Source organism: Rhinichthys klamathensis, unplaced genomic scaffold (genome assembly GCF_029890125.1).
Source record: "Rhinichthys klamathensis goyatoka isolate OS25496 unplaced genomic scaffold, OSU_Roscu_1.1 h1tg000221l_1, whole genome shotgun sequence".
NCBI lineage: Eukaryota > Metazoa > Chordata > Actinopteri > Cypriniformes > Leuciscidae > Rhinichthys > Rhinichthys klamathensis.
This window is the reverse complement of record NW_026606745.1, coordinates 413,046-535,093: the sequence shown is the minus strand read 5'-3', so window position 1 is coordinate 535,093 and position 122,048 is coordinate 413,046. Positions and strand designations below refer to the sequence as shown.

Genomic DNA, 122,048 nt, shown 5'->3' with positions numbered 1-122,048 from the left:
GTAGAACCTCTTTTATAAATTCTATCAGCTCTTTAAAGGTGCCAGAGTGGAGACATGTAGGCACTGGGGTCTCGAGACTCGACTCGGACTTGAACTCAAGTAATGGTGACTCGACTTGGACTCGACTCGGACTCTTCTTTGGTGACTCAGACTTGGACTCGGACTCGAACACTGGGACTCGAGACTCGACAGTTGATGACTCGACTACAACACGTAGGTTTTCAACCTAAGAAATCCATGTAGTACTTGCAAGTTTTCTTCACCACATCGACATCCTGTTGTGCAAAATACTTCTTGAATGTATTCAGAGTTTACATAATGTATTTTCAACAAATATCCTTTGTTGATGTGTTAATAAAGTGATGTTTCCATTTAAAATATAATTTGGACCAACAACTTGATTTATTTTCTATTGGTTCAACTATTTATATATTTTTAGAATTACTCCATAAAAAATATCAGTTAAATATGCAATAAACAACAGTGCCACATTTAATTTTTGAATTATTCAATTATTCACAGTTAAAGAATTGATTTATTTAATTTTATTTATCGCACTTGTAAATTCCCTGTGCCTGCAGATTGTTTTCTGGACCCCATCTGTTTTCTGACCCTGGGTCTGTCAATCCTGTTTATGGCCATTGCTGGGATCTCTGTGCTAGTATGATGGATTGAGGGTCTTCAGCAACAGGAACCTCTGTAGCAGCCATGAAAGCAACCTTTGGGATTGGGAAAGATGAGACAGGCAGCTGTGGGACTGTGGCTGACTTGCTTTGGCTGGGGTCATGACATGAACCTTTGCGTTCATGACAGGAAACTTGGAGACCAGAAGAGCCAGAACAAGAACTGGATCAGCAATGAGTGGAACATGTAGGGCGGCCATGACAGAGCTCTGGAAATAGCTGTGAAAGGAATCTTTGATATTGTAGTGGATTCTGAAGCTACAGGAAAAAAGGAGCTGCAACAACAGGAACCTTTGGGATGCCTGTGACAGTGAGCAGTGTGACTGCTGTGGTTTCTGAGACTCACAGGATCCTCTGAGCGTCGAGACAAGGAGCTGAGGGACTGGGATGACCTTAGGCACCAGCTCTTGGATTGAAGTGGCAAAGACAAGGACCAGAACAGATTCAGAAGAAACAGCAATCACTTTAACCGCTCAGTGACTAAAGAGATTTAACAACTGCGTGGCCGTTTTCTTCTTTTCTCCATGCAGTGATTTGAAACAAAAACATAAACAAGCTTTATCAACACACTAAAAAACAACATTTAAAGACATATGCCTTAAATGAGGCAAAATTCTTAAAGAACTGATTTTAATTCTTTGAACACAGGAAAACATATTTTATACAGTATAAACATACTTCTCAACGATGACGTGTATGTTGATTACATGCATTCTGGTTATGTGACTGATTATCAGGCAAGACCAACAAAAACCAGTCATGGCAGTGCATATGCTCCAGAAGAAGCCTGTGATCTGGATGACGCTGCAGACAAGCCTGCATGAAATTGCAGCATTCTGTGCAAAAAGATGGGAGAAATTTGATTATTACCTTAAACGGTAAACATGCTATCTTTAACCATTTGTTCTTTGATTAACATCTCACCTTGTGAGACAACAAATCTGGACCAGTCGTTGTTGATGAGGTGGTACACTTCGTTGGCTGTTGGAAAACGTCCAAGGATCATTCTGATCAAGAGCACCCCTAGTGAAAACACTGTTGCGGGTTTTGCATGGTACCTGCCCGTGTCAAAATACTCTGGGGGGAAGTATGGCATTGTGCCTGGAGGAAAGAGATTTTATCTGATGTTTATAACACAAGCATTTGACTATATAGAAGATGCATTTGAGTGAGTACATTTATTTGCTAGCAAAGCGGTGCATAATACATACCACAGTAGGACTCGTAGGCAGAATCCTTCATGAGGTCCGCGCAACTGAAGTCGATTAATTTGACCTCCAGCGTGCTCGGGTTCACAAGCAGGTTTTCTAGCTTGATGTCGCGATGGAAGACGCCCCGATAACAGCAAACTTTAGCAGCATAATTAACCTGCTGCATTATGTGACGTGCTGTGTGCTCATCAAGGACACCTCTGTTGAGTTTCAGGAATGTACTCATATCCATGCTAGGTAAGGGGCGCTCCATGACCATGATGTAGCGGTCTGGGTCGTCCTGCCAGTCCAGCACCTGAATTATATTCCGACAGCAGGGATCCCTATTGGCGATAACTGCCAAGGCGATCTCTAAAGGAAGGGGTTTGGGGTGAAAAGGCTGAAAGAAAGAAAATATGATGGTTAATTTCACAAATAAGGACTTAACAAAGGCAGTTTGACAAGAATATAAGATGTTATAAATTGAAAACAGTAAATGAGAAGAGAAAATAAGAGAGTGCAGTCTACTTACAGTGCTGATATATGTCGTACGTGGTGTCTTTCGGACACATTTCACAGCCACCTGAATTAAAAACAAAAAAACATTAACAATACACTTGCAGAGAGAGGCGATTCCCTTTCAGTCGTAAATCCTACACAAACGTTTGGTGAATATAAATACCAAGAAGGAATTAAAACCAAGCATGTTTGGTCAGTCTGCAAGTTTAAACAGGCGGAGTTCTCTAAACAGTGAACATAAGATTCATTAAAAAGCTTGCTGTAAAATAGTGTAAGTAAAAAAACAACAACCTTAAGACCATCCTTGATGCGAATTCCTTTCTGCACATAGCCAAATCCACCTTTACCCAGCTTGTCACCGAAATTGTACCGCCAGAAAATGTGATCTATTAAAAGTAAAGTAAAAGAAGTTGACATTAGCAGTAGTTGATCTAAATGGTGAATAAAATTATGAAAAACCTAAATAAATGTTACAGCTGTTTTGGGTTATGGCAATAAACTTACCCTTGTTCTGCTTTTCTGTTGAAACTGCTGCTGGACTCACTGCACAGTCAGTGCCCTCATCTGCTTTGGGACTAACTGCACAGTCAGTGCTCTCATCTGCTTTGGGACTCACTGCACAGTTACTTTCAGAATATGCAGTGAGCCTTACTGCTGCGTTATTGTCCTCATCAGCCATGAAACTCACTGCAGAGTTAATGTCCTCATCTGCTGTGAGACTCACTGCAGAATTGATGTCCTCATCTGCTGTGAGAATCACTACACAGTCAATGTCTGAATCTGCTTTGGGACTCACTGCACAGTTAATCTCCGAATCTACTGTGAGACTCACTGCACAGTCAATGTTGTTATGTGCTGGGGAGTTCACTCCAGAGTCAAGGTTACCATCCGCTGACAAACTCGCTGGAGAGTCAGTGTCATCATCTGCTGATGAACGCACTGGCGTGTCGAGGACTGCAGGTTGCAGAACTTCTTGCTCCAGCTGAGCCTCAGCATTGTGGAGGGCTTCAGAGATACTGGTTGGAGCTTCCTGAATATCTGAAATGCAGATAAAAACAAACTTTCTTCATTAAGGTGCAATTTTTACTTGATAAAAAAAAAAAACTTCTCTAAACGATGTAAATCGATTTGTTTCTGAAGTAAAATGTTTAAATACTGACTGGTTTGATCAGTCCTGGTCGGTTTGGTAACCACAGATCATGATCATATCAAAAAACTACAATTTAATTGAATTTCTGATCTTTAATAAATAGTCACTCTAAAATGCCTGGTGAGTTCATGACAATATGTTTACAATATGTTGTTTAATTTCATATGATTAAAATAAATTAAATTAATGTTTTATCTTCATTTGTCTTCATTTGATTACCAGAAAAAAACACAACACCGAATTTGCGTGAGAATTTTTTTTTTTTTAAATGTATAAGTTTAATAATTGTATAATTTTCATGATTTCAATTTAGACATGCTTTTTGATTACTAAATAATTTACACCACGTATCCATAACACGCCCGCTCCGCGACACTACTAGTTTCACTTCACCTTAAACTGATTATATTATAATTTATCATTCCGAAAGACCACATAAGACACTGATTTTGTTTTAAAAATCCTAGGGGAAACACTGCTGTATAGGTCGATGCATGGGGTAATTTTTGGTCCCCATGAGGAAAACAGCTTATAAATCATTCTAAGTGATGTTTTTTGAAAATGTAAAAATGTAGAAAATGTTCAGTGATGGTTTAATGTATGGGGATAGAATGTACAGGGTTTTTTTTACAATCTAAAAATAAATGTCAATGGAAAGTCCCCATAAAACATGAAAACACAACGTGTGTGTGTGTGTGTGTGTGTGTGTGTGTGTGTGTGTGTGTGTGTGTGTGTGTGTGTGTGTGTGTGTGTGTGTGTGTGTGTGTGTGTGTGTGTGAAAAACAACTGTACACAAAAGAGTCACACTAATTGAAGAATCATATTCATCAATAGGCTACTTGTATCATATGCAAACAGTGAAGAGGCTTTTTAAGAACTCAAATCAATCACATGGTCATGTGATTTTACCATCAATATGGCTCTGGGATCTTTCCGCCACAGTTCTCTGGTATAACTTCTTAGTCTCCTGTCTCCCTGCCTCCCTGCCATAATCTACCTCACCAGCCTCAACAATCATCTCATCAAGCCGATGGGAATGTTTTTCCTCCGTGATGGGGGCGAATTTGAGTTCGAGTACACTCTGCCTATCTGACGCTGCACTTGCACGACAAATTGGCAGTTCCATAATAACACAGTTGTATCGTCAACACCGAACCTACTAAATCAACGAGCAAGTGAATTTCGCGGCTTTATATTCTCGCGCGCGACTGTCACATAATTCTGTTCGTGACGTCAGAAGGGCTCATGCAGAAGTGAAAGCAAAGTTTTCAAAACATAACAAAACCAGTGTCTTATGTGGTCTTTCGGAATGATAAATTATAATATAATCAAATTTCACTAGTGCCATATTCCACACTGTAAAAAAAATATGTTCATGATTTGTAATCACAAAATTTTTTCTTTTGTCAAATCAACTTAAATAATTTATGTGGTTCAGATAACATAATATTTTGAGTTTCTGATGATTAAATCAATCTCCTTCATTGTATTAACTCAATTTTTCCATTTCAATGAACTTAAAATTTTAAGGCAACCAGGTTACTTCATTTTTTTAAGTTAAACCAACAATATTTTTTTTACAGTGCACCTACAGCTTTGATGTTTATACCTGAAAGAAGTTTACAAGTTTACAAGCTACACAGTGGGGGGAAATCATCCGTGCGGTACAGTCTGAAAATAGGCTGATGTTAAAATAAATAAATGTTAATAAAACAATTGTGGTATCATGAAAAAAAAAATATTAAAAAAGAAATTCCTATAGATATGTGGTTTTGATTTGGAGTGTGCCACATTTGGTGTTATTACCAGGGATTTTAAGGTAGGCCTAGGTGATTTTGTTTTGAAACCTTCAGAAAACTTTAACTCGATTTTTCTCAAAATTGACTTTGCTGACTCTATCGACTTCAAACAGTGACGGTACAAGGCAACCGTGCTAAGTGTGAGTACACCTTAATATCAGGCTAATTATACTCAGAGAAAAATACTGAAATAAAGTACAGGATTTTCTTGTCATGCCAACACACCTCACAAGCTTAGAGTGGAGGAGTAGAAAAGCAGATGAACACTGCCCTCCTGTGACGCTCTGGAGAACAATACTTTCAGGGCAGCTGGTCAAAAAAAATTCTGAGACATGATTACATTTAGCATGGCTTTACTGGGACATATAAAACTCAAATACTTCCCAGTCATACCTGAAAGACACATGCCTGAACACAAATAAGCACTGGTTTACACAAAGCAAAATGCATATTCGAATGCACAAAATGAATAAATACTCTCATTCACTAACATTTGTTTTAAAATAAAAAAAATAGAAATGTATTAGTCACACACACACACACACACACACACACACACACACACACACACACACACACACACACACACACACACACACACACACACACACACACACACATACAAAGATATGAGATGTACATCTTTGCTCCTGGAAACGTGTATGTTCATGTAATCTAAGCTTTTACAACAAAAGAAAAAAGTCTGTTGAAAGCTGACAGTGGTTTTGCTCTGGAGAGTTTCTAACATCAGCAGTCTCTGACAGGGTCAACGGGCCTATTAACAAGATCTCCTCAGGGTAGAATCCACAAGAACATAGTCCCAGCAAAGAAAATTAGCCCATACAGAATATACTCTATCTCTCCAAGTAAGATAAAGTTAAAATACTATGAAGCAACACTCTAAACAATTATTTGAGGTACATACTGGAAAGGCAGCTGCCACATGTATATGTACTCTGCACCTTTTTTAGATCAGACAATTTGCTTGACAGATTCATCGTTTCACCAGAGTGGATGAGTGCGCTTTTGAGGTTGTGTGGGAAGAGCTAAAAATAAGCTTGAAGGTCGTAGATTAGAGTAAGCTTGCAGTGTGAGATGATTGCTGGCATGCTGGAAGAGCATAAACAAAATACAAAGGTGGCACTAAAGATGATCTGACTAATGGCATGGTTCCATTATTGCAAAACACAAAAGTTAGGCAGAACAGCATAACAATCAGAACAAGATGAGTATCACACTTATACATTTTTTATAAAAATAAATAAAAATGACATTTATTTTATGCGGAAGGAAATGTTTCTGTAAAGATACAAGTATGGTAGGTTATGCTAAAAAATGCATGCACGGCCCACTGTAGTGTATTAGTGCCCACTACTTGCTAAGCGTGCTAAGCCCTTGATCACTTAGAATCCACGATGGGGTTGATTGATTTTTTTTTACGAAATTGTTTAATGCAGCATTCTATACAGGCCTAGGTGTGTTTGAGTTGTTTATGAGAGTTCACGTGCAACGCAATATCGCGCCGGCTCCTCCACATGTCCTGATTAGCCTATGTCTGCTATTTGCTTCTCAAATTAAATCTAGGCAATTGGTTGATGAAACCAATTAAAATTAAGATACAATTTATACAAAACGAAATTCACTTTAAAGAAAGGCTTTATGCAAAACAAAACTTAATGAAGTGGTCAAAATCATGTCTGACCCACTCCATATGTCTCCCGATATATTGCACATCTAATGATCCTCTCATAACCAGGGCCGTACCCACCATTGAGGTCCCCGCGAAAAGTGTGCCCAAATAAAGAGCGACGCCGTCACAACAACACTCGTTTGTTTTCCCAGGCAAGGTGTAAAAAAAATCTAATCAATGTAAGCTTTAGGGCTTTATGTTCACAGAAGGTGCGAGCCGAGCGTGAATTCCAGTTTTCTCCATTTACAAACAGACAATAAAAATTATGGACCGGAAACCTATCAGATGGCATCATTGTGATGTTTTAACAAAGCATCAGCTTATGGGCTTCGACAGTTTTATTGATTTTAATTATATTAAATTGGTCTATAAATGTTTAAATAATCATGTTCCACCAATGTCCAAGGCCTATTTTTTATGTTTATCGTAATATTTTAAACAGACACGGTGCTATTTATGAAGTATTGCAATCTGATTTAGTCAATTTGAAGGGTTTTCTGTACAATGACACCAGTTTTTTTAAATTTCCTACATGTGTAGGGTGAATATTTAAATTTGGGTGTGTTAAATTCAGGTGGAATTCAAAAATATCCCTTAGAGTGGAAGAGTTATGCAATTGGTTAATAATTTGTATGACTACATCACAAAGAGTCAATTATTGTAAAAGCATTAGATTGAAAACATTAAAATTTCATAAAGTGTGTAAATAATAGAAACGCAGTTCAAAAAGGCCTTTCTTTAAATGCAAAAGTATTTCATTTGTGAAGGCAAAGCATGTACTCACAAAATAAAAAACTGCTCTTAAACTGGGGGCGTGACAGGCTAGCTAGCGGCTCATTGGTTCGCTCAGAGAGAACTGCTTAAGCCTATGGGAGAGCGGGGCTGAACCCGCTGCCAATGAGAAGCGCCCGCGCGCTCATTGCGTCATGGCCCGCCAGAATGGGCGTGGCTATGGTGTATATAACAGTCTCTCCCAGGCTTATATGTTGATTCATTTCATCTTCAGCGAGCTACACGCTTCTGCTGACTTGAGAAAAGCCGTCGCCGTCGAGAAGGCATCACTCTAGCGAGCTCCCGGACCCTGAAGAAGCCGGCCGTCTTCGCCACCTTCAGCCGCCCTGCAAGCTAGCGCCATCCGACGACTGTATCCTTCTCTCATTATCTAAAAGAGCGCGAGCGTCTTTTTAAAGATGCCTCGCTTCGCCTGCGGCTCTTGCCGCGCTCCTCTCGAGGACGGAGACCGCCATGTCATTTGCGCTCTCTGCCTGGGACTCGAGCACGCGGAACTCGCCCTCGCTGATGGAGGATGCGACTTCTGTGAGAGCCTGCCGTTGTCGTCCCTGCGGGCACGACTTCTGGCGGCTAAATCCGCTCCCGCGCCGCCTCTCTCTTCGCCGCGGAAGAAGAAACGCCGCGCCCAGAGGCCGCCGGAGCCCCCTGCGGAACCATGCGGGCCGCCGCCGCCGCCTCCCGCTTCCCGCTCTCCCTCCCCGCCCCAGCCGGACATACAGTTGCCGCCGAGTGGCCGCTCTGTCGCTTCCGATGACGCCGCGGAGGAGAAGGATTCCTGTTCACTGCTCGCGTCAGACAGTGAGGAATGGTCATCTCTCGGATCCACGAGAGAGTCGGCGGGGATCCGCGCCGGAATAGAGGAGGAACTAATGCGCCTCCTCTCACAGGCCGTCGAACGCCTCGGTCTCGAGTGGTCTCCTCCACCCGAGCAGGCCCCGAACCGGATGGACGGCAGCTTTTTTCATCGGCGCTCGACCCCCGCGTGCAACCGGGCCGCCCCATTCCTGCCTGAACTTCACACAGAGCTGACGAAGTCCTGGAATGCCCCACTCTCGGCCAGAAACCGCTCCGATATCTCCGCCTCGCTGCGCTCGGTGGACGGAGCCGCCAAAAAAGGTTATTCAGCCATGCCGCCCGTTGAGGACTTGGTCGCCGCCCACCTCTGCCCGCCCTCTGCTAGATGGCGCTCTTGCCCCACGCTTCCTTCGAAAGCTTGCAGAGCGACCTCGAGCTTTCATGCTCGCGCCTATGCCGCCGCCGGTCAGGCCGCCGCGGCGCTGCATTCTATGTCTGTCCTCCAGGTGCTACAGAGCGATATAATCCGTGAGTGGGCCGAGAGCGGTAGAACCCCCCCCCTCCGCTGTCACGGATCTGAGAAGTGCTACGGACCTCGCCCTTCGCGCCACTAAAGCCGCCGCACAAGCTCTGGGGAGATGCATGGCCAGCCTTTGTGTATCCGAGAGACACTTATGGCTCACGCTCGCCGACATGGGAGATTCTAAGCGCGCCGCGTTTCTTAACGCGCCCCTCTCCCCGACGGGCCTTTTTGGATCTGCTGTCACGGGGATCGTCGATCGCTTTTCCGAGGTCCAGAAAGCCACTCAGGCCATGAATTTGTTTCTGCCCCGCCGCGCTAGCTCTTCCGCAGGCCGCTCTCGCGAGCCTCCTGCCAGAGCCCCACCACAGCGCCCCACCACAATTCAAATAGCCCCGCGCTGGGAGAGTCAGACTTGGGTTCCGGAGCTCACTCAGCTGTCACAGACAGCCCCGTGGCCCATCCCAGTCAGAGCAGATCTCCTCTCTCAAGCTCGCGGCACGATCTGGCACCCCCATCCACAGCGCTGGGCGCTCCATGCATGGGTGATCAACGACTATTCGTCGATTTGCCAGAGGGAGTAAGAAACACTATCATACAGGCTAGAGCACCTTCCACGAGAAGGCTCTATGCATCTAAATGGTCTGTGTTCTCAAAATGGTGCACCGACAAAAATCTGGACCCACGGTCGTGCGAGGTGCCGTCTTTGCTTGTTTTCCTTCAAGAGATGCTGGACAAGGGCAGGTCCCCCTCCACTCTCAAGGTTTACGTGGCAGCCGTCGCGGCGTTCACTGAACCCCGACGCGCTCAGTCCCTGGGCAAAGACGAGTTAGTCATCCGCTTCCTCAGAGGAGCTAAGAGGATGAACCCTCCGCGCCCCCCCTTCGGTTCCTATCTGGGATCTTTCTATAGTTCTCGAAGCTATGAAAGCACCCTCGTTCGAACCGCTCGAGTCTGTGGACCTAAAATACCTCTCGCTCAAAACCGTTTTTCTGACGGCTCTGTCCTCAGTAAAACGCGTGGGGGATCTTCACGCGCTCTCATCCAGCGCCGCGTGTCTTGAGTTTGGACCGAATGATTCTGTCGTCATTCTCAAACCTAGGCATGGCTATGTCCCGAAGGCGATTGGTACCCCGTTCAGGGCTCAGATTATTTCCCTATCGGCTCTACCTTCATCCGATAGTGAGCGCGACGCCAATCTCCTCTGCCCGGTGCGGGCCCTGAGATTGTATACCACGCGCGCTGCCGCGTGTCTACCTTTTCGTGTCGTTTGGGGGGCGCACCAAAGGGTCTGGCCGCCTCAAAACAGACGCTGTCTAGATGGATAGTGGACGCGATTGCCTCTGCTTACGCATCTAAATGCCTGCCCTGCCCTCTGGGCATCAGGGCTCACTCCACTAGAGGCATGGCCTCATCGTGGGCATGGTCCTGTGGAATTTCCACTCATGACATTTGTGTGGCCGCGGGATGGGCCTCCCCGTCCACCTTTGTCAGATTTTACAACTTGGAAGTTCCCGCCTTGCAGGCAAAAGTACTAGCCGTCTAACGATCAGCTCCCTAAGAAGCTGCATTACTGGGAGTCCCTCACACAACCGGTTCGCCCCTTGTGCTCCCCTTAGATGCTTATGTATACACTTCATGTGCCCGCTCTGCCGGCCTCATATTACATTCACTCCACGTTAAGAATCCCCCGGTATCTCCCCGGGATTCATGAGTGGATTCATAGCGCGCACGGCGTTGACCAGGTGTTCCCGCAGCGTAAGCTAGCTTACGCAATACGAGAGAACCTCTCGTAAGAGAACGAATCGGTTACCTAACGTAACCTCGGTTCTCTCTAGATGAGGGAACGAGTATTGCGTTCCCGGCCGTGCTTGCGCTACTAGCGTTTCGCTTCACGCTGAAATAAATCAACATATAAGCCTGGGAGAGACTGTTATATACACCATAGCCACGCCCATTCTGGCGGGCCATGACGCAATGAGCGCGCGGGCGCTTCTCATTGGCAGCGGGTTCAGCCCCGCTCTCCCATAGGCTTAAGCAGTTCTCTCTGAGCGAACCAATGAGCCGCTAGCTAGCCTGCTCAAGGTCTGCCGCAGAGGAACTGCGTTGTCAATGGATACAAATTATGAAATAATTTTTTGGCTTCAAATTCTCAGCAAAGATGAATCTTTCCCGCAGCGTAAGCTAGCTTACGCAATACTCGTTCCCTCATCTAGAGAGAACCGAGGTTACGTTAGGTAACCGATTCGTTTTATTTTTATATTTGTTCATTTAATTTCTTTCTTGAATGCTACTGTTAAATACACCTGTAGCTGAAAAAATAAAGCACTAAATGTCTGCCATTTTTATTTATTTATATTTTGTTACCTCGTAAGGCTTTGTTTTTAAAATAGGGACATTATTTTGGCTGTAATGCTCAGTCACTCAGTCACAAACCGACATAAAAAAAGAATCGTGATAAAATGGTGAATCGTGATTTTCCTGAAAAAAAAAGTTTTGCCATATCGCCCACCCCTACTTTGAAGAGGATATTATAATTTTTTTATTGCATTTTATTTTAAAGGAAGCATATTTAAGCCATTTTTTATTACACTGGTGGCAAAAGTTTGCATTTTTTGCATGGTTTTGTTATAGCACTCATACATATTAGTAAGATTTACGTAGGGTGTAAAAAAATTTACCTATTTTATGGAAAATAGTTTTCTACCCATTATCAGCTAAAATGGGTGACAAAGTTTCAGTTAAAATTAAAAGAAAAAAAGGTTCAGCCTCGTGGGGCCATCCCAAAGAGGCACAGAATCACTTTCACGGACCTTTACCTTGACTGTTCCAAGCTAGTGGAATACTTCTTATACTGTCTATGGGAATACCCTGCCATTTTCAGGAAATGGCTGAAGACACTGTAAAACATATACAACTTTCCACGTGTCCTGTGTGCTTTGAGAAGCCATGCAGCAGGTGGCAGTGTACAAACTGCAGAAGAGACCTTTGGTTAGTCTCTTTGCGATGAGCTCTGCATTGTCTTTGGTGTCCTGTCTGCAGCACGTCAATGATAATATATCCAAATATATACTTTATACATTAGTCTGAAGCTGGCACTGTGCAACTTATACTACACCAGGGATGGGCAACTTCGGTCTGGAGGGATACTGTCCAGCAGAAGTCAGCTCCAACCCTGATAAAAACTCACCTGCCTGTAGCTTTCTTGTAATCCTGAAGACATTGATCAGCTGGTTCAGGTGTGTTTGATTAGGGTTGGAGCTAAACTCCGCAGGAAAGTGACCGAAGTTGCCCATCCCGTACTACACTGATTTCTGTGCTGTATTGCATTAGTACCTGGATACTGGACAGATGTGTCTGACTGACTGGAGGGAGAAAAGGGTTCATCGGAAAGTGTTTCCTTGAGCCATATCTTGTCTGTATAGCGTTCTTGCCATCAGGAAGTCCTAGGTGGCAAAGGGATTCAGAAACCAACCCCATGTGGCACTTAATATAGCCTGTAACACTGACCCTGCAGAAGTTAGATTGTTTTGCTAACATAGTGAGAGTCAATCCCAACCTCTGATCTCTCTTCAGTGTTTTGGAAACAGTGTAATCGGAGCCTCCTCCTGTACAAAGCCCCCTGTAGGTTGTTTTGCAGAATCAAGCTGCTACAATGCTAGGCCTGGTGAATTATTAATGATTTGTCTGGTCAGTTAATTGAAAAATGTTGGCTGTTGTTTACAGCTCGTTTCTTACCTTAATACTGCATTTGTTTTGATCATACAGCTAAACGTGTCATTCCCACATCAGCAATAAAATAATGCAAATCCAGAGAATTCAGCTTTATCATCACAGAAATAAATTTAAAATATGTAAGACGCTTTAATGGTAGTAAGTAGCTAGTATGATACACTTTGTGATAATGTAATGTAACCGTTGTTCTTTGTTTTGTCTTTGTATTTGTAATTATTATTTGCAAAAAAAAAAAAGCAAGAAAAAAAAGCAGCTTGTCATTCTCATCCAGGCCACAGAGAGGCAATAAAGAGCCACTGCACATTGAAATTTGGAAAACCAAAATCCAAGAAAGTGGTGAAAAGAGCAGATTTGTAAGAGTTGTTCCATTTAAAAGTAAGTTTCACATTTCAGTTTTTTTAATAAACAGTCGTAAAAACATGAAACATTCGATAATATTTCCGATGAAGTGTTTACTAAACGTTCTGTCTTCCTGCATAGGCTTAGGGTACAACGGGGCTTAGTTGCCCTTTAAGGAAAATCTGTTTGTTCATGGTCCCAAAAAATATCATGAAGATTAAACAACATGTTGATTTTTTATTTATTTTTATTGATGCATGAACAATCCTTTAGACTAGAGCTACAGCACTAAAATCTTATTGCCTTCTTAGATCTCAGGGATTTTAATCATAATATCCTATCATATTCACCTACAGATAGCCTACATAAGGTTGAGTGTCAATGCAGATTCAAAGCATCGAAATGGCTTGTTGTTACAGTTTGCCGAATACAACATTTTTACATTTGACCACTTTTGTCAATAATGGTCTGATAATAATATAACTGTGACGATTGGACAACAGTTGTAGGAGGATTATTACTAAAATCACATTTAGCAATTTGACAGTACAGTGTTGAGAGTCCATTACAATGAACATCATACAATCTTTTTAGTAAATGCACCTTTTCAGTATTATGAGTTATCTTTACAGTGTCACCCCTCAGCTTTACATTAACCAATTAATTTTTTAAGCTAATAAACTATTTACGCATGTTTGATTTTTATTTATTTATTATTTATGTCGAATTACGTCATATTTTAAGACTTAATTTCAAAAGTTTTTTAATCTTTTTATATATATACTTGGTGGCACTAAAAAAAAAACTGCACTGTCTTTTTAAACTTCATGTGACAGTTCTCATTAGCATAAATCTGCAACATTTTAAAAATCATTGCATGTTAAATCAAGGTACCCTAAAAAAGATGGATCAGAAAGATACAGTTGTTTTGAGACTATTGCAAATCTGTTTTTCATTATTTGTGTATTCATTCATTTGTTTTTACTACAGAGTGATCTATGGAGTTCCCAAAGCTGCCCCCTCACTCCGGGTCTGTTTTATCAGTAGTGGACATGCACACAGGTGGAGAGCCGCTGCGCATTATCCTGAGCGGGTTTCCAGAAGTGAAGGGGGACACCATCCTTGCCAAACGACGCTATGTGAGAGAGCATTTGGATCATCTTCGCAAGGTCTTAATGTTTGAGCCCCGTGGTCACTATGATATGTACGGAGCCCTTCTGGTCAGAAGTGAGTTAGCAGAGGCTGATCTCGGCATATTGTTCATGCACAATGAAGGGTATAGCACCATGTGCGGCCACGCTGTCATTGCGCTCGGGCGCTTTGCAGTGGATTATGGTTTGATTAAAGAGCCCACTTCACCCGAGACGCAGATAAACATACACTGCCCCTGTGGCTTAGTGAAGGCCTTTACACAATATTCCAATGGGAAAACCGGAGCTGTCAGATTTCTCAGTGTGCCAGCCTTTGCTTTCGCTACAGGTGACAACTATGATCAGAGCATGGCAATGCGATCATAAAAGAAATTGCAAGTTTGAATTATATTAGTCGATTCAATTCTTTGCCATCCTTGTTTTCCTAGATGTGAGTGTCTCTGTACCAGGATATGAGTCCATCACTGTGGACATCAGTTATGGTGGAGCTCTTTATGCTTTAGTGAGTGCTGAGAAGTTTGGATTGGATGTCAACAAGTCCAAAACCAGAGATTTGGTGGATGCAGCGACTGCTGTGAGTGATGCTGTCAAATCCCAGGTAAACTGGCCCAGTGTTGTTATTCTTAGCTAAGACTAAAAATGAAAACTGAAAATATAAATATAAAAGTGGTTAATAAAGAGAACTGGTCAAATGAATCCAATCACATCAACGTTCAGGCGAGCTTTAGCATATCATCGTTTCATTACTATGCTGTGAAGCAGGGGAGTCTCAAGAGAAGCCAGGTTATGCCGGTATATTTTTCTATTGATATAAAAAATCGGGTACATTTAGCAATATAGCGGGTATATGATGGTATGATGAACAATGAATTGTTCATAGCTTTTCTAAGGATACTGATTTTTTTAGAAGGCAGCTGTCTGACTTTGAGATGGCGAACGGGAACATGGTAGTTGTGTAACTATAGCAACACATTATTATCCGTTTGATAACAGTCAACCCAAAGGCTAATCATATTAATTACTGTTATGTGTCTGACGTTGTAGAGAGCGATGCATAAATTGCATTACCATTCTGATACATCGACTTGTAGAAGAGCCTGTATAATTCACTCTTCCACCACTTCTTCTGAATCAGTTTCTGCTTCAAACAAATACGGGTGAATTAAACCAGTATTTCAACTTGGCATTGTGCAGTGTTTACTACAGTAAAGTTCATTTATCTATTTATTTCTGAATTTCGGTTTCGAATAGGACCTTATTTGATTCTTGAACTACATTTTTTAAGAAACACAAGCCTACTTTATTCCACATTGTGTTTTATAATTAGCATAATTTATTGGACTAATTATTGTAATGACCCTAGGTAAAGCTGCACCATCCAGTCAGTGAGGATCTAGCCTTCCTCTATGGCACAATCATTACTGACGGCAAAGATGGTTATTCTGAAGAGCCCACGACCAATGTGTGTGTGTTTGCTGACGCGCAGGTAAAACCAGTTGTGACCGGCTGATATGTTTATTAATCCATACACAAGTGACAGGAAGTTCTGCTCTTCAAGACTGTTCATCCTAAAATTATATCAACTGGTCTTTTGCTCTTCAGTCTTTGTGACCGATGTCTGTTATACGGCTTGTCAGGTGGATAGAAGCCCTACGGGGTCTGGCGTCACCGCTCGTATCGCTCTTCAGTACCATAAAGGCCTGATCGCACTGAACCAGGCCAGAAGCTTCCAGAGCGGAGCTACAGGATCAGTATTTACAGGAACAGCAGTAGAGGTACCTGTAGCAAATTAAAACATGTTTTCATTTCTGTTAATTGTTGTAAATAAGTTCAGTCATTTTTAGAGTGTAGTCCTGGAAATGTATTTTATATGCTTGATTCTTTTAGCAAAATCAGTCATTTGCAGCTGTTCTGTTGTTAAAGGAGACCATGTGTGGGGACTTCAGGGCTGTGGTAGTAGAGGTCAGAGGTCATGCTCACTACAGCGGCGTGGCCAGCTTCACCCAGGAGAGCGACGACCCCCTCAGTGGAGGCTTCCTTCTGTGCTGATTTAATCTTCTATCAATTTCTGCCTGATTTCAGGTTTCTGAGCTTGGGAGCACATCAATCTCCTGATGTAGATGTTTTGTAAAGGAAATCATGAAAACACTTTCAGATATTGAATAAACGTTGTGCTGTGACCGCTACAATTTCCCTAAGATGGTACCACATAATCAGTTCTGGTTTAAATGATATTTTTGACATTGTTTGAACTGTGAATAATGGCCACCAGGAGGCATCGTCTGACTACATTTGATCCAGCAAAAACAGTGCGGTGACAGTTTTTACTAAAAAAGTATTGTCTCTGTTTTTGTTTATCATAAAACCCTATTGTGACTTAAATCGACAGCCTGTAACAGTAAATACTTTTCAGATTCTTCCATTTATTCTCTTATGATTCGTCATCTTACAATGGAAGGCTGAGTTGTCCTTAAAATGATAAAAGTCCAATGGAGGTATCTTGCACTGAAAAAGGAAACTTTGTCATACAACTAGGCTGATCATAAAAAAAACCAGGAGAGACTCCAGACAGGAAGGATGAATGTAAGGGAAGAAGAGTATTGCCTTGATCCGGTTACTTACAGATCATTTTAAATATGACTACATTTCACATCCTCAAACAGAGAGTCCAACACTTGACATCAGAAACTGCATAGAGTCTGTACAATGACCGTCCACAGTGTTTAAGACACAACATGGGCACCGGAGGCCCCTAAAAATCACACCTTTAAAAAAATCATTCCCAGTCAGCCTGTACCGGATATCAACTTTCTGAAATAAGCAACCCACAGCCCTGGTTATTGATGTCAGTAATATTCCTTAAAAACACTCTATATGTATAAAAGAAAACAAAACCCTCTCTTAAAGGGGTACAGTCACTTTACAACTTTTCAGTGACCTATATACAGACACTTGTCATTAAACCTCTTTAAATAACCATCCGTTCCCACTTTGAGAGAAAAGCAGTCAGAAAAGCAAGAAATGGAGTAGTTCACATGGGTGCCAAGAGCCATTGACGCTTCTGACGATTTGTTTTGTTACAGTAAGAAAAAAGGGGTCGACAAGAATTGCAAGTTTATGCGGTCAAATGAACGTGAGCTACTGACTCATAACCAATCAGTAAACTCACATTTATCTCAATCTCTGATAATAATCCTGGTGCTCCAGCACACTTGATGAAATGAATCATTAAATTAGGTTCATTTGGCATCCATATTCTTAAGTTCTCTGCAATTAGACAGGTGGCCCATTACAGTCACATGACACAAGATAAACGGACTGTCTTTGGGTAAGCATGGTTTCCTCCGCTACCAGTGATGGTGTTTAATATGAGGAGAGGAGCTAATGAGTGTCCTCCAGACATTCACCACTGCAAGGAGGTTATTTGGTTGCAATGAATTGCGTCTCAGTGGTTGATCAGCATGACTGCCGTTTAGAAGTTAAGCTTGGTAATTGGACGCTCCCTGCCGGTGTCTGATGTCTGGCTGTTTATGCGTTTGCGATTGCGCTTCATCTTTGACAGGTCTTTATCAAAAACCTCTCCAGAACGCAAAGCGGACACCAGATCGTCAAACTCTCCCCCGTCGTCCTCTCCGTTCTCTTTGGCTTTTCGAGCCTTCCTTTCTTTCTCCCTCTGCTCTTTGAGCTGAAAGACATCAAAAAAGAGGACATTATATTTAGCAGTAAATGGGTGAAGAATGAAGAGATATGGACCCGATGAGATGAGTTAAGTTGTTTGGCTTGAGCGGAGGCTGTCAGTTACTTAACTTTTCAAGTTAAATATATATAGACACACAGGCTATTTTATTGGGTACACCTGTTCAACTGCCATTAACAATTTCACATGGCAGCAACCCAATGCATTTAGGCATGCAGGCATGGTCAAGACGATCTGCTGAAGTTCAAACTGGGCATCCGAATGGGGCTCGTGGCATGGTTATTGGTGCCAGACGGCTGGTCTGAGTATTTCAGAAACTGATGATCTACTGGGATTGTCACGCACAACCATCTCTAGGGTTTACAGAGAATGGACTGAAAAAAAGAAAATATCCAGCGAGCGCCAGTTCTGTAGGCAAAAATGCCTTGTTGATGCCAGAGGTTAAAGGAAAATGGCCAGACTGGTTTGAGCTGATAAAAAAACAACAGTAACTCAAATATTATTATATCATTACAACCGAGGTCTGCAGAAGAGAATCTCTGAATGCACAACATGTCGAACCTTAAAGCAGATGGGCTACAGCAGCAGAAGACACACCGGTGCCAATCCTGTCAGCTAAGAACAGGAAACTAAATAAGGCTACAATTTGCACCGGCTTACCAAAATTGGACAATAGAAGATTTTTAAAAAATGCATGCTCTGATGAGTCTCGATTTCTGCTGTGGGATATTCTGTTGGCACACTTTGGTCCAGTTGAGCATTGTTGAAATGCCACAGCCTACCTGGCTCAATCAGCTTAAATCACCTCAAACTGGTTTCTTGAACATGACAATGAGTTCACTAAACTCAAATGGCCTCCACATTCACAAGATCTCAGTCCAATAAAGCAACTTTGGGATGTGGTGGAATGGGAAATTTGCATCATGAATGTGCAGCAACTGAGTGATGCGATCATGTCCATATGGACCAAAATCTCTGAGGAATGTTTCCAGCATCTTGTTGAATATATGCCACAAAAGGGGTCCAACCCTAATAAAGTGGCCGGTGAGTATATTTATATAAAACTTTATGTATAATTATGCACAGACCTGAGCCTCCATTCGTGCCCTGCGCTCCTCCTCCTCTTTACGTCGGCGCATGTTCTCGTTCTCTTGACGGGCATCTGCGAACGACTGCAAGAACTGGTCGAATATCCCAAAGAACTCGTCAGGCTGCATCTTATCAGCATCCTCACCGAAGTGCTTGACTGCCTTTAAGAACTGGTGAACAGAAGCACTGGTCATATGAAAGCCATTTTCTGCTGTCTTTACTTTCAGAGTAGCGACATGAACATGAATCCCTCAAGAAAATCCTGAAAAAAAACTTAAACACTCTAGGCACAAACCTACTGTGGCACAACAATGGATTTCTTTTCTTGCAACATATTTCTGTGGACTGTTTTTAAAATAATAGCTATAAATGACTAGCTTGTTTATAATTTCCAGACCATTAGTGGTTTCTGAGACTTGAAAGAAAATGAAATTGTGGTTACTGCTCCATAATGCAGCTGAGAGACCATTTTCTAGTAAAAAAAAAGAAAAGTATTTATAAGAATTTTTTTAAAAGTAACACGTTAAATACACTTATTAAATAATTTACATGTAACTGAATGTTGCTAAATAATGTTAAATTAGCATGGCAATATGTACAGCACAGTTTTCAACAACAATATTCAATTGATCACAAAAAGCCATATTTTTACTTTTTTCATAAAAACATTGATTGTAAGATGTAGTGACAACAGAGTAGTCAAGTGGCAAACCCATCAACTTTTTTTTTTTTTTTTTTTACAATGCAAAAAAGGGCAAACCGAGAGGAAAAACAAAGTGCAGTGGAATGGGCAAACAGTAGCATAACAAACTGTGGGGGTCTAATGAAGTTCTAGTAAATGAACTGTGTGACGCACTGCTAGTTATCCGGTCACCGGTAGCACAGCATAAAGTGGTCTTGTTAACCAAGGTTTCTCCAGTGACTGATTACAGCCTAAACACAGGGGACTGGAGTCTTGCCATGGCACTGCTGTTGCCTCGTGCCGTCTCACCACAGGGGAGGAGGCCTAGCCTTCCCACAATGCCTTTGATGTGCCTTTATCACTGCCATATGGAACAGCTCCTCCGTGGGCCTGTACGTGCCTGAGAGCCAAGGGGCACATTTTTATTTCTCCTTTGCCCTGCTTTTACATCTCTTCTTATCTGTCTCAGACTTCAGGCAGGAGGCCTAGGTTAGGTTGGAGGTAAAGATTTTCTGCTGTAGAGTGCATATGGCATGTTATTGTGCATTTACATGCATGACCTTTCTATCAAACGCAGTGCATACATAGGCATAAAATAAAATAAATATGTCAACTGTCATGATGGAATAATCAAGACAAAAGAAAACTGTTTCACTGCTAATTAATATTTGAAAAACTTGAACTTCTGTCCGCTGTGACTAACATGCAGGGGAAAAAACCCCCAAAACAAATCAGAAAATGATATCATAGACGACCCCTGCATACCCTCATGGCTGTGTATCAAGATCAATAAGACTCTTAAAATGCCAAATGATTTGCAGTGTTGTTGTTGTTAACTACAACTATTATTCATTTTAAAATGAATCTGAAATAAAAAATATATATATTAGTTGAAAATTTTAAAATGTCAATTTGTCAAAGGAATTAAATAAAAATGTAAAATGTAACCATGGCAACTAACTGAAATAATTTAAGTTGAGTTAATAAATTACTGAAAGTGAAATAAAAATAAAGCTAAATAAAAATATTAAAGATATATGACAAAAGCACATAAAATAACTAAAACTTAAACTAAACCTAAAACTAAATAGTTGAAGAATAAAAGCCAATTCAAATGATTAATTATTACTCCAATAGTATATAAATAATACTAAAATAACAGTTATTATCCTGGTGTTTTGTCAAGGCAAGGTTAATTCAGGTTGTCAAGTGGCGTGACTCCCCAAAAACTTGATGAAAATAATATCTATGCATTATTAGTTAATGATTATTGAAAAAGAAAAATGTATGTATGTATATATATATATATAATAAAAGTAACCATTCAGATATTATGAAATATGAAACCAACATGAATACAAAGAGTACATTTCTAAGAACTTTTGAGGTGGGCTCTCCCATTTATCCAAGATTTTGACATACAAAACATTCACAATCCTGTCATAAAAGCACAATATCATGAATTTGCTGCATTTTGGCTTTCAAAAACCTTGACATTTCATATACTCGTTTCCCCTCACAGGACTGGAAGATAATATAAGGTGGGTGCGTGTGTGCCTCCCTCTGCACAGATGGAGCTTGCGAAAGCAGTAACAGTTGTATGTCCTTTTCCTCCTCGACGTCCTGTAGGGCCCCCAGGGGCCAGTGAAAGTGCCCGGGTCACTACATCGGAAGCGTTCACAGTAAGAGGTTGAAGGTCAGCTCCTGCGCGCAGCAGGACATCCAGGGTAACTGCAGCCTGTTTCTCCAGCTGGCCTTTGAAAGAAGCTCAGCTGCTCCAGGATGTGCACCTTAAAGATAAACACACAAACAAACACATGCAGTCCAGCACACACGGACACACACTCACCAGTTCTTTGGCCTCACCGAGGGAGTCCTCGACATCAGAGAAGCTGAAACTGGCCACTGTGATGAACTGGCTGACCACAGACACAAACTTATCCCCAAACTGCTGAGGACTCGTCTTCTGGTATTCTAACTCCTGCATGAGAGAGAGCCTGTGTAGATGATTTGCTTTTAAGCTTGTGAATAAAGAGGATTAATGCAGCACTTACACTCTCTACGCTCTTCAAGCCACTGCGAAGATTATTGATCTCCTTCTCCAGTTCAGTCATGCTAGAAAAAATAAATAAATCACACAATCATTTTATTTAATGTGTAGTCAAGAATGCATCCTCTAAGGGGAGGAGTGTCGGTAAGCTGTGCCACTTTTGATTTAACTTGTTCTCTAGGTAAGGAAAATTAGATGTAAACTAATATTTTAGTTAGGATGTCTGCTATAAACTGAAATGTATAACATAGCGGGCATGATATATGATGGTATATATATATATATATATATATAAAAGAAATCCAATGACAACTAATTAGGGGTTAGTTGTGCCATGTCAAGCGGTAAGTTGAATAATTGAGGAAAATGTGAACAATATCATTCTAAATGCCCATTCCAAAGTCTTATTTTGCAGCACATTTTTAATATATTCAGTATCATAAGTTCAATACCAATAATAGATTTGTTGTGAAACAGTTTTCAACATTTTGTAATATTGTTTTTATTTAATGGTTAAACAATATGGGAGAAGGCTTACAATTATTATTATTAGTTAATGCAGCATCTGACACACTTTACCCCACAGCATTCATGACAATTTCCTATAATGTAATCTTTTTTAAGATTGTTATTTTAAAACAATCTTAAAATTTTATATAAATTAAATGTAAAAGTATTTTTATTATTTTATATAACCATAAAATTCATTGTACCTGCCATATAAAATTACTTTAAAATGTAAACAATTATATTAAATATGAATTAACACATTGTATACTTTTTTTTTTAAATAAAACATTTTTAAATATTTTATACAAATGTGGCATTTTTTATTTCAATATTTTTAATATGTACATCTCTCAAATCACAGTCAGCTGCATATGATGGACCCTTTTTAAATATATGGTCATGTAACAGAAACAATTCAAAGTTTGCTATATTAAGGGGTGACACATCTTACCCCATTCCCCCCTATGCCATATAACACAATTATATCCATATGCCATACAGGCTAACCATTTTTAGCCTTTTTTCCAAACCGGTCACACTGATATGAACCACAGATATATATAACAGCCATTCATCTGAACTTTAACCCATGTGATAGCACTAAAGTGACTCCATTAATAAGATAATGTGTGTGAAAGGCTCTGTTTTGAGCTGAGCTATTCATAGCAGCAGAAATGACCTCTCTGTGGGACTGATAGCTGCTTGTCTTCAATATGTGCCGCCTTTATTCCTCCCTACACACAACAGACTGAACTATCAAAGTACACAGAGACATACTTGTGTGGTTATGGAAAAACCTGTCCACTCATTGTAGCTTGTGACCCTTTTAACATATTATTTTTCATTTGTAGTCTGAATAAATGACACTGACTGATTTGCCTGAGGCAAACAAGAGTCCTTTATTTCAGAGATCACGGGTAGAATTAGTCTTGTGACTTCACTTGTGGACCGAGCATGATCACATTAGTCTCGCTGGCGCGACTAAAAACTAATTTAGTGGACATTCTACTGTACATTTGGACGGTCCCTTTAAGGCAAAGTAATGAGGAATGACTCAAAATTAGAAACTATCTTCCAAGGGGGAAAGTGTCACAAGTGTATCACTCACATCTTGGCCCATATTTGTTGGCACGCAAAACTCGAGAGGTCATGGAGTGGAGCTGTATTCACACTCTCTCTGCTATGCTGGCCATGTATCTCTCTTCCACTTATATATCTCACCACCTAGAGCCAGGAGAGTCGAGGGCCCCATTTCTTCCGACTATAATTTAGGGGTTTCCTCTGCATATGTGAGTAACCAAAAGCTTGTATGACCCACAGCATGGATTTAAGCCTAGTGGTGGGCGGGAGTGACACCGCAAAAACTATTTCCAAAATCCATTTAGCGCAAGTAGACCCTACAGGCCTGTAAATCGTAAAGCTGACGAAAGAAGCGCACGCTATAGCCCATCCGCAGCTATACCTACTTGACTTTTGCAGCTTCCGGCACATTCTGCAGCTCCTCTGAGAAGAGCATGACTTTTGAGTACTTCTTTTCCAGAATAGTGATCAGGTAGTGTAGGAGAGTGATATTCCTGCAACGGGACAAAGGCGACAATACAAGTTTGAATATAAATCACTGTGTTCTTTATTCTTCCATAAACACAAAGATAGATTTTCTCACTTGTCAATACTGGACTTGGTGTCTGCAATCTTGTTGAGCGAAGAGATTTTGAAGCCGTATGCATTGCCTCTCTGTCCTTTGTTCATGTAGTTGCCAAACGCCAGCACCACCTCCAGCAGCTGCTTGAGATTCCGACTGTGCAGCACCTCTTTTGAGGCCTTGATCAGTGCTGCAAAGTGAAATACAAATAGTCACGCAAGGGGGGGGGGGGGGGGAATCCTAAATGCTTCATGTTCATGAACTATACTGGAACTATATTATATATATATATATATGTAATATAGTTCCAGTATAGTTCTATTAAAATTATAATATATATGTATACATTATGTATACATACATATTATAATTTTAATAGATTTGTATTATAAATGTAATACATATATATACACTACCGTTCAAAAGTTTGGGGTCGGTACGATTTTAAATACAATTCTCTTCTGCTAACCATGGCTGCGCTTATTTGATTAAAAATACAACAAAAATCAGTTAATAGTATTAAATATTATTCCAGTGTAAATCAGCTGTTTTCTGTGTGAATATATAGTAAAGTGTAATTTATTCCTGTGATCAAAGCTGAATTTTCAGCATCACCAGTGTCAGTGTCTTCAGTGTCAAATGAAACAGTTGTTGGTCTGTCAGTTGTACAGTTTTTTTTTTTTTTTTTTTGGATTCTTTGATGAATAGGAAGTTCAAAAGAACAGCATTTGTTTGAAATAGAATCTTTTGTAACATTATAAATGTCTTTACTGTCCTTGATAAATAAAAGTATTGATTTCTTTCCTCCAAAAAATAAAAATAAAATTCTCACTGACCCCAAACTTTTGAACGGTAGTGTGTATATATATAATTGATAATATCTATTTGACATGCATTTTATGATAATACTTTATGATAATATTTCACAATAAACTGAAACTAAAAATAATCAAATGCATGAAACGTAATTGTTCATCACCATATTCATCACATATAATTTACATATATTATGGTATTATAATTAATCTGAAAATTTGAATACAGTATTTTCTTAAGCTAAAAATGGGGCCGTTTAAAATACATTTTAGAAAATGTAATCTACTAACAGCCCTATTTTTTTGCAATGCAAATGCATTTAAAGAGCACATGAACACACCTTCAACTTTAGGTTTAATTTCTGCAATCCTTTCAGCAAACTTCTTCTTGAAGTACAAAGACTGTAACCTCTGCTGGTAATGGTTTATTCTGTTAAAAAAAGGGAGAATACATCAAATATAAAAGCAAGGCCCATTAAAAACACTGCACACTACATCACCCATAATAGATTCGAAATGAGCTGGAGAACTTTATTGTCCCGCTCAGGACACGATAAAACGGATATGATCTGTATACACAGCATTAATGGCTCCACTGAATAAAGAACAAACAGCCTGAACCAGTGATCTGAAACTGACGCTGCTGTGTTACATTCAGCACTCCTGTGCCCGGGACAATAACCTTGGTGACCGCACTTGCCGAGGGACCAAACACAGCCTAGGGACTAAAATCTGACAACCAAGTTGATTCTTTGTAGTATAGAGGATTGAAGAGAAATCTTTCAAACACATCAGCCACAGCGGAGTGAAAAATTCACCAGGGTCTCATAAACAGAGAAAGAAAAAGCAAGCAAAGCAAGCCAAGGCACCTGTGCTTTGTTTGGCTCAGCTCCTCTGTTAGAAAGTGTAAGGCAGCTGCATAGCTACGATGAGATAGTACTTATTTAGTTACAGCAAATATTGATGCTGAATAGGATCCTCAGCCTGACCAGATCAATGTGTCACCCAGGATTCATAACCCTTTTCCTTCCTTCCTGCAGGAAATCGCATTTGCTCCTGACACTGTGTGTGTGTGTGTGTGTGTGTGTGTGTGGAAAAAACTAAACAGATCTGAATAAGTCACTGTACAGTGGTGGGTGGCCTTCATGGATCAGATATTCTTCACACACAATAGGCCAACATCATGAAAGAATCCATGCCAATCAGCAACGGGGCCTTTTTGGGTATCGGTCACTTCATGCGTTTTTTTAATGATGGGATATAGCTATCTGTTCTTTAAATCTCTTCCATTTACACTTGACCACATAACTGTGACACAAAACGAATATAAATCCGATCTTCAATTCATGCGCTATATGCAAATTTAACAGAGTACAAGCAAAGACTATAGAATTACATAAGGCTCGTCACTCGTATTGTTTTGAATGGGCAAAAGTATGGTGGCTCAACGCGCTGCAAATCAAGAAAACACATGCAAATAGAAAAACACCCGCAAATCAAGAAAACATCTTCATCAGTTTCACAACACATGTGTGCTCCAAATACTCACAACACATCCAAATACAGAAACGCGCTGCAAAAGTTCACAACACAACCAAATACAGAAACGCGCTGCAAATAGCACGGACCACAACCAAAATGTTTCCAGGGGACCCCAATAAGCGACGAACCCGGATGGGACATGCTTATTGCTCAATGATTACTTTTTATTTTATATTTAACTTTTTTTTCTTGCAAAACATACAGAGATGACATGTTTATGACATACAACTTTGTATACAATATACAAAATGTATTAGAGTTAACAAAGAGCTGAAAAATAAAAATAAAATAGAAAAAAGATTGAGAAAAAGAAGAGGGTAAGATTGAGATATTAATCTATACATCAGTAACATTTAATTTTTTTTGTTGTAATGTTATGTTTAAATAAGTTTCATAGGTAAGACAGGTAATGTAGGGTCCAAAGATGAGACAGCAATTTTTAAAGTTGAGACACTCACACAGATAAATAAAGCATATTATAAAACCTTTTTTGTATAAAATGTATTTATTGGCGACAGTTATGTTAACAGCAATAATAAGTCATTTCTGTCGTAAGAACAGCTATTCAGCAGCTCATGGACACCGTGCTGCGTTGTCATGGGAACATCCCAGGAGAAAATAATGAGGAAATTACGTTGGCTGAATCGGAAATCGCCCCCTAAACCCTCATTCACGAATCCCTACGGAAGTCCAGTAATACAGTTCACTTGAAGGAGTGAATGAAAACGAGTGAGTGAATTCGGACAGCCGTTGATCGTACATCGGCTGTACACATTAGGGTTCGTCACTTATTGGGGTCCCCTGGAAATAATTCCATTGTGGTCAGAGCTATTTGCAGCACGTTTCTGTATTTGTTTGTGTTGTGAACTGTTGCATTTCTGTATTTGTCATTGCACCATGACAGTTTATATTTGAAAACCCCATGTTTGATTAACTGTCATACCTGCTCATTTCATAGAGGAAACGATCTGCCTTTGCCATGCGGTCCAACTCATGTTTGTGCTCCTCTAATAGGTCCACATCACTCTTCTCTGGGACAAACTTCAGCATCTGGAGCATTAAAGAAACACCATTAGTTACAACAGAACTAATAATAGAGAATAACCCTCAACCTCTCATGTGACAATATTTTGAAAGGCCATTTTTGTTTCAGATTATAAAAAAAAAGGAACTGTATCTTAGTTTCATAGAATTACACAATTTATCTCATAAATACGACTTTATATCTCACAATATGAATGTTTTCTGTAATTATAACTTTCCATGATTGTTTATTTTCCATAATTGCAATTTTACATTTAGGACTTTATATCTCACAATTGCAACTTTCATCCATAATTGCGACTTTATTCTTCACAATTGTCAATTTAAATCTCATAATTGCAACTTTATTTCTCACAAGTGCAACTTTATATCTCACAATTCCAAATTTAAAATCTCACAATTGCAACCGTTTCCATAATTGTGACTTCACATCTCACAAATGCAACTTTTTTTCTATCTCACAATTGTGATTTTATTGCTCACAAGTGCAACTTTATCTTACAAATGTAACTATATCTTTTCCGTGATTGTTTATTTCCCATAATTGCTCGACGCAATTGTGACCGTTTTTCCATAACTGTGACTTTATATCTCATAATGTCTCACTATGCTTTTCCTTTTGTCCCTCACATTGCAGTCTGCTCATGCCTGGACACTCACCTGCTCCAGCATGTCTTTGGGCAGGTCTTCCTGTTCATCCATGGTCAGAATGGCTCTCTTTATTTCCTCATTGGAAAGTTTCAACCTGAAATACAAGCACAGGATATACAGATCAAGCAACCTGGGACAAATAAATTCATTCGAAATGAATTCACAGATGAAATTTGAGTGATAGATCCACATCAGCACAGAACTCAGTGAACTCAAATTAATCACATAGAGAAAAGGAAATTGCTAGGAATTTCCTCCACTTGCATCAATTTTCCTTTGGCATACAGTATAAATAAATTAGTGTATGTTATTTAGAAGAGCTATTAATCTTGCGGCCCGATGTTGAACCCGTGTGTTTGTTCCAGTTACCAGGAATTTCCTGGCTAACACTATATATCATTACTGGAGTGAAGAAGTGATATTATAGCATGACTCATATAAGTTAACCCAGCATTTGCCTGCTTTAAATAATCTGTGATCATCACTGTTTACGTCTCGACAGTAACATTACATTTGTGGTCAGTTTGTCGTATATGAGTTCCTGCTCTTTCCACCAATTTGTTTGAACGATTTATGAAAAGTATGCTGTTAAAACATGTTGAAAATCTAAGGAAGATAAATATCTTTCCTCTATAATTTGCAATCTTTTTAATAGCCCTCCAACAGAGACGGTCAAAACAGCCCAGGGCCGGATTAAGAATTCAGAGGGCCCTGGGCACAATGTCTTGTAGGCCCCCCCTTAGGCAGGCCAAATGTAGTTTGTCCAAGGGCATTTTAATTTGGCATTAACTGTATTACTGACTTAAAAGGAACTTTGTTGTACATATTACTTCATTAATGATCTGTGTTTCCCATAGGATTTTATAAAACTATGTTGGGTGGAACTCTATCCCTCTAGGGGGGTTCGGGGGCATGCTCCCCCGCAAGAAAATTTTGTACATTTTAAGGTTAAATGCATCAATCTGGTGCTCTTTGAGAGCTCACAATTAAGAGCTTCAACCGGCTTTAACCCATGAACTGTGCACATTGAACAAAGAAAAAGCATTGACTTGTACCTGGACATTAAAGAGGGCTCAAACATCTTTTTAGTTATGATATAGAGTCTCAGTCTGCATTACATTATCACTGGTGTTTTAGGATGCCAAACAATTATTATAATAATGATTTATATAATTATTCCTATAACGTAAAATCATATACCTCCTATAAATGTAGCCTAAAAGTATTTTGCATTACATTACACAGTATAGGAAAAGTACAATACTTTTGTCCTAATTTCTTTAATTGCCAGAAATAAACCCTTGAGCTTTCATTTTGGAGAAAACACCAGATCACCATGCTGATCGCGTAAGCAAAGTGCGCACTTCTATTTAAATCACGCAGCACAGAATGCCTAGGCTACTTAAAGTCTTTTGCTGTTTTATAACGGCACGAAGCAATATCACAGTTTCAATTTGACTTTGTTGGCAAAATATAACGCTAAACAGTCGAGACCTTTATGTTAGGCAACCGCAGGCAACTGCTTCTCCATCACTTAAAATTTCAGAGCGTCAAGTCACGAGACGCGAGCCGACATGATAGCTCGCTCTCGCTCACTGTGCAGGAATACAGACGCTGTTTTTGACGCGATTTAACATTATATTTTGATCGAATGGGTTGCAAAAATATGCATATAATTAGGAAAGTGAGGACTGCGTTTATAACGTGATCTAACATAGTATTTGACGGTGCGCAGGGCCCCTTAGATATCATGTGCCCCTGGGCAAGTGACCAGTTGCCCTAATGGTTAATCCGGCCCTGCCCAGGGGAAAATCCACCAGTCAAGCCCACTATCCTTTATAGCAAATTAATGATAGAGAGAGATGCATCTGATCCAGGGATAGCTATGTTCGGACTTTAGGCCAAGAAGAACAGGTGTTTGACGGGTCTGAGATCAGCGCTGGAGAGCAGCCTTCGTTCCCCTGCCAGGATCCAGAGAGACTGCAAACCACAGAGCTGACGTGAAACACGGCCAGAGCACTTTCCGTGTTCCAGTCTACAGTAGGTGTTTGTGCCAAGCAGCGCCTCCTGTGTTACTAAGTTCTTTCTAACAAAGTTCACATGCTTACAGGAGTCAGTGAAATTGAACTCAGGAAGGAAAAGAATGAAATAATGGCAGCCTCAGTTCATTCAGAGGCAACCCGACGTCATTATTAGGAGGTCATTAGCGTAACAGCAGGACTCCCTGGTTTATTATTTAATCACCACAGTCGTGGACAAATCTTGCAGAGGACTTTCCATTTCTTGTGGTCACAGATACTTTACCAGGATTGTGAGATGCCATTATCAAACCTTTAAAGACCAAAATCAAAGCTTTTTAACCTTTAGTCCATGTGTGTTGGCTTTCAGGCCATCTGTATGCTAGTGACGACGCTGACAAAATTCACTTTTAGCAGATATATAGGCATTTTCCTCATCCAGGAAAACAGACAAAAGCATTTATGACTCATCTTGCACTACATACTATAGATTTGTGTCCAATGAAATGCTCTCTAGAATGAGAATGATGCTCTTAATGCCACGTGCAATCACAAATGAATTCACTAAAGTTATTGGCTGTCTAAAATAAAACCGACAAAAGTTTCAATAACATGCATCAGATTTGTCAAGAAGTGTCCTTTAATAATGGAAAATATTTTTGTTATACAAACCTAAAACCCGGATACTTAAGTTTTTGATTGGTCTCTTTTGAATTGTTTTCTATTCTCAGGCTGCATGTATTTGATCAACAATACAGTAAAAACAGTAATATTGTCAAATATTATTACAAATTAAAATAGCTGGTTTCCATTTTGATATATTTTAAAATTTCATTTATTCCTGTCAGGACAGTTTTCAGTGTCACATGATCCTTCAGAAATCATTCTAATATGATTTATATGACCCGATGACAATGCAGTGCTGAAGTGTCAACTATCCTCTCCCTATGGAGGATCCCTTTCCCAATCTACAGATAAAGCGTTGTTGAAAATCCGGTTCGCGTACCCCGAAGTGATAAAATAAAACAAAATTCTTTATCTAATGTATAGGCAAGACAAGTAGTTTGTTTAGGCATGGTTTGTAGGGAAATTACAAACCTGCTCACATATATTCAAATGAATATAACTATTGAATCAATTCTTAATGCGCATGTGAACGCCATCCGGTCACAGGTTCGCGTTTAAAGTCTGTTTAGAGAGAACGCCGTCGTCTTAGTGGCCCCTAATTTGATAACAAATGATCATTTTGCTGGAAGAAAATCAATCAAAACTAACTTTAGCTGGAAATAACATTATTCAAAAATCGCTATAAAGCCTAAACAATCTCTGTTACCGTAAATTGTATGTTTATCTCGGTAAAGCTGCTTTGAAACAATCTACATTGTTAAAAGCGCTATATAAATGAAGATGACTTGACTTGACTAATATGCTGATTTGCTGCTTAAGAAACATTTCTTATTATTATCAATGAAAACAGTGTGGAAACCGTGACATGTTTTTTTTTTTTCAGGATTCTTTGATGCAAACAGCATATATTTGAAATAGAATTTTGTAACATTGTAAATGTCTTTACTGTCACTTTTGATCAATGTAATTCTTAATCTCTTATACATTGTAGCTTCTCAAATAAATGTAATCTTTTTTTTTTTTTGTGATATTTTAACTTTTTTTCTGCAGTGTATAGTCCTTTCTGACCTATTCCTGTGCAACTGGCTTATTAGGTTTCAATTCCTCCTCTAAATGAAAACTTTCAACACTGAGTAGATTAATATGAATTGAGCTCTAATTAGCAATTATTGAACATATGTTACTCCTCAGTCTCATCTCCCTCTATATCCAGACCACCATCTCACCCTCCGCCGCCTCGTCGTCCAGCACCACATTTACCATTCCTAAACCAACACTAATGACTCTACAGGCTACAAGCGAAACTATTTAAATCCCTGTGAATCTCAGCTTGGGTGGTCCATTCGGTGGCTGTACAATGGATTACACCCCAATCTCTGCTTGTGGAGAACCCTAAGAGACCATTTAGGGAGGATGAGAGTGTAATAGAACCACAGGCCGTGATCTACAGATGTTGCTGAAGACAGCTGTTAATGTGCGCTAAAGAGGGTATCAATGTCGGTTATTCACAAACTGTCATTAATAAAAGTTTGCAGTGGGGATTTATTCTTCTTTTTTTTTCTTTTTTTAGTGAATCTAGAGATTTTTGAATTGGTCTGTTTTTTTTTTTTCATGTATTTTGAAGTTTAGCTTTACGAGAACCTTTGGTGTTTGGGTCCCATGCCAAACCACAGTCAGTCAGTGAGCCGTTATATATCCGAGACCGTCTGGATTGGCAGCTGTCATCAACTGTTACAGTTTGCTTTGTGGGATTCGTTTCATACTAAAAGGGCAGTCCTGAGGTAAAAAATAGATATTTTAACCTAAAATAAGAATTTGATCCTCTAGTAAAACTATGTAAAAAGACAACATCACCACTGAGAAGAGAAACTCAGTTGGAACCCTGAATAATTAAAGTGTCAAGCTCTCTTTTCACACTTCAGTCACATATGTATAAAGCTATAAATGGGAGAAATTTAAACCCCGAATATTAATATTCACCAACCCAGGAGTTCTAGAACTAGGACCTGCAGTAGTGTTTTTCTTCAGTATGTCATATATTTTGGGTTAGAGCGGCTTGATCGTCCTATTGTAAGTGTATAAAATATTTCCGGAGGTTTGAATTGACAAAACATTCTTTAAAGATGAAATCAAGGTAATGAGACATGCCAAATTAAAATAAAACAAAGCTGATGCTTTTGTGCTCAACTATATCAAGAGAAATGGCAATAGCTCTCTTTAGGATGTGAAATGGTCAAATAAATCCAAGAAAAATACTCTAATGAATCTACACTATTTTCATTAAACAAAGCCTTGATACATAGAATTTCTAAAATGAACTATATTTTGGTAGCTGAAAGTATAATCAAATTAGCCAAAAGATGTAATGAATGAGCACCCAAAGGGCGGTGATGTGTAAAACTTCCAAACCACTGCGATCTGTGGAGCTTCTGCAAGCACAGAATCCTTGGGGATTCCTTGTGTGTGTGTAAGTCAAATATCCTTCCTGGCATTGACAACGAGGTTTTCAAGAGTGAAAAAATATTTTTTTAAACGATTTAAAACTTTAATTAATGAGGAATGACGTTGCATTGATTTATAAAGAATTCAAGGAAGCCACCCCCTATATATATGAAGACACTAAAGAGTGGTATTTCTTTCATTGATAGGAAATACAATAACCAAGGTGGAGGTTACAGTCCCAAACCAGGACGGAGGAACCACAAGGTTTAACCCACAGGTTATGACATTACATCAGGAGGTCAGTGAGGTCCACACACACTTGGCAGCCGGTGGTGAACTCAAAGCCGGGTCAGACACATCACTCACCGTGAGAGAAGGATGTTGCAGTTCTGAGCCCGGCGGCCATCGATCACAGAGAGCTCCTTCACTTTCTTGGAGCTCAACACATCTTCCTCAGTCTCTTTCTGCAGTCAAAAAGGAGATACATTTCACTCAAGAACAAATTTAAATAAAATAATCAATACACTCAGAATTGTAAACTTACATGGAAAGTTTATATGGACTCTACCAGTAAAGTCACATTAGATTGATTTGGAACAAAAGAAAAACAATTTCCACATTTATATACCGTCTAGATACTATGGAAGCTTGTTTCTGGAAGAAAAAATCAATTAAATTGTAATGATAAAATTTTTAATAAAATTGAAAAAGTTAATTGCGACTTCTTATCTCACATTTTTTTTCCTCACTATTGCAAGCTTACCTGTATATTTTGTAATTCTGACATTATTTCTCACAATAGCGGGATCTAAACTCATTATAATGAGGAAAAAATAGTGAGATAAGAAGTCGCAATGGAAAGTTTATATAAACTAGTCATCATTTATATAAAGTAGTCACATTAGATTGATTTGAAACTAAAGAAAACCAATTTCCACATTTATATATTGTCTAGATACTATAGAAGCTTGTTTCTGCCATGGAATAAAAAAAAGTTAATTGCAACTTTTTATCTAATTATTTTCTCCTCACAATTGTGAGTTTACATCTTGCAATTCTGACTTTATTCCTTGCAATTACGAGATCGAAGTCAGAAGGCAAAATTGCGAGAAATAAAGTCAGACTTGCAAGTTTATAAAGTGAATTATAAAGTCCAAATTGCAAGATATAAACGTGCAATTCTGAAAAAAAGTCCTAATTACAAGATATAAACTCGCAATTGCGAGGAAAAAGTCAAAAATGAGAGAGAAAAAAGAATTTCCGCAATTATCCACAAATACCATCCAGTTTAAAGTCACATGTTGTAAGTCAGATGCTATATTTTGTTCATTGTTAAACTTTGAATCTAAAGTAAATAATGCATTGAGAATGCAAAATGAATGACACAGAAAGAGTGAGTAGAGATGATGCAAAGACTATTAAGATCTGTTCAACCACTTACCTGCTTGCTGTTATTGACCATAAAGAAGTCCTAAAATGCAGGCAAGAAGCAAGGAAGATGCAGCACATGTTAGAGAGACAGAGTAGTCTAGTGAATTCAGCCAAGACAAACTCAAACAGGCATGATGTGCATATGATGACATTACATGGGGTGGTGAATGGTGAGCGTGAGGGTGCATGAAAACAGAGTCTTATGGGAGGTCTGTAAATGCAGTGTAAATGTGTGTGTGTGTGCACTATAAGATGCATGCTAGTTGATCATGAATGAAAGGTTAAAGCTTAACATCACAAGTTACTGTACCTCTCCAATTCCACCTTGACAAGTGTATCAAATCTACATGTTCCGCAATGGTAGCAGTAATTATGAGAAATAGCCACTACTGAAGGAAATTAAATCAATCGTGATTGTGAGATATAGTCACAAAGTTAGAAAGAAAATAAATTTGATACATACTGTAAAGATGAGAAATAAAGTTGCAATTGCGAGAAATAAAAATGAAATTACAATTATTAGATATAAATCACAATTATCTTTGAATTGTTTTTATATTATGAGAAAGAAACTTCCATACCATAATGCTTCAAAAGTCAATTAAATCTATAAAGTTGTGAGAATTTGATGAAATTGGAGAGGTATAATGAATATACATTTTATTGTATTAAGCATGCCTTCAAAAAGTTATTTTAAAAGCAGCTTTCAGTACTTAATGCATTGTTTAAAATTACGGTTATGATTACACAAACCCAATGAGGTCCAAACCTCTTTTTTCCCCCTCTAATTTGACTGTAAAGCAGTTTGACATAATCGCTTTATAATGCAACTAAGTGTGTGGTTTACCAGGCGTAATGAGGACGGTTTGCCAATGTCTGCTTTTCATAGAAAGCTGCCTGGTGATATCAATGCATTTTACAGTCTGCTAATTCAAACCCCATGCTCTGTGATGCAGATTTACCATGGGTAAACGTATGAATAGCATGCATGAGAAACAGTCAATGCTTTGTGAGATCATCCTGGATAGAAAAAAAAAAAATGAAAACCAGAGAAAGAAGCATTGTTTAGTGACCTGTTGCCTCTGATAGGCAGAGAAGGTCTTCTCAATGTCCACCAAGTCTAGGATTTTAAAAACTTTGCTGTCGTCAACGTCTGTCCAGACTGTCCCCTCAAGCTTGTTCTGTTGGAGAGATTTTAACTCAATCACCATCCACTTTAAAGTCACTTGTTGTAAGTCACATGGTATATTCTGTTCATCGTTAAACTCTGAATCTAAAGTAAATAATGCATTGAGAAAATAAAATAAATCTAAAATGAAGACGAGAAAAAAAAGTCCGCTCCTGTAAACCATGCCAGTCTCACCTCAGAGAGCTTGGCCCAGTTGAAGGACTTGAGTGGATTGGACGGCTGAGGAATATTTTTCTTCTTCAGGGATGGTCCCATGGGACCTCCTGGCGGAGGCGGAGCTCCACCGAAAGGAGGGCGTCCAGGGGGTGGCGGGGGTCCGCCAGGGGGCGGTGGTGGAGGTGGCGGCATCATAGCGCTGCCCGGTGGAGGAGGTGGTGGAGGAGGCATCATGCCACCAGGTGGAGGTGGAGGAGGCGGAGGGGGTAGCAGAGGTCCACCTGGAGGGCCAGGGATGGGAGGACCTCCAGGAACACTGGCTATCTGTCTCTAGATATACAAAAAGTGATGTTTGCTTCTTTAAAAACACATTTATATTGTTTTGTTTTGTGACATCATCAGCCTACCGTGCTGAGGTCATGTAGTCTGGCAGTCATTTCCGCCACCTGCTGCTTGACTAGTTTATGTTCGCCCATTTCTCTCTCTAACTTCTCTTTCATCTTATTGAGCGTCTGCATCATCTCCTCCTTCTCCTGTGTTTTCGCATCACACTCTCGCTCCTTCTTCTCCATCTTCTGTTGAAGCTCATGGTGGTCTGCAGGACAAAGAGGTCACATGTCTCTACAATGAAGACACTGTATTTTAGCCAACTGAATCTATAAATAGGCTGCATTCAGGCTGTGTCAGAATTACCATAATTATGAGATGACAACTCAGAGAATCAATTCGGAGCTGATGACATTCTCATTTTCAGTTAGTATTATTTTATATGGCAACGCTTATAATCCCATAGAGATTTCATATGCTTGTTGTTGTTGTTAGAGTTTTACATTGATTCACTACATGCTGGTATGTTTTGCATGTTGTCATGATGGCGAAGGCATAAAAATGTACATACAATTTAAAGCTGCAGTCCGTAGCTTTTTTGGGGTTAAAAAATTATCCAAAATACATATTTGAGAAAATACATAACCAGCCAGTGTTCAAAACTATCTGCTTGCCTTAGCTCGATTCAAAGCGGTAAGCTTGTAATAATGTTTTTAATTTCAGTGGTACTGGTGGATTACCGCGGGAGATTCGAGCATGTCTTTGAGTCATTACGTCACATCTGTACACATAAAGAAGGAGTCTCGGCTAGTCGGCTATATTGCGTGTGAGGATGTTGGAGGTGGAGATTTATAGCCTTTTCTCACAGCACTTGATATAATTAAACTTATCAATTTGATGGCGGATCCAGAAAGGTTCAAACGACGATCATCATCAGTGACAACTAGAGACTCACCCGCTGTAACATGCAAAAGACTTTGTTCGGACTTCGGAGTGGCTACAGAAAAAAAGAGACGGCAACCGGCCCATGCGAAAACAAGGATAATATCGGAAGGACATTACATGTAGTCACGCAATGCTGACGTTTACATTAACAATTTGAGAACAAAGTATAATTTGCACGGTTTTGCGTGATGATAAGCGATTGTTAGATTTAATCAGCGCAATTTACTGCAATGTCAGAACCAGAACAAAAGTGGATGTTTCTTACTAGTTCAGATGACATTTTCCAGTAAAAATTATTATGTTGGTCATACTTCCAAAAAGAATAATCTGTGATTCTGAATGCCAGTATCGACACCGGCGCGGTGACTGACAGCCTCACACTCTCCTCAAACACTGTGTTCCTCCGTGCTGTGCCGTGTCGAGGGTGTCGAAGTACAACTCACGTAAAGTTGATAATTCCGCGAATGACTGCAATTGCAGATTTCAGACAGAGATGGCGACAAAGAGGAAAAACTGCGGACTGCAGCTTTAAGTTGTAATTTATACGTTTTACAAAGACGTTTTCTATTGTTAAGTCAAAATGGTAATTCCTAAAAATTTATGAAAACAATGTATATAAATAATCAGCAAAAGAAATAATTATGCAAAATAAATTATTAAACATTTTATTCAATATAAAAAAGTATAGATAAAAATAGTTTCATGAAATTAAAAATATAAACAAATAAATAAACATTTCATTCAATGCTAAAAAAGTATATTTAAAAATAGTTTCATGATGTCAATCTGCATGATGTTATGATGGCCTAGTTATTAAAATTAATAATACAAAATTTCAAGTTGCAATTTATAAGTTTAACAGACATTTTCCATTGTTGTTTAGTTAGAATGGTAATTCCTACATGATGTGAACGCACCAATAGTTACAGAGCAATAAATCTGGAGGCAAAAACAGCCTGCTGTAAAAGAAACATCAATGTGTAGAACATATGCTGACCTTTACGCATTTTTTCCGCCTGTTCCTTCCACTGTTTCACCTCATTTTCGTTGACAAGCCTGAAGGAGGTTAAGCGATGTGATTAAAGGAAAAACTCATTATTCCAGTACAGATAATCTTGGTTTATTTGGCAAAGACTTAATGAGGGTATTAAAAAAAAGCATGCTTACTATAAATACACCACAGCAACATATGATTGCCAAAGGAAATCTTTAAAAAAAAAAAGTTGTCTGAAACAAAAAAAGCAAACTCACATTCGAACCACATTCTTTACATTGAAGTTTTCTAATGGCGTGACGTCAGGGTCGTGACCTTTGTCATTCTGCAGGACCATCTGTTGGACGATCCGGTCCAGGAGCAGCCAATACTGCACTGTGTTCCCACTTCTCTTATCTAAAACAAAGTGCATATTCAAACACTTAAAATCATTAGAAAAATATTTAAAACAATGGTTAAATACACACTTGATTCTTACTGGTCAATTGTGGCTTCCGCGGTCAAATTATTTTGTACTGTATAGTTGCCAAAATCCGAACAGTTTTTGCATTAATGACAAGCTGAAAGTACATTATTCTTTATTATATATATATTATTTGGTGGAAAAAGTCTGTATAGCTTATGGTTTCAGTTAATAAACTAACTAAGTCTAAACAATAAATTCCCAGTAGGAAAGAGTGGGTAAGCTATAGGACCTATTTGAAAACTATATGATGAAAGACAGATGCTGTCACTATGTCACAATGGGGAAAGAGATGATATTAGGAGGGACAGGAAAGCACTCACGAGGCATGAGCAGGCAATGATGAAGAATAGACATAAAGTGCGGGTATGCATCTGTGTGGGCCAGCTTCTTCCGTACAAGCTCAAAAACCTGTGTCGCACTTTTCGTGTCTATATGCATCTGGGGAAAAAATAGACAAATACCAAACAATAGTCTTCAGTCACAGGATATTTTATTTTAAATAAACATCTTTGAATTAAAATACATAATTATTCAAAATAATTATATTATATTATTGAAATATAAAAATGATCATATTTATACATAATATATAATAAAACAAATATATTATATAGTATAAATATATTATATATATATATATATTTTTTTATATATATATAATGTTATGTTTTGATCTACTCACAGACTCAAAGCGCCTGGATAACGTGAGCTCATCATCATTTCTCAGCATCTCAAAGTAATCCAAATGCCTGAGGACACACAAAAAAAGAGATGCAGCAAAGTCAAAAACCTCAAATTTGCTGGATAAGACAACAACAAATGTAAAGTTAGCAATGTGGACTTTACCTGTCTAATGTGGAGTTTTCATGTGACCTGAGCTTATCAATGATGGGCTGAATCCCCAACATGAGGAACTCGTATCGCAAATGAACCCGGAACTCAAGGCTGGCCTACAGGATGATTAAAGAAAGAACCACTTGATGAACTTGAGTTTTTATACACAACACTTTCTTAAAGGTGAACTGTTGGATGAAATATTCCTTCAAGAACAAATAGGAGAGTTATTTCGGTAGATGTTTACAGAGGAAAGCACAGATCTGGTCAAAGAGTAAATTAAGATGTGTTAACAACTGGCGAGTGTGGAAACAGCCAAAATGTCTTACTTCTCCAGCTCCTTGGCTTAACACAGCGTTGATGAAGGACATAATGGCCGTTTTCAGGCTGACCTCGTCCCTGTACCGCCCTGTACTCTTGTCCAGATCATTCAGCAATGTCTGTGACAAAAAACAACAAAAAAACAAAGACATCATGTGATTAGCATTTATCCTGATACACACTCGCTTGATGCTTGGCTTTAAGGTTATAAACAAAGTAGCCCACCTGAAATCGTGTGCGCTCACAAGAGAACTTCTGATAGTGCAACATGGCCTCCAGAATCTTCTTGTGGCCTCCCGGCACTAAACACACAGCACCCATGATCTCCAGCACCGCCACTTTGGTCTTGATGTTCTCGGTGGCCAGACTCTGAGCGATGATGTTGATGCTCTCGGTGTGAGAGAGGACATGTGCGCGACCCTGGGAGTTGTTCATCAGGGCTTTGATGCAGCCGATGAGGGAAGTGTGGATCTGAGACTCGGTGGTCTCGTAATCCATGCTTTTCAAAAAGTTCAGGATGCACGTCAGGCCGTCCAGATCAATGAACCTCGTTACAAACCTATGAGGAATAAATTCAGCTGTTTGTTAAGGTTATTTCACACTCATTTTAAATTTTATAAGCAATGACAAAAAAAACAAAAACAAAAAAAGCTGGTGTCATATCATACATGTTTTCAAAATGTATTTATTTTTCCAAATGTCAACTTGTGTTTTCAATTTATAATGTTTTCAAAAGTTAATAATGTTTTTTAATTTATAATGTTTTTCACTTAGTACTGAAAGTAGTGGCCAAAAGTGATGTCTGTCTGGCCAAGAAAAATTGACATCTTCACCCTATATTCTGATGTTGCGTAGTTCTGCTTGGAGTCAATTGTTTTGTTTGTGATAACACAATGAAACATGCTAAAGTGTACAGACATTATTTTTGGCAAGGCAAAGAAATTATGAACACATGGAAAAACAACAGAGAAACAACGAAATATTAATACCTGATTATTGTGCTCTAGTCAATATATGCTTTTTTTCTGTGAGCTTTTTGTTTTTCTGTGCATTTTTTGCATAGTAAAAAAAAACACGTAGCTGTAGTATGCCCCTTTTTTGCCAAATAATTTTGTCAGATAAATACCTAAATTAAGTTTAGTGTTTTGTTCCTCCCTCATAATTAAAATATTTAAAAAATAACAACTATTTTCCAATTGATGGTTTAATCAAGCTTGTAGGGTCATTAAAAACACATCTCTAAACCAATCCCCTCTGGACATCAGTTTTGGCCACTACTGTATACTATATATAGTATACTATGACATTAGATGGTAATTAGATGGTATATGCAATATATATATATATTAAATAAAAAAATTTGCAACATGAACACCACAACTCAATGTGACTGGAGTATGTGTGCTAACCGCTAGGCCATGTCTTCAAAAACAATTAGTACATGTGAAAATGATCAACTCCACAGGGAGGTGATGAATGCGAAAAAATATATCACATCAGTAACTAGACTGATTTATGGCCCCTATAAAACACTTGACTTTAAATAAAATTGCCAAAACTGAAAGGAATGACTTGATATGTAGCCTGAACGTTATTAGGCACAAAGAGGGCTGGAGTGTTTTGACCCGAGCCCTGCAGAGGTCAGTGCTGATGACCTGACCTCAGGATCAAATGGGCAGAGCAAGAACCACTGATCAAACGCATGTGTCTGTGAGCATGTGTGTTTGATGAAAGTAATCTCATTTGCATAATGAGAACCAAAACACCATAAGGGAAGCGTTTGTTTAATAAGAGAGTGAGGTACTTGCCAATGGAAAAATTAATGACGTGTTAAATAAAATATTGCCTTAAGACAGCTGTGCATAGCTTCAAGTAAAGTCAATAATGTAAACATTTTTTTTTTTTTTGAAATCGAATATGGACCATTTAAGATATCAAATTTGCATTACAGTAAAAACAGTAATATTGTGAAATATTATTACAATTTTAAATAATGATTTTCTATTTCAATATATTTTCAAATGTAATTTATTTCTGTGATGCAAATCCGAATTTTCAGCATCATTACTTCAGTCTTCAGTGTCAGATGATCCTTCAGAAATCATTCTAACATGCTGATTTTGAAACATTTCTTATTGTTATCAAAATTGAAAACAGAATTTTGTAACATTTTATCTTTAATGTATTTTTTTTACCAATTTAACACTTAAAACCATATGTAAATATAAATGTCTTGACATTATAAAAAACATAGCAGACCTCATGGGTTGTGTTCGCAGTGCCGTTTTAAGGCTTTCAATGGTCTTGTTGCGTTCCTCCTCTTCTTCCTTCTCCAAGGCCAACAGAGTCTTCCTCTGCAAAATAAAATGAGAACCCATGCTCACACTAGAAGCGCATGTTAGCCAGCTAAGATGTCCATCTCTAAGCATTGATACATGGCATGCGTTTTAAGGCCACAATGCAGAATTAGAATGTAACATGTATAATATATAATTAGTCTGTGTGTCAACCAAAGCGCTTTTTCCCCCCAATTGTTTTCAAGCTGGCTAAAACACTTTAGTGGACACACACTTAGCCTTAGGGTAACCACTAAGAGCTCCAATAACCATTGTTTTAAGAAAAGAAAAACGACATACTTACAGCTGCCATTGAATTGAGCTGGTCAATGTAGTACTCTGGCCAGCTAGTAGCACCTTTATTCTCCTCTGTTTCCTGAGAGAGAAATACAAATGTATTATAAGGCACAGAATGAACAAACTTTACCTTTCAAATGATGTCTTCAAAACATTTATCTATGCATGTCAGCATGAGTATATTGAAAAACAACGTCAACAGGGCTCTTGTTTTCGCTTCAAGCACACGCCGTTAATCCACACTGTCTTCTGCATGATGCCGATCAGAGTGCACACAACAAGAACATGACACTGGGAATAGAGGAATGTGAAACAACATATCGGGAATGAGCTGGGAAGGAAAACGTGTTTTTTGAGAATGACATCATTTGGACGCTTCAGTGGGAATGAGACGTTCCTAACTCTGCGTCAGTGAAAAATTATCTTTATCTTGAAAATGATCTTATTTTGATACCGGCCAGTTGAGTGAAACCAAATATTCAGCTGACAAAAGTGTGAATTGGCTTATCTGAGAGGCATTTATTTAGTCTGTCGTTCCTTCTGCATTTAGATTGTAGCTATTTTTTTCATTTAATTATTATTATTTTTTTGCGATATTTCTCTTTGTAGAAGCTGGTATTTAACCAAAGTATCTGTATATTCATTGCTTACTATTATATGTAACCGAAGCATAAAACATGCACTAAGATTCACACTGCATATATTCCCAGGTGAACCTCACCTCCCCCCGACACGTACACACTTTCCCAAACATACCGACTCAGAAAAAGCAGATCTGAAACAGAACATCTCGCTCAAAGCACTGGCAGAAATAGCACACGCTTTAAGTAGGCCAGCAGAGATTCACAGACGCTAGAGAGACAACACAGCTCCCAGATTGAGCCAATGCCGCATTAGCTGAAAACGCAGTAAGATTCAGAAGAAAAGCAGAGAGCTACGTAGGGAGTAGTGAATCAAAAACGAGTGGAACTTGTGAAGTGTGACAGCTTCCCTTGCAAAAGAACCACGGGCTGCCCGCACAGCCACTAATAAGGAGTTTAATTGTATATCATGTTCACCGAACACACTGGAAAGGAAAAAAAATCTGCCATAGCAATGAGCTCCTTGCAGCAACTGCGTGGGATGTTTCACACCCGGCTCTGCCAAGCCTTTTGGGAGATGATGGCACCTCACAAACGGGCATCTGTTGGGATAAACGGGGAGTCTTGAATGCCGGCCTGGAGACCGGTGAACTTCCACCGTCCTGCATATTTCTCAACTCCCCACTCACCATTTGGCCTTAATGAGCAAAGCATTAACGTGGATCTTTGGCAGGACTCGTTCTCATGCTGTGAAGGACTTCCCTCTGCCCTCTTCCCAAGAGCACTTCATTCTCAGACAGACATGTCATAACGACTGTGATATCGTTGGCTGAGGTCGGTTCGGAGAGGCGCTCTTTCTAGGAACCATCTATGCTTCAATGTGTTCAGTTCAGATAAAATGACTATTTCACGAAATCTGGTGAGAGGAAGATGAATCAGCTTAAAGATCTGCAAATATCAACAGATAAAAATGATCAACAAACTGAGTGAGATTGCATTTAAACTGCATTGCTAAAAATAAGCAGCACCAACAATTACCTGAACAAGAATTGTTCAATCGTTGCAAAGCTTTCAAGTGAGAATTGCCAGGTTGTTATCTGCATATATTTTGGGATATCACATAAATATGCTGGATAAAAACAGCAACAAAAAAAAGCCTGTTCCCACCAAAAATGATGTTCTGCATGAAAATTCGGTCAGATTTTTGCATGGAATTTGTCTGTTCAGATCAATGTAGGTGGCGCTTTTTAAAAAGTAGAAATACCCCGATTACCCCTGTGAGCAAAGCAACGCCATTTCTGACACTCACAGAGAGGAAAGAAAGTAAAACAGCATTTACATGTTTTCAAGCAATTTATTATATATTTTTTATTCACTACGGTGTTCCTCAAACAACACCAAATACAAAATTACAGAGACAAGAGAGTCAGATCAGGATTCTTCCTCTGCTATTTACTGTCACTTTAAAAAAAGTCTATCCGTGAGCGCCACCAAGTTGTTGTTTTATGTAGTGTGTGCATGTGACTAAAAGCACAAATCTTATTGGCTGGCCAGATTTTTCGCAGTGCGTTGGAAAAGAGATTAGGACATCTGCGGAAAAAAAACATTCATTGAAATGAAAATGTTTATTGCACTAATTTTCACACTGAACATTTGCACAGGCCAAAGACACAAACAAATCCAAAATGCATGTAAAAATATAAATACATATTTTACTCAATGATAATAAGACATGCATATATGCAAATGTGTGTGTGAATTAAAATGGAAATTTTGATAGAAATGCTGCTTTATTGGTAAATCATTTTTTGTGCAATATTCTGATTTGTTGACTAAATTCACAACTCGGAGGGAAACTTTCAATGTTGACTTCAGCCCTACAGGTCTAATCTTACGTGTGTGTGAATTAAAATGGAAATTTTGATAGAAATGCTGCTTTATTGGTAAATACTTTTTTTTGCAATATTCTGATTTGTTGACTAAATTCACAACTCGGAGGGAAACTTTCAATGTTGACTTCAGCCCTACACGTCTAATCTTTCACATCTGCCAGACAGCGATGGGGCAGAGATTCACTCTGCTCATTTGAACTCACTTGTCTATGTATTGTTGGATTACCGCCCAAGGAAATCAGGCCAAAAGCTTGATAGCCCCTGACTTAGAAAAAAACAAACAAGATCAACACTCTTCCTCTTCTGTCCATTAACCATTAACTATTTTTTATAAAAACACTGAATGCTTCAGCAAAGAGAAAGAGAGTCAGATTACAAATGCATCCATTTATTTTGTAGTGATCAGAAAGCTCCGATTACCGATGTTTATTTCTCCACAATGGGGACAATTGAGGCAACTCGGATTAATATCCACACTGACTATTCTCAATGTTCCTTTGCCAGGAGCAGGACAGCTGATACTGTACCTGGAGCTTTGGTCTTGACCCAGGAGAGCTTGCACACCTGAGTGCATTGAGACATAGAGACCAGGGCACGGGTGAATAATCACTGTGCTCAGCACACTGTACAGAAGGAGATGTCAGCAAAACAGTTTGGGAATCAAAGTTAAAATAGTCCTCGCCCTTCACAGGGGTTATAAGAGCCCTATACTTCTGTTACCCTTCCCTTCCAGAAGCACTAAGAGACAAAAACAAAAAATACTTTCATGACTAGGCCGTTTTGTACACATTTTTTAGTTATGAAATTTTGTTTTCCTTGAAGTGCACAGTCATAGATTTGCATGGCCGTCCCTCAGAATTAAATATGTTTGCTACTTTGAACATTTACTACTTTGACACCAAACTTTTGAATGATGGTGTATCTTTAAGACTAAATGTAAATGATCTCTGATGTTGCCGGGAGATTTTTGTGTCATAATTTGGTTTTTCATTCTCTACTTGACACTTAGAATTACTGTACACAGACTATTTGTTTTGAAATGAGCAACCGCACATGCTCTCTGACCTGGAATGCGGGTTTGCTGTCTTGACAAAAATGTTTTTCTTTTACAGCCCCATCCTGCAATAACTGCCTATTCGCAGAGCCTGCATTGTGTGACAGGTTAATAAAACATCATATCACAAGTACAATGTTCACTTCTATCAAACCAGATCAAAGAAAATATGAATCCTCATTATGACACCTTTATAAAATAATGTTTTAACTTTAGAACTCTGATGTAAGCAATTAAGGCGAGTTTGGGGGATGTCAGTTTTAGAGGTTAGCATTTTCTGGATTGTGCTCCGTCACGTCAATTGATATCATATGAGAGATGTCAGACAGTCACCTCTGACTCACCTTGTTAAGCTCAGTGTTGAACCTGTGATCAGATTGCAACCGGTATAGCAGCTCTGGCTGACAACTACCAATCAACGTCCTATGAGCTTATGGACTGTCAAACAAGTCAAATATTTCAAAAATTGCTGTTTTTTTTCTTCTTCTATTAAGCAAAGAATCCTGAAAAAATATATTCTGGTTTAAAAAACAATTAAGCAGCACAACTGTTTTCAACATTGCTAAAAATAAGAAATGTTTCTTGAGAACCAAATCTTCTGAAAGATCATGATGTAACACTGAATTACTGGAGTAATGACTGCTGAAAATTCCGCTTTGCCACCACAGGAATAAATTACATTTTAAAATAGAAAAGTTATTTTAAATTGTAATAATATTTCACAGTATTACTGGATCTTTGATCAAATAAACGCAGCCTAGTGTAAATTAACACTAATATGTAATAAAGCTGGTATTGTCAGGGTTTGTGCCGGCAGAAGATGGCGAGAAGGCTGAAGGTTCAAATACAAACTATTTTAATCACAATTACTCACAGAGACATAAACTGGCAGGTATCACAACACAATTACACAGACGAGAACGGACAAAGACTGACTGAACAGAGGGGACTAAATACAGACACTGATGAACATAAACCGGGGGACACAGATGAAGGTAATTAACAAGACACAGGTGATGAAGATGAACTAATGACAGTAGGCATGGTAACAGATGAGTGGCGGGAAAACCAAAAGACATGTGACTAAGAATGACAACAGAAGATCAAAACAGACACAAACGTGACAGGTATATATTTATTGATTTTAATATTAATATCATAATTTGATGAGAAAGAAGATAATTCAAAGATTAAATTATTTTAAATTAATTGTTTATTATGGAATTAACTGCATTTAAGATATTAATCATGTATTAACACATTCAAATTACATCTAGTTTGTGTCAAAATCAAGATGTCTACACCTTATTGATACGTGGAAAGAGAAGGCTAATGAAAGATGACTGGTGTGAACTGAAGGCCACAACCCGGCTGTTTCCCGGGTTTACAGACCCATCAAAAGCTCCCGGCTCTTGCAGATAACATAATCTGCACCTGCAAATGGAGGCCTTCCTGTTTTCTTTGGACCAACCACGGCTTCCCTTATCCGTCCACCCTCCTATCCCAGACCGAAGCCCTGGGGAAGAGCGCCAAGCCCCTGTTTTACTAGTCTCAGACTGGGCACTGTGCTGAGTCTGCATGAATGCTGCTGCACAGCCACGGGCCGTCTCACGACAGACATATTCTTCTTTAATCTCATCCATCCACTAACCGTCTTAAATCTTTTTCATTAGTTCCATGTGTTGGATCGTGGAGCATGACCTCCTGATGCAAGTAGAGCTAAATCAAATGTGGCTGACAGACACTTATCAAAACACAGAAACGACATCCCAATCGGGCCAACTGCTGCGCTTCCAAAAACCAGGATCAGAAAGCAGGTCATTTACAAAACATTTATAAAAATCCTTCTCGTCACTTAATAACTAGAAGTCAACAGACAATTTTGAGCGCCCTACTTCACGTCATGGCCTCTTTCGGCTCAGTGTCCCATGACAATAAGGAATTAGGTCTGTAATTGGGACACAGCATATGTGGCTATACAGGAATAGATGTAATGGCCAGACAGATGGTCAACCTGTAACCAATACCAGCTTTTGAACCACTATAATTCATAGATAAGGACGTCTAAGAAAAATCCCAGTGGGGCACTTTTTTCTTTTAATGCATCATATGGTTTATTGAAGCAAAAAAAGAAAAGAAAAAAACTCTCCACATCACATATCTAGAGAATAGAATTCGTTCATCCTTCTGCAATAGTTTCAGAGCTAAACACGAGATGCAAAATATATCAGCAGCACCATATCGATTTTCTGATGAGAAACAAAGAAATACAGATTTATAAAATAAGCTATTTATCTGTTATCAGCCATAACAATTTCAAAAATCATGCATACAGTAGAATTGTCCAAAAAAATGTCCAGATTGTCCAACCCAATATTTCATATTCTTGATGCTGCTCTTCGGCGCTCCATTACGCACTGCTCTATTTGTTGTTTGGATGAAAAAAAAAAAGTTGTAAAAGTTACATTTTAGGCTGGTCTGCTCAGTGGTCAAACAGCGCTCGTCAATGTCAAAATGATTGAGATTAACAAGTTGACAACCAGCTCAAACGAGGCCTTACTGTTCACGGAAGACAAGTGTGAATTCCAACGCAATGCTTTAGTTTTAACAGTGAAAGAGTGCATGGTAAGATGCAAGTAGCCAAACATTTCATAAATTGATTTCTTCACCACTACAATTAGACCTAGAAATTTTGTTTTTATTTTTATCCCTTGAATTTAATTCCTTTAAATAATTCTACACTTGTGCACATCTGACCAACACTGTACTAGGTCGAGGTGTCATTTGTCACATTGCTGGTCATTGAAATTTACAATGCCAGCATGAACACAGTGCGTCCTGAGTGTATTCATTACACATGCATAGTTAAAGAACAGATGTTAGGAACAGTTTTATTAAATACAGCACATAAAAGCCCGTTTCAAAAATGCAGCTACAGTCTGCTTACTGAGTTGCAATGGGTCTTTACGCTTCAGTGTGAACATTTAACTAAGAACAAACAGTTTATAGACCTGCAGGATTTCGCCACTTCAGTGTGCTTTCTATCACCTTGACTGTATTGCTGTCACATCACTGGCAGGTAACCACGACCACCCACTGTCTTTGGCTGTGTATGTCCGCCAGGTTTCAGTGCTCATGCTGTCTTGAGTTAAACACATGGATTCACATCAGAAGAACAGGCTGGCAGGACTTATGTTTGTGGCATCATGGAGGGTTTGATGTCATTTTAAACACCACCCACCCCTCCAGCGTGTCTCTGCTCTCTGAGCTCCATTAGGTCATGGAGGATAAATGGTATGATTTGGCCTCACCGTATCGAGCATTCCTAAACACGCAGCGATGTCCAGTATAAATGAATAAGTGTGATTTCATAAAATAGGATTTGCTTTTTAACAAAACATTAACTGACAGAATCAAGCGATGAGAAGAACAGCACGCCCATGTGATGAGCTCGTCTATGGCAAATGTTCAAAATACAACGAGGACATAGTAAATTCCTCCATTCCCATCACAAACTAATCAAGTCTAACGCCTTTTCTTGAAGTTGGTGAACTCATCTTGCGTGGCTTAACAGTGGCTCAATGGCATAGGGCCAATGTCTAGTGTTAACCACTATTTATTTGATCATAGTTATCTATTAACACAGCAGAATAAAATGTCCAGCTATTATTGCAAATCAAAAACCTAATAGATTATTTGTTCTAACTTTATTTTATAAAGAAGGCTTGGCATTTAATAAAAAAAGGTAGCTTTTCTGGCCAAAACAAGCAGAAAATACCTCCTCATTTACCTTAAAAAAAGATATTGTCTCAGCTCGTGAGTCACCATTTTTTTAGTTCTCAGATGATGAAAGTAACGCCTAAAGAAACAGACTGACTGATACACTGCCAAATTCTCTCCGCGGCAACAAACTGGATATCCCGAAGTGCAGCATGTACACAGTACTTTGTTTCAGGTCGCTTTGGAAAGAAAGGATCTGCTAAGAACATAATGTAAGAGAAAGTCTCTTCATCTTGTCTTTAAGAAGTCTAAATGTCCACTTATCCTAAAGTTCTGCTGGCACGTAATTAATAATGAAGAGATAAATGGAAACATTTAATAGATTAGCCGTTTTTAAAGCAGGGAAAGTGAAGATAAGGGGCATTAAGTCAGAATCCTCTCTCTTTCAGACAGAGGGGTAATTACATTAAGCAATTTGATATATGAGATGTTTAAACACCGTTCTGACAGGATAACAGTGTAATCTGGTGCACTGAACTTTCAACTGAGGATGATAGGGCGGGCGCACACACACACACACACACACACACACGCACACTATGGCCTAATGTTGGAGGTCTAACCTTCTTCTTGCTGCAGTATATCTGCCATTTCTTTTCTGCTGGTAAGGCAAACATGGCCTCTCTGTGCTTCTCTGTGAGGTCCAGCTCATCCTGAATGAAAGAAAAAGACAGAAAGAGAAAGACAGATTAGATATTTTTGAACCTGGACATGGCAAAAACAAACTGTAAATCCCCCGAGGCAGGGTCAATATCCACCCACAAACCAATGATAACAGCATGTGGAAACCACAGAATGTTTTTTTCAACTTTCTCCCTACCCACAAATACTTTCTTCCCATCATCCAGAAGAGAGGATACAGAGGAAACTGACAGAAAAAGAAGAAAACGTCTGTGATAGAAGACCAAGTGGTGATTTGCACTGCAGACCTGGTGAAATGATATTTCTTTCCACTGTATACTTGTACATGGTTGGAATGATAATAAATCAAAGTTGACTTGAACTTTTCTTGACTTGAGTTTAAAAAACACAAAGGATATGAATCATATGGATTACACTGGATATATCTCAGTTAATAAAAGTTCTCTCTTAACTAATGAAAATGTCAATGCTTTTTTTATAATCAAATTAGACATATTCATGCATGCCAGGGTTGTGAGTCATTAGTACACACACTAGCGTCTCTTTTTGTTCTTGTGGAAAAAAATGAATCACGGTTTCCACAAATATATTAAGCAGCACAACTGTTTTCACCATTGATAATAATAACAAATGTTTCTTTAGCAGCAAATCAGCATATTAGAATGATTTCTGAAGGATCATGTGACACTGAAGACTGGAGTAATGATGCTGAAAATTCAGCCTTGCCGTCACAGGAATACATGACATTTGAATACATATTTTAATAGAAAACTACTTCAAATTGTAATCATATTTCACAATATTACTATATTTTTTAAGTCTGTCATTTTGTTGAATTTATTGTAATTCAGTACATTCCTATTTCATTGACTCTGATTTAATTCTTCATCAAAATTCATTGCGAATTCTGCTCAATCCAGTTGGAAACACTAAAGGACTGACGATTGAACAATCAACGGCTTTGGCAATGAAAGTATTACTATAAACTTCTGCCACTTGTAATTTCCTTTTTGTTTTGTCCTTGAAATAGCAGTACACCACAACAATCACTGTGTTGTGGTTTGTCCTCCACAGTGGGTGTAGGTTTCCACAAAGAAAGCCCTGGTTTGTTTGTTAGCTGCTCTCGACATGGGAGTCCCATGCGAACTTACAATTCCACTGTGATTTTCCACTTGCACACACACAAACGAAAATATTCATATTACAATGTATATAGGAGAACAACCCATTCACTGAAACATGCAACTGAATCAGTGTACAATCAGACACTTTCATGACATGAGTGTGCTTTTATCATAAAGCACCATTCTCTTGTCCTCCAGGGACACAAAAGGGCAAGATTTTCCCATAGTCTCCTATACTGTGTGTAAAATAATTGTTAAAGGTTATAGGTAAAACAATTAGTGCATTCATGTTTTTGGAAAAAGTCTGTTATATTCACCAAGGTTGCATTTATTTGATCAAAAATAACATAATTATAATTTAAAATATTTTTCTCCTAGTGAAAAATAAATATACCAAAATGTATTTGAAATACATTTATTTTATGCTAAGTATACTACAAATACATTTCATATTTATGCACTTATTATAAATACCCTGCAATTGAACTTTTTTGGTATACTAAATAGATATACTTAAAGTCTGATAAATTGGAACAACTCATTTTGTACTAAATGCACTTTAGATTTCCGGAAATAGTGCCATAACTAAAGATGTACTTAAGTATATTTGATTGTGCTAAAGTGGAATTAGTGCAAGTATACTTTAGGTTCACTTTAAATATATTGCATTTAAAGACTAATATTATTATGCAGTGATCATACTGTCTGACTCCTTACTAATGATATTAAACACATTTTAAGGCATAATATTGAGAAATGTAAAGGTTTCAAGTCTCAGAGATATGTCAGTCAATATGTTAATGGCTTTGTAGTATACTTAGTATGAAATAAATATATTTTGGTATACATTTTTTTTCACTCGGGACTGTTTGCTGTTTTAATATATTTTATAATGTAATTTATTCCTCTGAAGCTGAATTTTCAGCATCATTACTCCAGTTTTCAGTGTCACGTGATCCTTCAGAAATCATTCTAATTTGCTGATTAGCTGCTCAAGAAACATTTCTTATGATTATCAATGTTGTTGAAAACAGCTTAATATTTTTGAGAAAATCAGACTCTTTGATGCAGTTTCAGGACTCTTTGATGAATAGAAAGTTCAATAGAGCAGTATTTATTTGAACTGGGAATCACTAGTAACCTTATAAATGATCAATTAATGCATCTGTTTCGTATGAATTAGATTTCTTTTAAAAAATTGTTGCCGACGGAACTGTACTTACAAAGCGATTTGTATTATCATATCAAACACCTGCAGAACATGCTAGGGGAAAAGGACATAGCTTCAACAGTCAACGTTGATTGAATTTGAGCTCTCCGATCTGAAGTGGACCACGTTAAGGAACAGATCCACCATCGATCAGTCCATTTCAGCAGCAGAAGCTAATAAAGAGTCCGCTCGGCGTACATCTGTCACAGTAAATCCCTGCATGTAATGCTACTCAGAGATCTGCCTGCCAAAACTGGTAATGGCTTCCTGTCTGGCAGCTCTTGGTGACAGTGATGTCCCTGATGCTCCACAGGGATGCAGGAGAGGAAGAGCTGCTGTTCCTCTCATCCGGCCCGGTGTCTCTTCTATCTCTCGTGTTCCTGAGAATCCCCCTGCTTTTAACGGAAACGAGCTGCACAGTCAGCAGAAGTCTAGACATCCCCGTACGCGTACAGTGGCTCATTACAGTCAAGGGCAGCCAGACTATAACCAGGATGTTCCATTCATGCAGAAAACCACACCTTGCCTTATCTGAACCCAACACGCCACATCCAGCCCCAGCGTCCAGTCACAGAACAAACATTAAAGCCTGGGCCGTGTGCATCAATCTATCAATGCTCTATACCAATCCTTTCAGCACTCAAAATGAGGAAAACGTCCACTGTAGAACAGGAACTCTCTAGTGTAGACTATACAGTAAGTCATTGAGCTGTCAAATCAACTCTTGATTAAAATAAACTTGCACTCTAATGGAGGATACAGTAGGATAACTCTCAAATTACACCAATGAAAAGAGTTTAAGTAAAAGGGGTCATTTATTATACAATTTACACTATAATGGTGTATTGAAGCCATAAACCGCATTATCTGTCTTCATGGTTTAAACAGATGTTAAAGGGATAGTTCAACTGAAAATGAAAGTTCTGTCATTATTTACTCGCCCGCATGTCGCTCCAAACCTGTATGACTTTCTTGGATGGATCCAAATTTGGAATAATGTGCTGGTCACTCTTTTCCATGCAATTACACAAGCTGATTCCATACTCTTATTTTTATGCACATTTTGGGATATCGATTCCTTGAGATGGAAACAGTGCTTTTTCTCAGATGTTTTATGCGATCTTTAAATTTTTCGTACAATGAGACAATTCGCAACTTTGGATGGAAACATAGCTAATTGTGCAATCTGAGCTGTCAAAGCTTCAAAAATGACATCAATTCAGTTCATATGGCTTGTGCACAACATTTAAAGTCTTCTGAAGTTATATGATAACTTTGTGTTATTTACAGAAATTTGAATCATTATTCACTGAAGATCTTGACTAGCTCTCTTTGGTGTGCTCATGCGAAATAGCGATGTCTGATACAAATCATTCTTTTAGAGTCGGTTCTTTTCGATGTATCGGTTGATACAGTTTTAAAAAAACAGGCTGAATGATTCGTTTACGATTTGGATTGATCTGCTTATGGAATTCAACTCACTGAATGATTTAGTCACAGTGATTCACAGCTCATTGGAGGAGAAGATTCTTAGTTAATGACATATTTCAGCTTGTTACTGACTTCAGAAGATTTGTAATATAACGGACCACTTTTGTGATATTTTATGGTCTTTCTGCGACCACATTTATTGTAATTGTATGGAAAAGAGCTACCATTAGGCTATATTCTGTTAAAATTCTATTTTTTGTTCAGAAGAAAGTAAGTCATGCAGGTTTGGAAAAACTTGAGAATGAGTAAATTATGACAGGATTTTCATTTTTGGGTGAACTATCCCTTTAATTCTGTCATAAAAGGATTATAATGCAAAATTTTTGGATGAGACTCAAATGATGTATCTGGGGCCAATTCTAACACAACAGACCTAATCTAATCCCCTGAAAAAAGACACATATCATAGCTAAATCGCATGGAAACTCCCTTCATGTACCTCATTATTTTCACTTTATCCTGAAATGCCCCTTTGTTCTGAGTGTATTTTTGTAATTGTCCTCAGTGTGCTGAATATGGTAAATTTGTAAGAAGACTAGTTTGCCAAGCTCTGACATGAAGCAAAATTTGCATAATAACCTCCAAATAAACAGAATAAATGTCAGCTACAGTACTTCAAATAATTAGCCAGGTATCTTCTACTAAAACATAATATTACTTTCATGCAAAACCATGTGAATAAGCAGGCAGGTTGCCAGTTACGCTACACCGGTTTACAAATTCAACAATAACTTGCCAGAACGGCACGTGCTGAGAGCATGAAATCTTTCTGTGAGGGCTGTGAAAAAAAAGAGCAACTGCTGCTGCTTTGTGTTGTACATCAATTCGAACCCAAGTACAGGGAAAGAGAGGTTAAGAACGGGTCAGACCAAAAACAAGCAATTACTGAGTCTGCAGTGCAGTCCAAGACACAAGGCCGGTCAATGGGGCCCATTGATGTGCAAAGTGGAAGCTGGCAGAGATGAAGGAGGAGACGAGAGAGAGAGAGAGAGAGAGAGAGAGAGGGAGGGGAGAGGGAGAGAAAAAGAGAGAGAGAGAGAGAGAGAGAGAGAGAGAGAGAGAGAGAGAGAGAGAGAGAGAGAGAGAGAGAGTCTGAAGCATGCCACAGTGCTGCGATTTCTATTCAAGCATTGATTAAAGACAACACTTTTGATTAATAATCAATTACAGCTCTTTAGTTACCCTAAATTAGAGAGCAAACAAGGAAGGACTAAATATATGGAAAATAATGGTTTGTTTCTTCATTAATTAGCTATACTTGCAACATATAAAAATACTAGTGTGGTGATATCCATAGCAGGTTAAATAAAATGAATAAATAAATTATTATTATTAATGGGACAATAATATAATTGTATATAATATATAAAATTTTTACACTACTTTTTAAAATAAATTAATACTTTAGGATGCATTAAATTGTTCAAAAGTGAAAGTAAAGACAAAGATTTATACTTCAAATAAATGCCGTTCTTTTGAAGTTTGAAATTGTAGACTATTGTTAGCTCAGGACAGATCCAATAAAAATACACAAATTCATAACAACTTTTGAATTTAATTATGTATTAGTAAATAAACACTGAGATTAACATAAACTAAGATTAATAAATGCTTAAGATGTATTATTCATTGTTAGTTCACCAATTAATAATTTTACAATATACATTTTTTTATCTGTATTTTTGATCAGATAAATGCAGCCTTAAGAGACGTCTTTCAAAAACATAAAAAATGGTAATATAATATAATATAATATAATATAATATAATATAATATAATATAATATAATATAATATAATATAATATAATATAATATATAAATGATAAATGCTGGCAGATTAATATACAAGTCTGTTCCTGAAAGGAACTTTTGTTATTAAGGTTTGTTAAAGTTTGTTATTATAATTAACAAATGTCAGATTCATTGGTCTTCACTGACAGAAATCTGAGGAGAAAAAAACTGTACAGAAATGTTAAAAGTTTGCACCTACCACCAGCTCTGAGAACATGGCGTCCAGCTCGTCATAGTTGGGGATGGGCAGCGCGGGCTCCATGGCCTGCAGGGCGAAGTCCTCCCGCAGACGGTAGGTGATCTCTGGGTGGTCACTGCTCTGGAAGCAGCAGAAGAAGAAGGACGCGCCATGCCCTCCGCCTCCGCGTTTCCGTGGCGCCATGGATGCTTCAGACTGAGGGCTTAAGGGATGATGGGAATGAGGGAGTGCTGGTCCTCCCCCAGGTGAGAGCAAAGCTTGGGTCACTCAGCCCTGTAAGAAGACAAAAAGAGAAACTTCGGTCAAGCCATGAGATCTTTTCTCAGGACAAAGACTTTCATTAGCCCTGATAAAAAGTCCAGGCAACAAACCAATGATCTAACAGTTCAGTTTAATCTAAAACTCTGAATCCAGTCGTCAGCACAGGATTCCGCTAAGCCTAGTCAACACCACAAGTAGTTTCATAACGTGCATGTAATCATCGGATTGGCTCATTCCAACTAACCACATCACAGGAGTGACTATGGACCACAATGCATCACTCCCTACATAGGATTATAGAGGCTGTGCAAATTAACACATCTTGCATCCACATGTGTAGGGTCACATCTATATTTAGGACAATAGAAAGCAATCCTGGGCTTTTCATAAAAAGCTTTTCATAAGATCCAAACTTGACAAATAAGAGAACAAAGGCAGCAAGTTAAATAGCTTTATTGGGTCAATAGGTGTTTACAATAAATAATATGAAAAAAAAGTGTTAAAAGATGTAAAATATCTTGGAAATGCAATCTTTGTATCGTTTTGTAAAATGTAAAAAAATAAAATAAAAATAATAGATTTATTATATGAAAACTGATTTATTCTAACATAATATTTTTTTTTTAGGGCTGTCAAATGATTAATCGTGATTAATCACATCCAAAATAAAAGTTTTTTTTTACATAATATATGTGGGTGCATTGTGTATAATTATTTTATATATATATATATATATAAATACACACACATGCTTGTATATATTTAAGAAATATTTTCATGTATATACTGTATATAGATTTATATATAATTTATATTATATATAAATATAAATATTTTATATATAAATTATATTTTTTTCTTAAATATACATGCATGTGTGTGTATTTATATATATACAAAATAATTATACACAGTGCACCCACATATATTATGTAAAAAAAAACTTTTATTTTGGATGTGATTAATCGTGATTAATCATTTGACAGCCCTAATTTTTTTTTATAAATATCATGGATTATTAATTCATTAATATATTTAGCTATAATGTTATTTTTTTCCATGTTATTGCATGTTGGTTGGAGAACATGACTTTGTATGAAAACCTTTTTATGTCAAATTTATAATATATTTTCCAAATATTAATTAAATATTAAGGAATTTAATATATATACTGTATATATATAATAATAAAATAATAATAATAATAATCTTGGCCAGAGAGAGGAGGTCTTTCCTCGTCGGTATTGGCCATGGGGCAGTGCTTGTCAGCTGCGTCAGAACTGGGAACCAAGCCTGGTTTTTCCAGAGCGGAGCCACAAGTAGCACTGAGCATCCGTTTTCCAATACCTGAGGCAGGAGCGAGACGGGGGAAAGCATAGAGTGGGCAGCGGGGCCAGACGTGGGCCAGCGCATCCCTGCTCTTGGAGAAAAACTTCGGAGAGTGAGCGTTTTCTTGGGACGCAAACAGGTCTGCCTGCACTCTGCCGAATGTCTCCCACAGCAGTAGGACCGTCTGCGGGTGCAGAGACCATTCTCCTGCTGAAACATTGTTTCTGGACAGTCTGTCTGGTCCCAAATTCAGGTGACCAGGCACATGTGCTGCTCTCAATGAGCGCAGATTGTGCTGAGCCCAGACCAGGAGGCGTTCCGTCAGCCTGTAAAGGTTTCGGGACCTGACGCCACCCTGGCGATTTATGTAGGCCACCACTGACATGTTGTCCGAGCGGACCGAGACGTGGTGACCTTTTATTCGGGGACAAAAACGCCTCAGCGCGTTGTCGACTGCCATCATGGGGCGGCAGTGGCTCAGTGGTTCATGTGGGTTGTCTACAAACCGGAAGGTTGGTGGTTCAATCCTCGGTTCCACCTGACCAAGTGTCGAGGTGTCCATGAGCAAGACACCTAGCCCCAGCTGCTCCCGACGAGCTGGATGGCGCCTTGCATGGCTGCCGTCGCCCGTCAGTGAGTGAATGGGTGAATGTGAGGCAAATTGTAAAGCGCTTTGGTGGCCATTGGGTCTGTGAAAGCGCTATATAAATGCAGTCCATTTACCATTTACCATTTACCATCATTTCTAGACAGTTTATGTGTAGGAGCTTCTCCCGTTCTGACCACTGGCCAAAGAACGGTCTGCCCTCGAGCAGCGCTCCCCATCCCGAGGTGGAGCTGGAGGTGGACACCACCTTCACACTCGAGGAAGTCCCCAGGTTTACACCTGACTGGTACCAGTCGATTGCTCTCCAAGGTTTCAGAGCTGTGACGCATTTCTGATCGACCTTGAGGCGAAACAGACTGGAGGCCCATGCCCGAGGTGGTACTCGCGCTTTTAGCCATAACTGCAGCGGGCGCATGCGAAGCAGACCCAACTGGAGTACTGATGATGCTGAGGCCATGAGACCCAACATTTTCTGACACCTTTTGAGCGGGACAATAGTGCCGCAGCGGAAGGATTTTGTGATGCGCTGAATGTTCAGTCTGCGCTCTGGCGACAGTCGCGCTGTCATAGACAGCGAGCCCAGTTCTGTGCCCAGAAAAGATATTCCCTGACTGGGAGACAGCGAACTTTTTGCCCAATTGACTTTGAGACCTAGATTCTCGAGATGTTCGAGTAATATGGTCCTGTGTTCTATGAGCTCTGAGTGTGATCGAGCTAGAATCAGCCAATTGTCCAAGTAGTTCAAAACTCGCATGCCCCGAAGTTTCAGGGGTGCGAGAGCCGCATTCATGCACATTGTAAATGTACGGGGTGCTAGGGACAGGCCGAACGGTAGGACTGTGTATTGATATGCCTGGCCCTTGATGGCAAATCTGAAGAATCGCCTGTGACGTGACGCTATTTGTATTTGGAAATATGCGTCCTTCAGATCTATTGACATAAACCAGTCCTCTTGGCAAATCTGCGCAAGGATTTTCCTGGTTGTGAGCATTCTGAACTGGCGTTTCACAAGCACTTTGTTCAGCTGTCTTAGATCTAGAATGGGTCTGAGACCCCCAACTATTTTCGGTACCAGAAAATATCTGCTGTATAGACCCCCTTCGCTCTGAGCTTGAGATAAAGGCTCCATGGCCCCTTTGCTCAATAGTTTCGCTATTTCGGCTTGAAGTAGATGAGCTACTTCGGTTTTTACCTTAGTTTCGACCCGCGCCGTGTAGCGGTGGGGACGTCGAGCGAACTGCAGCGAATAGCCTCTTTTTATAATGTTCAGCACCCATTCTGATACCCTGGGAAGCTTTGCCCACGTAATGGCATGAATAGCTAGGAGTAGAATGATATCTGGGCTCTGGCCGCAACATAGTGGCGACCGGAGAACTTCGGTGTGCTGTAACGTAAACACTCTGCTTGCAGCGTTTGAGGCGAGGGGCGCGCCGATCACGGCAGGCAGCCTGGCCGCGCTCGACTCCCTTATGGCAGTTTGCTGAGAGAGAGTGAGCGGAGCAAACCCTGTGGGGCTTAACATGTCTGTGAGTGAATGTGGGCGCGGGACAGCGGGCACATTTACTGCACTGAAAACACCGTCGGCCTGAGCTGACTGTATGTGTGTTGGTTTCGTTTTTACAGAAACCGTGGGACATGCAGTGTGTAGTGTTTGTGGGCACTGGGTTGTGGGCACATTCACTACATTTAATGCACAATCGACATGAATCGATTTTATTTGTGCGAGCCCTGTACTGTGGTGGGCTGTGCTTGTGTGTAGGAATGAACACTGGGTCGTGGGCATTTTTATTACACTCATAACACCATCGGCCGTGGCACCAGAAATTACACTGTTTATGTGATTTATCTGGGTCGCCGTGGAAACGGCATTTGTGTGCAGGCAAGCGGGCCGTGGTACCGGCTTGTTTACTGCAAAATACACTGGAACAGTCGCATTTTCTGGAACTGAACGAACGAAAAGTTTCGGTGGAAGTCTGGCCGCGGCAAGACTTAAACACCGTCGTTTTCCTAGGAGGGCAAGGAAGACTTTGAGGCCTCCGGCTTTATCTCAATCTTTTGCCGGGGCCCACGCGGAGGGGGGCTGCGGCCGGCAGAGCGAGAGCGTGGTCTCTGGTCCCAGGCTTAACGGCGCTGTGAATGCCATGTTCCGCCCAATGGCCTGTGCAGCGGGATTTCGCGCCCCGAAGAGCCAGGTCCATAGCGCTCCTCAAACCCAGCACGCTGATAGCTTCCGGTCCTTCCTCATCCAGTTTTCGGAAAAGGTCGGCTTGGAAGATCTGCAGTACGGCCATCGAGTGTAATGCCGATACAGCCTGCCCAGCGGCGGTATAAGCGCGGCTGTGCATAGCGGAAGTAGTGCGGCAAGCTTTAGAAGGTAGCGCCGTCTTAGCTCGCCGTCCAGCAAAGGGCTACAGCTTCTTCTACTGGAGGAAGAGTGTGGTATCCTCTGCCTTTAGCACCGTCCACCACAGAGAATGCTGCTGAAACAGAGGTACGCACTCTGCTGAGAAGGGGGCGTTCCAAGACTTTGCGACTTCTTCATGAAGTTCAGAAACAAAAGGCGCGTGGAGCGTGGTCCCTTTGCAGGAAACATCCATCCAGTCAGTTGTGCGCGGGCTGCGCGGGCGCCGCCCACTCAAGGCCAAGACTCGCCACGGCCTGTGAGAGCAGACGCATCAGCTCGGATTCGATGCTGGTCCGTTTCCCTGACGACTCGCGGGCAGAGGGAGGGAGGTCCACAGAGCTCGCCCAATCCTCACTGTCCGACGCCAGGATAGGGCAGCTGGCCTCCTCTACAGATGCAGCCATCTCGTTGACATTAATAGCGGAAGCGGCGGCGGACGGCGGCCGTTGTCCGTCGGTGAGCGACTCGAGTGAAGCTGGTGAAGCTGGCGGGCGAACCGGCGAGCTTTCGCGGGCTGGAGAAGGCTCGGGGACCCGCTGAGTACGGCGCTTTTTACGGCACGGCACTATAGCGGGCGGAAGTGCAGACTCGGAGAAAAATGCCAGGCGAGTCCTCAGTCTCACCATGGGCAATAGCTCGCAATGATGGCAGCCGCCGTCAGCGAGCACGAGAGCTGCATGATCCTTACCCAGGCAGGAAACGCAGATGAAATGGCGGTCCCCGTCGCTGAGTGCGGCTCGGCACGAGCCACAGGGACGAGGCATCTATAAAAAGACGCTGCTCTTTTAGATAGAGAGAGTGTGAGTCGCAGCGGCGAACACACAGTCGGCAGAGTAAAAGGATATAAACGCCGGAAAGCGTAGCAGGTACGGCGACTAAAGGCGACGAGATGAAGGCCAGCGGCTTCAGATGCAAAGGCTCGTCCCGCAGAAAGCTGTTTCTCAGACGGCGCGGCTTCTTCACTCCGGATCTAGAGATGCGTGAGCTTCGCTGAAGAGATGAAAAATCTGATTATATCAGCCCATCGAGCTATAATTATAGGCCCAGGCCACGCCTGCTTTGGCGGGAGGTGACGTAGTGGGCGCGAAGCGCCCCCATTGGATCTGATGTCACCAAGGGCCTCTCTCGATAGGCTGCTGCAGTTGCCGCAGGACAGCCAATAGGCACGCGAGCCGTCTTGCCTATGTCTGCATGCTGCCGCAACGCGTTTTACATTAATTCAAAATTAAGGATAATTTTTGGCTTCAATATCTTGTGGAAAAGAGGTTTTCCCCTAGCGTAAGCTATTACGCAGTACGAGAGAACCTCTTGTAAGAGAACTCTTTATATTTGGCCGATAACTGATGTAATGGCCGATAAATCTAAATCCAAATTTTTATATAATTTTTTATATAAGCCTGATTACAAAAACAAAAGTTTCACCTCTCCTTATATTATACTCCCAGTATAATTTTATATGACAGCACATGTTGCACTTAACTGTGTTTTCCTTTTTGGAAGTGATTCCAATCATATTTCAAGCAATTTAGAACCATCATGGCGAACAGTGTGGATCTGAAGTGTCTCAGCTGAAGGAAATAATACATTATTTATCGGCTTCAATATATCGACTAAATTTTCTTATTGGGCCGATAACGATAACATTAAAAATGAACATATCAGCCGAAACAGATATTATGGTGGCCGATATATCGTTCATCCCTATTTTATGCCTCCCAAAAATTTAATGAAATTTAATTTAGAACATACTGTACAAACATACAGTAACACATACTCACACAGTAGCATGAGTAACATATTTTTATGTTATTTTTTTTAAATACATTGATACATCTAAACCAAAAAAGACTTTCATATCATTGACCCTATTGCCATTCTATAATAAACTCAATAATCCAAGACTAGCCTCATATTTGACATACTTTCCAAAAATGCAGTATGAACAACTGCTATAAAAACAATGTGTGTACGACAGAATCCACTGTGTAGGAACATCTGCCACTCAAGCCCAGCAGCAGGAGGGCCATCAGCTGTCTTAACGGCTTTGCATTTGGGTGTGGAGACATAAACAACACATGGTTTGAACAACGAATACACAACGCTCACAACTTTGAATCTGCTAAACCAGCAAGACTCTCTGCTTTAGAGAGGCGTACAGGCATGCAGGTGTGTGTGCAAACACCTGTGAGGCATAGGCGCAGAGGCGCAGATAAAGTGAGTTTGCCCTATGGGCCAGGGAAGATGATTCTGATCACAGATGGCTGCCCTGAGGTCACTGCAAAATGTATTGTGGGAAAACGGTCCAGCAATTCCAGATAAAAACCTGACAGAAGATTTAGTATTATTCTAGGAAGAAATAAGAAAGAGGAATGAGGAACTTAGGAGAAAAAATAAAGCGAATGAGAGAAAATGTTTTCAAATAACTTAGGTGGAGATATAGATGCTCCTAGCCAAGTCTTCCATTGAGTGGGTGAGTCTGGCACCGATGCCCCTTCACCGCCTGTCGGTCACCGATATAAATCGACACAGCTGGAGTTACAGCTGAACGTAACGCCCCTCCGCCAGTCCGTTGCCACAGTGGAATTCCCAGCTGCCCCTCCCTGGAATTAGAGTCGCTCCAATCCCAACTATACAACTTAAATCTCTATGGGTTTTACATGTTAATACTGTATGTTTCGTCCTCAGGAAAACTTTAGCAATGCATGGAGGTAAACATGCAAGATGCAGTTTGAAGAAGAAGAAATGGATACTTTTATTCAGCAAGGATGCATTAAATTGTTCAAAAGTGACAGTAAAGGCATGGATCATGTGACACTGAAGACGAGTAATGGCTGCTGAAAATTCAGCTTTGCCTTCACAGAAATAAATGACATTTTATAATATATTAAAATAGAAAAATAATATTTCACAACATTACTGTTCTTACTGTATTTTTGATCAGATAAATACAGCCTTAGTGAGCATAAGAGACTTCTTTCAAAAACATTTTAAAAAATCTTACTGACCAACCATCAACATCATCAGCTAATCCAGCTGATCCGTTACTCGCCTCACCCAGCAGTCAACGTCTGGTTGCACTTACTAACATCCTGCATACCAACAGGAGCGATCTGGTTGGGTGAACTCTGAGATCATCCCTCACTCCATGAAAGACCCCGCATTCCTTCCCCTCTGTGGTGTGATATCACAACATGTGCCCTGTGGTAGAAACCTGTGGCCTTAGAGTACACCGAGACTCCTTTAACCTGCTGTCCGGAAACTCGACGCTACAACGCTAGCTCAGATTCTCGTCTAACCTCTGGCTGACTCCAAGCTGATAATAAAATAACCTTTAACAGCATTCGACCATAAGGCTAGCATCAAAACAGTTTGACTCGTGAGTAATCAGTGTCTCTGATAAGAGGAATGCCATCGAGGCGCAGTTATCGACATGGTTTGTGTTCACACTTAAAGGGATAGTTCACCCAAAAATGAAAATAAGCCCATGATTTACTCACCCTGAAGCCATCCTAGGTGTATATGACATTCTTCTTTCAGACAAATACAATAGGAGTTATATATAAAAAAAAATGTTCTGGCTCTTCCAAGCTTTATAATGGTCAATGGGTATATTTTTTGGGAAGTCCATCAAAGCGCATCCATCCATCCATGATAAAAGTGCTCAAACCGGCTCTGAGGGGTTAATAAAGGCCTTCTGAAGTGAAGCAATGAGTTTGTTACTCTTTTGGCGTAAGTCGACTTGCGTACGGCTGTCTGCCGGAAGCTAGTTATTTTAGTCGATAAAGTTTTAAATATGGATATTTTTCTTACACGAACGCATCGCTTCACTTCAGAAGGCCTTTATTAAACCCGCCAGAGCCGTTTTGAGCACTTTTATCATGGATTACTAATATTAAATATTTTTTAAAAAGTATCATAAAATATTACATTTATTTATTTTTTTATGCTCTTAAAATAATTTTTAAAATATTTAAAAAAGTATACTTTCTACAAAAATACTGATTAAGAAGAATTTTTTATTTAAGCAATTTATTTATTGCTCTGTAAAATGAGAAACCTCTCTGTGCCATAACCCTAAAAAGGGCCGGTAGACAACATACTGACATCAAAGAACTAGCAGGGACGAAAGACGGAGTCTGCAAAAAGTTGCACTTGAACACGGCGAAAACTACAGCCAACGGCCAAAAGCATGTACATTCTGCACCTGCGTGAGAAATAATAACTGTCCACAACAGCAGATGACAGTAGTCTGTGTTTGTCATTCAAAAAAGGGAATTTGAACTAGGAATGCGAATTTACAAACCATAAAAAAGCAGTGCTCATTTACCATTTTGAATATAAATCATGCTGATTAGTTTGTCTTATAATATTTAGGCTGCTACATATGACCATGTTGTTATGAAAATATTTGCGTATTGGAATGCTCTGAAAAGATGGAAGATGTAGGTCAATTTATAAGTGCCTTCTTTGTGTGCCCTCTTGTCTTTGTCATTTGCTTGCTTTGTCGCTTTCATTTTTCTTTTCATGCACTGGTTTACAAAGCTGACAGCCAATCAGAGTGATCTCTTTTCCCGACGGTCCAATGCCGATTCAACATGCTCAATCAGCCAACCAACGCTCACCGACTGCCCGATGTTGGCTAATGGCCGACTGTCGGCTTGGTGTATCCCGGCCCTAAGGGTCTGTGTGTACTGTGGTGTACTGTAGGTCAACACAGACTGGGTGGATTTTGAATTTTCGAGTCAGATATGGCCACTCCAGCCTGTCTTTGTTTTTTGTCTTGCCCAGTCTTTGGAAATCTATGCTGTGGTTTATTCCAAAGTGGTGATTGGAGAGCTGCGTTGCAATTGGCCCTGACCAGAGAAAGGTAGTTATGGCTGGAACTGCAACAGTAAGAGACAATGAAATGAATGAGGATTCAATGCACTTACAAATTACCTCCATTTTCACCAAAGTGGAATAGATAACCGTTACAAAGTCTGACATTCTCACAGTCATCAGACAAGCACTAAGACAAACGTTTTTTAAGATACTAAAAATGCAATACTACTACTTAAAGGGTTAGTTCGCCCATTTAAGACATGAAGTTGTATGCAATCCTTACCAGCACTACAGTGCATACACACTGACCCACTCTGTTGTCACCTCCCTGGTCAGAGTTCTGGCCGTTGGAAGTTTTTCAATAAAGTACTCCCGGTTATTTTCCGGGGTCACAAAACTGTGCGTTTTTACGTGAAAAAATGATTTGCGTTTCAAAGCTTGATTAATTTACCACACAAAAAACACGCCGGTCAAAATTCATACCTCAGTTTTAATCGGCACTATTTTCTATCCATTTCTATCAATCCGCGCTGCTGTCGACGTCAACAGTGCGCACGTTCCGATCAGCTGTTGATAGCGCGACTCGCTGACAACATGTCTGACTACGAAACTTCTGATGATGAAACCAATTTTAGCACAATGTCAGACGGATCAGATGATGAAAGTAATTTTAGCACAACGACAATGTTATTGATTGCAACACAAAACCTCAATTGTGTGTGTGTTCAATCAAATAGTTTTCTCAGCAAATTGTACCAATATCCCTATATACTGTTTTTATATTAGAATATATATATTTTATATTCACGTGTTTTATAATGGAGTCTAAACATCAGCTTGTTTACCGTACAGTTTAGACATGGGATCATAAAGTTAGTAAATAGAGCTTACCCGTGGTACTGGTACAGCAAAACTCTTTAATTTTCCTTTTCCTCCTTGGTTGGGGATGTAATCGTCTTCGCTGAAGTGAGCACTACACACACGAAAATCCTTTATTCTGGATATTTTAGCTCCCGCAGAGTAGCCGATAGCAACCAGCCAAATCAACAACACGCGCTTGCACCCCCTGCTGGTGAGATCGACTAACAGCAGATGGAGATTATGCTCGGTAAGCTGTCTCATAGTTATATTCGAAACAGGAATACGATGGAATCTGAACTTTGATCGCGGCACATCCTTGTGGTCACAGCCTGGGAATTTACAAGTTCGCACCATTGTTAATTTAAATCATTTGTGTAAACACTATGGAACAGCTGATCGGAACGTGCGCACTGTTGACGTTGACAGCAGCGCGGATTGATAGAAATGGATAGAAAATAGTGCCGATTAAAACTGAGGTACATGAATTTTGACCGGCGTGTTTTTTGTGTGGTAAATTAATCAAGCTTTGAAACGCAAATCATTTTTTCACGTAAAAACGCACAGTTTTGTGGCCCCGGAAAATAACCGGGAGTACTTTATTGAAAAACTTCCATCGGCCAGAACTCTGACCAGGGAGGTGACAACAGAGTGGGTCAGTGTGTATGCACTGTAGTGCTGGTAAGGATTGCATACAACTTCATGTCTTAAATGGGCGAACTAACCCTTTAAGAAATGTTTATTGCAAAATTATTTCTTGGTAATCCATGTTTCTAGTTCTATCAGTGCAAAGTCACAAACTATTAATAAAACTGACAGAAACAAGCAGAGAGTTTATATGCTTCTTATGCTAGATTACTGTAAATAAAGAGCTAATCTGCAAAACATTTGCCTAAACTAAAAACCATCTAACCTAGAGGCTATAACCTGTCATCATACATCCTAATATGATATTTTATTCCATCACTGTTTAACATTTGGCATCTATTTAAGCAGCCCAAATTTCTCTTTGGTACATTTTGATAGACAAACTGCTAATCTAATATTTGTGTCTAAGTTGAGTAATTAGCAGTCAGGCGAAAAGTGCAAGCAAACAAACACCAGTGTTTGCATAAAATATATCCATATGTTCTGTCACAAGAAAGAACTTTTCAGTTTGCTAACAAGATATATTGGTCATACGTTATTTAGATTCACTCAAAAATATATATGCATTCACATATTGCTGTTTTACAGTCCAGATTACAAACTGAAACCGAAGGAGTTATGACTTGACACACAATATAATCTCCTCTTTCTTCCTATTCAGCTGACACAACAAACAGAGGCAATCATGTGACCTGACTGCTGCTTTGCATAAAATAAAAAACAAACCACCACTCCACCATGTGACTGCCACAGGGGTCGCCGCTTAATCTTTTACAGGCGGATTATGATTAAGCAATAAGAAATTACTGCTGATGCAAAAGACTAAAAATGTGATAAAGGCTGCATGTACAGTATGTGCCTGCAGCATTAGAGCGAAATGCAGTAGGGTCGAGAGTTTACTGTAAATCACTTCCTTGTTGTTTCCATAGAGGTGCAAGGTGTACTTAGCTGGAAGACATATGAGCAGGAACAAGCAGTCCGAAGAATTTACTGAGACATATTTGAGACGTCACACACAGACACTATCAGGAGAATCAGAAATTATCTACTGACTCACTCTAATTGTTCCATTTAGTAATCCTAAAACACAGAGCTCAAAAAGAAATATGATCAAAATCTGGTTACCTTGTCCTTCAAACATTAACCCTGTTGTTATGTCTCAAACAAAACGGAAAGAATGTCAACAATAAAAAAAACACCAGAAAAAATTAGTCAGTCCAAAGAAGATAAACAGGAAGTCGGTGAAGAGAGAAAAACACTTTTAGGACATGTCACAGCTCTCTGAACCATGGGTTGTTGAGGAGTAACTATAGCATTATTACTGCTAGACTATTTTAAAATGAGTGTAGCTACTGTTACACTCCAACTTTTCCAAGTTACCCTTTCACTGTTTTTCATCATGCACAGTCTATGCACACATAGCAAGGCTAAGCACAGCTAGGCTAAGCAGTACTCGGAATCGGTTTGTTTGTTAACAAGAAAAGGGTTCAAATAAATGATTCACCAATTCACTTCCCAAATCCCTGTGCATTGCCTACATGTTCTTTGAAGTGTAATATTTTGCATAGTGCTGTCTGACAATTTGTTTTTGACTCAAGTTTTTTTTTTTTTTATAAAAAGTGCCTGTCCATTTTACAATGGAAAAAAGTATAAAATAAATAAAATAAAATAAACTATTTAAAGAAATGAGACAAAAAAGTATAGGACTGTGTTCTTAATGGCTTTAATGAGGGAAAGAACTATCCATTCTGCAATCCCATGAAGCACTGTGAATGGCACTGGGAATGCTAGTTAAGATTCTCTGATATTGGAGATTTCTCTGCAGACTCATGGGTAATGTAGTGTTTAGGCAAGAATTTCCGCTGTTGAACACGATTATAAAATTTTTTTTTTTAAAATTGAAATAATCAAGGCTGATGGCTTCAACAAAAGCATACACCATCGGTTAACAACCTCGTAGCTCACAGTAAGCGTGCCTTTTAAGGTTTCAAAGTTATCGCTCAAAATCAATTGCCCTATGGAGAAAATGAATGAGATTGTTACTTTTGGAACACGACTGTTGTACTCCATACTGTGATTTACATTTAATCAATTAGCAGACGATTTTATCCAAAGCGACTTACAAATGAGGAGAACAATATAAGAAATCAAACCAACAATATGGCGACAATAAGTGCTGTGACAAGTCCAAGTTAATCTAGCACAGTTCACGTGTTTTTTGTTTGTTTTGTTTTTTATACATATAGTAAGTCCATCCATCCATCCATCCATCCATCCATCCATCGTCTTCCGCTTATCCGGGGCCAGGTCGCGGGGGCAGCAGTCTTAGCAGAGATGCCCAGACTTCCCTCTCCCTAGACACTTCCTTCAGCTCTTCCGGGGGGACACTGAGGCGTTCCCAGGCCAGCCGGGAGACATAGTCCCTCCAGCGTGTCCTAGGTCTTCCCCGGGGTCTCCTCCCAGTGGGACGTGCCCGGAACACCTTCCCAGGATGGCGTCCAGGAGGTATCTGGAACAGATGCCCGAGCCACCTCAGCTGACCCTCTCGATGTGAAGGAGCAGCGGCTCTACACTGAGCTCCTCCCGAGTGACCAAGCTTCTCACCCTATCTCTAAGGGATTGCCCAGCCACCCTGCGGAGAAAGCTCATTTCGGCCGCCTGTATCTGGGATCTTGTCCTTTTGGTCATGACCCAAAGCTCATGATCATAGGTGAGAGTAGGAACGTAGATTGACAGGTAAATCCTTCCCTCACTCGTGAACAAAACCCCAAGATACTTAAACTCCTCCACTTGAGGCAGGAACTCTCCACCAACCTGAAGTGAGCAAGCCACCCTTTTCCGACTGAGGACCATGGCCTCGGATTTGGAGGTGCTGATTCTCATCCCAGCCGCTTCACACTCGGCTACAAACCGTCCAAGTGCATGCTGAAGGTCCTGGTCTGAAGGGGCCAACATGACATCCGCAAAGAGCAGAGACGAAATTGTGTGGTCCCCAAACCTGACACCCTCCGGCCCCTGGCTGCACCTAGAAATTCTGTCCATAAAAATTATGAACAGAACCGGCGACAAAGGGTAGCCCTGCCGGAGTCCAACATGCACCGGGAAGAAGTCTGACTTACTGCCGGCAATGCGAACCAAGCTCCTGCTTCGGTCGTACAGGGACCGGACAGCTCTTAGCAAAGGACCCCGGACCCCATACTCCCGGAGCACCCTCCACAGGCCGCCGCGAGGGACACAGTCGAATGCCTTCTCCAAATCCACAAAGCACATGTGGATTGGTTGGGCAAACTCCCATGAACCTCCAGCACTGGTCCACTTACTGGACTTAAAGCTGGTCCAGTGTTCCACGGCCTGGACGAAAACCGCACTGTTCCTCTTGAATCCGAGGTTCCACTATCGGCCATATTCTCCTCTCCAGTACCCTGGCATAGACTTTCCCAGGGAGGCTGAGAAGCTGCGATCCCCCTGTAGTTGGAAGGGGGACCAGAGGGTGTGTTCCACATATAGTAAGTGTTAGTATTAATGGGTGAAGTGTTGACAAAAAAGATGCATCTTCAGCAGTTTCTTGAAAATGGACTCTGGGGTTGAGTTAGGCAGGTCATTTGACCAGCATGGAACAGTCAAGGTAAAGGTCTGTGAAAGTGACACACAGTAGTAGCTTCCCCAACTCTTGACAACACTGTCCAGAGAAGGAAGTTTAAGCATTTCACGAGTACTTGAATTACATACATTTTTTAGTGGACAAAATGTATGTGTGATGTTACTAAGCATTTTTCACAAGAATTCAGACCTTTTGTTTGTTTGTAACACAATTAAAATGGGGAGTGGTAATGTCAAGGGATTTATACAAAGGAGTTTAGTGTAGATCGCCACTGTAAGCCCACTGGTGTTCGCATCGGTACAGTAACTGCATTTATCTTCCAACTCGGATCACCTTTGGCCCTGCTGAGGGTTTAACTTCCCCGTGGGCCTGTCCTGACAGGCCACATTCCGCACATAGTCAGCCGAACTCTGCACAGCGCCACCGCCATCTCATCATGCACACTCTTGTCACTCTTCATGTGTCCTCAGGGCACTAATGGTAATTGGGTTCAAGCCTGCGTTCGAATCAAACACCCATTTGACTGCTTCTGTTGTTTTTATGTCACATCTTCCTTGTAAAAAACCATGCTGTTTTAACAAAGGCTGTTTCACACCACACGCACAAGTAGAACAGCAACAAAGTTTTCTTTGCACTTTCTATGAAAAAGAGAGATATATTTGGGCTATTACATTGAGTCTGAACTGCCATAAAAAAAAAAAAATGGTTATCAGGAATGCCCATTGAGAATTGTTTTCTCTAATTTACATGTACATACACATGCCATTTAATCTACACAAAATAGAATGAACAACTTAAGTCATCTGGGTTCAGTCAGATTCACTGAAAAGGGCTGTTTTTCTGCCACAAGCCTCTTATTTGTATGTATCCGTTTACATATTTCATTGCATACTGCTGTATGTATTGTGACTCAACTTAAAGAGATTATCGCACACACCCAAGTCATTCTAAACCAACTATAGCAACACTACACCTGCAGAAAAAGGGAGGAGATACAGTGACATTTAGTGTCTGTTGTTGGGTTGGAGATCAACATTAACATCCTTCCAGTCAGTCAGGTCATCAGGATGAAAGGGAAATGAAAGAAAAAAAGTTAAATGACAGGAATGAGAGCTATGTGTCAGGACATATCAGGTGTTAATTTATCCACTGTGACAGGCTGGACTGTCTTCCCCCCATCAGGAAGCCCTGTACAAAACAAGACCATTTCTGTCCCACTGTTTCAGAATTCAATTTTCTCTCTCTCCATCCATCTTTTCATTTATTTTCTCACCTCTTACTCAGCAAAAACTAAGTGCACTTTATCAGATAACTTGGCTGGAGTGATGCCCAGATTAGCTAGGGAAGACTTTATATCATACACAAAGGATGCAGCAGAGGACGCGTCTGCCACAATTTACAGTTCTTATAAAATAAGAATAAAAAATTTAAATAAAATAGTAAATATTAAAGGAGAACTCCGGCGCAAAATGAACCTCGGGTGTAATAACACATTGGTACAGACTAAATCGTTCCCTGAGATTTGTTTTCATGATAATCGAATGTAAAGAGTTTTATCTCTAAAAACAGTTTAGCTTAGTTATAACGCTAGTATATTGGGCATCGAGTAAGCAAAAAGAGATCGCTAGTTAATACCATTAACAAGGCTCAAATTAGCCCCACACTAACACGGCAGCATAATGAGTGTCCTTACATGCAAACCCAAGCATTGAGAACTTTGTAAGTGTATAGACAGTTTAATAAGAAGATACTTTACACAGACAGTACAGTTAGCGCATACAGACAGGAGCCATCTTGGAAAACAGTCTCGATCAGTCGAACCACGAAGGTGAGCGAACAGTACGTGTAGATATTGAAGATAAGATAAATTATATTTATTTTTTTATTTTCTCTGTTGCGTTCAGTGCTTCTCTTATGCGCTCAGTGCTTTCTTCCGGAAACAACGGACCATATGAGATTCCAAGTCACAGTTCAGCTCACGTATCACCGTGTTCGTGGTTTGACTGATCGAGACTGGTTTCCAAGATGGCTCCTGTCTGTATGCGCTAACTGTACTGTCTGTGTAAAGTATCTTCTTATTAAACTGTCTATACACTTACAAAGTTCTCAATGCTTCGGTTTGCATGTAAGGACACTCATTATGCTGCCGTGTTAGTGTGGGGCTAATTTGATCCTTGTTAATGGTATTAAATAGCGATCTCTTTTTGCTTACTCGATGCCCAATATACTAGCGTTATAAGCTAAACTGTTTTTAGAGATAAAACTCTTTACATTCGATTATCATGAAAACAAATCTCAGGGAACGATTTAGTCTGTACCAATGTGTTATTACACCCGAGGTTCATTTTGCACCGGAGTTCTCCTTTAACTACACACAGCAACAACTGCCGCAGTGCCAGTTAAAGCACAATAAGCACTTGCAATAATAAAAGATAAAATAGCACCAGTAAATAAATATTATAGCCACACTGCCAAAATGTTTAGATGAGTTATTGTAGGCAATGTTTACATTCAGTTGCCTGGATGCTGTACATCACGTCAACAAGATCATTTCTGGGGTGCAGATATCACTGCGTCCTGGCCTGGGACAGTTCTGGGAGTGACTAGCAAATCAGATTTTCTCTCAGAATGCTGACACGAGGGCATTCAGGGGTATAGCAGCGTTTTACTGTGTACTGGCCAGGTGTTAATCTGTTTTATGGCTGCAAGAATGCCAATTCACTTGTCTGAAGAATTTAGTTATTATTAATGCAATTCTACTACTAAAGAGTATTCACACTGAATAAATCGCAAAGGTCACAGGATCACTATACTGTTGGTTGCTAGCAGGAGTTGCTACTCAATTTCTGTTTTCATTGCCACTGATAGTCGCTGCATTCATTGGCCATTTGCATAAAGTTATCCTCCGCTCAACTTAGATGCATTGTCAATGGTTGATGTTGCTAATGTCACTACAAATCACCCACTTTCATTGAAAAAGCATAGCCTCCACTCAATTTGTTGCTGCAAATCGATGTAAATGTGAACAGCCATTAAGTAATGGCCACTATACATTGATATTATTGAGCAGCAAATTGAGCAGTGATGCCTCAATGATAAAAGCTTTTGTGGTCAATAAATACTGTATAAAACTCAATTAAAACAAAAGGGGTCAAACCAAGCCTAGAAATCGAGAAATAATGGACATGTCCCAAATTACAATGTCAGTTCTTGCCATCCTTCAAGTTCACACTTTGATGAATGGGATTGCTGGGTAATATTCCGCTGTGAAGTCCACAAAAGTTAGCAAAAGGGTCACAAAAGAGCACTTTTCTGAAACATAAAATGACAAATGGGACAGACTACGGTCTTGTGTATTTCACGAATGAGCAAAAGTGAAGGTCACGAAGCCAGTCCACATCAAGTGTGTCATTTGGGATGTGGACAATGTTTCTCAGTCCAACACACATCTCACACATCGATAAGTTTGTAATGCTGATCGCACCTAAAATAGCTTCTTAAATCAACATTGTGGAGAGGAGCACTGGGGACTGGCATTGAGTGCTTCCCCAGCATGAGGACTCTCAGACCTGAAGCTTTCTAAAGAGGTGTTGAGTAACTATGTTTGTGAGAAAAGCCCTTTATTAATCATGAGGGTGGTGGTAGCTATCAGGCTAACCGCTATGTCTCCCCCTCATGTTTTAATAAACACGGTATCTGGATGGAAGAGCGGAGAGAGCTTCATGGCGTTGGCCAGGCAGGGATTCCTTCGAATTGAACCCAAAGCTGGGGTTCAGATTCCACACTCCCTCCTGTCAGGGGTAATTTAGAAGGAAAAACAGGAGGAGAAGATGAAGAGGTTGAATAGCTGCTCCCCCTTGCAGACAGCCTGTCAAACATGTTCTACAGACAATGAGACCACCATCCCCCCTCTCGACACTTGCACAAACGGCATACACAAGCACACACACACAACAGTCAAAAGCATGAGCATTCCTCTCCACACCGACACTCCCATCTTAGAGACCAGGCTAAACTGGGTTTAACAGAATGGTGATCATTTTATCAGGGGTTCACTATCTATATACCCTGGCCAAAACCCAATCCTAAACCAGTTAAATGTACTGGCATTCTAGATCATATTAATTTAGATATTTATTTTTCCTCAGGATGCACAATAGACCTTATGCACCAGAGAAACGTGGGCGCCGTCATCTTTAGAATATTGTCTTTGAACTTCCGTTTTTGCGGTCGCTCTGTATATTTCTATGGCATCGCTGTCGAGGAGTAATTAGCTGCTGAAGTGGATTTACTTATTGTAGAGTTAACAAAAGTTATCATGAGCATTGTAATGTTTATCATAAGCATTGTAAAGCAGATGTCTTAACAAATGTCGACCGGGAAATTTTTTACGAGCAGTTCATTCATACCTATGCAAGATCGCTGTGAAAATACAGACCGGAAGTCAAAAGACAACGAGCGCAGCCCTGGAAAGGGGCGGGGCTACATAAGGTCTATATCTGTTATTGGCCTAAATTAAAGGTTTTTTTTATTTAATGGTTTTGGGTAAACTATATTGGATGTAAAATGTATATGCTGTAGGGCTACAAGATTAATCGCATTTAAACGAATTTGGCTTATCATGATTTTGAAATCGCAAAGGCTGTGATTATTTTTTATGCACAGCTTGTCATTGATGTACGGTTCTGTAAACGCTGCTCCATCTGAAAGCACTGTGACTTTGAGTCACTTATAGTGTGCATTTGAAAAAGCAACACGCGTCAAACATCTTTCCAAAGCATTTATAAACCTCTTGTCCAACAAAAGACAATATTTAATAACATGATTTTACTCCAAACTCACTTCATAACGACAATTGAGCATCCTTCTGTGAGATGATATGGCTTCTTATACAGAATAAGGCAGTTGTGTGTGTATTACTCATCTTTAATCAAAGCGTTTCAATCTTCTGTTTTTTCAGCTACAGAAAGGGATTTCCTGGAATAATGTGAGTTTATCGTACTTCTGCGGCGGGGCATATTTAGCGTGTCGGCGCAAAAGCGCTCTCTGGTGTTCAGATGGAGCAGCGTTTACTACCGATCAGCCGTGCTGCACTGACAAGCTGCGCATTAAATAATCGCAGCCTTTGCCAAATCGCGTGAGATTTCATTGCGATTAATTGTGCAGCCCTGATATGCTGATACTCAATATTTGATGTATGCTTAAATACCATTTAGATTGCTGTCATGTAATGGTAGTTAAAGTTAATCTTAAAGGATAAGACCAATTTAAATCTGTTCATCATATAAAATGATTGTGTCTCTTCAGAAAATTTGGACTAAACCTCTCAATTCATATGGATTCGTTTTACGATCTCCTTATGAACTTTTTGAATCGTCAAATTGGTAGCTGCATAGACTGTCAATGGAGGGACAGAAATATCTCATATTTCATTAAAATCTCTTCATTTGTGCTCCGAAGTTGAAAGAAAGCCTTACGGGTTTGGAATGACATGAGGGCGAGTAATTGATGACAGAATTTTCATTTTTGGGTGAACTATCCATATAAGTTACATACTTAAAGTTAAAACACTAATAATTTAATAACCGTGTACAAAGCTACAGTATCTTTAGCAAATCTCAAAACAAATCAATTTTTCATACTTCACAATTTTATTTTTTTAGTGTTTTATTTTTAATTCACTTATTGGTTATTAGCAGTGTTGTTATTGAGAAATAAATATCGGTATAGACCAGAATTTTAAACAAAATACTGTGGTACTTTTTAGCACTTTTGTTGGTACCAACTGTACAGCCCACCTTGATAGGCCTATGCCTCACCTTGCATTTTTGAGAAATTCAGATTTTCCGTTTCACTGTTCTGGTTTAAACGCATAAAACCCTGAAATGGTGAGTCAATGTAACCCACAATGAGCTCAACGACAGCAGGCAACATGTTTGCAGATGGAAGTCTGAACTTGCCTCGGCCTGGGGGCCATGAGAGTTGCGTTGGCCCTGGATAAGAGAAGGAAGGAGTTCAGCAGAGAGATAGCTGTGAACTCTGAGACCCTGAATGACAGGAAATGACACCTGACTCAGATGTATGGCGACTCGCTGACTCCATTGACCACTGTGAATGTTAATTTGATCCTAGTACACTTCCCTCAAGACTAGAGACATCCTTAAAACGTAATTTTTGCTGAAACAAAGATGAGTTAAGCACTCAGATATATGATGAGAAAGATGTTTTATGCACTTACTAGCCATCTTCTTCCATTCGCCAAAAACTAAATCACTATACTCTTTGAACAAATACAACACAAGACAGACACAAAATCATCATAAATTTAGTAATGTCAGAGAATTATGTTACAGAGCTGCTGGCACAGGTAACAAACGTTGAGCTGAGGATGCTATCCGTCCCTCCCTCGCCCTGCTGTTGCCATGGCAACCAGCACGTGTATTACCGGCCGGCATTAAACCCTCTTTTTCTTGCACTAATCCAAGGACAACCACAAAAAATTATGAATTTACATTTGATGACTTCTACCTAGCAATGTTCATATGAGCCAGTGAAATAAGAATCTGTCAGGTTAATTAAACGAGAACCAGCAATCCATAGGGTGAGCCACACCTTCTTATTAAAAAACATTTAATATTTAAACGAGCCATTAGCATATGAGACAGTTGATAGGTCAGCAGAAATCCCCCTTAATATCAGCCCGAATGTTCACATTAATTACGAACAAATACCTCTCAGATCTCTACAGCCAAAAGATGGCAATTTATCAAAGAATAAAAAGGTGAAAAAAAGGACGAGAGAGAAAGCTTCAGAGGCTGCTGCATTGAAACCATAACTGCCTCAATCTTAACCTAGACACTTCTGAGGGTGGGGTAGTGCTCCAAACAGAATTTTAAACCAAAAGATACAGTAAAAATGTATCACTTATGCTGTACTAGAGCAAAAAACAAACTGGTTCTTTCAGCACAACCCTTGAGAGAGAACGCAGCCAGACACACTCAAGACAAGCAATACAGTGAGGAAATCTCAACAATTTGTGATAAGACGATAGAGAGCAGTTTGCTTTCAAGGTGATCTCTGTTCTCACCACCCTCCTTATCTCCGCTCACCCAGTCCAGTCACATTAAAATGGATGCCTACGACCCTCATTTATCATTTTTACGCACAATTTGCACGATTAAAGGACAGCCACATGCCTTGTCACATCAGCCAGAGCTCAAGGGCTGAAGCCGGTGGACAAGCTAGCATGTTATCAGCACTGCAGAGCCGTCCACGTCCACACCGCTCAGAGCGAACGCACACCTGCCCTTCGAGGCTTTATAAGCTATTAAAACAGCTCAGCTGCCGTCAAAGCAAGAACAAAACAGGAAAATAAAAATCACAAAAATCAAACCACAACCGTTCATTCGGAATGTCATGAGACGGAAAGACCTCTGCTTGTGTTAACTTACCCTTTATGCCTTCGCTTACGGTCCGTTTAATGTTACATCCCTCAAGAGGAAACAAGACTGGCTCCAGGAGAGCAAAGGATCTTCTCTAAAAGGCTTGAAAAGCATGTAAATTCAAGGTTGTCACTTTGGTAACTGGAGTCATTCTGAACATACACGTGCTGTAGATCAGTCCCAGAATGCCTCCATATCAGACAGCGAGAGCGATCCTCCTCGGCTCACCGGTAAACACACATGCGGCGTTTCCCTGCTGTTCAACAGCCGATCTCATACAAATGATCCACCACCCCCTTGTCTTTTCCTTTCTCTCTCTCCCTCTCTCTCTCTGAGAACACAGGCACAGATGTTACTATCAACAAGCCATGCCTCTTTTCAACACCCAGCCCTCTCATAGGACAGAGTTTAGACTCCGCCCACTGCTCTTCACTTCTTCCCCCCTCTTTCTATCTCTCCTTGTGTTCTGCTGCAGCACTGTTTACAGTTTGTTTAGAAAAGGGCTGTAAAATGGACAACCCAGGTGTGTGTGTGTGTGTGTGTGGGGGGGGCGGTTTAAGAGAGAGTAAAAGAGTCAATGAATCTGTGGTTTTAGCAGGCTGAGCATCATCTAAACTCTTTTGTTCAGAGTATGTTAACAGATGTGTCCAGAGGACTCAAGCTAAAGGGGAAAAATAGAGAATTGACAAAAACATTCTGTAGGGGAAAATTATCAATTAATCAATCTCTTCTAGAGAAAGGGACCAAAAATAGGGAGCAGGGAAAATATCAATGTCCCCTCCCCCTAATACCACCTGCCACTGCATTAGCAAGTTGCATCTTGGTTTCCCGGGCTGTGACGTATTGGACTGGAGCAAAACAAAATAAAAACAAACAAATTATAAATATATATACACACACACACACACAAAAAAAACATTTAGTCCTGGTCCGTTTAGCATTCACATTGGCATTTTAACACCATACCTAAAGATACCGAACCTAAAGGCATAGGATACGTTCACAACCTGATTGGTCGGCTTGTATTATTTATATTTCGTGATGGAACTTGCCGAACATCCAAACACTGCTGTGTGCTGGGCTAAATGTGCTCATTGTATGTGCATAGCCTATACATGATGGTATTTTGACCAGATGAGAACTCGCGAAGAGCTTTTAAAATGTGTAAAGGTGTCAACAAAGATCTGCTGTGAGGAGACGCGGTTCTGATGCCTGTACCGAAATGTGATGGGCGACATCGCTACTATGACAAGAAAAAACAGGTATACTTGAGCATTCTGTCCTTTTTAGGGTCGCATCTTGTGACATGTCCCGTTTTTGGTTCATTAACATGTTTTTGGTCCGTGTTGCGTTCATATTTCATTCGAACTGCACCAGAGTTCTTTTGGAAGCGGACTGAAACCCATCTCTTCATCAGTCTTGGTCCGCTTGTTTGGTGCACACCAGGGTTCAGATGGCAGCGTTTACGCTTATTCAAATGAACCGCACTAACAGAGCAATCGCAGCAGGAATTACATCTGAATTGATTCCCTGAATCAACTGTTTGACCAACACTAACAAAATTCTTGCTACTGAAGTTTAAACATCTTAGCGCTCTCATACACACAAGGAAAAATTCAGAAACTAGTCCAAAATCAATGCCTAAATATTATAGGGGCAGCAAAATCATCACAAATATATTGTGAGCAATCAATATATATATATCATTTAAACCATACCCATTTCAACACACAAAAATATATATATATATATACCTCGTAACACGGGACTGAAAATTGTGTTAATCAAACCATTTCATGATGGTGTTTACATTTCAAATTCTCCGTCAAACCAAGTTTTTCTCCCCCTTGCATTTGAATTTTTGTGAACTTCACCATGTCTAGCATCCATTATTGACCGGACTTGTCCTACTTTGCAGCTTGATGCCAAACGCTTCAAGAATTTTCTTCTTCAATCAGCAGAAAATTGGATTAATAGGTTAAATAGCAAATTGGGGAAAATCTGATGGTAGGGGGTGTAATATCTTTTGTTGGTGTTTGGCAGAGAAGCCCATGTGGCAGCTGCAAACATACTAAACGTGGAGAGCAGGGAACAAAACACTGAAGCTACCCTCCCATGGAGCTTGTGGAAAGCTTGTCTGGAAGTACCCACAACCTCTGCTGACCCTCGATAATCAACTGACGACAGCCTGTAAAAGTGGAGCGAGTGAGGTAGCTGTCAATCAACTAATAATTAAGACTGTGTCCTCTTCCCATCTGTGCTAGTACTGTTTTTACAGTAGTTAAGCATGACATGTACAGGAGTCTCCAAGTTAGAAATCCACAAACACACACTGCTAAACAATATTACTTGGAGACATACACGGTTTTGGAAGTGTAGACAGCCTACTTTATATGATTGTATTTAGTACCTCCGGCAAAGCTTTTACTCTACTGTTTATTTCCACTTCATAAGGCTTGGTTAATAACTGACAATGTGTAAGGAATATGCTAACAGCTAGACTCAGTTCACCTGTTTAATCAACTACACGGCAACATGGCAGGCATCTGCTTCCCTCGCAAAAGCACCGCCGGCAGCTGCAATAACAGACGAACCCCATTCCCATCGGAATAGCCACGAGAGAGACTGGAAGAAAGCTTGACGAGGAGAGGGTGGACTATCGGGTTGGTATTTTGAGCCAGGGTGCAGATCTTTTAATGTGGAAGTGATGTATGAATGGACAAATGAACTGAACAAAACACAGGGCTTAAATACCCATGAAAACTAATCAATGAAATGAATGACAGGTGCAATGACTCAAACAATCAATGAAAAACCATGGAAACAGAACTAAAACACGTGACAAATCCCGCCACCTGAAACAAATTACAATATTGGCCAATACAGATATTTAGGGATGCACCGATATTACAAATTCTGCTTAGTACAAATAAGCCATTATTTTGTGTAAATAAAAAAAAATAAAAAATAAAAAAGAATAATTTTACAGTAAATGCCACAATTGAATTTAGGCAACACAACATTATACTGTACCAGTGTTGTTATTGTTAAATAAAACAAATTATTACAAATATTTTTAATGGAAATAAAGCTGAAATAATAAATAAAAAAAATACAAATATTTTTTAGATGAAAATCTTAAACATTTTTTAATGTTGTCTTTGCAACAAGTTTAATTTGAAGTACTAAAATGAGTAACTAAAATTAGCTGAATTTTAATAAGTGAAATAAAATAAATTAAAACCATTTAGAAACACTTTTAAAAACAAAACTAATAAAATGTCAAAAAACATTAAATTACTAAGTAACTAAAATTGAAAACCTGAAAAATATAATATAAAAGCTCATTTAAAATGAATAAAAATTTTATATATTAATATATACATAATACTAAAATAAAAATGGATATTAATTTTAAGATTTGTAAAAGATTCCATTTAACCGTTTGCTTCGTTTTTTTTTTACTTTTATAACAAATAAAAGTTATTAATTTTTACAATAAATATGGTCACAAAAAAGTATCTAATATTGTCCATTAACCAATATGGTTACGTAGTGCATCCCAAGAATAGTGGAAAATTATTTTATAGATGAAAACTGTAAGGTCTAAATCAAGCCACTGAAATAAGTAGGAAGCTGTTCATTTTAAGCTACTTTAGAATATTATCATCTGTTATTGTAGCTATGAAAAGGATTTGTTTTTGGAAATCTGCTTAAATCAGCCAACCAAGAGCAGGGCAACTTGCACTTCCAGCAAGCTCCATCCGATATGATGATGAGGGCAAGGCTCTCGTTGCAGAACCACTTCACAATACATTTTATGTGACCGACATGGTTGACTACACAGTTATGAATGATGACAAAACACATCATCATGATAACCTCAAACAGCTAGATTACGGTCTCGTACAAATGAGGTCATTGTACCTCATCAAAATTCAGCAGGATAACCCTTTAATTCAAAATATCTAGGAGAAATACCCATGTTTCTATTGGAATTCAGGTTTAAAGAGCTGTGGCCAATTTAATTGTTGTACATGTAGTGTAGTGGAACACCTCCAGAAAATTTTACAAGACACTTTCGACAGGTAGAAAAACAAAAACAAAAGTAACATGCACCACAGTCTATTTAGCGCAGTGAAATGGATCATTTAGCTCAGTTCCTTCCTATGATGCACAATTCGCTGCCAAAATCAGTGGCATGTTTTGCCAAATCTGCTGCCGAACAGGCTCGGAGACATGCCGTCAAAGCCGTAACGAGATCTCAATCTCCTCTCTCAGAGATCGACATCTCCAGAACACCCCGCACGCCTGCAGCACAATGCCATGTCTGGGCCGCAGCTGTGCAGACGCAGGGTCGTTCTGTTTCTCTTTTATGGAGTTGTTTCCGCCTGTAAGTGAGCTGAATCAAAGTTATCTGATGGAGCTGTGCACGAACCATTTTTTTACCCTGTCTGGTAATCCCCTGTGACCTCTGGGAGTAATATACTTCATAAGGTGGTAAAACCATTTAAATGTGGTTGCATGCAGCAGATAAAGGTCTATTTACTATTCACACACACAGAGCTATGTTTTCACAAAATGTGAAACAAATGGATAATGAAAGGCTATCAAACCAGAGTTATTTTAGTACTGTTACATTTGTACTCTTAAATATTAAGATAATATTATTTTATCAATATTTCAAATGAGTTTTTATCATTATGTTTTCTGTTTTCATTTGAATTTCAGTAATTTTGTTGCATGTTTTTTGTCATTTTTTGAAAATGTGTATAGTTTTTATTAATTTTATTTCAGTTTCGGTTTTATTTATTTATTTATTTTTTACGTCAAGTTAAAATAAATGAAAATGACAAATGTTTCCCAGGCAACTAGTTAAAATTAAAACCCCTTTAAAAAAAAAAAAAAAAAAAAAAGTTTTTTAATTTAATTTCAGTTTGTATTTATGTTTTTTCAAGTAAAAAAAAATTCCTCAACTTTGTTTTGCTCAACTCTCACAGAATGGAAAGCACAGGACTGTGGGATATCAAAGGCAGCGAGGGATACACCTATGAATTAATTAGATGAAGGTATTTTAGGAAACAGGAAGTGAAGCTAACATTGGTTTCGGACGTGTCTTGATGCCTTCACATTGGATCAATGGAGCCTCCGAAGGCAGCATTTGATTTTAATACCACCAATAAAAATAAAAACCTGTTCTAAAACTCATGACTTGATATTTGAAAACTGTTCTAAAAAAGCAAGCTCCATGTAAGGACAGAATGTTTTATGGACTATGAATGTTTAACATGTGGCATTAATTAAATATTTTATGCCGCAAAATGCGCAAATCTCAATCTGAATACATTTTAGTATATCTAAACTCTAAGAAAAACTGTGCATGCATGCATGCTGCTGTTTCATCCCAACAATTACACTCACACACGACAACCACACCTTCTAAAGGCATGGTAAATTTAAAATGTGTTATTCCCACAGAAACCGCAGTTCCACTACTCCCTGCCTTGAGAGACCCCTTCATATCACAAATTAAATGTTTGGAGAAAGCTCTACCCACCCTCAACAAGCTTCTAATTACTTGTGGCATCATCAGATCAGCCTCTCACGGACTGTTCTCGATCACTCAGTCCTGTAATCTTCTGTCCTCCAGTCCTACTACAAGAACTCAGAAAAAAGCATCACTCTCACTCACCAGAACAAGGGAATAGTTTTAAAATTGAGCTACCACACAAATTTAGTAGCTCAAACAGTAGAGCGTTGGTGCTTGCAACGCCAAGGCCATGGGTTTGATTCCCAGGGAAAGCAAGAATGATACGAATGTGTATGTGTACCTTAAAATACAATAAACGTCTGCCAAATGCATACATGTAAATGTAAATAAAGCAGTGATAGAGTGCAGCAGAAATGGGTCCTGAAAGAAGTTAGCAGTTTAGCTCTTTCGGTTCCACCATCCTAAAGTAGATTGTTTTTTTACATGGTTTTTTTTGTTAAATGTCTGAAATAAGGTCTGTGGTGAACACAAGCTCAAGAAATGTTCATGTTATATTCAATTACATAAAATACATCATTAATACTCCTTGTAATTTTTTTGTGTACATGATTTATTTATTTATTTATATACTTTTACGCGTCTTGAAAAACGTAGTTGCAAAGTGGCTAAATGAGACTCAGTTCTTAGGGACATTAAACGTCATGATCCCAAACAAATGAAGTCATCTAGTTTGCTTTTACAGCACGTTGTATTTATGTGCAGGCTCTTGCAAAATATTCAAAATATCCAAACCTGACAGTTGTCGGAAGTTTAGTGATGGTGACATTGAAGTCATGCGACAGTGGTGTAGTTCATTTATAGTATCTAACTTTAGATTTTTACTTCTGTCAATTTAATCTTATAGGCTTCAAAGATCATAAAGGTTGTGTTCATTAGTGAAGTAAATTATGGATAAATTCATATTATTATGAATAAAACATGTAAGAATAATAAACTTTTGTTGCTCACAGAGCTTATTTTCTGCAATTATACAAAAGCCATTGGAAAAAAACTTTTTTTTTTGAGGGAACGCTGTGATGCTAACTTTCAGAATGGCCTACAAAAATACGTCATCCTTGCAGGACTCTATAGTCAAATTCAAGATGGCAAGATAATTGCACATTTCTTATTATTAATTAATTATTGAGAATTAATAATTAATAATTAATAATTATTGAGAAGTATCAATTAAATTAGTTTGTGTAACTTAAATTGTTTATTTTACCCAATATTTGTGTGCTATTTTTTTTTGTTGCTTAGCAATATGCTAACCTTAAACTATTGAAATTAATTGCGAGTTGCGTACAGAATTACAAATCAGCCTAAAGTATACTTCTGTTTTGACGCAAACACTTAGCGTATACATACAGCTGAACATACAGCCTTTCAAACTATAGCCTACTATGGATACCCCCTCTAATGCACAACATGGGTCTAAAAAGACCCGTATTCATTTCCTATGTTATTTCATGCATGGCTCGGCATTTTTTTGTTTCACCTTTTGAAATCACTTTATTTGAGCATTTTATATTTCATGATCTATAAATTTCATGATTTATGAATATTCAAAATATCTTGTTTTCAATTATCACAAATTCATATTTTAAAGCTGCTGTCCGAAACTTTTTTAAGTTAAAAATAATCCAAAATAATTATATTAAAAAAACATATTCTGCCAGTGGTCAAAACTATCTGCTTGCCATAGCTAGATTCAAAACGGTTAGCTTGTAATAATGATTTTAATTCCAGTGGTACTGGTGGGTTTCCGCGGGAAATTTGAGCATGTCTTTGCGTCATTACGTCACACCCGTACACATAACGAAGGAGTTTCGGCTAGCCGGCTATACTGCGCGTGACGAGATGTTTAGATGTATAGGCTTTTCTCGCAGCACTTTACATGATTAAACTTATGGCATCCAGAAAGATCCAAACAACAATCATCAGTGTCAACTGGAGATTCAGCAGTTATAAAACCCAAAAGACTTCGTACTTCGGATTTAAGGTGGCTAGAGAAAGAGAAAGAAACCATCTCATGCGAACACAAGGATTTAAACATCGGCGGGGCTTTTGAAAAGTGCATGAACTCCGTGTTTTGAAGGGGTTCAAAACGGAAGAAGAGACGGCTTTTTTCTGCTGAACAAGTAAGACATTTCAATAGTTCAATCGTGTACAGTACGTTTTCTTAATTCACACAGTTATGGAGTTTCCTTTGTTGTGCCTTTCTCGTTTTGCTATTATGGAGAATATGAATTCTGAACTACACAGGTAACCATAAAACATTAAATTTAACATTAGTCACGCAATGCTGATGTTGTTAACATGAACAATTTGAGAACAAAGTAGGCTATAATTTGCACGGTTGCTGTAAATCGCGTTGATTAAATCTAACGAAGCTTATCATGTCGAATGCTTTTTCCCCCTTAGTTGGTCAGAACAAAAATGGATGTTACTTACTTGTTCAGAAGACATTTTCTAATGAAAATTCTTATGTTGGTCAAACTTTCAAAAAGTGAATCTGTGATTCTGTATGACAGTATCCACACAGCGCGGTGACAGACAGCAGCACTCGCCTCAAAGCACTGTGTTCATCCGCGCTGTTTCATGCCGATTTACAACCCACGTAAAGATGATAATTCCGCGAATCACTGCAGTTACAGATTTCGAACAGAGAGATGGCAACAAAGAGGAAAAGCTACGGACTGCAGCTTTAATATTTCCTAGGTTTTGTGTAAATACATCAAGTTTACACATATGGGTCTAAAATGACCCATCTATGCAAGCGTGATACAACAAAAGAATAAAGAAAACTTTTTGTTAAAATAACCATTGTCACAGTTGTTTAGATCAACACATTTACTGTAACACTTGAAATATGTTTTTTGGCCACTTTGTCAAACATAACACACATGACCGATAACACTGAAACTGAACTGTAGTGTAGTGCAACTGTAGGGGGATCTCCCCACCAGCAATGATCTCCCCACCACCAATATGCAGCATCCACCCGGATGATGTGACAGCAGCCATAGTGCACCAGAACGCCAACACACAACGGCTTATGTGACCGATAGCATTGATTTATGACCACAAATAAAAATTAATATGGAGGTACTGCCCAGGTAAGGTTTCTGCCCAACAGCGCCAATATATACTTGTATATATAACTTTCTATTGCAACTTTTATTTTGTTGACCTAGATAACATTAGATAAAATAAAATATGTCGACCGCAAGCTAGCTAATAGTATTGGACATGTTTCTCTTTTGCACTAGTAATGGATTTCAAGGTCAAGGTAACCTTAGCCTAAACGTTCAAATTTTAGGCTATATCTAGATGTCTTTCACAAAATATCAAATATTTTCTGTGCCAAAAAATGTATTAAATAAAACTTACATGCATGAAATATACAAAAGCAGCCATGTTGAATTGTGAAATGTGTGGCAGGTGAATAGTTTTCTGCAGTAAATGTATTTATACTATTTATAAATATCAAAGGTTCCTATATAGGTCATTTTTGACCCATGTGTGAAATTGATGTAGAAATACAAAAACCGTGTTTGTTTATAAAGTAAGAAAGGAAAAATAAAAATAATGATTTGTGGAAATCAAAAACAAGATTTTTAATGAATGCCTGGATTAATAAATGATAAAATACATTTCTTTCAAATATTCAGCAAAGAAACATGAATACGGGTCTTTTTAGACCCATGTTGCGCATTAGAAGGGTAGTGAAGCAAAAACGATTTTTATTCGAAAAGGATTTGTAATGATCTAAAACAAGTTAATTGAGGAATACCTGGAATATTGAATGATGAAATTAATTTCTTGCAAAGATATAGAAAATGAAAACTCAGTCGGGTCTATTTAGACCCATGTTGTGCATCAAAGGGTTAACCCCCCTCACACAAGCGCTTGTAAATGTGTGCATCTATTGTTGTTCTTATTCTGTCCCCTCTGTTACTTTGCCAACTTTGAAATAACGACATGGGCTCCGACAAAATTCAGAACATATGCGAGTATGTACAGTTAGAAAAACTGGCCTATGCACGTGCAGATTACAAAATTCCCGTCACACGCACCGTATGCATACACTAGCAACCATACACGTAAAAACCAAAGCATAATTTGGGTTCAAGCACTTCACTAACCTCCGGTCTGCTAGGTTTACAAGGGACAGGCATTTTCAAATGTGCATTCCAAGCCAATGATGTTGACCCAAGCTTGTTTCTGCTATCTGGGAAGCGCTTGGCATTATCATCATTACTCTAAATCGCCTATGGGTACTGTTTAAAAAAAACAAAAAAAACAGACCAGAATCAGTTTAGGTCTAAGTTAAGAACAGTGCTTTAAAAGGGTTAATGATAAACTATCATAAGAACTTCTACTCAAATGGTGCCAAATTCTGGAACTTTGAACTCTTCGCTGCACTGCTCTGCAGCTGTTGTGAAAGCTGGAATCATGCTTACGCCAGATTACTGGAATCTGAAGGTTAACAACTTTGGTTTAACTTGTTGATCCCAGATGTGTGCTGTTCTTTTAGACGGTGAAACCTTACCGCAGCAATCTCACACGCCCCTGGTGTTCTCGTGCTGGGAACGGCCTGCTAAAGGCTCAGTCATGCTACGTTATCCTCAGATAGGACTGAGAGCTTATAAAAGGCTGTGCTGATGAGGGGATCAGAGGTTTCTTATTCTGCCATCCATGTGAAACATCAGCATCAGTATTCCCAATACTGTACTGCATTTTTCATAAAGCCTGAAACATCCCAGGATTGTGGTAGGCTTGGACGGATGTCGAGAAACGGTGGTGGGAAGTCCATTAGCACTCGCATTTCCTATCTCAAACCAGACCTGCATGCTTCTGATTGTGTGTTGTTACGAGCGCTGAGAGACATAGTGTGGCTAAAAAAATAACCATGTGACTGTTGGGAGAAAGAAAACCAACCCAGACATATTGGCCACCGCTGACTCACAAAGTGCTGCCTAATCCGGTTATCCTCTTACGCGTTTAAAACCTGCTCAGCTCCACATGGTTAAACATGGAGCAAAAACACCTCTGAATACATACAAATTAGTAGGTAAATGCAGCAATAACAATTTGTAATGATATATTAACAGGTGTGGTGATAAACACCTCCACCCATCTGCTGAGTAAGACGATCAGCCTTCAGGTAGTCATGATTACTGTCAAGAAATGTCATGTGATGTTAGTGAGACTAAAGAGTGACTTAATCACTTATGCTTCACAGTGTCACTTATGCTTCACCAACAAAAGCACACACACACACAAAAAAAAAAGTTTGGCACTGGCAGATTAAGATTAGCCTGGTAATACCAAACTCTGCTACTTCGCTTTGCTTCGTAGACAGAGTCTGGAATGGCATAATTGAAAAGTGTTGTCTGAAAGTGGCGCTTGTCTGAAGTATAAAATCATTGGTTACCCGTAAGCCAATCACATAACTTTTGGTTATGACGTGTGTTATTCGCCAGCTCAGCCGCATCGAACTTCCACTGTAAACACATGTATGATGCGAAAACGAAACCATCGAGCGAAATACCGGAGTGAACATGGCTGACTGAGTTTTGCTGCCTCCTTAACCTGATCCTCCATGAGTGCAACCAAGGGGGACACAATCACAACTATCGCCTTGCCCAGTTTCTCGCTGACGATCGGTAATAGTTGATAAATTAAACTTTTCCCAAACACCTGTCGGGAGTAGGGCCACAACATCACCTCCATTCAAAATGTTTAACAAACACTCTTATGTTCGGGCTTCAGTTTGCAAATGCCGGGAATATTCTCCACAACAGAGCGAATTGCATCCCGTGTCTCCATATCCGCGGTCGTTTTCGATTTCCCCTAACCTAAAATACAATCTTAAACTCGGTGATTAGCGTCTACGTCACGGCTCTCAGCCCGCCCTCTGTTCTTTGATTGGCCGGCTGTTTTCAGGCGGGAGGAAAACTGAGAGACATGTCGATGTCTCAGACTGAGTACAGAAGCGAACTGAAATTGATCGGAAGTACGAAGTCTGACGCAGTCAGGCTAGATTAAAGCTGCAGTCCGGCGTTTTTCCTCTTTGTCGCCATCTCTGTTCGAAATCTGCAATTGCAGTCATTCGCGGAATTATCAACTTTACGTGAGTTGTACTTCGACACCCTCGACACGGCACAGCGCGGATGAACACAATGTTTGAGGAGAGTGTGCAGCTGTCAGTCACCGTGATACTGGCATTCAGAATCACAGATTATTCTTTTTGGAAGTATGACCAACATAAGAATTTTCACCGGAAAATGTCATCTGAACTAGTAAGAAACATCCACTTTTGTTTCCGGTTCTGACATTGCAGTAAATCGCGCTGATTAAATCTAACAATCGCTTATAAGTTATCATATCACGCAAAACCGTGCAAATTATACTTTGTTCTCAAATTGTTAATGTAAACGTCAGCATTGCGTGACTACATGTAATGTCCTTCCGATATTATCCTTGTTTTCGCATGGGCCGGTTGCCGTCTCTTTTTTTCTGTAGCCACTCCGAAGTCCGAACGAAGTCTTTTGCATTTTACAATGGGTGAATCTGTTGTCACTGGTGATTGTCGTTTGAACCTTTCTGGATCCGCCATCAAATTCATAAGTTTAATTATATCAAGTGCTGTGAGAAAAGGCTATAAATCTCCACCTCCAGCATCCTTACACGCAATATAGCCGACTAGCCGAGACTCTTCTTTATGTGTACAGATGTGACGTAATGACGCAAAGACATGCTCGAATCTCCCGCGGAAATCCACCAGTACCACTGAAATTAAAAACATTATTACAAGCTTACCGTTTTGAATCGAGCTAAAGCAAGCAGATGGTTTTGAACACTGGCTGGTTATGTATTTTCTCAAATATGTATTTTGGATATTTTTTAACCCAAAAAAAGCTACGGACTGCAGCTTTAAGATGAACCTTGTATAACACTGGAAACATACTCCTTAAAATATTTTCAACAAATATTTTATTTATTTTGTAATTACATTAAATATCTTAAAGTAAAATTAAACATGTCTTAAGACATATTTATTTTTATATTTTACAAATATGTATTTTATTTTAAGAAATACTGCATTTAAAATATTTCTTAAAATTAAATAAATATTTGTAAAATTAAATGAAATTTCTAAAATGAAATAAAAAGTCAAGTCAAAAATAAAACAAAATTATCCTAAAATTAAACTTACCTAAAATAAAAAAAATAAAAAATCATATTATTTTACATTTACAGTTTTAAAGATTGAATTCAAGGTAGAAAATTATCTATGTCCTTTTTTGTATTAACATCAAAACAAATCAGCTCATTCAAGACCTCCTACTGAACAGGACCTGTTGACTGAACTTGGCTGCAGAGCAAAGCACAGCAGGAGAGAATCTTCCTCTGCCATTTAAACATGCCTGAACAAGCTGACCTGTTTGTCTATTTGTGAGAAACAGGACATTTTGTTGTCTTATAGGTATGCACCTTAAAACAAGAAACACACATAACCATGCCTGCTCACTCTAAACCAGACCAAACCCGCTGCACAAAGCCAAGTATACAAGCCGAGGTCTTTAGAAGAGTCTTAGTCAGACTAACATGGAGGAGCTAGTAAAAGTAGAGTAGAGAAAACACGTTCAAGCTGATAATAACTGCAGCATCGGCCTTTCTAAATATGTTTTCACTTAATTATAGGCAGTATTGCTTGTACAGGTTTCAACCATCTCCACCTTGTTCATTAAGCACACAAAGTATTAATTTAGAACCAGCCCAACTTGACAACTCTGGAGAACCTTGGCTCAAAAATGTTTTTCCAACCCTATATTATTTTCTTTATGCCACGAAACATAAGATGTTAGGCAGAATGTAGTATGGAAAAAATGGAAAAAAAAAAATTTTCCGTTTAAATATCTGCAATCATTAAAAAAAAAAAAAAATACATACAGCACCTTTAAAGTGAAATCACACGTGACGCAATCAGAGTCAATCAGACCAAAATTAATGTTTCATATACAGTTATGTGGAGCAGGATTTGGGACCAATAAGATTCCACAGTGGGCAGGGCTACACAGTGTGCCACAGTAGAAGTCCAGTAAGTGATAAACAAAATATCATGCAGCTCGTTATGGCTCTATATTGCATATAAAAATAGAATTCATTGTTTGCTTTATCGATGTAGTGCATTGCATCTGGTTAGGATACGGTTTTACCAGTGCTGTTTGGAGACTGAAGAAAATAGGTCATTGCTTGTCATTGGGCAGAAAGCAAAGAGGTTGGTCCCCAAAGTCTTAAACTTAAACAAACAAGTGGATCTTAAGGTTTCGCTCACATTCATTTAATTAGAAATGGACTAAAACACATTGTGGAAGGAAGTGGATTAAACAAAAGCAGGATTTGACATTAAACAGACCCTTGGAAAACATGCAAACACGTTGGCGTCTTTTTAATGAACAAGCATGCCAAAGACCTTGTCCTTCAAAGTCCTTATTCTAAACAACTTGCATTGCAGATGCTTGGAGTGAAACCTCAGAAAATGGCCTTATTTTGAAGAACTAGAACAGGCAGTGCTGACACTCCAGGGGACATCAGCAATGAGTTCCATCCAGCACAGATTCTGGGTCAGAAGCAACCCAGTTCTGCATCTGTATTAGAAGTTAGGAGAAAGACACAGAATGTTTGCGTACACCAGGGTCTTGAAGACATTCAGTGAAGGTGAGGTAAACACCAAAACTGCAAAACAGGCACTTACCACAAGACAGTTTATAAAACACATGCATATACATATACATGTCAAACCTGGAATGGCTATGCAAACAGCATGTAATCATGAGAGAGAAGATATTGCTCCTGATGGTCGATGTTCTTTCAGTAATAAAGCGAATCTGTTAAATTTGTGTTATCATCACTCATTTTTAAACTTAAACTCATTTTTTTAAGACCATAAGGAGGCTTGTAAAACAGTACCTTGAAAATATTTTCAGACCTAAAGGAAGTGATTAAGGATTTGAATATGAATATACTTATTACATTATAAGAATATGATATGCCAGCCCATTCTCATCCCAAGGCGTCATACATGTGACGCTTTTGACATTTCGTCGAAATCTTACGCACATGGCATCCTTTAGCGTCAATATGAGACGCAGAACCCAAGGCGTCATAACCGTAACCCTACCCCAGACCTAAACCTACCCATAACAGTGCGTGTTATATTGACGCTAAAGGATGCCATGTGCGTAAGATTTCGACAAAATGTCATATGGCGTCACCTATATGATGCCATAGGATGAGAATGTGTTGCGATATGCTGTAATGTGATATTCTTATAAGAATATGAATATACTTTTGCAATCACTGTACAAGCACAGCCCTATCCGTGCTCCATAAGGGAAGTTTGAGAGAGTATCCTATTCAAAAAGGCTGAAAGGAGCATATGAAATAAAGATGAAATAATAAAATAAAATATAAATATTATATGAAAAAAAAACTTTAAAAAAAGTTGAAACGCATATAAGTTGTAGTACTAAAACTGAAATAATAATAAAATAAAGCTAAATAGAAATATTAGAAAAGCTAATCAAATGAGTATAATAATAATTATATAAATAATACTAGAATGACACTGCAATTGACTGTCATACAAGATTTTTGAGATGTTCCAATGAATAACAACTTAAATTTTGTTTGTTCTCAAAGCTATTGTATGACTACTGTATGAAAATAGAGTACGAGTCATAGACTAAGGGTGTACTCACACTAGCCAGTTTGAACCGTGCCCGAGTGCGTTTGACCACCAAAGCGCGGTTCGTTTGACTAGTGTGAGTGCTCCGAACCGTGCCCGGGCGCGGCTCGATTAGCCGGCCCTGGCCCGCTTGGAAGAGGTGGGCCAGAGCACGGTTCAGTTGGACTCAGGCGCGGTTCGCATGCAGTGTGAGCGCTAACCGTGCTGGAGCACGGAACAGGACGCGTGGCGTCATGGTTTTGCGACGCTCCAAAACCAACACAGTCCGTAATCAAAGCTGCAAAGTCCTTGCTGCACTTCAGCTGGTACCTTGCAAACCTCCTCATACGAGCAGCACGATTACGTGAAAATTTTCGCGCCACTAAGGCGACGCATCTGTTTAACAACAGGCTGTGGACCCCCGTGGACCAAACGACACAAAATTATCCACAAAGAAAACAGAGCGATGGACTTCATTGTGTTCAGAGAGCGCCGCTCTTCTTGTTTAACCCGAAACCGTCGCACGCACCATAATGGCGTAAGCGTGCTCCGGCACGAATGCTGAAACCCTATGTGAGTGCAGGCCAGAGGGGGAGTGGGGAGGGGGGACAATCGTACTCGGGCCCGGTTCATGGCAACCGTGCCTAGTGTGAGTACACCCTAATTTTATGGCGATTTTTTTTTTGTAAAAAAATTTTTTTACAAAAAAAACCCTACCTTTTTCTACCTTTCTGTAGCTTCAAAGCCCATGGTCACCATTCGCTTACATTTGGAACGACATGAGTGAGTCAATTATGACATACCTCATTGTTGGGGTAACTAGCCCTTTAAGATTGGAATTATGGTCTACTTTTTCACTTCACCATAACACATTCTTTGAGTTAAGGAGACATAATGACAATTTACGAGCCCATATTGACTCTAAAACGTCCCCTTTTATCACCCTTAGGGAGCTCTAAATATTTGAGTTCACCCCAGCACTGCATCATTTAGGAAAAGACACCATGGTGCCACAAATATCTCAATACAATTAGAAATGGTAATATTTGTTTCTACACATCTTCTGAAAGCTTCTAAGATAACACCACCTATAGAGTTTGCCTTTGCTTCTACCCCACACCACTATGGCACTGGATGGTTTTTATTTGTACCCACATAAGCCTTTTAAGACAATACTCCTGATGTTCTTTTTTTTTTCTGCAACAATACTATTGTTTTAGCCCACCCACTATCAGCACACCTGGAGCATCAGCTGTTCTTTGCCTCCAAATCAAGCCACATCATGGAAACAGGGATGACTGTGCAGGTAACAAAAGAACGTGTATGAACACCAACATGATAAAAACAGAAATTTGGCCTCTCTGATGAATGAGGAGGATGTGTTTTCCAGACAGGACGATGATGGAATCTAATAAGCACTCAGTCACCACAGAACAAAAGACTTAATTGAAGCTCTTTCAGTGGTTCTGACACAGGGAATGGAATGGAAGTGTGTGGCAAGTCTTGCTGTTTTTCTTTAAATATTCAGTCATTAAGGCCCGTGCACACCAGGACGATTACCGCGCTCGCTTTTCGCCGACGTTTAAAGGCTCGTGACTAAACAAAGGGCGCCAATGTGAAAATGCACACCGACGCGGCTCCAAAATTAATCAAATCAAAACTACAGCCCCATGGCAAAATCACATTTTACCTAGTTTGCAATCTGAACTGAAAGTAATGACATAAAAAAGGCCATGCACCCCAAAATATTGGCAAGAAAACATCATTCTATTGATTTGTCCTCATGGGCTGCATGCAAAAACAGCACAACCACTTAAAAACTCATCTGTTAAATGAATAGCAATTGAACTGTATAGTTTGGGGTTTGTTGTTCAATTTTAAAAATGTATATTTTCATTATGTGCCAAGTTGGAAGGCTCTCTGGATAATTTACCGCAATAGCCGAGAGAACATTTCTTTTGTAAGCAAAATTAACTTTAGAACTGAAATATACCCAAATTAATCAGAAAGGAATCATTTCAGGAAATGTGTTCCAACTCCAAGACCTAACAAATGACAAGTTACATTTTGTTGCACTACTCACCCTAACAAAAGTTACATTTTGGTCTGTTCTTTACACAAAGCTTATTTATGACTTCAGAAGACGTGGAATGTGGTGTTAAATAATATGTTGAATCACAAATAAGAAACGCAGTGCACTTAACTTACACAAGAAGTTCACTAAAGGAGCTCTTTGTGGAAGGAATGCTAACCAAGTAACTTTACAACTCAGGTGTCGCCAGCAGGCTGTCTGCGTTAATCATACCTGTAATAAACATGTTTCTATCCTCTGCCCCCATTCTCAGTCTCTTCACATCTCAAATGATTATAAGGGGGGCCAGAGCACCCTTAGCCACACTTCACCTCCCTAAAGAGGTGTGAGGGAGGATGATGCTAAGGTTTGTTTTGGCTGTTGGCCTTGTTTTATCGTTCCAGCCCCAGCAGTGTGGGGGCGAGGAAGCACCATGTCTATATGCCTTCCCATAGTTAGATTGTGACTCTCAGATTACAGTGCACTGGAGACAGCAACATCAACGCTGTAGAGAGAGCACACACCGCCACTTAAACCACAGGCCCAAACACACTGCTGGACATCTCTGCAACAAATCAAACTGCTTTACAGCGGGTCAAACAGCGGGAAACTATCAAACGAGGAAACCTGTTGTAAACAACTGCTTTATATACGGTAAATGCCGAGCTCACCAAAGAACAAAAAACACGGTTCTAATTTACACAAAATCTTGATCCTTACGCATGTACGATTTTCCATATGAGGCTAAATGTATATGGCAGCAATTAAAAAAAGTGCACATTTCTTAAGGGTGTGAGGCACTTGGTGTAATGTTACTAAAATATTTACTTTACCAGGAAACCACAGAATTCAGAGAATTGCTGAGTTATTGAAAGGATATGAAAAGGGCATTTCAACGTTGACCACCTGTCTACACCCAGTCTGTGTAACAACACCAGAATTCATAGAACTCAATGACAAGTCCTGTGAGCTGCCAACTTTAAATAGTAACATCAACAATAAATTCAAGAAGAGTGGATTTAAACATCTGACCATTTTTGCTTTTTTAAAGAAAAGGAGGGACCAGGTGAAATCATTTTTGTGGTTATTAATATTATTATGGCACAAATGGTGGTGATTGAGATTGACTTGTTGATGCCGGAATATTCCTTTAACTTAATAAGAGCTCTTTTTGAGAATGTCAGTGAACTTAGGACACGCTTTCTTGTCTCAGCAAGTGTTAATAAAACACCAACGAACCGCCAAGATTCTCAATATCCTGGGAGCAAAGTTGTGGAATGCACCAGCAACCCTCAATGAATTAAGAAAACTACAACTATTCAAAGGCACCCTGAGGATGACCCGTTCCTTGACCCAGGGGGAATAAAGAAGGTCAAGGGGCCCTTCAACACGAGAAAGACCTCAAGGCTCCGAGGTCCTGAAGAAAGGCCACTGATTTTACCTCAGCAACGTCTCTCAGCTAGAGTGCAAGTATGTTAAAAGCTTCCAGAAAGTTAATCTCTTAAAGGGATTGTTTACCTAAAAATTTTAATTCTATCTTAATTTACTCAGGTCACTCATGTCATTCCAAACCTGAATTTTTTGGAACGCAAAATAAGATTTTGCCTATACAGAAAATCAACAGGGTTTAGTGTTATTTTGGACCCCATTGACTTTCACTGTATGGACAAAAACAGAAACATTCTACAAAATATCTTCTTTTGTGTTCTCCAAAAGAAAGCCATACAGGTTTGGAACAACATGAGTTTTCATTTTCAGTGAACTTTCCCTTAAACTCACCAGCCCTGAATACGGCAAGTGATTGTGCTTAAGGTTTTAGTGAAATTTGTTTGGTTGCCTGGAAAACGGCTTTATATGGATCATGGAGAAGAGTAAGAGATCTATTAGGTAGGTTTAATCCTACACTAACCAACCATGAAGAGCATGTAAAGTCCTAATCTGCGCAAAGTAGGGTTTAGGGCAGAAGGAGTGAGAAGCACAAAAGAAAAACGAGGGGAATGAAAGTGAAGCAAGGAAGAGATCAAAAGTAATTACAGTCACCCTACTATTCACATAATCTTCTTTGAATCAAGATAAAGGACAGCTTGAGGATACAAACCGAAACAGGATTATTCCTGACTAAGTGGCAAAAAGACAATAAGAGCTCATATTACAAGCGAACGCAAGTCATTTCCATTTTAGCGTGGCTGACAACAGAACAAACAAAACCCAGATCCGCAATTGCTGAAGGTGTGTAGATGCGTAGATGCAGCACAATTGGTTCAGAACGGAGCGAACAGGAGTGGCCTAGTGACATGCAGGGCCTCTAGAAATAAATGATGCAAAGTGAAGCCATTGTCTGATCCAAGTGAACCACACCACTCGGAGAATAGGACATTCAAATGGTCACACAGGCCCATTGTTACGGCCAAGTTGAGTGGGGTCCTATCTCACAAGGTCTGGCCGGAGCCGAAAGGCTCGTAGAGCATTGCCATGCTGCGATCTCTCTCGAGCCCCATTAACGAAGTGTTCATCCAATTCTGCCAAAGACAACAGAGATCCAAGTTGTGTGCAATACATTTCCACAGAATGCTGAGGTTTAGCACTGAGCTTGAGCACCTCAGCTGTGAATGTATATAAAGAGACAAATTTGAAGGTTTTATTTGTCACATAAATATCTGGCATGATGGTAGCTAAATGTTTTTAGTATTTCACAAATCTTTTAGTGAAAAGCATCTTCTGAAGTGCAGCAACCTTGCATTTAAGTTCTAGTTCTTGGACGTTTATATGCCAAAATACAGAGAACAGAAGAATGGGAAGGGGACTAGAAAGTGCTGAAAGTTTGAAGCAACTGGTTTTGATGCATGACAAAAACGACAGAATGTTTATGACCCAACTTTAAGGAAGAAACACTGGGAGGGAAGCCAAAACTGTAGACTGCAGTGCAGACTATGTTTAGACCTGCATCAGATGCGGTTTGCAACTAGATTGCAGCAGTTGAATATTTATAAATGAATTTTTTAAATGGACATTATTATAAAACAACTCAACAAATGTCACTGCATTAAAGCTGCAGTCGGCAAGTCGGGCAGATTGAGTGGATTTAGGCAAAATTTTGAATGTTTACAACTCTTATGCCCCTCCCCACTATCAACGGATACCCTCCCACCGAGTTCGTGCTCGTCAGTGCGTGTGCACCAGGTTATCTGTGAATGCGCCCGTCTCATCAGCATCCATCAACACCATGGAGTATTTGGAGGTATGCTGCCCTGGCTAATCTACCGATAGATTGCACTAACGTCATTTCTAAATGAGCTTACTTGATTTGTTAGTGTTTTGAAAGCGAGATACATCCGCCATCACTCTTCGTTACTGCGCGAACTTCCGGCGTGTGCATGTGATTGTAACGTGCGCGAGGGGTGGCGTGTGCCCGATCTGTGATTGACAGTCAGATCTCACAACCCCCCCCTGCGCTGATTGGACCTGATGATCCGGGAGCTGTGGATTTTTGCAAAACAAATAAAAGAAGCTCGGGTTTTTTTCTAAAACCACTTTATTTATGTTGTTCTGTCGGATTATAGTGTCGATTTAACTGAATATGATAAAAAAAATGTTGCCGACGGCAGCTTTAATTAATTCATAGGTGTTGTACACTACCGTTTAAAAGGAGAGTATGTTTTTTTTTAATATACTAACTTTTATTCATCAAGGATGCATTAAAGCTGCAGTAGGGAGTTTTGAGAAAACGTTGATTTAGCCTGAAAATTTGAACAAGCACAACTTACAGGTCCCACCCCCTTGCTCTCCACTGCGCTACAGCCCTCCCTCCACAGCTCGTCCCCCACAGCGGAGCCCGTCGTGAACGCGCAGGCTAGTAAACAGGCCCACCAATAACGGTGGATAAAAAGTTATATGGCACATTCACTAATAGGGACTAAACGTCAACAATATGCTTTACATTGACTATGGCCTGCCCATACTTTGACTACAAACTTGGTCCTCAAATCATTATGTATTTGGCAATACATGAAACTTTATAACGTTGCACTCTTTCTATAAGTTATAAATAGCTAGTAAGATAAAGTTAATATAACGGTAACTAACGTTACAGTATGTAAGTAATTATTCTAGCGATATATAATGCTAGATAAGGTGTGCTAGTACATTATTTCAGCAACATGACAAGCCAGTGAATTAGCAGGTTTCAATTGTTGCTTAGCAGAGTGCGTGACATTTTATCTACATGTTATGCGGCTAGAGTTTTGACACCGAGTCAATGGGCTCTGTCTAATTCTTTCTTTTTCGCTTGTTTATCGTCATCGGTCTTTTTCCTTTTACCTCTTTGTTTTATGAGCAGGTGTCACTCGAGAATTGGCAGTATAGGTTGTTTCTCTCCGTCATAAGCACAGCTGCAGCACGCCGGCAATCTTGAGTTTGAACGACGGCTCGCGCTGTGCAAGAGAGGGGTGTGATCAGCGCGTACAGGAGCGTGATTGACACTGCTAAGACATTCCTCCAGGCTCTGATTAGTTGTTTCTGACCGGGAGCGTGTATTTCTGCAAATGGCAATATGACCACTGGGAGGAGCCAGAAGAGCTTGATTTTTTCACAGATTATCTGTCTCATATTCTACTGTCAGGACATAATGACAGTTTTAACAAATATATAAAAAATATTTTTTTCAAAAGTTACCTACAGCAGCTTTAAATTGATCCGGAAAGACAGAACAGATATTTATAATGTTACATAAGATTTCTATTTTTAGATAAATGCTGTTCTTTTAAAGTTTCTTTTTATCAAAGAATCCTCAAAAATAAGTATCCTGGTTTAAATGATGAAGCATAACTGTTTTCAACATTGATAATAACATTTCTTTAGTTCCAATTCAGCATATTATAAATTTGCTATCACAGGAATTAATCACATTTTAAAATATATGAAAATAGAAAATGGTCCTTTTAAATTGTAATAATCTTGACCTTTGACCCAATAAATGCAGCCTTGGTTGAGCAAAAGTGACTTCTTTCAAAAATATTATAAAATCTTACCAATTCCAAACTTTTGAGCAGTAGTGTTTATAAATGGCAAGACTGATCTGCATTGTGCATCAGAGTAACACAGTCTAGTGTGATGTGCAGTGCTGGTGTGGGGTAACCCCCAGCTGTCCCGGGACCACCCTTTTACCAGCGGAAACAATTACGACTCCCAGTGGTGTCTCAGCTTTCTACTCATTAACAAACATGAGCTGTGGAGGAAACAGCAGCCGCAATCATCTGATTGACTGGCTGGAGTAACCCTGCGCCAAACACACACACACACACACCCTTCACCTGCACCCAGGCACGTGGCTCTGCAAAAGAGGCGGTTTGTTGATGGCACAGTAAGACAAAAGGGAACACATGCCACACACACCCACCCATGAATACCTCCATAAACAGAAGGACAGAGCACAGCTTAACACACATCTTGTTTATTATCCCTCAATGTCTGTGCCATTTTCCAGCCTGATCTCGAACTACATAAAGAAATGCTTCATTCACAATACAGCACAAAGAGAAAGTCAAACCTTTCACTCGTGTGGTTACTAAGGGTACACATCACATGAGTGACAGTCCTGTAAACCTGACTGGACTCAATGGCCGTACAGCCAAAACAAATGTACATTGTCAGTGATAAATTACAAATGAAATGATGCACTGGAAGGCACTTATTCTCTTAAAACAGTCTGGTTTTATGCACTAAAGACAATTGCTGAATGCGCACTGAGAGCTCAATAGACTTAATAATGGGAGCTTTATCGCTAGACTCTATTTACCCGGAATTGTGTTAATTCAATCCCAGTCAATCTAACTCCTATTCTAAAATCACAAAGCTCTTTAAAAAATGAAAATAACAAACAAATACATTCATGTTTAAGTTCAACTTACAATATCTAAGAATCTACAATCTGAGACTTAATTTTAAGTTGTTTATTTAGTTCACCCAAAAATATATAAATTAATATAAAATAATGTTGGTTACCAAAAAGTTTCGGTAACTGTTGCCTTCTATTATATGGACCAAAAAACCACAAAAAAAAAACCTTTAAATATCTTCTTTTATGTTCCAAACTAGAAATAAGGTCATGATGACAGAATTTTCATTTTTGGTTGAACATATCCATTTATCCTTAAATCTAAGCAGTTTGATCCTAACAGGGGTGGCATGTAACTTGTCTGGAGTTGCTAAGACCCCAGAGTTGGGTGATCCCCAAATCACAAGATGTTTCTCGTGAGGCTGAATTTATTGTCATGGTTATGATATCTGAATAAAATCAGGAAAGAATCAGATAATACATATTAATAGCAAAAGTTCAGGTTGACCTCAGTCTTAAAGGGATACTTATCATGACGAATACAACAATCTCAGTTGCAATACCCTAAAATACAAACAAGGCTTTGTTTGTTAGGGAAATCATGCACAACTGTTGTTGAAGTTGACCACAACACCTTATATTAAGAGTCAAAGCAGGACCGTCCTCTACCCCATATGAGTCTACCCCATATGAGGGCACAATATGCTCAGTCTGAGAGGAATACAAGTCGAGTCAAGTGTGGAAATCCATCACTCATGATGCCCCCGCGGTGCACACAGGGTATATTGCCCTATAAAAGAGAACCGGCCGAGACTGATGAAAATGTGGAGTGACATGGGCTTTCGAACTCAAGAGAACTGAGTATGTGTACTCAGTACATGGTTGTCAGCTGATGGACATATAAAAAAAGGCTTTTAGGTCTAGTTCGCACTTGAATGCATGATTAGTGAAAGACAGGGACCAATCAATAGACTGCAGCGGTGCAGCCTCATTTCCTCATTATCCATCATCAGCATTATCAGGTGGGATTGGAAGAATAGTCTCCCAAAAATGAAAATTCTCTCATCATTTCCTCATTCTCATGCTGTCCCAGATGTACTATAACTTACTTCAGATGAACACAAATATTTTTAGAAAAGAAAAAACTATCTATGTGGGTCCATAATATAATATGCAAGGGTATAGTAACCCATAAGTTGATGCTTCAAAAAGCGATCACAACGATAACCCATATGACTCTAATGGATCAATCTTCTGAAGAGAAAATATAGGTGTGTGTATGTAAGAAAAATACTAATATTTTAAACTTTTATAAACCATCACGTCTGACCAACTGTCATATGTGTGTGATCGAAGCACATTGTAAAGCTGAAGAAAAAAAATCATATCTGCATGCCACGAGGATGAGGAAATGATGAGAGAATTTTAATTTTTATACAGAAGGAGAAAAAAACCTAAAAAAAAAAACTAAACACAAAGAATTCACTTCAAGTTCGTAATTAACTCAGTGGTCATGATGACTTAAAATTACTTAAGTTAAATTAAAATACTCTACCGTTATTCTTCATTAAAAGCTACTGTAAATAATGATGTAGAATATAAAGAATTTCAAAAAGCTTTATGCCATATCGGTTTTGTTTGTGTGTGTGTGTGTGTGTCTAACTTACTGTTTTTAGACAATTAATGGCTCTGAAGAAGCACTGATGGTGAAACATTGTTGGGAAGCAGGTGTGGTGCCGAATTCTGACCCCCGCCAAATTAATACCCCCCTAGTAGTATTGGTAGGTTTAGGATTAGTTGTGGGGGAGGGGTTAGGATTAGGGGTGGGGTTAGGATTAGGCAATCAGGTACTGACTTCAATGAGGGGGGTAATAATTTGGCAGGGAGTCGAAATTCGGCACAACACCGGTTACATGCTCGCGCGCAGGCTGTGCTCTGGACTATCAAGCACAAGTGACATGACACAAAACACAACCGGCTTCATTATTTAAGAGGAAAGAACATCACAAGCAAATAATATGCAAATCATTCGTTTTAATCCTTGAAGCTAAGCAACGAAAAAAAGTCAAGTAAAAGCACATGCAAAAGTGTGTGCAACTCTTTGTTTCGCATTATTTTGAGGATCCGCCGGTCTGTGCGATCAGCCATTGAATCCTATAACAGCTCCATCTCTGTCTTGTATGACACTGGGCCATTTCAATAAACAGTTTACCGTACATACACAACCATCAGTCACATTTACCCTTCCGTACAATGACCGGACAGCGGCGATCATACATCTCGTGTCACAACAACATAATCCATAAGCACGCGCATATGCGCAATTTACAGATTCATCAACAAAGTCTGTTCTTACCTCGTATGTGGTCTCATTGTTCATTTAAAACTCCACTGTTTTGTTTGGGTAGACTGGAAATATGAATGAGCTTGATCTCAGCATTGCACAGACCCTATAGTCAGTTGACGTCATCATTTATTTCCACTCTACCAGAGCGAGCGAGTGCGCATGATCACACAAGGTAGATGTACTGATGTCTAACGGGAGATGTAGGCTATGGGTGATGTCAGGTACTACGAGTCAGAGTTTGGTTAGAGAGTAAACGTTTATAGTTTCTGACTGTATATGGTTTATTCATATGAAACTATTTGAAAATGTAAAATTAAAGTATAATAAATTATATCTTGATGGTCTCTATGACAAAAATAATGAAATCAAACATAAAAAACTTTTATTATTTTAAAAGTTACTGTTATATAACAGTATTATTATATTATAATGTATTATAATATATAAAAAAATATCAGATGATAATAAAACAAACTATTAAAAAATGATAGGCTATCTTTGTCATGTAAATCTATATCAGAAAAATGTATCTACTTATAAATTTCATTAAATGTTTCCATTCCTTTTCCAGTCATTGTTTACATCAGTCTATGCTTAATCTTTTTTAAAAAGTAGCATACAGGACAGTTACTGTCATAGCGAATGAGGAAGACATGCTCAATGGAAAATAAATATTCAGATTAGTAGTCAATCAATATGGTTTTTCGAATGATTGATTTTAAAACATTTAGCCTATATTCTGATTATTTGGTTACATTATTTAGGAGCATGTTCTATGAGCAAAGGTCAGAAAATATGAGGAGCTAACAAGCTCTTTTTTGTCATTTGTTATTAAATTATGCCTCGCTTCTTTCCCTTGCTGTTTACAAGATTACCTTGTTTGTTATGGCTTTCCTTCCTGCTGCTCTGCCTCTTCCTTCACCATATTAAATTAAGGGGTGAAGTTGTGGGTATTTTCAGCTAGAAGGGAGCTGTTGTTTCTCAGGGTCACACGACGCTACAGGGTGAATCACTGGATGCTGTAAGAAGATGGTCTCTCTCACATGCATTGTACAAAGCAGATGCTTGAGGCACTTTCATAACATTCACAATTTGGTGTGTAAGTAATGTGACACTTTAAATTGTTTTTCTCATTTTCTGTGTTCTTTATGGCCAGAAGGATAATGGCTCCCAGACGTACAGGCACCCTGAGCTTCAACGCATCCAGCCTTTGTGCATTCAGGACAGGATAAATCCATGAAGAAGACACGTGGGAGCCAGGGGTTTTCCACATATTAAAAGAAGGACACGGAGGAGACAGTGGATGTCTTCAGCTTTTTCTTAAAATACAAACATTAAAGGCATTGCACAGACCTATCTATCTATCTATCTATCTATCTATCTATCTATCTATCTATCTATCTATCTATCTATCTATCTATCTATCTATCTATCTATCTATCTATCTATCTATCTATCTATCTTTCCATCTATCTATCTATATAATTTCCCTGAAAACCTCTGAAGTCCCATTTAGCCACTTATCAGCTATTGCCATTTTCAAGACAACTAAAAAAACTTTTAAAAATCACAAGAGAGTATTACTGATGTATTTTATGTCATAGAATAAAACATTATATTTTTTATTTAGAAAATATTGGGTATAGACATTCAAACTCATATTTCCAGTGGAATGGTTCAGAGTGGACTGACTGAGAGGAGGAGGGATGGGATTAAATTTATGATTTCTTGGGAGCGGCTCCATTACCAAAAGTCAGCTGTTTTAGGCAGTCAATTGATGAGTTACATGGATCCACATTTAAAGAGGATGTGTATCTTTTGTTGCAGTCCACTTGACAGCTCAGACCGCTGAGCAGCTGTGTTTACCTCCTTTAGTGGAATTTAATATAGAGAGAAGGAAAAGACCTACCTGCCTTTAAATGGACCAGATCCCCCCTGAGGTTGTTCCAACAGTTAAGTGTTTCCCCATCAGCATCAGGCAGAGTCACACCGGGTCTCACGTTGGGTCTCATAAGTCCGCGTTTGTCAAATCCCAGAAGAACTGAGGTCGAGAGGTCAAGAAGTTGTTGTAATAAATCACAATGTATTAGCTGTGACAGTTTAACATCATACATTGAATGATTTATGGCTTGGACTCTATAGGTGGCATGACACTTTTGTAAGGTTTATTGGTCAAATCTTTGACTAAACACAAAACCAAAACTTTTACCACAGCGTGAGGCCTGGGAAATAGCTAATAACTCACAAACACCAGATGGGATTTGTTGATTTAGGTTTATTAAATTATGATGAGTTTAGTGTAATCTTGAGGCAAATAATGTGTTAGCTGTTCAGACAGCACTGTTGGCTCATTGTTCATTTTATTTAAATTATTAACAGAACTCGGCAGGATAAACATAGAATAAATATTATTGAGGCATGTTTATGCGAAACCAGCTGTGCTTCTGTAAGTAAAACTATTTCAGCAGACACATCTGTGTGGCAGAACACCTGTCTGAGAGATGAAAGAGCAGGATCTCACTACAGAACCAAAGCCATCATTTCACAGCACTGTGGACAGGTGTTTGCGCACAGCACAGACGGAGAAAAAAACAAGATTAGTGCATATAAATACTAGCATCAGGAACACTGTGTTGAAATTGTGCTTACCACTATCACGAGCGCGGCCGGTCCTCCTTCCCTGCTACACTCCCTCACTCACACTCTGGACTACACTTCCCAGCATCCCTCCTGGTTCTCACCTGCCCTCATTCAGCCGTCAACCACACCTACCATTGGTCATCAACACATCAAGACACACATAAGCTAACACCTCGCCCTCATTGTCCGGTCTTGTTTTTGAGAAAGGACTCTTACCTGCATCCCCTAAGCTCCTGTGTTTCTCCTCTCCTCCTTCGTGTCTTCAGTTTGTTCACCTGTGTGAGTCAATAGATTACCAGTCTACTATACCGTCATCAAGAAGAGGTGTGTGCTATATTGGACAACTCTCTCCTCTTCCACGATTACCAGCACCTACAGTAAACTCCATTACTATCTAATTATCTTCACAAACCTATATTTTAAATTGTTTACTTGTTTTTACAATCTGCTGCAGTAAAGTTTTCCACTAGCCATTCCAGTCTGATATTTCATAACCTCGAGACAATTTAACTTGACCCATATTACTACTTTTATTTAATGTCTATTGCACTTATTCATCAGTGCATATTTTAAAGAAAGTCTGGGTAATCGTTAATCAATACTAAATAATGAAAGTTGCATGAAACAAACCTGACCCATATCACTCAAAATATGAATTGATATTGTATGTTTACCATTGTAAATCAGAGTAAGGCAAGACCACAGATTTTACTACTGTAGCTCAAATATTTGTATTTTGTACATATTAATGAAAAACGTCTGCAGTTCATTTCTATATATGTATAATATTATGTTTGAAAACCCATGAATTAAAACATCCAATCTTTTAAATGTCCCTTTGTCTTTGCAAACATGCAGTTGTTGTGACCTGCTGGTAATCGGATATAAAAATTTGTAAAAAAAAATTATGTCCAAAATAACTAGAGTCCAAACTGAACAACACAGTCTCATTGAATGTGGCATTTCATGTGTTTAAACCACAACTTGTATTCTCAGAGTGTTGGACACATACTTAACATACCGTTCCATGTGTTGTATTTCTCCATGAAGGTTTTAGTCTTGGGCAATAGCTTGTGTGAGAGGTCACTGATAAGGGGTTGTGGGAGACAGAGAGAAAACTTTCCACCTCTGCTGGACTGAGTTATCATTCACTCGCCAATGAGGAGGACACTCGTGTCGTGTGTGTGCGTTGGATTGGTGATCTGCATCCTGTCAGTTCTAAGGCTGAGCTGAGGATTTGGATTCATTTCTCAAATGTCTTAAAAACAACTCTCTCCCTATTTCTGATCCCTTCACAGTTATCAAACTATACACTAAGCTGTAAAAAGAATATTTTACAGTAATGCAAAAAATTATTTCTTGTGAATTACCTTAATTTATCTTTAAAAACTGAAAGTATAAAACACTACTTAAAGTAGCCTACTTGTATAATTTATAGTGAAATACAATACATTTGACATTAAATATTTAGCCTATATAGATACTAGATTATACCCTTGTCATTCATCATGCAGATAATTTTGGAATGTCCTTTTGCTGTTTTTTTTTTACCTTTAATTTTTTAGAATATTTTATTTTTGTTATGTACAATGGGATGTTTTGACACCTCTGTGTGTATTTACTGCATTATTTTAGTGTCATTTGTGTAAGCCTGGTGAGTTGTCTATATATTGTTTATGTTGATATAACATTACCGTTAATTATATACTTTGTATAAAATATACAGGTGCAAAAAAACATCCTGTGAAATATTATATTAATATTGTTATTAACCCTTTCACACGTAAGTTTAAAATATTCTAACTAATTCTAACTAACAGTAAATACTCTACTTAGCCCTGTCGCCTAACGACTACAGCCCCATTGACTCCCTGTGCAAATGCATTGATGAAGTAAACAGTTGGATGTGCCAAAACTTTCTTCAGTTAAACAAAGACAAAACTGAAGTCATTGCGTTTGGAAACAAAGATGAAGTTCTCAAGGTGAATGCATACCTTGACGCTAGGGGTCTAACAACTAAAAATCAAGTCAGGAATCTTGGTGTGTCTCTAGAGTCAGATCTTAGTTTCAGTAGTCATGTCAAAGCAATAACTAAATCAGCATACTATCATCTGAAAAATATTTCAAGAATTTGATGCTTTGTTTCCAATCAAGACTTAGAGAAACTTGTGCATGCTTTTATCACCAGCAGAGTGGATTATTGAAATGGACTCCTCACTGGCCTTCCTAAAAAGACCATAAGACAGTTGCAGCTACAGAACGCTGCTGCCAGGATTCTGAGCAGAACCAGAAAATATGAACATATCACACCAGTCCTCAGGTCTTTACACTGGCTCCCAGTTACATTTAGGATTGATTTTAAAGTAGTATTACTGGTATATAAATCATTCAATGGGTTAGGACCTCAATATATTGCAGATATATTGCTCACTGAATATAAACCCAACAGATCACTCAGATCATTAGGATCACATCAGCTAGAAAGGGTTCACTCTAAGCATGGAGAGTCTGCTTTTAGCTATTATGCCAGCGCAGCTGGAACCAGCTTCCAGAGGAGATCAGATGTGCTCCTACAGTAGTCACATTCAAATCCAGACTCAAAACACATCTGTGCATTAACTGAATGAGCACTGTGCCACTGTTCATCTGACTGTTTTTACTGTACTTTATTTTATTTTTTATTCTAAACTGTTTTAATTATTCTTATTTGTTTTGATTATTTTAATTTTTTCTATGTAAAGCACTTTGAATTACCACTGTGTATGAAATATGCTATATAAAAAAACTTGCCTTGCCTAATCCCCCAGCGTGAGTTTTTCTAGGGAGGCGATCGTTATTTAAAACCTGTCACTTTAATGTTTCCATGGTGACGCGTCATTGCTTGTCACGTGACACAGCGCAACCACAACACAGCGCTGAATCAAAGCTGAATGAATGATGATCTGCTTATGTCATTTTTCCTTTTTTATTCAAAATATTCACAAATGTATTAGCTATAACATGAAAAACTGATGTGCAAGTGGATGTGTTATGTTGTTTAAACACCTTTATAACGATCGCGTTAGTTGAGCTGTATGTGCGATGGGCGGCGCCATGTTAGTTTACAACACGTCAATTCCTCAACTTCTGACGAAATACATGAAAGTAAGTGGCCGGTGAACTGGGAGAAGAATAGGGTAAAATGTAAAGCTACTTACACAGTGTGTATCTGATATGAATAAAACATGTCGTCTTATTATAATGGAAAGGATTATTATTTCCGACATCAGTGTGTATTTTACAAACTCAAAATATTTTTTTTGCTACTAATCAAACCACGAACGACGTGCTAAGTGAGCTGAACTGTATGAAGTTCAGTGAACTTCTGAACTGTATGAATGGCGTTCGTGGTTTGATTAGTCGAGACTGTTTTCGAAAGATGGCTCCTGACTTTATACACGAAGTGGACTGTCTTTATCTTTATCTTCTTATTAAACGGTCTGTACACTTACAAAGTTCTCAATGCTTCGTTTTGCATGTAGGGACCCTCATTAAGTTACTGTGTTAGTGTGGGGCTATTTTGAGTCTTGTTAGTGGTATAAACTAGCGATTTCTTTTTACTTATTAAATGCCCCCATTACTAGCGTTATACGCTAAACAGTTTTTAGAGATAAAACTCTTTACATTCGATTATCATGAAAACAAATCTCAGAGAACGGTTGACTAGGTACCAATGTTTTATTAGACCAAAGGTTCATTTTGCGCCGGATTTCCCCTTTAAGACACGCCTATAATCAAAGCCCTATGGAGCAGTATCAGACTCACATTCTGACTAGAATATGAGTATGACGAAGTCAGGCTAGGGATTCACAGCATGATTGTACGATTACAACTCACTAGACCATTTACTAGTTTGCAGCCTAGGGCGCTTTCCGTGATTGAGGTGTGGCTGATTGCTGATGGGTGTAATGTGAGATGCACAACAAAGACACTGGCCTGTTCACCAGCTGCTGATCGCCCAGCCTGGTCATTCCTGTGAAATTGATGTTTCTATAGGCGGTCCATGACCTGGAATGCTCACAAATGCAGTCCAAGCACTGCTGCTCAGTTATAGTGAGCTGCCATACGAAAGGATTATTTTAAAGCAGCAAAAGCTCCATTATCTTATGAAACACAAATAGTAATAGTACTTTTAAATTGTAATAAGGAATCACATTATTACTGATTTTGACATTGTTGGGTAAGTTAAAAAGTAATTAATTACTAGCTTACATCTGCAATGGTGTAATTATATTACTGTACTAATTACTCTCTCTAAAAAGTAATGCATTACTTTCTAAATCCCATTTCAACCTCGACCAGTTGAACAATATAAGGATAGATGAACCTGCTCTTAATTCTTTCAAATAAATCGCATAAAATTGCATAAATTATTCTTGAACTGACCAAATTATTTAAAGGGAGGTTACATTAAAAACATACATTTTTCTCATTAAATGTTAAATTCTGATGTTTTATCCACATTGTTTTTATGTAGAATTGTTCTATAGTTTATACAGTAATCAATATAATTACATTAGAAGTAGATAACTGTAATTAAACAGAAAATCTTATAGTAATCCCTTACTTTTCAAGGCAAAAGTGATTAAATTACTTTAATTAATGCATTACACCAAAAACTGCTTATTAGGAGACAAAAACATAAAAAAAATCTTACTGACCACAAACTTTTGAACAGATGGATGTAATAAATTGGTTTGCTCAAATATCATTTGTCTTTTCTTATACTCTATACTATTTTGTTACACCTGAATTGACTTTCAGCAGTATCTCTTCAGATTTTCCCCTCAAATTCAACCCCCTCTTTACATATTAGGAAACCTCTGAGGCTCATGAAAATGGGACCATCTGGAGGGATGGCCATGGACTGGTGGGGAAGCACATTTACTCTCTCCCTGCAGCTGTCGCTCTGCCCCACACCCCCTTGCTGGACATCCCACCCTGGAGAAATCATTCATCTGCCTTCTCCATCCCTCTGAAGCGCGACATTCAATGAGTACGGCAAGATTTGGTTACTTTCATTTAAATTTCAGGAACAGATGCTTAATTGATGGAATTAATTGGAATAAATGTATAGAACGTTTGTACTTTCTAGTACACACAGGATCTTTCCATTAAAGGGGACTTATTCTGCCCATTTTATAAGATGTAATATAAGTCTCAAGTGTCTCCAGAATGTGTCCGTGAAGTTTCAGCTCAAAATACCTCACAGATAATTTATTATACCATGTTGTAAATGCCCATTTTTGAGTGAAAGGAAAAACGTGCTGTTTTCGTGCATGTATCTTTAAATGCAAATGAATTGCTGCTCCCCATTTAAAAAAGGAGTGGGTGGATTTTTGCCATTTTAGGGTGGTTGTGTACACACAATGCTGACACACATTTATGTTCAAACACCATGTTAACGTGCAATTTCCATAAGGGGTCCCCTTTAAGGAAAGTCCAATCATTCCCGATGCCCAGTTCCCCACGTACAAGATCTAGGGCCCTATTTTAATGATCTAAGCTCATGGTATAAAGCGAACAGCGCAAGTGCAGTTAGGGCGTGTCCGAATCCACTTTTGCAAGTTTAAAGACGGGAAAAATGTTTGGCGCGACCAGCAAATGGTCTAAAAGAGTAGTCCCTATTCTCTTACGCCGCCTTCACACTGGCAGTTGAAATCAGCTCCGTAATACGCAATACGCCCCCAACGGACGCCGTGCTACACAGTGAAAAGCGTCGGAAGCGGGTAGAACAAAAATGGCGGAGAGATTAAGGTTGATTCTGTCAGTTCTGTATGATCTCTCGATTATAGAGATATTAATAGGAAGGCTGCTGCGTGAGGAAAGTTGCCCAGGACGTTGACATGTCAGGTCGGCTAAAAAATGTGATATAGTGGTATAATTTATACCACTATCACGTTTAGTTCGATGTCTGACTACAATTTAATTGCATTAACTGCCCTAATAACGTTAGCAAATCATGAAAATAAAAAAATGACGACAACTTAACTTTTAATAAAATAAATAATGATTTTATAACGATAAGAATTCAGGTTTGTTTGTATCATAGCAACGCTAACTTCCGCTGGAATTGTCGGATAGGAACCGTCCGTAGCTTTTCGCAAGAGTTCAATTTTTTGAACGCATCAGGATGACCAACGGACACGATTTTCTTCGCACCGCACTCCGTCGGACCTGTTTCGGACCCATTCGCATGCGGTCTGCGAATCTCCATAGGAAATGAATGACTTCCGGTCGTTTCGGAGCCGTATCGGAGCTGATTTCAACTGCCAGTGTGAAGGCGGCATACGCCGCAAATTCAGGTTTGTTTATCAGTATCATAGCAACGCTAACTTCCGCTGGAATTGTCGGATAGGAACCGTCCGTAGCTTTTCGCAAGAGTTCTGAACGCATCCGGATGACCAACGGACACGATTTTCTTCGCACCGCACTCGGTCGGACCCGTTTCGGACCCATTCGCATGCGGTCTGCGAATCTCCATAGGAAATGAATGACTTCCGGTCGTTTCGGAGCCGTATCGAGATGATTTCAACTGCCAGTGTGAAGGCGGCTTTAGGGTGATTTCACACTTGGTTCGATTGCTCCCCCTCCCCCCCTGCCCCCGATGGACTGTGTTCACATTATATAAATAAGTAATGTTGTATTTTGGGCGTTATGTGCAATAAACCAATCAGAGTCGCATCTCCCATTCCCTATAAAAGCCAGTTGGGCTCGGGCCACGGTGGATTGCTATTTAGCCTACATGGAGGAATTTGCAAGCGGAAAATTGAACGCTTCTCCAGAAAGCAAACGGATGTGCTCGTGCGCGAGGTTAAAGCGCACAAGCAGACCATCTATTCTACGGGACAAGCCGGATTCCATTATATCTTTATGCACACGATAATAATCGTTTACATTGTAATCCTTTTACTTTTAATATTAGGGCAGCACACAAACATGCCAAATATTAAAAGTAAAAGGATTACAATGTAAAAGACACCTTCCACTGGAATGCATTTTTTTTTTTGTTTACAAAATTTGTACAAAAAGCAAAGACAAATGTAGCCTACATATCGGGAATAGTGCTATTCATTCCCAATGGAGAGCTGAATATCTTAAAGAGGCTATATGCGTTTTTCTGAAATTTAAACTCGCGACTGACACCTGTGGCCAAAAAACAGAACTGCTCTTCCTTTCTGCTCGCTCTCGCAGCGCTCGTACGTGCACACTTCACAAGTCATCTGCTGCAAGGAGGTCAACATTATGTTTACAGAGGTAAGAACAGTCACAAAATCCATTGCACTGCTTGCGAGTGTAGGCTACTTGCTGACTAGCGGTGGTGGCAGAGTGGTCTGAAACGTTTAACATGAACGCGCCTGACGTCACATCCGCAGACAGCGAGGGGAAATCCGACCCGACAGAAAATAGGAAAAATCGAATACAGGCTTATAGGTGCACCCAATGTGAGCGGACAAGGTGTCAGTATGCTCATCAGGAGATGTTTGAGTCATAAATGGTCAAATAAAAAGGCTATTGTTACGTTTATTTTTGGGAAAAAGTTACATATAGCCTCTTTAAAGGAAAAGTTCCCCCAAAAATGAAAATTCTGTCATAATTGTATCACCCTCATGACATCCCAAACATGCTGTTATTTTTCCCCATGGAAAATAGTCCATGTTCTGGGGGTTCTTGTTCTTTTTTTGGAGCATGATGGCCCTTGGTCATCATGACACCTTGACTGTAGGCCTATGGCAAGATCTCCATAATAATTCTTCTAAAATAGTTGCGTTAAAAATAAAGAAAATGGGCTTGAAACGGCATATAATGACATAAGCATAATTTTAGAGTAAATTCTGCTTCTGGCACCAGCTCGTGTTTCTAAGCAACTTCCCTTACCTATAAAGCTGTAATAAATTATGCTTTATTGCACTCTTGTGGTCATATTGGGTACTGCTTGACCTGGAATGTCTGTCACATAGAAGGGCAGGCGATGTTAAAATGCTCCTATATTATGCTAAAGTTTAAAGTTATTAAACTTTAAATAACTTTTTCAAGTTTCCTAATGTTGTTTTGGAGTCTCCAACAGGCTTGCATGTATCAAAGGTAAAAATAAATATTTTTCATTTTCTCACTATATACATTTGCACATCACCACATTTTGCAATGATTCTCAAACGACTCATCAGGGCTGTGTTCAGCCCCGACAAAATGTTGCACAATGTTTTTTAAACAGAAACGGTGATGCGTTGAACACACTGTTCTTATGACGCAAGAGTTGCAACTATGGCAGCTGAGAAGGCCATTCTTTGTGAAGAATTTTCAGAGCCTGATGAAGTCGGTATAAATATGTGTTTAATACTACAAAATATGCCCGATGTTACAGTTACTGCACTTGCTGCCCAGAACACAAGAGAACATCCCAATCGAGTGAAGGGATTTGTGGAAACTGAAATGGAAGCACACATCTTACCTAATTCAGACTAAAACACATCTATTTAGCCTTACATACTGTCTTTATCTGTAGTTCATACTGTTTTAATACCCTGTATTTTATTTTTTTATTTTTAGGAAAAGCACTTAATTACTAGCCTGGTTAAAACCAGACCATTCTCAGTTGTAACTGAGTTATGGTCTGGCAAAGCTTCATAGACAAATCATTTCCAAAGGGGCGTCACCAACGGACATAGCTCAAATGCCTCTGGGCACAATTGGATAGACCTAAAACCAATCAGAGCGATGAAGGAGATGACCTAGGCAGAGCGACGTTCGTCTGTTATAGAGCAGACACTGATTAGCTACTTGCTCTACGTTTATTTAAAATTAACAGCAAGACAACTAGAAGTGAATGTGCTTTCCATTAAATAAATCACACACAGTAAACAAAACCTTAACAAAAAAAAACTCTTTACAATGAACTTTGCAATTTAGACGCCCAAACTGGGTGCCGGTGCGGTGAGAGTGAGACGTACATGCTCGGGCAGATTCGTCTTGAAGTCGTTGCTCATTTTTGCCGCGCGCACCTTCGCACTCGTGCGGACACGTCGAGTATAAACAAGGCTTTACTCTGTGTCAGCGCGCGCTCTGATCGGTAAAGGGGCAGAGATTTCAGACCTCCGTTTAATTAAGGAGATCTCCAAGATTTCCCTTCTTGTGAGGGGGTGCACAGACCTCTCCCGAATCATCTCCAGCAGTAGCAGCCTCCGAAGCACCACTAACTCCGCCTCCGTTTCCCGAGTAAGCTGATATTAGTATTTAAACATTCTCTATTATAAACATTTTTTGTGAAAATTATTCGGTTTTGGCGGTTTATTGAGTTCTAATGACGGTGTTCAACTATAACCGTCACACCCCTAGTTCCATGGCGGCATCCATCTTTGTAAATGTACAAAATCTGCTTCACTGTGCTGTCGTCATCGTGTAAAGCCCGCCCCAACGTTTCTGATTGATGCCGCGATTTCGACGGATTAGAAATGGGCTTGAATGAGCTCTTTGCCAGACTAACTTGCAGAGCAAATCTAAATTTGCCGGAAGCTGTCTGGGTTTTCCCAGGCTACTTAATTACCATTGTTTATACCAAATGTCATACACTTGCAATGAAGCTAAAAATATAAACAACTACATAATTATGTTGATATCCTATATTTTTACAATAAAACTTACGACAAACATGTCTTCTAATATCCTCAGTTGTTGCGTATACCGAGCTACATCGAACACATTTGTATATTACTTTCCTTGAACCCATTGTGCGAGTTCACTTTAATACCGAGTGCTTTATATACATGTTGCTGCTGATTGGACTGCAGTTCTGACACACCCACCAAACAAGAGAAAACGTATCTCAAACCCCGTTGCACACCGGTGCACGCCGTTTCCAGGAAACATGACGTTCAACCCGGAAACCGTAGCAAAAAGTTGCGCAGCGTTTTGAACTTGAACGTGCCCATGCTCTGCTCTGATTGGCCAGAAAGCTCAGTCTGTTGTGAACTTGTGATTGGTCTACCACGTTTCTCCAAAAGCGTGTCGAAAACAAAAACTCCCATAGGCCTATGTCACTAAAAAATTGAAGACCGGAAGTACGTCTTTTAGTAGGGATACGTAGCTAAAATTGTAGCAGACTATCACCTGCTGTTAGCATTCCATTGACTCCCATTCATTTTGGCGTCACTTTGACAGTGAATAAATTTACATCTTTACAACCGCTGAAGACGTAGTGGCTGAGTTTTGTTTTCGAAGGGAATATTCCCCACGAGCAACGTCAATGCTTTCATGTTTGCGCGAATCATTTTTTCACCAGACTGCTTTATAAACGAGGATCTGCATAAAGCTGGTTCTGCTAAGAAGCTGCTCCTGAAAAAAGAATCGGTACCAATTATTCATGTCCCTGCTACACCTCCAGAAGAAGTGAGTGTAAAATTATATTAACCTTTATATTAATCTTTGCAAATCGATTGCACGCTTCACGATGAATGCGGCTAAGATTTACACTCAGGGTAGAATACGGCATGTTTTCTATGTACGATGTTCTCAATATAATCCATAATCCCACGTTTATAATGAACAACGCGTTATGGTTATTGTTATTACAAACTGAGTACGTATACATCAGTTAAACACATAGCGTTCGTACATCTCACTAAGTTACTCTAACATTACCCTGACAGTACACAAAGATAGATCAAAGTGACATTATGTTAACCAACCATTCAGAAACGTCCTGTTCGAGCCTTAAAGGGGTCATATAATGCCATTTTTGTACAAGCTAATATGATTCTTTAGGGTCTAAATTAAAAGTTTGTAATATACTTTAAAAATTCTCATTAGTATTGTAAGAAAACAGTTATTTTACCTGGTCAAAAACAGCTCTGTTTTCAGCACGCCGTTTCAGTGCATATGCCTTCAAATGATCATGAGCTGTGCTCACCCCGCCCCTCTGTTCTGAGCGTACACGTTTATAACACAATAACCATAACGCGTTGTTCAGTATAAACGTTGGGTTATGAATTATATTGAGAACGTCGTACATAGAAAACATGCCGTAATGTACCAGACGCATTCATCGTGAAGCGTGCAGCTAGCAATTTGCAAAGATATAAATAATAATATAAAGGTTAATAAAACGTTACACTCACTTCAGTTGTTCTAGAGGTTCAGCAGGAACACGAAAAGCTGGTACCGATCCTTTTTTTTAATGAGCAGCACCTTAGCAAAACCCGCTTTATACTGACCCTCGTTTATGAAGCAGTCTGGTAAAAATGATTCGCGCAAACATGAAAGCATTGACGTTGCTCGTGGGGAATATTCCCTTCGAAAACAAACTCAGCCACTGCGTCTTCAGTGGTTCGGATTTAGGAACATTAAAATGACTGCTGGGTTCCTTATTGCACCCAAGAACAGAACACCACAGACGCCATTCTGCTCATAGACAGTGCTCCAGCATATCAACAATGACCGCGCCGGTCCGCGCAGACTATGATTGACAGCTGGCTCACGAGCGAGGGCGGGTCTGTGTTGAAACGCTGCTGTCATTCAACAATCACGGGAGGGGCGTCCGACCGTGTGACGTCACACGGTCGAACGGCTCGATTTGAGGCAGGGGAAAACATATAAGGAGATTAAAACAAAAACACTGGATGGATTTTTATCATTATATGATGGTTGTGTACAGGCACTGCCAACACACATTTCAGTACAATCAACTTGAAAAAGTGCATGTACCATTATATGACCCCTTTAATTGTCGAACTTCTTTGCGGCCGTCATCTTGACTCCGGTTCAAACTGATACGATTGCACAGATGTGTCCTCAGAGACTCCCGCTGCCATTCTTTCTCCAAAATATACCCTCAACTGCTTTCAAGGCAACACTCCACGTATGTTGTGTCAAAACGCCCGCAGAACAGAGGGGCGGAGTGAGCGAAGCTCATTATCATTTAAAGGCATATGCATTGAAACGGCGTGCTGAAAACAGAGCTGTTTTTGACCAGGTAAAATGAGTGTTTTCTTACAATACTAATGAGGATTTTTAATGGAAGTATATTACAAACTTTTCATTTAGACCCTAAAGAATCAAATTAACTTGTATGAAAATGGCATGATATGACCCCTTTAATGTTAAATTCATCAATCTGGTGCACTTTGAGAGTTCAAAATTAAAAGCTCCAACCCATTTTGAGTGTGCAAATTAAACAAAGAAAAATTCCAACCTCTTTTAGTAACAGTGTCTGTCTACATTACACTACCACATAATAATAGTTATAATATGTAATAACTTGCAGGAGACAAATCCGTTAAAGGCAGTTCATTTACTCAAGGAACATCAAGCCAGCAGTACACTTGAGAACAGTCCAGGTGGAACACATGTCTACTGACAGTTTCTTCTTTGCTACTCTTAAGCCCAAAGCCAAAAAACATTAGATTGCCCCCTACAGGTTAATCTACAAAAGCTCACTCTACAACATCCCCTTCCCCCTAAGTTTACAATATAATTACCATATATGAACTTCATGTGACCACAATACAGTTAATTTTTTTTTTTTACCTAATTTCATAATCTTTCAAATGACCAGGCAATTTCCTGGTTCTTTGTGACCTTCTCATAATCACAACAGGACTAACAGATTTGTCCATTTCAGTTATTATCTCAGCAGCTTGAGAAGAATCCCCAGCTGCTTCAAAGGGATCGACTTCCTCCGGAATGTCCTCAGCCCCTGTTGTCTCCGTCTCTTTAGAACCCACAGAAGCAGAGTTGTCAAAAAAGTCATAATCAGGAGATTTACCGTCCATTTCCTCCCCTGGACGTTTCACCCGCAATTCCTGTCGGCCATGAATTTGATCCACATGTCTTCGGACCACTCTCCCATCGCCCAGCATCACTTTATAGGAAAGTGGTCCAGTCACAGTCTCTATGTTCCCCGGAATCCATTTCGGTCCATAGCTAAAGTTGCGAACCAGAACTGGATCTCCCATACCAAAACTACGTTCGTGGGCCTTCTTGTCATGATGTGCTTTTTGCTTCTGTTGTTGTTTCTTAATCTTCCTAGTCAAGTCAGGATGCATAAAGTCCAGAGAACACCGCAATTTCCGTCCTTGTAACATTTCAGCTGGAGAGAGACCGGTGGTGGTCTGAGGAGTAATCCTATAGCTGAATAACCCTCGGGCCAATTTAGTTGCAATCGTCCCTTCAACACATTTTTTTTAGCATGCCTTTAATAATTTGTACGGCCCGTTCCACTAACCGATTACCCGAAGCGTGATAAGGTGCAGAAGTAACATGCTGAACTCCATTTTTGTTCAGGAACTCTTTAACTTCAGCACTAACAAAACAAGTAGCATTATCTGATACAATAAGTTCCGGTAGTCCCTGGTTACTGAAACTTTTACGCAAACATTCAATGGTGGCAGCCGATGTGGCTGAGTTCACAGGATACACGTCCATCCATTTCGAATGTGCATCAATCAAGACCAAGAACATTTTTCCCATAAATGGTCCAGCATAATCCACATGCAATCTTTGCCATGGTTTTTCTGGCCAATTCCAAGGATGCAGTGGGGCTACAGCCGGAACGTTCCTATGCTCTTGGCACAGATGACATGTTTTAACCAACCTTTCAACATCTTGATCTAACTTGGGCCACCATACGTAACTTCGGGCCATAGCTTTCATCCTGGACACTCCTGGGTGACACTGATGCAATTGTTTCAGGACTTCTGATCTACCCACACTGGGAATGATGACCCTGGCCCCCCAGAGCACACAACCATCCTGTACACTTAATTCATATTTTCTTGATGTAAAAGGGTCAAACTCTGCTCCAATTAACTCATGCCCACCACGTTGCACCATTTCTCTCACCCTGGATAATACCGGATCTTTTTGCGTTCACCCTCTCACTTGTTCTGCAGTTATCAAGGTTATGTCTGCATTCTCCAGCATCAGGACTCTTTCCTCCTGTTCAATGCCTGATTCCGTTGACACTGGTAACCGACTTAGAGCATCTGCATTTCCATGATCTTTGCCCGGCTTGTAGATGATGTTGCATTCATAGGCTCTTAGTGTCACAGCCCATCGCTGGATCCTAGGAGATGACATTTGGGGAACAGCTTTTAATTCATTAAATAAGGACAACAAGGGTTTATGGTCCGTAACTATAGTAAACTTCCGACCATACAAATACTTATGGAAGCGTTGTAAGCCGAACATGATGGCCAACCATTCCTTGTCCAACTGCGAATAATTCCGCTCCGCTTGATTCAAAGTCCTTGACATAAATCCAATGGGTCTCTCACTACCATCCGGCATCTTATGCGAAAGAACTGCACCTAGGCCATAAGGAGAAGCATCACATGATAAAATCACATCCTTCTGGGGGTCATAGTGGACCAGAAAGAGTCCTGATCTCTGACAGTAGACTGTATGTTTGACTTCCTACAGTGCTCAACAATATAGCTTTTTGCTTGACTGCTTCTGTAATTTCATTTGCCTCGAAGAAATGCTGCAAGATCTCACAATATTCTTCCCAAGACTGAGATTGAGTCAAGTCAAGTCAAGTCACCTTTATTTATATAGCGCTTTTTACAATACAGATTGTATCAAAGCGCTTCACAGTGATAACATGAAAACAATATAACAAAGTTTGTTTCTAAAAGAAATTGCGTCAACGTCCACCTTAAGTAAGGCAGATCAATAATATTATTGAATATTAAATGTTAAATGTCCCCAACTAAGCAAGCCAAAAGCCAAGGCAACAGTGGCAAGGAACCAAAACTCCATCAGGTGACAGAATGGAGAAAAAAACCTTGGGAGAAACCAGACTCAGTCGGGGGGCCAGTTCTCCTCTGGCCAACGAAGGAACAGTGCATGATTCGGGCAGCATTACAAGTCAGATTGGATCGGAACATTTAGAGTATTTTTGGAAGTCCAAGTATGCACGCCGGTCTTAAGACGAGTTGTTGAGGATCAGTGCCGTCCACCATAGAGAGTCCATATCGCCCGTGTAGAGTCGTCACTTCATAGGCTTTGTGATTGGAGCATCTGAAGTCTCCGTGAGAGGCTGGATACAAACTGGAGCTGACGAACGCCATTTTCTCGGGACTCGCGTCCCGAGATAACAGCAGAAAAGCAAAGGGAAAATAATTAGCGTAGCTGCTGTTCATAATGATGATTTCCATAACACAGGCGTAAATGACAAAACACGAAGACTAGGGTTGGGTACCGAAACTCGGTGCCAATAGGGAACCGGTTCCGACGTAAACGGTAGTAACCAGACCGAATAAGAAAGAAAATTTCGGTGCCTGATTTCGGTGCCTAACTTCATTAGGCACACACGCGCACACACACACACACAAGGTCTCTCGCTCTCTCTCTCTCCGCCTTGCGTGTGCTACACAGTTTGGAGCACAGTTTCTTCTGTCTCGCATGCGCGCTCTTTCTCGCAAGGTTTGGCTGCATTTCACGTGTAAAATTACGTGTCAGAACGCCCTCTGGGTGTGCCGATAGTCTGAATCCCATATAGAATCAAGCCAATTCATTGGCTGATGGCGCCGCATCGACGCACTTACGTCGTCATACTATGCTGTCGCGCGCGCGCCATCTGCTCCTCAGATTTCTCTGCCGAAAAAGGAAGCTGGTCGGCAGCGCGAGGAGCTTGGCTGCGTCCCGTTC

General features: G+C 39.5%; 3 protein-coding genes across 8 annotated transcripts; 1 reads left to right on the top strand and 2 right to left on the bottom strand.

Moving 5' to 3' along the window:
• Window positions 1-658: 658 nt before the first annotated feature.
• Window positions 659-4,560, bottom strand: LOC130097527 (probable serine/threonine-protein kinase MARK-B). The gene is made up of 8 exons (XM_056264401.1): window positions 4,452-4,560; window positions 2,897-3,430; window positions 2,684-2,778; window positions 2,406-2,456; window positions 1,895-2,273; window positions 1,608-1,784; window positions 1,411-1,519; window positions 659-941 (listed from the first exon to the last, which is right to left on the bottom strand). The coding sequence occupies exons 1-8, from the start codon at window positions 4,558-4,560 to the stop codon at window positions 659-661; spliced, it is 1,737 nt and encodes a 578-aa protein (XP_056120376.1).
• Window positions 4,561-14,203: 9,643 nt separating this feature from the next.
• On the top strand, window positions 14,204-21,836 carry LOC130097539 (trans-L-3-hydroxyproline dehydratase). Of its 3 annotated transcripts, none has more exons than XM_056264417.1 (6): window positions 14,204-14,691; window positions 14,792-14,961; window positions 15,727-15,849; window positions 16,001-16,138; window positions 16,287-16,445; window positions 21,354-21,836. In XM_056264417.1, exons 1-5 carry the CDS (start codon window positions 14,211-14,213, stop codon window positions 16,410-16,412), a joined length of 1,038 nt encoding a protein of 345 aa, XP_056120392.1. In that variant the 5' UTR covers window positions 14,204-14,210; the 3' UTR covers window positions 16,413-16,445; window positions 21,354-21,836. The 3 variants fall into 3 exon arrangements, with proteins under 3 accessions (XP_056120392.1, XP_056120395.1, XP_056120394.1); XM_056264420.1 differs by having other exon boundaries at window positions 21,461-21,830; XM_056264419.1 differs by lacking the exon at window positions 21,354-21,836 and having other exon boundaries at window positions 16,287-16,543.
• On the bottom strand, window positions 17,259-103,877 carry daam1b (dishevelled associated activator of morphogenesis 1b). 4 transcript variants are annotated; one of them, XM_056264407.1, is made up of 27 exons: window positions 103,734-103,841; window positions 83,762-83,856; window positions 56,234-56,506; window positions 50,339-50,428; window positions 42,476-42,547; window positions 42,095-42,189; window positions 40,061-40,394; window positions 39,844-39,954; window positions 39,527-39,630; window positions 39,363-39,429; window positions 39,001-39,118; window positions 38,472-38,610; window positions 38,218-38,276; window positions 36,356-36,543; window positions 35,967-36,278; window positions 35,677-35,784; window positions 34,614-34,643; window positions 33,539-33,636; window positions 28,095-28,179; window positions 27,334-27,440; window positions 25,190-25,278; window positions 24,055-24,223; window positions 23,858-23,965; window positions 21,886-21,946; window positions 21,681-21,812; window positions 19,149-19,319; window positions 17,259-18,048 (listed from the first exon to the last, which is right to left on the bottom strand). In XM_056264407.1, the coding sequence occupies exons 3-27, from the start codon at window positions 56,414-56,416 to the stop codon at window positions 17,836-17,838; spliced, it is 3,243 nt and encodes a 1,080-aa protein (XP_056120382.1). In that variant the 5' UTR covers window positions 56,417-56,506; window positions 83,762-83,856; window positions 103,734-103,841; the 3' UTR covers window positions 17,259-17,835. The 4 variants fall into 4 exon arrangements, with proteins under 4 accessions (XP_056120382.1, XP_056120381.1, XP_056120383.1 ...); XM_056264406.1 differs by lacking the exon at window positions 83,762-83,856 and having other exon boundaries at window positions 103,734-103,877; XM_056264408.1 differs by lacking the exons at window positions 83,762-83,856; window positions 103,734-103,841 and adding an exon at window positions 78,214-78,536.
• Window positions 103,878-122,048: the final 18,171 nt, after the last annotated feature.

Excerpts from the sequence above, each read along its gene's own strand:
- LOC130097527 (XM_056264401.1), bottom strand. The coding sequence starts at position 4,560 with ATGATTGTTGAGGCTGGTGAGGTAGATTATGGCAGGGAGGCAGGGAGA. Across the intron at positions 3,431-4,451 it reads ATCCCAGAGCCATATTGATG|ATATTCAGGAAGCTCCAACC; the intron begins GTAAAATCACAT and ends TCTGCATTTCAG. Across the intron at positions 1,785-1,894 it reads TGCCTACGAGTCCTACTGTG|GCACAATGCCATACTTCCCC; the intron begins GTATGTATTATG and ends TCTTTCCTCCAG.
- LOC130097539 (XM_056264417.1), top strand. The coding sequence starts at position 14,211 with ATGGAGTTCCCAAAGCTGCCCCCTCACTCCGGGTCTGTTTTATCAGTA. Across the intron at positions 15,850-16,000 it reads GTGTGTTTGCTGACGCGCAG|GTGGATAGAAGCCCTACGGG; the intron begins GTAAAACCAGTT and ends ACGGCTTGTCAG. Across the intron at positions 16,139-16,286 it reads TTACAGGAACAGCAGTAGAG|GAGACCATGTGTGGGGACTT; the intron begins GTACCTGTAGCA and ends CTGTTGTTAAAG.
- daam1b (XM_056264406.1), bottom strand. The coding sequence starts at position 56,416 with ATGGCGCCACGGAAACGCGGAGGCGGAGGGCATGGCGCGTCCTTCTTC. Across the intron at positions 33,637-34,613 it reads TGGTCAATAACAGCAAGCAG|AAAGAGACTGAGGAAGATGT; the intron begins GTAAGTGGTTGA and ends TTTTGACTGCAG. Across the intron at positions 21,947-23,857 it reads CCGGAAGCTGCAAAAGTCAA|CATGACTGAACTGGAGAAGG; the intron begins GTAGGTATAGCT and ends TATTTTTTCTAG.